Genomic DNA, 144,179 nt, shown 5'->3' with positions numbered 1-144,179 from the left:
AAAAGTTTACAGCAATGCTGTACGGAGGAGGGATTCCCAAGAGACCTCATTTCCTCTTCCCTCCCACTCACAACTGGTTCCCAAAATACATTTTCCTTCCTATAACCTATCTGGAGCTTTAAAGGAAGTTCCTTTAACAGAAGGTAATACTTTCATTCACTCATTACAGAGAGGCTTTAAACTTAGGACACATTTGCTACATGCTCCAAATACTACCATCTTTCTTGAGGAACTGGAACAGAAAAGGAGAGATCAAAAACTTTGGGAGGTCACCTTGTCTGTTTGACCTCCCAAAATCAAATGGATACTTGTGTACATCTGGGACCTTCTGCTCCTGAACACTAAAAAACAGTTATTTCTTGGTATTATAAAACAGAAAGCTACCACATACAGTAACATTACAGAATCCATACAGAAACTGTTCTCACCATAATGGACATATCTCCCTAAAGGACTACAAATAAAGACAGAACTTTTCTTTCTCAAAATCTTGAGCTAAAGAAACCATTTGGAAAGTCCAGGCTCTAAATTTGACTAGCCACTTCAAAAAGCAGTGGCTGAGAGAAGAATCTCAACCCTGTAAGAAATTGCCAATTCTGGGGCACATTCTGATGTTTCAGATTCCACATATTGCAATTATGACTGGAACACACACCATAAGCTTATATACATATTAAAGTGTTAGAAGTTCACTTTGACAATGAACACATTCCATTCTTTCATACTAAGTATCATTTTTCTTTTAATCCTCTTTAATTAATATCCTTCAGCTTATTTTTAATTTTCCTGTATGTTATGACCAATGGGCAGATGATTCATAATCTGATATAGCATTTCAAATACTTTTTAATCAGTAGTCTGCATTCTTAATTATTTTGAAATTTCTGTATTTGTCAAAACCCACACTACACTATCTTCATTTGTATTATGCCTGAAAGTTTCAGTGAGAGTCCGTAGTAAGTAAATGATGTTTTGATGGAGGGTGAAAAGTTTGAATACATCCTTCTTGTTTGTTTGTTGCTTTTATGATGCAGAAACAGCTACCTAAAGAAGAAAGGGTTTGACATGATCCACATACCTGTGGATTGAACTTCTGTGGATATCTCTAAGTGGTTAAAATGTAATTGAATAGAATGCATATGTCATATATATAAATATAAAGGAAATGGTAGGATTTTAGTCTATAAAATTGGGATTTTACCTGCTCAAATGATAAACAAATACAGAATCACTCACTCAACCCTTAAAATGCCTCTTTTCAAGCAATATCTTTTTGACTGCCTAGGATTCTGTACCCAGAGCAAAAGAAAACATGCTATGTGCATTTTTAAATGGAGCAAGTGAGAGGATATTATTGATATTTTGCAAGACTTTAGTACCATTATTATAGAATGAGTGAATCTGGGATGAAAAACTAAATGAAAATTGTGATGAAAATCGACATGGTTTTATCACACAGTGTCGCTATGGAACACAAAAGAACACAGGCACACACTGCTGCTCTCAAGGTGAAGAGCAAAAAGGGAAGTTTATTTTCTGACTCCAACATTTATAGTTTTCCAAAAGTGACAGTGGATTGGAGGGTGACAGCGCCACCTCTCCAAAGACACTGGACAAACTAACAGTCTATCAAAGTTCTCCTCCTCCATAAAAGAATGCAAAACAATGTCTTATTTACAGAAAGTGGTTGAGAAAGTTCTCTGAAAGAATGTCAACATCAGAAGGCTTAGAAAATCTTTAAAAATCAGGGCAACAACACTGGATTGTGGTAATCTGTAGAGTCTTTAATAAAATAAGTGGATTTTTAGACACACTCAATGCATTGGAACTAATCTCAGTACACTTAATCAAAAAATGCTTTCACTGCCTCAGGGGATATTTATTTAAATGGGAAAAATTGAGATTAAAAGAATAACTTAGGTAGGTAAGAAGCAGCAATTGCAACTGTTTATACTACAGGGACGAAGGACATCCTTTTCAAGTCTGTGTTAATCCCTGCTCTGCTTAGTATTTAACAAAAACATTGGTCCAAGGAGAAGGTGGTCCAAGGTGCATGGTACTGAACTTTTAGGTAACACTGAACAGCAAGATAATGCCAATTACAGAGAACAGGTGTTCATGCAAAGAGAATTGCACAGCCCTATGGTGCAGAGTCACAGAAATGGAAAGTCAACAATTCCAGGCCTGCAGGAACAAACAAGCATTTTGTTGCTGGAGTCTGGGCATTATTACATAAAGCTGTCAAGAAAGAAAGAGGCAAAAGCTGAATGGTTAATGGCAAGACAGCAGTGTAGTGTCAAAGCAGTTACCTGCAGGGATCTCCAGGGCTGCCCACAGGTAATGCTCCACTGCTGATTTACTTCCAGAAAAAAAAAAATGTGGAAAGTTGGGTTTACCCCCCCAAACCAGCCCCTTTAAAGGGGAAAAGGGATAAACAATATCTGCAAACTCAGGCACCGGTGACATGGGCAGACACGGACTAAAATCTTGAGTTGAAGAACAAACTGATGTTCATGGGATGAAACTGAACTTTAGGAATGCTTCAGTTTCAGCCCAAATCTCAAACTCAAGAACTTTCAGATCTGAGGCTGGAGTCAAGGCTTGTATCTCTGACTCTATTTCATCTTGTAAAAGGAGAAGCAACATAAAGCAGGCGTCAAAGGATAAGCTGCTCTCCTTCTGCAGTGCAGGAACAGTTTATTGATTACACTTAGAGATAAGATTGATTACACTTAGAGATAAGATTCCTCTCCCACCTTTACCCAAGGAACAGGCAAGATGAGTTGGTGAGCAGGAGAGGAGTCTGGGCAGCTACTACAGGCTCTGAACCTGGAAAGCCTGGAAAGGGATGTCCACTGCTTACTGAATGAGAAGGTTGTTTGGAACCTACATGTGCCTTTATCTACATTCTCCCTATCCTGTGAAAAGCCTGTCTGGAGCAAACACCTGTATCCCAACAATGTTGGGACATTATTCTCCCTGTTTACTCGCTCTTACTGTCTTCAACCTTTTCATGAGATTTGTTTTATAGTGTAGAAACTAGGAATAGTCTTCTCTATCATGTTTGCCAGAAGAAAAGGTGAACAAGTCCCTGTTGCCAGCATCTCAGTATAAACAAAAAGCAGGAAGATTGTTACAAATGCTCAGGGATTTTCTACTGCTCCTTTAATGTATTTACACCAGACAGTTGACATAAGGGATGAAAGCAGAATGCAGAGACATCACTAAAGACTATGAAAGCCTTAAGCTGCTCTGGTCCAATTTGCTATATCTGTTCTGTAGGGCATCCAGCCAGTGACATGAGAGAAGGGAGGCACTAAGGGTCCTTGGCTTCAGATTGCTGGCTTTTTGTCACAGTGGAAGTAAAGCAGAGCAGAATCCTGAAGCACCTGCACTTAAATTACTGGTCACCAGATGTCACTGTCAGATGCGTCCAACACAACAGGAAAATCCACCCCTGCCGGTAAGCGCGTCAGCCCCACTCAGCCACGACTGTTTGTTCTTCAGAGAACTGGGAAACCTCAAAGCCTGCCTAGAAACAGTAAAACACTTGGAGAATCAGTCAGCCATTAAAAAGTTTGGACGTTGAATGTCCTGGGCGATAAATGCAGATCTTAGACTAGCTGGAATTCCACCTTCCTCTCAATGCCAAGTATTAATGGGAAACAAAATGGATGGTTATTATGCACACCCTACTAAAATGTTTGTGCTTCATTCCACACCTATACAATATCTGCTTGAACCTTTAACCATTCTAATAGCCATAAAAGCTGCTACTAAACTCGATCTATATAAATTATTAAACTGTCTCCCAGCAGAAACACTCAGTAGCAACGCCAACACAATAATTTGGGTCATATGCACTTCACGGGAATTATGGCAATTACATTTCTTTCCTCTCTGAGAAAGCATTCTGGACAACCCTCACACAAAAGAGGATTTTTTTTATACCATCATGTTCACAGTCCTTCTTACTGCTTCTTGTTCTGCCTTAGTAACTGGAAATTTTAGTTTCTTGATTATGAATGTAATTCCCATGGTACTTCACTTCCAGCAACAAATTTCTTGCAGGCCTGTTCCAACTGAAATAAGTTTTTATTTGGGGGGTTTCACTTTAATAAACCAAACAGGAAATTTCTTGTGGTTTTGTGCTTGGTGCTTTGCCCCCCAGCAAAAGATCAAATCTCAGTTCCTTATTTTATATGAAACAGTCTTTGATGGTTTGGTGATGCAAATGCAGACCAGACAGAAATTCAGCTTTCTGTAGCTCTGTTCCCCACTGAAAATTTAACCACTGTCTGTCTAAAACTGGGCCTGCCAGTTTCCAGTAATTCTCTTTCATTGCTGCCTGAGAAGTTTTAGCATCTGGGCCCACCAGGACTGATATTCCTTTTACAGCAGCAAGAATCAGGGGTAAATCCATAAATTTGCTACAATCAAGACTAAAAGTCTCACTGCTTTCAAGACGGTTAGGATTTTTATCAGACTTATGCTACTAGAGAAGAAAGGAAATAGGGCTTCCATTTCTAGATTCATCTGTCTAAATTATTAGACAAAACACACTGCAATAATTTCCATTTAGTTGTGATCTAGCAGCTCATTCACAGTGGACTTGATGAATGAAGTATTTTTTGTTTCCTGCTCAGTGGCTGTATTTTTGACAGATCTCATGGTGTTCCCAAACCCACACTTGTTATTTGTTTCCATTATTAGAGAGCATAATCCTGTAGATAAACTTGAATGTATTATTTAATTAATTGCACTTTAAGTACCTTCATATTATTTTAAATTTTAATGCACAATTTAATCTTTTTTTTCCTTGCTTTTTTCTAAGTCGCCTCAAAATACCACTGGAAGTCAGCAACAGCAGCTACACCAAGCAGAGCAGTGGGAAAGGTGGCATTGTTTCCCTCAAGAACTGAATTAAATATATATTGGTGGACCATTTTACCTTTAGTGAACTTGAATTCCCACTTCCCAGACATCAGCCTGCACAAGGGCTTCAGGACTGATGCCAGAACTTGAAACTTGGAGATGACAAGTCACAGAGTATTTCTTAGTTCTTATCTCTGCATTATATACTCAAAAAATGTTTTAGAAAGAGATTTTAGAAGACTTCACAAATCTGTACTGAAGACCTTTCTCCTGAGAACAGTAGAAAGGCAAAGAAGAAAGGCACAATCTACAGAAGTAGACTGTGCCTTTGTAATTTCTATGCACTGAAGGATGCAGTCTCCCAAACACAAATAAAATCTGCAGGAATTTTATTTTTGCCTCCCCTTCATAACCACGGAACTGAGATGCAAGATTGCTGGAGTGCCTAATTTAAGCACCACGTCTGGCTGGCTTTGTTTTCATGTCAGGACTATTTCTCACCACAGATTGTATAGGAAGTCTGACTCTTGACAGCTGAGGAAAGCTGGCAGACTAAAACACTTGCTGCTCTTTGGAACTGGGTACCACAACACCCAATGCACCTTGTATAAGCAGACAGAATTCCACTCCTCAGCACTGTACCTCCACAGAAGCCTGGGAACAGCCAGCTTTAAGACAAAGAGCCCCATTTGTTATCAGCAGCCTCTGTTGGACCTTCCAGTGCAGCAACCTTTTCTTGGGTGGGCTAACATCCCTATTCTACATCAGTAGGGAAAGAAAAACACCAGACTGACAGCTTTGGGTAAGCATGCAGTGCTTATGGTCATGAAGCAGAAGAGAGAAATAAAACATGATTGTCCAAAGAGAAAGCTACAGATTTTGAAACCAAGAGATCATAAGATGACCACTGTCATGAGGTCACTGATCAGCATTTAGCCCTCTGGTACTACATGAAATTGAGTAAATGTAAGCATTCCAAGCTTTAGACACTGTGGGGGAAAAAAAAATCAATGAGCATTTAATGAAGAATCCAAAGAAAGAAATGAATGTCTTGCTTGGATGATGCAACTGATCTAATGGAAGGAAATAAGCAAAATATTTTTCATATAGCATATAAGGTCTCTTCCCCTATTAGCATTATGTTACTGCTACTCAGAACTGGGCTCTTAAACTTCCCAATGCAGAGAGCTCAGGAAAAAATTCCTGCTTGGATTCTCAGGGTTGCCAGGCCTGAAGGAGTTTAGCTGGTGAGGTCTGCTCAGAACTACTGATCTTAGAAAACTTTGGTTTCACTGCCTGTATTCCAGTAGATTTTGTTTTGATTTGGTGGAATGAAAATTATTGCCATGTATTGCCTCAGCTGAAGAAGAGACAAACAACAATCCCTAAATGTGTTACATGTAGGAAAATTAATACTGTGAAACTACTCTGTAAAACAGTTAAGTGTGTTGTGTAAATAAAACTTAGAGGAACTGTTCAAATGCTTATTCTTAGTGCCTTGGTGAACATGATCTTGACAGAAAGCACACTATTCTATTTAAATCATCACAGAAAACTTTCCCTTTGGAAATATGAGAGACAGAGATAGATGCCTGTCTGAATCCCAGAAAATGTGACAGGGTAATGTGTATCTTTGTTATGTAAAATGGATATATATAGCCTGCATGATCTAAAATAGGATTTTTTACGTAGACTCAAAAGAACTAGTTGTGTCTCTGTCACTGGTAAATAAACAATATTGGGAAAAGTCAGAAGAAGCTTTCAGTGTTTCTCTATGTGGCAGCTGGACACAAGTAAAAGGCCATTTTTTCTTATGGAATGACTAGCAAAGATAAACTCTTGGGAAATATTCCCAAAGGCAATTTAAGTAGATTTTGCTATTTGCAGAAGACAATGTTACTGTTTAATTTATAAAGTTAATAAAGTGGTTTTTAAATTATTTAATAAGGTAGGGAGTAATCACAAAGTTAGCACTTGTTTGCTTTGATAGTGAATCCCACACCAGAGTCTGGTATGAAATAAACAACTATAACAACTTCAGTTTAAATAAAAAGTAATTACAAAGCAAAAGAACTTAGCCTAGAACTACAAAATTATTACTAGTTTACACACGCATTTTTACATCCCTCATTCTTTATTATGATCATGCATAACTAATTCATAACACTATTCAGTGCAAGCACTTTATCTCAGGCTTTTTTGAATTGCCACAGTATTTCTGGGGCAGGGAGATCTGAGGACAAAATGAAACCACTTATAGTTCCAATCTGAATATCAATCCTTGGAAAGAGGCAGACAGAGGAGAAGGGGGGGAAAGAAGGAGAAACAAGAATAATTTTGATTCCTTCCTTTCTCAAACTAAAGATCAAATCTTTCAAATCCCATTTAATGCACTGAAAAAGACTGAAGTTGCTACAAGTGACTGAGTGTTTGTGGGTTCAGCCCTGCTGTGGTGCCAGGTGATAGATACAAGTTCATACAACCCATGTACACTTACTGTGTCTGTGTGCACACACAGACAAGGATTAGGACTGACTTTGTAAGTAAGTCTGTAACGTCTTAAATAGATGGACAGCTTTGTATTTTTCATGTGACTAATTCTTATGCTGCTGTTCATAATTTACAGAACTATTACTGAAACTTAACTACAGTCAAAACCTTTGTTCAAAGGTTTAGAAATATTTGGGGAAATTAAGGAAAAAAATCCAAATAATTATGTGAAATAGCCAGGACACACAAAAAAAAAATTGCTGTTGTTAAGGAGAGAAAAATCTTTTTCAGTAATTTCAGTTTTCCAACTAAGCCTGCAAATGGAAGAGGAGAAGTTTTCATTTGTCATGGATTCATACTTTTAAGGAACAGCAACTTTTATTGTCTACCTCAATTTCTTCTGGATGTGCACAGTTTCCACAAGAACTTCTCAGTAAATCTGCAGTGAATCTCTCAAATTCCTGTTCCAGTGTGACAATCTCTGTTACAATTACAGTCCAGCATTCAGCAAGTACAAGCAGAGCAAAGCAAAACAAAAAAGATTCAGAAACCAAACAAGAGTTGTATCTAAGTCATGTAGATTCTTCCCCTCAGAAACTATTCTGGCAGCTGAGTCTCCTCACGTGGCTACATTGTGGTAAAGTAACAAACACAGAAAATCAATCCTGCAGAGTCAAATCCTTGATTCCCACTGATTTCATACAGTTTTTGCACAGAGGGGCAGCATCCATTGCTGTCGCTTAACCAATGGTCCTATGAAGTCCAAGTTCATTCAAGACTTACCTCCTGGAGCTCCTTTTTACTTGAGATAATTGTTGGTCTGGCAAGGCCATATATTGAAAAAAGAGGAGGAAAAACACACTGACTCCTCAGGCATATTTGGCAGGATACTGGAGGGAGTATTCCAGCCTTCAGCTCTTCTGTGGCCAGCTTAAGGCTCTGGGAATGAAGATTCTTCTCCCCACTAACCTACCTGCAGACATGTCTGTCCTGGAGCTCCACAAAACCCGCTCCCACTCCTGGGCACTCCCTTCCCAGCCCTCCTAGCAGTGATCACCAGAAGCACCATCCTGTTCTTCCACAGCCTCACCCAGAGACTCAGGGTTGTCTTTGGCAGCCCCCCATCCTTAGCAGCAGCAGCAGCACTCAAGTGCCTGTCTCTGTGGCAGGCCTGGGGGTGATTCAGCCCGCTCCTCCTGCCTCAGCTGCTCCCTGTCTGCTCCAGGGAAGCAGTGGTGAGCCAGATGAAAGCATTGCACAGGTCACAAGCTGAGCCACATTCACCTAGAACCATTCCAAGGGCCTTAGCTCTGAATCTCAGGGCAGAACTTCTCCAGGAGCTTACACCCCACAGCCCAGCAGCTGACTTTGCTACTGGTACTCACTGGGGCCATCTCATCTTGTCCCTTCCTTCCCTGTCACACTGGCACACACCAGGGGCTGATAGTAGCTTGACCACATGAAAGTCTAGGTCACATATTCTTTCTTGCCAACAAGCCTTTTTTTACTTCAGTCAATCCATTTGTCAGCCACTATAGCAAACTGCATGTACCAACTCTTCCTGCAGCAAAGAGTCTTGACAGAGCTGCTACTATGATTGCTGGTAATGTGTTAGTGCTAAAAAATACATCATTTTATGCCAATGTTTGTTTTAAAAAAAGAACTGCAATATGAGCTGCCATTCAAACTAGGAACATGGGAAGGGTTGGAAGGTAGCTCCTGAGTCATGCAGAGCTTGCTTTTCCTAATGGAGACCAGACATCCCTTAATTCCTTTGATCTTTGTCTCCCACATCACATACATGCACATGCACACATATTCTTACCTTGCTCCTCTTACTATTAAAAACTTTCCTTTAAAGGTATTACACTTGGCTGACTTCTGAGAGAGATTTCAGAGTTCAGGGTGACCTATGTGCAAGCTAAGGATAGACCATGCTCTGTCAGAAGGATCTAACTATGAATATTACAAAGGAAATTAGATGAGTTCAGAGTCCAGGCATCTTTGGAGAAGATAGTGAGACAAGCTTTCCTTTAAATAAATCCACTCAATGACAAGAACAACTCCCACGGTACTGACCAATCCCTGCTTCCCAGACACAAACACTCCTATAACAAGGGGCAACAAAAGGAGGGGTGGGGGGGAATATAAATACATATTTAATGGAAACCTTAGAACATTGCAGTAAGCATACACAAAATTAAATTATTAAAACCTGAAAGTTAAATCATATCCCACAATAATTTGTCAAGCAGAGCATTGGGCCTGAGAAGAGGAGAAATAGGAAGACATCATGTAGTCCTCCTAGGGTTTTATTGTGTTGAGTAAGCTACAAGACAATATTCAGACTACAGCATTCAGGAACAACCTGGAACTACAGGGGATGAAGGCAGATATTACTTACCCTGACTTATGCTGAAGATGCAGCATTGATAAGGACACTGCTTTTCACCAACCTGAGCCATGGACGTCATTCATACAATGAGTGCACTAATTTTAGTCACATGTACATTCCCCAAGGACTTCTGACAGGTGATTTATCAGCAGTGAATGTTGTGAAGGCAGACACTCCTCTCCAAATCAATCTTTATCCAGTCTTGATAAGGTAACAGATAAATGCATTTCTGTAGTCTCGCTTTCTAGTAATTGCTTCTCAAAGCTTGCTTTTTCCAGACTGCTCCTTTAATACTCTGTAATGCCACAGGCTGCCTTTGAAGAGTGAATAATAATGAAGAGCTTTAAAGAGACTTGTAAAAGTTATGAAGTCATAAAACTCTATTTGATTCCTCCTTCAGTCTGTTTTCTGGGAATGGCTGAATATAAATAGTGATCTCACAGGCTTTGAAGGAAAAGTTCTTTCTCCTTTCAGGCTGCACTTCCTACTGTGTTATCCTCACTGATATTTCATTGCCTTCAGGATGATGGTGTCACAGCATAGGTCAGAGTTGAGATAGCCACGATACACAAAGTACCACCATACAATTCCAGAAGGCTTCAACCTATACAGAGGAACACCACTTCAGAAGGCTTCCAGTGTTGGCTCTTCTTGTCCTTCATCCCAACCTTTTACACCCCTCATGTTCATGCATTGCACCTCTGTTCCCTTTGGTGGTTGCTCAGTGCCCCTGGGCACTCCATGGCTCGCTGCTGTCAGTGCTTTTCAAAGCTGTGCCCACTGGGGATGAGGCTGGGCCACTGCCCCACTCCTAACTACCACAAACTGTGTGCCTACATGATGAGATGTATATAAAATATTTTTCCAAGTTCCTTATCAACAGTCTTTTGGGACATTTGGCGAAAAAATGTATGCCTAGTCTCTAGGGTTTCCTTTTCAAATGCATGGTGTAAATCAATTCTGTATAGACATAGTGTCATTGTGATACAGAAGGTACATCAAAACACACTTCTCCAAACAAGAGTTGCTCTTGTTTTCCTTTCCCTCCTTGTCCTGGTGACTGTGTACAGGGGCTTCCTATAAATTGAGTTCATTTCACCTCCTCTTTTCCGAAGGTGCAGCTACATTGTGAAAATTGATACTTCTGCAAAGAAAAATGGTTTTCTTTATCATGTTGCACAGTCTCAACTTCCACCAGCCCATTAACTCAAAATAAACTCCTAAGCATTCGACTGTCTGATCAGTGTCTGCACAGTGACATTTACCAGGAGAGGCAGACAAGAAATAGTCAGTGACTGGAGATTTTTAGACCAGAATAGTGACACTGTAATCTTGCTCTTTCCCTCTCTACACCCATCACCCCCTTTGCCAATCTCTGTGCCCTTTTCTAGACACAGCTGAAACAACCATTAGAAGTGTCTCTTGACATGTGCTCAAATCCAAAATAGAAGTATTAGAAATTACTTGAAATTTTTAAAAAATTATAATAATAATAAGGAAGTAAAAAGAAAAGAAATTTAAGTATTCTTTGGTTCCAAGACATAGTAAGAGGCATCACTATTACTTAGCTCATTGTGAAGTCAACAGATGGTCGTGCTACATTTAGAGCACTTGGAAGTTGTTTTCTCTGTTGTTTGTTAAAGGCAAAACCCTTGGAATTATGTTCAAAAGACTGTATCCAAAAGGCTTTATGCCAATCCTACTTAAACCAGTTTTCCTGATACAGCTGAAAACAAGTGTTATAGCTGTGAGTAGGTATACAGTCACAGGACATTTGTAAGTACACATGAGCCAAATTAGAAGCAACAAAAATCTGATGTTATCACCCCGGTTTATTTCATGCACCCAGTCAGTGGCAGCAGCTCACAGATGCTGAGGCAAGAGATGCTTTAGTAAACAGAACAATTAGCAGCATTGCATGAGCCACCAGCACAGCAAAATAAACTTCTTGGAGATATGTGGTTATACCTCTTCCCAAAAAGAACAAATTGGAAAGCACAAAATTACTTATCTGCAAGAGTGGATTAGCAACTGCCAGCTCTGTACCATAGAGATGGAAGCAAGAGCTCTTGAAATGGAAACTTACAAAGGTACCATGTAATGAGTAGTTAATATCATGCCTTTGTATCAACCATCTTTCTGTCTTTTTTTAAAGGAAAAAATTCCCCAAACACTGACATACAAATGATCAATGTTTAGCATTGCTCCCTACTCTGGCCGCTTTCAGTCATGTATGGTAATCAATGATCCATTCATGATAGCTCCCTGCAATTATCATAGCAAAGATTGGGGACAGAGAGGCATACAAGGTACTAAAACTAAACAACCACAAAGTATTTCACCCATGCATTCTCCAGTTGCTTCCTCCATTTATGGATAATGGCCCTATTTGCAGACAATGGCTGCAAAATTTTCCTCCAGGGATTTATTTATAACACTTATTTCTTGTATTATGGTTTGTATTTTCTAATGTGATAAGTGCCCCAGAGAAACACTTTAGTAAAACAATCAAGAGAGGATTGTGTTCTCCCGTCCCATAATTCCTGCATCCTAAACATTCAACAGAAGATGTGCATTTACCTCACACTGTATTGTGAGCTGCATTTGCCCTTCCCCAGCCTCTACCACTGCCGGCAGAGCACACAGGGGTTGCAGTCTTGGTTATTCAAATGAAAATAATTCAGGAGCTCACCTGGGCCATGCCTACAGACTGGTTTCTGTGTTTGTATTCTCAAATTAAGACCTAAAGTTACTGTTAAAGTCCACCAAGAGAAATAGCTGGTGGGTGAAAAACTGGTCATTGACATGCCTCTCCTGTGAAAACTTGAGGTAAAGCTGAGAGAGTGGTCTACCTCATCATAATTTTTCCTAAATTAACTGATAAAAATAATGGATGACTGTACTGTCAGTGATGCCCTATGTTGTTTATGTAGATTAGCTAGGATCCATTGTCATGTCTACTAAATTACAAGTCCCTACTGGCTAGTCTAAATAATAAGATACTTGTAACAGCAGCTGAAAGGAATAAAAACCAGGAGCCAAAACCAGAGCTTTTACCTCCTTTCATCCTTATTTTTCACCTGTCCCTTTAACATTCAGCAGGCAGAAAATGAATGACAGTGATTAAATTATTTGCCTGCCAGATTATCTCAGTGGCTGTTCTTACCACAATATCCATGCAAGTCATTGAGAGAGCAGGATATGAGCAGGTGAATCAGACTCTGCAGGGTCATTGCACCTCTGACTCTGTATCAGCTGCTCCCTGGCATTACAAAAATACTGAAAAAAGATAACCAACCTAAATGGATGCTAAATATCGAACTAAATCAAAGACAATATACGTGAACTTTGATTGTCTAACAAATGCGACCTAAAAGGAACAGGAATTCTGCAAATGAGAGCCTGAAAGCTCCCTTCATGCTTCCACTTGCTCATCCTTTGAGGTAGATTTTGTTTAGCTCCTGCAAAATAACAGGACATATGGAGTGGTAAAGTACAAAAACTAAGATTGCAAAGCTACCACGATGTCTTCAGAAAGCTTAACAATGATTTCAAACTGCTCATTGTCATGGTGCAGTCCTGTTGTCATCTTATTGCAGGGGTTCCATACTGTCGTCTCCTCATCACAAAAGTTTCATAGCTTCTTAGTGTTTTCTTGTGGGCAGCTCCTCAGAAGCCTGACTCTTTCTTCTTCACAAAGTAGCCAACTAATTCCAATTCCCTTCTCAGCCAGCCAACCCACTCTTTTATATCACTCTTCTTCTCACTGGTTACAGCCGAGGCCTGTTAAAGTCAGGCCTGTTCCTAACCTTTGCTAATCGGCCCAGCTGCAACTCCTTAGTGCTAAGATCAATTTCTATACTATCTTTATTTTCTTATATTCTATCCCCCTACACGGTCCCATGTTTCTTTCTTGCACACGTTTTCTCATTAAATTGGGAAAGTGGTTGTTGGGAAAGTGGTGTTTGGGTGAGTGGACCCATCCCCCTGTATTTTACCTGTGCAGTGCCTTGGCCAATTAAATATTTATCTCCAAATGGAGATTCCAGGCTTTATTAGTACCTGAATAATACATGTAACTTGAGTTATAACCTCCCAAAAGCCTATTTGCAAGTCAATTTTTTTCTGTCTGTTCAGCACTGCTTCCTGACTACAGCCACTGATAATATTTTAAATAAACCCTTTGGTCTATGCACGTGTTACCTGTTCTTTCTCCCCTTAACCAAATTACACCACTTGGTTAAATCAAACTATTTATTTAAAAAGAAAAACTTCTCTCCCTCCACTCAAGAAAAGTTGCTGTTAGCAACTTAACCTAATGAGCAAGTTATCCCAAAGGATGAGACATTAATTTAAATAAAGAGAGACCGAATTTGCTCTTATCACAAGGATTGCTTGGTAGGGAAAACCAGCAGGCGAAAAAATTGTAGATTCTCATGACAAGCACTTATAAAGACAATATATTCCATAGCTCTAAAATACATGCTCCATGTTTTTTAAACCACTTTAGGACATCAGAACTCTTCTGTGCTAATCTTGGAAAGAGAGGAAAGAACTGAGACAATATGATATGCTTGCCTATGCACTCATAAGTTTTCTGTGATTCCTCCACACAACGGATGAGACAAACATTTCTCAGGATTTTTAAAGTGCTACTGACAGTTTATAAGGATATTCAAAGCATTGCTTTGCTAAGAACTTTGCCCAGACACTCAGTTCTGGCAGCCTATCTCTCATGCTAAAGATGCCTCACATCAGCTGCCCTTTGAAAAGCATTCACAAAAATAACTGAACTTAGTAAACAGGCTTAATAAAGTAAATCAAGAATATTTGTGTTTAGTCACCTTCGATTTTTAGGGATTTTTAGGTAAATTCCTCTCTGTGTATTTAAGAGTGTGTGCTTTGGGAACATCAGTAGGCAGTGGTTCTTCAGGGAAGAGTGTGCTACATAAACAGGAAAAAAATTCCTTGTGCACTTATTCTGCACTTTCCAAGGGGACTGTGCATTCCACAGGAAAGCCTGGCTAAAAAACTTCATGGAAAAGCCATGGCCTTCCTAGTCAATGGTCTTCACACACTGTTTTACACTCTCAAATCATCTGATGGGCCAGAAAAATGGAAAAACTGGAAAAGAAATTACAGTTCACTTAAGCCTGTTGATCAGGCTAAAAGCTTCCGAATGCTAAGAACTAAAGATAAGGTACACTTCCCAGCAGTGGAAAATTGAATGAGTTGTAACAATTGCAATTGCCATTTCAGAGCCTTCTGAGTGGTGAGTGGTTTCATCACAGAGAATGTTGACAGCATGACAGCTCTCTGAGTGTGTACTACCTGTATGCACCTCACACACCAGGCTTCCCGCTTCTGGCACCCAGAAGAAACTACATACGGCAGTATGCTAGAATGGGCTTCCTAAATTGACAAATTCAGTCCCTGCCATCAGCCAGCTGTGTCACACAATCCCCTTCATAAGCTGATAGAAGAACATCTCTAAAATGCTCTGGGGAGAGGGGTATTTTTACTAGCATTGCTCTTCCTGGAAGGACAATGTAGAAACTCAAACATCTGACATTTAGCAATCATTTCCTGCCTAAATGTAGTTGTGTCCCAATTTGGTTTTACACCAGATTTTTCTTTTAGATAAATGGTTGTTTTCCCTCTCTGGTGTTTTTCAGCCAATACATCTGTATGCAGCAATTGCATTTCCTTTAAGCCTTTCCTTTGATAAGTTAAATAAACTAAGTTATTTTACTCCTGATTTCTTATGATTAAAAAGACTTCATCCTAGGCTGTTTGCCTTTTTTCTGGCTTACATTCCAGCATTAATTAGTCCTTCTCAAAGAGGAGCACTTGCACATAGCAAGAACAGTATATATTATGTCCAGATCTTACTGAATGGATCCTTCCCCTCACCTCTACTTACTTAGCAAAGATATTTCAGGGCTGCATCACACAGTCAGGTCTGTTTTATTTGAGTCTTCTCTACTACGGAATTTTGAACAGGAAATCTTCCAATTGACAGAAAACATTTTTCTGTTTATCTACCTAAATCAGGTCTTTGCATTTTATATTACTAAATTGAAATGCAATTCTATAAGTGAGGTAGTTTAGCTCTTCCTCATATTTTTGCAGGTCCCTTTGGGACAACCAGTTTTTTCCATATTTGTGGTATTGTTTTATCCCATAGTTCTTACGAAAATGCAAAATAAAATCAGTTGCTACCTCAACTGAGCATCTTCACTATTATTCCTTCTCAAGTATTATAATTACCTGTTCAGCATAACCTCCTTTCAATACTAAATATGATACTTCAAGGCACTCATCAAATCTGTTTATAATTTTTACACTAACACCATTTGCAGGAACAGCAGATTGGTGCTGCCACTGTATGAAGGAAAAACATAAAAGTTGTTAGGGTTTAATTAACTGAAGGACTTTTATAAATCAAAAATACCTTTTGGAAAATTCACAGTGGTCAGAATTAGTCTCAGAAGCATAGAAAGGGAAAAACATTGGAGTTGTCAAACAAAATTTAATCTTCTGTGTTTGAAAGAGATGTTGCTTGGTTTAAAAAAACATGACAAACAATGATCTGCAGGGACACTCTAGGAAATAAATGCAGGGCCTAATGGAACCATTAACATCCATGGATCCAGCAGCACTTCCTAGATTGATCATGGCTTGGGGGGAATATTTCACTAGACAAAGAATACTTCTTTTTATATTGCCAACGAGGCTACTCACTTAGAAAGCCCTTATGACACCAGTATGATATTAGAGCACTTCTAGGAGCTCCGGGTGGTGTTCCAGATCTTAGTTTGTGCCAGAGCTGGGGAGAAGGGGAACAAAGTAGGGATACCAAATTAACAGCAGGTAAGGGTTTCATCCAAACTGTAATACTGAAGATAGAACTTGCATCAGTGCTTTCTGATATATATATAACTGATTCATTAGCAAAGTCCTAGAATGAGATTAATTTTTAAACAAAATTACCAGAGTAAGCAATATTCCAGCATGTACATCTTTATGCACAGAGGCAGAGGGCTTGCTGCTGTCTCTGGCAAGGTATCTATTCACTTATTACACTTTAAGAGAATGATGCAGTTTTCCTGCAATTAAGTACCTGTCTTATTATAGACTCTGTTACAGAGAGGTCCAAGAGAAAGGCAGGAAACTAGAATGCTGGTGCACAAATGCAAATTTGCTAAAGTGTAAAGAATTGGTTTCTTGTTCTCACCTAGTCTAATTTCACATGTCTCGCTGTCTCACTGTTGCTCCAAAGTCATAAATATATATAAATAAACATGCATGTGTGCAAGTGCATAATGATTTTTTTGTAATAGGTACTTGTGACTGGGATAAACCCTTGCTGTAGGATTTGACAGCATCAAATTCAGGCATATTCTTAGGGACACATTTAGCATATGGAGTTAAAAACCATAGAAACCACTCAAAGGATTTAGATTTCTAAACAAGAATGGTGAAAAATTCACCGACAATTCAGAACAGCTGTCATTTTACCTGAGCTTCAAACTGGTTTGTATGTCTTGATTTTTCCTCTGGTTTTATGTTTATAAAAATACTCCATAGCATATCTATAATATTTTATGCTACGTACCCAACTAGCATTTACAGTCATTCATTAGTAACTGATACTTGAGAGTTTACAGAGGTCTGAACTGCAAACCTCTGTACATCCATAATACAAGAAAACACTATTACAATGCATTTGTTGAGATAATGAGGCAGGAAAAACAAACAAAAAAGACACCACTGCTGTAGCTGATTTTACTTTTAAAACAGTCCATTAAATGTCTTTTGGCAAATTACTTATTTAAATCAATGGGCACCGCAGGGAATAATTTCTGTGGCTCCTAACAAAATTCTAAATTTCTTTATTTGATTTCTTTTGTTGCCATTGGTTGCACCAGACATCTGGGAATAAGTCAAAGACAACCCAACAATAAAAAGGAAGATTTTTGACACTGAGGTCAGAGAGTAGAAGGCTACACTGAGAGATCAAACCTACCACAATGAAGAACGTGCATCCTGCAAGGAAAGGAGGGCCATTCTTTTTTCCCAGGGCAATACAATTTTCCTATGTGATTATATACAAAGAGCTCAAATTATTCATGCAAACACTTCCATTAGGGTCAGCTGGAGTGCAGTGAGCAGGATGTGTAAGAGCATTTCCTTGGAATCAGCAGGGACCAGGAACTCTGTTGTGCTAGATATGGTTGAGACACACCAAAGGGTCTTTTGGGCTTTTATTGTCTAAACTAAAAAAAGTAAGAGGAAGAGAGAAACAAAGTGCAATTAGCACCTTGATGCACCTTAAAGTAAATAAATGTTAGTTTCTAATAGCATAAATGTCTAACTTTTTGCTTGACCATGGCCAAACTGACTTGCCAAAAGTCATACTCATAATATCTGTGGAAGAGTTAAGCACTGAGTTCCATTATTCTAAAATCAGAGGTACATCAGTTTTCAGCCCCAAACAATTAATCTAGGGAATAACATGCTATGCACATTTACTTCTTTAACACGAGCTTTACTGTATCTTTGTAAAAAGATACAAAAGATTAAGAAGTATAAAAAGGATCCAACAACATATTAAAAGATTTTTTATTATTATTTAAATGATGGGAAAAATCTAGAAAGGATAAAAGCAACCAGATAGCACCTGTTTATTTATTCATGTACCTAGAGCATTTATAATGTATAAAATATTCATTTAAAAATAAGTATTGTAAAACTGCCTCCTTTACTATCATTTTAAATGTAGTTCCCTGTAAGGAACTTGATAATATTTTCTATGATAGAAGTGAAGTAATTTTTTTTCTTAATCAAGACAAGTGTCTGCTAGAACAAGTTAAAATCAAATGCTCCTCTTTGAGCAGTTTTTTCCATACTCAGCCTTTCCAGAACCGGAGGTGCTGTGTTTCTGAAGCCTCTGAAGCCATGGCTGGACAAAATGACAGGATGTAGCATGAACTGTTTGACTGAATCAACCACAATGCCAAAGGAAGCCACCGACTGTCACATCAAGCAGAAGGCATCTGATGGAAACCTCTTGTGACAAATTAAAACCTTCCTGGTCTCTAAAAAGTGGGTACCAAAGCAGTGCCCTAAATACAATTTACCGTCCATCCGCCCTTGTTTTTACAGTGTCTTTCAGGCAGTTATTTCTGCTGTTTCTTCATTTCACCTAAATCATATAGTTAGCAGGAACTCTCAGTTCTTAAGGAATGGGGTACCTGATGCACATTTGATTCTGGATTTATTTTGTTCTGTTTATAAAAAAAATGGATCATTTCAAAAGTAAAATCAGCTACAACAGCAATGTCTTTTGTTTTGCTTAGCATTTAGAGCCCTTGAAAACCTCAGTTCTAAGAGCTGACAGGACTTTACAGCACTCAGGATCTCACAGAGCTCAGCTTTTCAAATAAACAAGTCATCTATGCATACATTTATGTAATTACATTCCACTTACAAAGACCCTTAAGAGCTCTTATATAGGACCACGCCCATGCCCACTAGACATCATCTACATGATCAGCTTCCATGCATATCCTTATGATTGTCTCAGGAAGTACATTATTGATGGCTTGCCAATCCATTTTTCTGAATTCTAAATATTTTTCTATGAAGTGTTGAGAAATTCTTACCGTTTGCATAACTGCAACCAGTCTGTGAATGACTCTAAGCCCAAACAATCTCCCAGTTTCAGTTTTGTGTCCCTAAAAATGTTGCCTTATCTTTATTTCATAGAGCAGTGCTTTCTCACATAATTAAGTAAAGCTAAATATTGAACAATAGTTGTTACAGTAAATCGTTTTACCTAGATTGCTGCCATTTATTGCCTCATTTCCACAACGGTGGCTCACTGCACACTGACAACTGAAAACTGTTCTCTTAGAAATCTCTTTCCACGTACTTTAGTCTTCACTCACCAATAACTTAATTTTTTATCTTTCCAGTACAGGCACTGACAGGTCACATATATCAGGACATAAAGAGTTGTCATGGCAGATCAGAGTACTGGGCCATCAAAGCCTGGTAGTCTGTCTTTACTGTAGCTCAGAGGAAGGTGCAAACCCTCACAACATAAGTGTTTATGCAATGGTACCCATATGGGCAACATTTCTTTTTCACTTCCCCAATCAGCCTATACCTAGAAGTGAAAGATGTTATCATCCCTTCAACAGTTTCCTACGCTGTGCATGACAGACTCCCTTCCCCTCTGACTGATATTTAACAAGACTGTGTCACAGCTAATAGGCTCAAAATCGAATTTGGCCAAACAAGAACAAGACTAAAAAGCAAGATTAGCAATAAAATTGTGTTTTGAAAATGAGTACTGAAATAGAGAGAAAAAGAGGGAATCTGCAGCATTAACTTTGTTGAAGTTTTATACACAAGCTGTTCAATGAATTCAGATTCACACATGACTAGTGAAGAATACAAAGCAAATTTTAAGATGATCTCTTAAAGGGCCATTTGGAACAGTCGTGGAATTCATGTCCTGGATTTATCAGCTCTCCGATAGTAAATTCTGAATAATAGTCTTTAATGATAAAAATCACTCATGAGAAGATGCTGCTTTTATTCATATGTCCTGGTGATATTTTGCATGTCATCTTCCCTGAAAAGAACTGTCCAAAACTGCATCATTGTGCTGTGATGTTTTATGGAAATTAATCAAAGCCTATAATCCCATTATCCTGTGATTCTAGCATTTCTGGACCTACTGCTCAACAATCTGCTGAGCTCAGAATAACTCAGTTTACGTGATTTCCAGTCTACTTTGTAATTATTTCCTGTAATTGACAGCAGATTATGCAGAATATCCCACAGAGATCATCAAACCATCTGAGCTCTCTCTGGCTTTGAAAAAATCATTGAGATGTCAGAGGACTGTGAGTTCAGATATCCTTTAGCATAACGAGTAGTGATATTTCCATTCTTTCAAACCCCTATTTTTATCCAAAATTTGACCTTCCTTCCTGAAGGAAGAGCCAGTTTGAACCCTGCTTTATGACTGCCACAATGATTTGCACTTGCACCTGTCTGAGTTCATAGGATGGGCCTGGTAATTGCTGCACTGTTGGTTCCACCTCTCCTTCACCACCCCTGCTCAGCAGGCTGGGGCAAGATTAGATATATTGAAGTCAACATTCCATCTACCTGCTCTGACAGACTGATGTAACTCAAACTGCAGTATTTTTAGGCAATGACTAATGGTTAATTAACCAGCATATGAGAAATACCAGCTTTCCTGCTAGCGCTCCAGAGCTCCTTGATCTATCTCCCTGTAATACACATCAAAAGATGGCATTTCTTTCAGCATTGGCTCTTCTGATTGAATATTTGTCTTTGTCACTAGTGAATAACCCTAGCTCCTAATGACTTTTTAAAAAATGTCTCCAAACACTAATTTGCATGTTATTTAGTCAAGTTTTCTTTAACTGCAGGCGTATTCTAAATCCCTTGCTACTCTCTAAAACTACATAGGTAACCTGAAAACATATAATGTGATCACGTGCAATATGTTAATGGTAATCCACTGCCAGCCTTAGACAGAGACATTTTCCAGCTTAAGATCAAAATGATTCCCTTTAGGACCTCTACCATGTGCAGATGTGAGGCTGCCCAGGGTTACTGGGTTCAAACCAGTGAAACTCTCATTTTCATACCTCTCCAACCTGGGCTGAAGAAGCTGCACTGAAAGCTTTGTGCAAACACCCTTCTGTGACAACAAATAACAAAAGAGACTTAGAAGCTTGATGCTGAAACAGATTCTCAGCTATAAAACTGGTCAATATTCAGCTCTGCACATTTGAAGACACACAATCTTTTCCTGCATCTCATACTTGTTAGGCATATATGTCCAAGGAGATACGATCACCTATGAGAATTATATTCTGGGATGTGTAAAGAGACCAGAGAGCAAAGTCATTTGAAGCAAGGGACCTAATTAGGAATGCATTAAAATTCCAGGCTCTCAGTTGCACTAAGAAACTCAGAGCTTGATTGCATTTGCTTAACATTGGGATGTACCTCCAGGAGAAACCAAATATCTCTAAATTATTTCTGCCCACAGGGACTGGTATGACTCTCCCTAGAGTGATGTGAGAAATGGATTGGAGACTGTCCTCTTGAATATTCTTGAGAATGGGGTTTGTTTGTTATTGTTTGGGGTTTTTTATAACAATGCCAATGGAGGGGGAAAAAATTACAGGATTATTTCAGTGTTTGGACAATTCACAGAACACCTGAATTCTAGAGCAAAGTATCAGCCCAATTTCTAGCAGATTTTTCATGTAGAAATACAATTAAAATGGAAAAACTGCTGTAAGTTCACTGCATTATGTTCCACATTTTATTGCAGTTCCTTTTTGACTGCAGCTCAAGTTGGATTTCCATCACATTTACCAGTCCTTGAATAATCTGGGATCTTGGCATGTTAGAAAGTAATTTCCTTAAGCCTCAGTGCAGAAAGAGTCCTTTTTTAAAAGGTATTCAGCCTCCTGTGGTAAAAGAATGTTAAAATAACGAGATTTGGGAGGAGAAGGTGGTGGTAGGAAGGAGAAGATGTGATAATTCTTCTAATGGGTAATGAAGATACCTTATTTGAAAAATTCTTTTAAGAATGAAATTAGGAATTACACTGTATTTTTACAATTTGAAATATGTTAAGTAATTATTGACTTTGGACTAATTTTCACTTAGCAAGCACCAAACTCAAAACTGCACAAAATTAAAGGTGCTTTTTTTTTTTTTTGCAATTGGAATCATATCCCAGAAGTCTTCAGTAACAACATGAAAAGATTCAGAGGTCACTGAAATTCCAGAGGGATAAGCATTCCACTGTGACTTTTGCAGTGCTTCAAAGTTTGTACAAATAGTCTTTCTTGTGCAAACTTGGTGGCCCACAGTTACAAAAATACCAGCAGTTCCAGATAACTGCAAACACCTAAAAAATTCTTACTCAAATCACATTAAACTTTTCCAGATGATGCTTTACATCCGTTCCAAGGAGACATCATCTATAATAACCTAAAAAATTAAATTATTATCTATCAGTTAAAATCCCACCAAAACTGTCATTTATCACCAAACAATGCAAACACATGCTCATATTGTTCAGACCCTAGCCAGCCTGAGATTTTTCTTTATAAATAAACCCAAATAACAGTATAAATATGCATGAGCCTGTAATTCGCTGACCAGAGTAGTCTCAACATTTTCAATTTTTAAATTAGATGAAAGGGGGCCTTCTAGATCTGGGTAACCACCTGGAAGGCCACAAGTAAGCTCTTCTATGTGGTAATTCTACAGTCAAAACCCCAATTTTTATTGCCTATCTTGTAAATTACAGACAAGTCCTACTGCAAATAATTTAATTGGAAAATATGTACATAAATATAAATATATATCCTATTTAAGATAACCTCCATTTGAGGGGCTGAGAAGAAAAGAGTATTTGAAAATAATGATGTAAATCTCACAGTTTGAGTTTGTATCTAACAACTACTGCCCATTGAAGCAAGAGAGTCTTGTCACAGTTCATAAACTGCTGAAAACAGTTTCCATTTTCCTGAAATGTTATAATTATTCCCTTTTGGCTTTATGAAGCAGACTCAGTTTAATGTCTTTTATAAATCAAATGCCTCCCACTTTCAAACATTAATTGCCAAGATAGGAGCAACAGTTCTCTATTAAGTAGGCAGGAAATAAAGTAAATCTGCTGTTAACACTCTGGTTTAACAGTTTTGGTAAGTGAAACATCACCTGGCCACTTGAGAGACAAAAGATGCCAATTTCAGTGAACATGACCTGTTTTCTTCACCCTTGGGTGATAATGCATTTAGTGATAATGAAGAGTAAAGATAAGGTACATTTCTGAGCCTGTACATCCTTTTGAGCTTTAAATTCATACATTTTAGCGAAACAAAAAAAAGATCAAGGGTCGCTTAAAAACAACTACAGGTATGTACCACAGTAATATCCAGATTGTGAAGTATGTCAGAAGTTCTGGAGATTTGTAGGAGGTACTGTATTTCCTAGCTGTGGTGTTGCTGAAATCACAGCTGATATAATAATTAAAACTGCAAAACCAGATTCAGAAATAAGGATTACTTCACTCCTGGTATCTTCTTTGGATATCAAGTAACAACAGAAAAACAGATACATGAAGGATGAAAAAGAGCATTATTTGCTTTTGGCATTGACCCTCTCATACACCTGTGATAATGTAGCAGAGATCCAACCAGACACTTTGTATTCTAAATTCAGCACTGTGATGCTGGCCACAACCACACTGTAACACTAAGGACATGCATTGGCTAAAACCGAGGAATTTGACTTTTCACTATCTTTGGCTTTGAGACACAGATCTGTGAAATGCAGAACGGCCTCAAATGCCTGGGGCTATACTGGGGGTAAAGAATTGGTGAAAATATGGAGAAAGAGATGTATACTCTTTTTTCACCTGAGACAAAGCAGAGTAACATTTCCAGAATATTTTTAGAGCTGTTGTATTGATACAAGTCATTCAAGTTCACTGTTCAAATATGCCAGGAGCTGCACAGGAACCTACAAAAGCCAGAAAGAGGAACTGAGTCTGCACATAGGCCTTCTTGAGCTGGAGGTCTTCTGTGCCTTGGAAAGGTTGAATTTCCCCATTAAGAAGAGGCTTTATGTCCTGTTTAGATCGTTTCTTGAGTTAGACATTAAAAGGAAGGAAGGAATGAGGACACTCTAAAAGCTGCACTGAGTCAGTTGAAGGACCAACTGCTCAGCATCTCAAAGGAAGAACATGAGGAGACAGGAGAGCAGTGTAGGAAACAGGACAAATACAGAATGGTGCCTCCTAGGAAATATTTTGCCATCTTCCTATCAGTCAGAGTTAGAGGCTTCTTAAAAGTTGTTTAACTATTTAAGAGCTGCTAATCCTTAAACTCTGTAATTACTCCTTGCATCCATTTACACTTTTGGCCTTCAGGAAACCCTGTACATTCTACAATTTAACTTAGATTTTGTCTGGCTGAGTATTTAACTTTATTTCTTTGAAATCCACTATTCAAAACTTCATTGGGAGCCACAGGGGGTTTTCCTGTGTCAAACACTGGACAATCCTGCCCTGTTCATCCATTTGTGATCTGTGATTTCATAATCTTGTTTTTGTCAAATGTTATCACTTCCTTCCCAAATTGCCCCCTTCTCTAATTTCTAGTCAGCTTCATGTCTTCTCATATGATGTAATTCAAAGTCTCTGATCACTCCTAGCACCCTTTATTACTTTACTGTATATTTTCTGATGTAGAGAAAGACAACTGACAGATTCAGATCTGAGTGTACCATGGATCTGTACCATGGATCACAGACAAAGGAATGTTTTGTTTTGTTCACAAATCCTTTCTTAATAATTTCTAGCTCAGTGTTTTTCTGGTCACTGCTGAACATTGAGCTCCTATTTTCAGAGACTCTTTGAAGTATTTTCACAATCTCATTTCTGATTAGTAATATCAAAAGTCCATTTGCTTATATAGGCAGTCACTTTTCACTTCTAATGTAATTTTGCATTTATCATGCAAAGTACTACCAATACTAAATTATATCTGCTGTTTTATTTCCCTGTCACGTAGCATCCCAGTATCCTTTTGCAACATTCTGCAATCAGATTTAGATTTTATTATCCTCAGATATTGTACAACATCTGCAACTGTCACCTCAATATTCCTCCCCTTTCCAGACCATTTACAAATATGCTAAAAAGCAAGGTTGCAAAACAAGGTGCCAAGAGATTCCAAATTTCCTCCACAGCAAGAAGTGATCCCATATTCCTATTTCTGGTTCTTATCTTTTCTACTATTTTTGAAGTATTTTATAACATCCTAAGGAGATTTCATTCCTTTAACAACAGTATTTGCTCATGGTCTTGTGAAAAAGCTTACTGATATCTGAATAGAGACCACTATGCAGATCGGAGAGGTTCCTACTAGCTCCTTCAAATAACAAAACAATCTGAGAGCTGATTGTTTACCTCTATAGAAGAGGATGACAGATAGATATTTACCTATTATACACATACTAGGCAGCCTAAGTACATTTTCTGCAGATTCACCAGGGCAGAAGCCAGACTAAGCCATCCATTCCCAATTTTCAGAGTTACCACTAAGACCTTTCTTAATTTTGTGCCTCAGATAATTGCAAAAAGAGGTTGATTAGATAATGCAATAAAGACAACCAGAAATTTCCTATCTAAACTCCTTTAAAACTCTTGGACAAATACCATCAAGCCCTGGTACTGCTCATTTTACTTCAATAGCTTCATAAAAATTATACTGGAGAGAAAATGTAGAAAATTACTACCTTCACAGTGAACACTAAGACATATAACTCATCCATATTTTCTACTCTGCTCTTACTGCTTTTGTTCTTTCTTAGTCTTTCTCCTTTTATACATCAGTAATTTATCTGCTGCACAATCTCTTTGGCAAATCTCCACGAGTGGCTGGTGACTTGTTTCCTCAGGGAAGTTTCTAATTCTCCCAGGTCCAATGAAGTCTGTAAAACAAATCATGATGAAATTTCAGTTTGCATTTAAATGAGAACACAGAGTGTCCCTGGCACCTTGAGCTGTCATTCAAACCTGTGCAAGGTGGATGAACAGTATGGCCACTCTTGTTAATTATGGCAAAGGAAAGAAGACAATGGAGAATCAGCTCAACCAGGATTATACTGTGCCTGTGGAATTTTGCAATTAGATACCACTGTGCACTGAAATGCTAGTGTGAAATCTGAAAAGAAATCTCAAATAATTTCCTGCAAATGGGGAACTCCTTTTTACACTTAGTGGATGCACTAAGTACCTATTAGAAATGTCTGGTTTGGTACCTAAACCCAAGAGTTTATTTCCTCCTTGACAACTCAGTGCAAAGTCAGTGGAAATACTTGTAGAATTTATATTTACAATATCTGTGGAAAGGAGCAGGTCTGAATATAGATTAATATTCTCTGGTGCTGGAAAATTGTATAGCCCAGTTGTTATTTTATGAACAGAGAACTGAATAAAACTTTCAAAAGCAAGACTCAAAGAACAATTTATGGGGGTTTGCAGAACTTCTTTGTTTGTTTGTTTGCTTTCAGCTGGGCAGAGTTTGCAATACTTCTTAAAAATCTGATTTTTTACTATCCATAAAAGGATAAGGATACAGTTAAATCCTAACTGCAAAGTGGAAAGGATATAGTTAAATACTAACTGCAAAGTCTTACTCATGTTAAAAAACAGGGCAGTTGTCTGATTATGGGAGAAGGAACATTTTCTATTACTTACTCTTATATTTAATCAGAGTTAAACCAAGGTTATTCTACAGCAACTTCAAATTGTGACTAAGTGAGAGTGCGACTCCTCAAGATTTCACTTTGTGATCAGAATATTAGTGGGATTGGATACTGTTTCAGCTTTTCAGAATTGTATTGCACTGCATTTCAAAAGCATTTATGAGGTCCTGAGAAATCAGAGCAATCAAACAAAAAAGCAAGATATATTCTTGAACAAGAACAAGAGTTTTCTGATCTCTAGCACAGTGGTTTGAGTCAGTTATCATTTTGCAGTAAATTAAATTCCATCAATAAAGCTGAGGTAGACATCAAACAGAAAACTTTAAAAGCATATCTTGAAATCCTCAAGCATGATTATTTTGTTTAGCAAAGAATGGACAAAGATACTTTTCAGGAAAGTCTTTTTTATCTTATCTCTGGTTCAAATTTCATTCCTAGTTTTTTCTTTTTCTTTTCTCTTTTTTTTGTTTTGAAGTCATGTCCTACATTAATAGTACAATACTCAGCCTATCACCAAAGAGTCCACTTAGTGTCTGCAAAGCTAAGAACCCTTTATTCAGAGGAGCTTATGAGGGGGTTATAAAAGAAGGGATGAAATCCTACATAGAGGGATGAAGCCCTTCCAGAAACCAGGCAACAGGGCTTTGAAGGAGATGCAGATTATAAAACAGATTCTCTCTAGCGCCTATCCCAAGTGCTTTACTGCTGTGGCAATGCAAGAATAACATGATGCAACACTGTGTCTTCTACCTGACACAAGAGGAGGGCTATGAACCACAACAAAGGCAGGAATGCTGAATGTAGTCCCCCTCACAGGAAAGAGATTACTATATTTATAATATTTTCTCTGTCTATATTCTCTAATAATAATATATAATTCATCATAACAGATTTTGCTATTATCAAAGGCAAACTACATTTTATGTGTGTGCTGTAATTTTGTAATACAGTGTTACAAGTCAAAAGGGAACACATCTGACACGTACTTCCCTAGGGAAAGGTTTATGGAGGTATTGCCTGTAAATAATCCCAGAGTTCTTCTATGCCCTAGTCACATTTCTCCACCTTACAGTAGTTTATTATTTGAACAACTGGAGATGGAAAACTCAACAAGTATGCGCTACTTTAAAGGCACCATTAAGCAATTCTGGAGTTAGCACTGGTGATTTCTGTACATTTACATTTTATGTTATCAACCACTCCTGGTCTGTAATCAGAATTCTCTGAAATTCAGTGCAGAGAAGTGCCAAAGAATTGGTCCCACAACACAGACAGTCCCAACTGTGTTCAATGTCTGCTTAAGATCACTCCTGTCCTTTCATGCTGAGTGCACAGCAAGCACGCAGAAGTTGGTACAGATGTGACTTCTGCCCCTTGGCTGCCCGAGTTCTCTGTTATTCCAAAGCTGGGACTGGCACTCAATCATACCAAGGAGATTTAGCCATCCACTCAAGGCAGGGCTTCACCTGCACATTTTGGACACAAAATCAAGAAGGAGAACACTGTCAATAGATGATACCTTGAATGTCCCTACCAGAATATAATTGTTTCCCTCATAAAAACACAGGCCTCACAGTAACCCAAAAGTTCTCAGTTAGCAAAAAGTACAGCTGAGATGTACAGTCCCAGCCTTACACAATGTGTAGGGGGTTTCATACAACCAACAAATGTATCAACCATCTTCTTTAATCACTTTAATTCCTTCTGTACTGATTCCTCCTTGCAACAAGGGTCAGGGATCAGTACATGAAGTCCTGGAGAGATGCAAATAGGCAAGATGAGATGCCAGCACCAGGGCCCCGATTGCAGTAAGTGGCTGTAATGGTCCTAATCGACCTCCTCTGGGGCCTCCACCAACTCTCTTCCTGTGGTCATGGAATGAGCACGCAGATGGGTGGAAGTTTCAATGTGGGACAGGCCTGGCAGAGCTAAATCTGAGTAATTGCTGTCCTACTTGTCCCACAGTAAATGAAGAACAAACATGTTAGTGGTCAGTTCAGATTCTACTGATACTTCAGTGCTGCAGGGGGTTATGCTCTCTCTTCTTCCAGTCTCTTGCTCACTATGATCCAAGAATCCAGCATTTCCAAACTTTCTCAAGGAACACCCCTTGAGCAGGGAGCTCACTCACCTATGCAGTTTTCACTTCCCTAATCAAGGCAGGTAATTTGCTCATAGCTGCCATATATTTTCCTGCAGCTATGTCAGATATAAATACTGTGGAATATGTAGTGTTCTACACATTCCTGCTCCTGAATGGGAGATCTGGTTGACACGATCCAGCTTGAGAACTGTGAGCCAATAAGGGCTACTGCTCCCTTTGGGAAGAGCGCTGTTAGGAGACCTCTGTTGTATAATATTTCTGTGTAAGAACATATCAAGCTCAAAAGTGACTGAATTGTTAGGTCAGCTCCTGTATATGAGCTATACAAATTAAAACCATAGCAAATTGGAAAGAATGAAAGTGCTGTAGTTGCTGTTATTTCACCTGCTTTGTTTCTCTGTGATGCGAGCCCATTACACAAGCCACAGCAGATCATTTAAGAAGTTCCCCATCTTACACAGAAGGATGTCCAAGGCTTTGATCATTCAGTGCCTCATAAAGTTTCCAAATCCCTAACCTGTCATTAAATATCAGCGAGCTTTTCTAAGCAGGAACACAGCACAATGCTGGGTGAAAGGCAAAACTCCCAGGTACTCAGCATTGTTGCAGATGCCTGTGGGTGCAGACAAGTATCTTTCAGCATGGATTTGTAAACCTTGAGGAAGTGAATCATCATTTTCTGTCCCGTGTGGAGAAATCCCAGAGGAACGGCACCAAACACCAGCAGGGATTTTTGTTCATTGCCACCAAAACAATACCCATTTCCTTAATTTTAAAAAATTTTTATTTTGTAACCATTTCCTGAAAATTCAAGGCATGTGATGAATATTGCAATAGATATAGAGCGGAGTTCTGCCTCTTATTATAACCTACAGGTATGTTTCTTTAATTTATATTAGGTTGTGGAGGCGACCAGAAACATTTTTTTACTTTGATGTTTGTCCTTATGAAAGAAGGCTGTATGCATACAGCAGAGCAGGATTGGCCACGAGATGTCACCCAGCCTCTATGAGCCCTTATGCAGGCTGGAGGAAACAGACCGCTCTGAAGCTGAGCTAAACGAGAGACCGTGTCGCCGGTCCAAAGCAGTCATCTCCTCCCTGCAACACACACCGCTTGCTCTGCGCTAATGGCTCTCACAAGCGAACTTCTGGTGCCGTGGAGAGCGTGTTTTAAGGACAGCCTAAGCGGCTGAAGAGACACAAATACCTGTTTCTCATGCTTAGGAAACGTGTGGGCCGGTGTTGCGCGTCCGCTCAGCGCGGGCAAAGCCGCGCTGCTGCCAGCGGCGGGCTCCGCGCCCGGCCTGTCGGCTTTGCTGAGGGAAACCCTCGCAGGACGGGGACGAGCCGGGGAAGGCAGAGGCCGGGAGCCGCCTCCGCACAGTCACCACGGCGGGCGGCGGCTGTGACGGTGCCCGGTGCCCGAGGCCTGCGCCCACAGCCGCGGCCATGTCCCTGGCCGGGCGGTTCCCCTCACGGCCGCCCTGCGCGCTCCGCGCCCGGGCACGCACTTTGCAGACACTCCCTGGCTGCGCCTCGCCCTGTCACAGGCGCTTCCGGCCGCGCGCGCTCCCCCGCCCCGCCCTCCGCCCGCCCCGCCGCGCCGCGCTGCGCCCCCGTGCGCGGCCGGCACTTTGCAGACGCTCCCCGGCGCCGCCCGCCCCCGCCTGGCCCGTCCCCCGGCGGCGCGGCCGCGCCTCCGCCCGCGCTCGGCCATGGGCGCTGCGCCGCGCTCCGCCCGGCGCGGGGACCTGCGCGCCGCCCGGACAGGTGAGGCGGCACCGGGCTGCGGGGCCGGCGGGGCTCCGCCGCCGCGCCCAGCCCCGCTGCGGGGGTCGCTGCAGCCGAGCGGGGGGGACCGCACGCCAACACACCCCCCCCCGCCCCGGCGGCATCGCCCCTGCCTGCCGGGCGCGGCGGTGGGCGCGGAGCGGGAGGGATGCGGGGATGGGGGGAGCGCCGAGCGGCCGCCCTGGAGCGGCGGGGCCCGTCCTGGCCGCGGCCCGGCCGCCCCCGTCACCTTGCGGAACGACCTTCCGCGGCGGGGGGAGCCGCGGGGCCCCCGGGCCGGCCGGGCCGGGCGGCGGCTGCGGGGAGGGGGCGGCCCCGGGCGCACGGAGGGCGCGGAGAGGTTTCACCGAGCGCGGGCGGCGGTGCCGCGGGTGGGAGGATGAATCTTCGGCGAGAGTGTGTTGAAATCTCCCCCTTATGATGCCATTTACGAGCTCTCGGTTCCGCCCGGTTTGCTGGTTTTGTTCCCTCTCCAATGCTTTGTAAACCTCTAGGAAGTGAATTTGAGAAAGAGGTTCCTGAAAGCTGTCATCTCAGTGCCAAATGTGCCTTGGGCTGCCATATCTACTACTTTTTCATTTTTTCTTTATTTTTAATTTGCCAGAGGTGTATTGAGGTTTGGATTGGAAAAATCAGTGCTTTTTATTTGCCAGCTTCGGTGTTTCTGACACATCAACATCACCTTGTGGTTTCATCGCAGGGATTTCTGTGTTAAACGCGCTGGCTGACCTGATGTGATTGCATAGGTGTGCGGACCTACGTTGAACAAGAATTGTATTGTTTTTCCTTGAGTTTCAGCGACTGTTTAATGCAAAGTTACTTTTTAGCACATTTACGGGGAAAATAAATGTCACTCGGTTTTGAGGAAGTAAATCTTGGTAGAGGCTTTCCCCACTGTCAAGAGTCTGTAGGTTCCATCGTTTGCAGCTGTGGTACAATTTCAGTCTCATCTTTTGAGAGCATATTTTTCCTTCTGACATTGGGGTCAGCAAACCTGAGAAAATGAATTCTCGATTCTTGCACTTGGTCTTGTTACATCAATCTCTCTTGATAACTGCAGCAAGAATAGAACACTTTAAATGAAGGCTCACTCTTGAGATTCATGTTATTATACAGTCTTATTTGCCTAAAAAGCTCTGTCGCCTTGTCCCCATGAAATAGTATGATGGCTTTTTCAACAGCATGACTCATAATCCTAAATACAGGAATGAATTTTGACTTAGTGCTGTGCAAGTGCATTATCTCAGCAAACAGATTTATGTGTAAAATGCCAGTAGGATGGAGGGAGTCACTGGCACTCATCTGCTTATCACTCTTCTCAGGAGGACAGCGTTTAAAGTTGGTTCCACACTGGGGGTATGTCTTTGCTCCCGAATCAATGAGGTGATCTCAGTTCTTCAGGAATAATTTTGCCATTTCATAAAAAGCTTTCAAAAAAGGAGGAACCGGTTAGCTCTCGGTTTCTATATTATTGAAACCATTTTGCCTGGGGACGCAAAGTTCAATTTAGTCTGAATGGATGATTTACCTTTTTCCTTCTTGATCTCTGTGTAATGACTCTGACTGTACTTCATGAGAAACCCTGCTTACTGCAGCACCCACGGTTCACATAATTACTGCTGCTTGTACCAACAAAGCCTAACAAGAGGGGAAAAGCCTTCCATCTTTTTTTCTGGTGGTTTTATTGCATTCAAGGTACTTTCACTTCAGTTTTCTCTTCTTTGCCTATCTGAGGTGTAGGGAGGAGTTTACTCTTAAAATGGCCCGTGGAGAGTATGTTTACTGAAAGAAATATCTATTCTTCATGATTTAACATATGCAGGCTGTTTTCTGTTGCTCTTATGTAGAATATGGATTTATTTTGTACGAACAGAATAAGGATTAAATAAGAACATATGCTTCCTCTTTTCTGGGTGATAAATCCATCTTGCTGTCCCGGAGGAAGGCAGCTTATACAGCCTGGACTGAAAAGATGCTGAAAGACAAAGTGACTGAATGCTGAATATAAGAAGATCAGGTTGTCTAAGCTTCCCAAACTAGACTGCCTAAAACTTGGGAAGCAGCCAGCAACACTGGGTGCAAATCATGTAAAATCCTTAATCTGCTTCATGAAATAGAATCTGGCAAAATAATGAAGCGTTCTGAATTCTTAAAATGACTTAGAATAAAGACAATTGCTCACCAGGTTTAAGTCCTCTCCCTCCAACCAGATTCCCTTCAGTTTCCTTGTTTAAAAAAGTAAAAGAAAGCTTTGTATTGTGAATTTCTATGCTTCAGATAGTACGTGGAGTTTTATTAGCACCACTCCCTTCCCTTCAAGTCTGAAATGATTCTTTTTTTTTATTTCATATGCTGGGTTATGTTTTTGGCATTGTATGCTGCCGTCATCTAACAAGTTCACTCTGCTTTTGCTTCTGTTGAGTAAAATAGCTTAGTGTGCAGTTTCATTCTTGGCTCCAAAACTTTAATAGATTTATTTAAATTTATTAGCTATGTGGTAGGTGTTTTAAAGGCTTATGTGAATGCAGTGTTCATGTTTTCACGCAGTGTTCATGTGAGAAGATTGAGATCTAAAGGAGACTTGGTGTTTAATGAGAGAATGGGAGAATTAGTTCAGGTTTTTTGCTGAGGAAGAGCAGTGCCAAGGGAGATCCAGTGGCAAACATTATGGTTATTTGCCAACAGATTTTTTGACTTAGTGTTTGCTAAGTCTCTTAAGTAGATGTGGAAACAAATACACTGATGAATATCCGAGTGCCAGGTTCTGATTGCATTTTCACTTGTATCACATTGTTCCCAAAGTATCTGCAGAACTCTTCTGCTTAGCCTGTTTTGGAACCAGAGTACTCCAGCAGCAATTCTTGGTGAAAAATATTGGAAGCATCTGCTGAGGAAATGAATATGCTACACAGTGCTAATCAGCTGGGAATCTGATGAGTGGAAGCTCTTTCAGGAATCAAGCAGTTTTGCTATTACTGCGTCTTCAATTTCAAAAAATTTCTCAACTACTTGGAGTGGAATAAGGTCATTCCTTCTTCCTCTCTGCTTTTGCAAAGTTAACATTTGTGCATCTCTGTATTTCATATACCACATAAGCAAAAAAAAAAAAAAAAACCCAAACAAAAAACAACCCAGAACACAAAAATCTAACAGATCTCTTGTCCTTCCATACTTCAGAAGAAAAAGTGGAATTTTGCATTTGCTACCTTCCATATGCCTGCACACTCAAAACCCTCTTGTTTTCCTCTATACACCTCCTATTATGGGCATAGGATATTGAAGTTTTGAAGGCTTCCTTATCTATTTAGCTTTCATTTCTTGAAGAGCTCAGACTTATCATGTAAGGAAGTATAATTTCTCTGAGGTATAAATCTCACTCAGATCATGTTTTGGTAGATTTCTGTGGCTTTTGACCCTGTTTTATTTTACTATTTCTTCCTTGTTCCTGTGAGTTGATAATTTACTGTAAATTACAAAGAGAGGGTGAGTAGAGTTTTGTACAAACTTAGACTACTTCACTGGAGGGTTTTGGATAATGAAGTAGGCTCTCTAAAGTGGATGTAGTTTGAGGAGGAGCCACCACAATGACAAAGCACTGACAACACAAGTACTGACACAGCCTCCAGGTGTGAGGCAGTGGCTTTCTGTGGCAGTGCAGACTTTTGTCAGAGAGGATAGCCTTCTTCTTTTACTCAAGCTGGAATAGTTCAACTGTCTTGAGATGAATTGTGGGGTTTTGTTCTTACCTTCCCACAAGGAGAAGTCTTGTCTGCTCTAATCAGGTCAATCCTTCAAGCCCAAGGTCTGTGCATGCAGTCAGGCCATGATGCAGCTCTTTCTTTTAGAAACTTCTGCTGAAGAGATTTCATACCTGTGTGACGTCTTGTGTACTAGGGAGACACTGCAGTGAAAGTACCAAGAGGAAATACTTTAGGAGACAGGGATTCCCTCTTACTGCACTCTAAACAGCAAAGTCCTTTTCACAAGGAAAGCTTAAGTCAATGCTGTGATTCATTTGATTTATTATTTATGGTTTGTATGAGTTAAGAATCCTGTGATCCTGGCCCTTTGGGTCTCACAAGGACCTCTTATTCCTCTTAGCTAAGTGTATTTTTTCATCCTTCCCACAGGCATTCCAAAGTGTTTAACCTTGATTATTTGTCTAACCTGCTGACATTTGTCTTACTGATTTTTATATCCTGATAAAATCCTGTAATCTTTGAAAGTGATCAACCACCCTTTTTGACCTTGTCCTTTAGACAAAAGGATTTCCCTAGATTACAAGTAGCAGGCTGAACCTGATTTTACTTTAATTGGTTGTTGCTCATGGGTCATGTAGTTTGTTATATTTCTTTATATATAATCTTTGACATGAAATGTATTCCTTGTGATTATGTTTCCCTGGAATAGTTTTAAAACTAAAGGCTTTTTTCACTCTTGTTAGAGTTAGGTAATGAAGTTACTGCTGCCTGTTCCCATTGCCTGTTAAGGTTGTATTCCTCCTTTCCAGTGTGCACCGTGACTGGTTCAGCTTTTTATTTAACCTGTGTTGAGCTCCTAGCAAGGTGTTCTCAGACAGCTACTAATGGAGTACTAAATTGCATGCTAGGTAAAACTCCTTCACCAAAAGGGTTGTCAGGCTTTGGAACAGAATACCCAGGGCTGAGTCAGTCCCTGGAGGTGTTTAAAGGACGTATAGACCCTTGGACTCAGTAATCTAAAGTACCTTTTCCACTGAAGAGATTTTATGATTCTGCGTTGTCATAAAAGGTACAAACTGCAGTGAATTACCGTTCCTGCCCAAGATTATGGTGTGGGAACTGGATGGTTTTTGACCTCTGGAAGATACTGAACACTTGGATTCTGCCACATTGTGTAACAGTCTTCTTGTCTGCAATATGTGTGACCAGAGTGGATTAACACATTTTTACTGTTTTACTAATAAGAATCTTCTGTATGAGCATATATTCCCTTGGGCAGTAGTTCTCTTGAGTTTGAAATGCTGTCTTATCCCTCACCTCTCTTTTTTTTTCTGTTTTCACCCTTTCTCTCTGTTTGATCCTTTTCTGCAGAGAACTATTACTGTTCAGTGCAGCTTCAATGCAGTTTTTGAACTCTGCAGAATGTATGTGACATACCTGGAAGACAATTTCAAGTATTTAAGGACCTACATAACTAAACTTGTATTTTCTCTTCTATTTTGACCACCTTTTTTATAAAATGAAGGATAAAATGTGTTTTGAAGATGGGCTATCTGAAGCATTTCATTAGACACATAAACTTTGTATGCATAGTATATATAACTCCTTCATTCAGTGAATTTGAAAATTGGTATAGTATTCATACTAAAAATCCTTGAACAGATAATCTACCTCCTAACAAGCTTATGCAATTGGTTAAGTAATTTCTATGAGTCTTTCTTGATAGGCCCTGTTCAAGTACAGTTTGTGCAATGACTTAATTTTCTATATTTTAGATTTAGAAGTGTGAAAATACCAGCTCTAAGTTGCTCAAGAAAGTTTCATGCTGCACCACTGCACCTCTGTATCAGGCATTCCAATTCATTTCCTTTCCTGCTCCTCCCTGTACAGGTTTGATCTGACAGTGTAGGAAGAAGGTGTGGAACATGCTGTAGAGAAGTAAAAAAAGATTTCTCAATCTTTACCACTCAGACTTCAGCCTAGGTGTCACAGGATATTTGACCACATCATTAAAGCTACCTTGTTCCAATCTGTCCCTTAGCACATTGTTTTGGTTTTCTAAGTTCTTGTAAAAATGAGCAGTTTGCTTCCCTGTGTTTCTTTTTGTGAGATGCAGTTTCTCTATCAGGATTATTGATTCTCCAAGAACATGGTGAAATGCAGTATCATTCTGTTTACACTTCACATCTCTTTCTGTTATGCAGCTACTTTTCTTTTACTAGACTGCAAAAGATCATGCAGGAACAGAATGCTTCCAGTGGCATTTCTGCTAAAGCTAACAGCTATTTACTTCACATTAAATTAACCACTTTTGAATACTTAGTCTAATTTTAAGAGCTTGTAATCAAGTTGCCATATTTTATGGTTATACTTTAAATATGTTTATGGTTATAACTTAAAATAAAACGTTAGCTTGTTATTTTTAATAGAAATTTTCTTAAATATCCATAGAGTTTGTTTATAAATCAACAATAATAGTAAAAAAAAAAAAAGTCTTTCTTTTGATAACTTCTCCTGAAAGATAAACTGTGCTCCTTATAGATAAGCTGTAGGTCTTGTTGGAATACTTTCCCTGAGTTTTTTCAGTAGTTCAGCATTCCTAAGTTCACAAAATTGGATAATCAGTAAAAGAAAAACTTCTGACTGTATTAATGATGTGAGAAATGAAACCAAGTTGCAGGAGTGTTTGGTTTCACAAAGTCATTTGAGACCTATTACTGGATCTACATCCTGGTGGTTTGAAGCCTCTCAGGCAGCTTATTGATATCAGGTTTTGGCCTCAGTTGTGAATCTGTCAAGTCTTTCAGTCTCTGAAGTGACTCCCCTTGGATTCTGGATTGATAACTTAATGGGATGATTCACAATTCCTTTGAGGAAAAGGTTACTGTAACTTTCACATGACCTATCATAGCAAAATTCTCCCCAAGGTAAATTAGAGAATATTTGAGGGAGCAAGGAGGAGCTTCAGGCTGGAAGGTGCTCAAGGGCTTGGTTTCCATCACAGATTTCTGCATACTTGCATCTGTGATGAAGTTCTGTGGAAACAGGACTTTCCCACTCTAAGTTTGGAATTCCCCTTTGATGGTTGATCCAATCTGGCTCCTGAACCTGCATAAAGGAGCAGTTGCTACAGCACTGTTGATTTGTTACCAGCAGGGACTCAGTGTTGCCACAGGTCTGCGGTGAAAGGACTGGATCTTGCCAGTGATGTAAGGAGAGTTTAACCACAGTGAGTGAGTTCTGTGCTGATGTAAAAGGCACATTGCTGTTTACTTAAGCTCTTTTTGAGTTGATGCTACTTAAACCTCTGGCTCTGTATACTAAAACCAGCACAGTGAGGCCCAAGTGTACACTTAAACTTTCCTTTGAGGGCTGTACTGGCTGACAGAGAGCAAAAACTTGTACCAGGTTTAGCTTCTGTTCAGTTTCTATTAAAGAACTTGTACCTTGATTCATTTCCTGGCATCGTAGTTTCCATATGCACTGGATGCATAGATTGTGCACTGTGTAATGTCACAGAATGCCACTTCTGAGTCACTTAAAACATGGCTGGGAACACTTTCTTACACACTGAAATATTGGCATGTACGTGGCCACTTCTAGAGCAAAGAAAACTGTGAGCCCTATAAATGGAAAAAAAATCATTTCTAAAAAGCTTTACTTGAAAAATAGTATTGTAGTTTAACTACATGTGGAAAACTGGTCTACATCAATTTTACATTTTTTAGACTTAAGAAGGGAGTTAGATGGAGATCTGAAGAATCTGTTTTCTCATTATTTGGGGTTAAAAAAAAATTTTAGAAGCAGGGGTTCTTTTTTCCCCTACATTTGAAGTGCAGTTTTCTTCATCTGTTGTACTTAAAGAATGGATGATTTTCCCCATCCGCCATTACTACTCTGGTTTGCTAGAATTGTCTTGGGCTCTATTCAGACTGTTGTTTGTACCTCAAGTCTGTTCTACCTTTGAATATTGTTCATGGTGGATGTGGAAAACTTGAGCTCCTTTGCCTACTATCAGTATATATTTTTATGTTTGTTTATCCAAATTTAAAAACAAAAAAGCCTTCTCACTCTATAAATTCCTGATGTACAACTCAGTATTGATTTTGGGTGTGTTTTATGAAAAGGGTTTTTTAATGAAGGTATGTTCTTGCCCTTTGACAAGCTACAGAATATTTTTAAGTATGCCACCCACTGTATTCTTTAACTAAAATTTGACACTTAATTAAAAAGACTGCTGATGCAGCATTGTAGTTTGACAGAAATAACTGTAGGAACCTTACAGTGTCTACCTTACCTGTATTATGGGGAACAAGCCCATTGCTCAGGATAAAGATGTTTGTCCAGGCCGCAAAAATGCAGAATTAAAATCTTCACATATGTTATTTTGTACTGATCAGCTCTGTCATCTTTGCATTTGACAAACAGAGAAAGAAATCTGTCAGATGTTATTTTCATCCTTCTTTTTCTTTTGCTAATATATTCTCACTTGTGTTGTATGTGTGCCTCAGTGCAGTGCTAACTGTTGTCCAGTTTACTATGGTGTTCAGGTCTTTATTTCTTTATTAAAATTTATTTAGGATGTCATTGGAACCTCTCAATCTAAGTAGGCAGAATTCAGGTTTGGTGTTGTTATGTGTGAGGGGGGCTTTCTGTATCCCCTGTTCTGTTTGTAAAAACAGCATGATTTCTATCTTAATCCAGACTTCTGAATAACTTTTGCCATTTTACTCCAAACATTTTGTCTTCAGGGATGCAATTTCAAATTTCACCATGTGACTTGAAATTTTTTGAGACACGTTACACATGAGCTTTGCCTCATGCATTCCTTCCCATCCTACAGCGCTCTTCTGAAATTCTTTTGCAGTTTCTATACCCTAATATTTTTAATATTAAAACAGGAAATGTCCTTATTTGCTAAACTCCTTGACTTCTTAAATTGACTAAAAGAGAGCCCACTCATCCTGCTTCACCCACTGGACAAGCCTAAATGGATTTTTTTTCTGTACAAGGCAAAGTTGATGAAGTCTCTGAATGCTGTATGTGCAGTTGTGCTGAATCTTTGTTGTAATCAGCTAATAATAGGTTCTAGCTCATCTTCTACTTTTCTATTGGGTTGCTCATTACCTATTTATGAAAACAGATTATTTGAAGCATTGATTTCAAGCCTTCACAAGGCCAGTTGGTCTTCATCTTTTTCTTTTTTCACAACAAAGTTTCCTCACAGTTCCTCTTTCCTGCTGTTTTTTTTTTCTTTTTGATGAGGCTTTTTCAAGTGACCTCAGGATGTCCATAATGATTGAGGGTGTTTTTACTGAAGGTCTGACTCACTGCCCATGTTGCATGAGCTTTAAATTCACAGAAAATGGAAATAGCACATTAAAAAATTGGGTAATCCATGAATGTCCAGTAATTTGTCCTAGTCTACAGAATTTTTTTCCCTTGTGATTATTTGCACCAGAGTTATCTTCCATGTTTTTGCTAATATAGTCAATATATTATTGGAATAACTCATTTGGCTTAATTGTTATAAATGTTTGTGTAGGAATCTCATCTAAGGCTATCATTATACCTCCCAAAAGAGCTAGTCAGGAAAAACAAATGAAAATTTTCTGGAGAAAATGTAAATTTGAAACTTTACATTGTCTCAGTGGTCTGTTAGAATATAGTAAAGCTGAGCAGAGCAAGGCAGCAAAGAAATCTTAATTTAGACAGCTTTTAAAATTCTGTCTTCTGAAATGTTCAGTAAATCCATGCTAACTGCTGTCATTTCATAATTGAGCTGCTTCTTTCTGTCCTGAACCTCAAGTCATATGTTGAGTCCAAACTGTAGGATATGACTTTTCCCATTGTTGAAATAACAGTCTAAGTTGGAAACTAGCAAGTGATAAAAGCTGCAGAAAGAAACATCATATTCCTCTGAAATACAGAGGAAAGTGTTATTGAAAAAATGTATTCTTTCTTTTGTCAGGCTAGTAGCTTGAACTGTTCTTCTCTTTAAGACCAGACCTAATAATAGAATTCATGATAAAATCACAGAATGGTTTGTGTTGGAAAGGATCTTGAGGCTCACCACGTTCCAACCTTCTTGCAGGGACACCTTCCACGAGACCAGCTTGCTCAGAGCCCCATCCAACCCAGCCCTGAGCACTTCCAGCCACTGTTGCAGTGAGGGCTGTGGTGTTTTGGTGTCCCCTCTGCAGTCAGAGCCACTGGTGCATCTGCATGCACGTGGCTGAAGTACACATTTACCCACTTCAAGAACTCAGGTGTAAGGCTGACAGGGTACCATGGTCTGTGTTGGACCCTCATGGTTGTAACTTACACGGCAAATGGACTGCTCAGGATGTTGAAATGGGATAAGATAATGCTTTAAATAGTTATTTGCAGGTTATCTGTCAAATCCTGGCTGTTACAAAGATAAATCAATGTAGCCCAGTGATACACAGTTTAAAAGAGAAAGGCTTTTTGTATCAACTTTTAAGATGTGTTTGCCAGCACATTTCCCCTGTGAGTTAAAAGCAGTGAGTATTTTCATAATATTAGAAAATCTATTCCTCTGCCTCTGCCTATCTTTTTCTCTTCATTAGGTTTGACTAAACAGTAAAGAAATCCATTCATCTGTGGCAGTGTCAGTAAAGTGGTCTCTGTTTTCCTCTCTGCTGGTACTACAGTAGTGTTTCAAGATCATTTACATTCTGCTCAGAGCTGTAAGTGATCTTTTTGGAAGCTTTGTGCATTTACATTAACTGCTGGATTGTAATAATTTTCAAATGGATTGCCTGAAAGTAGAGGGGTTTGGGTACATATTTATAGATGAGTATTCCTGTCCATGGGTTTATTTTATATCTTGTACATTTACCTAACTAATGTAAACGTGACTCTAGGAAGAATCTTGTTAGATCAAAATGCAGAGCTTTTCACTGTCACCATTTTAGAGATGGACAATATTGCCCATTGAATTTCCTTTCTCATTCTGGAAACCATTTGGATTTAGGAGGCTATTCAGGAGGTATTTTCTAGAGATTTTTTTTTTAATGCTTGAGGGAGAAGAAAGGAAGACCCGGTGTTTACATTATTTTGTTTATAATGTGTTTGTATTGTTGAAACACAGGAGAAGTAGCCTAAATAATGCCCTAATGTTTTTGAGTGGACCTTGGGAGTCTGACTTAACTGCGCTGTAGATCTTACCCCCTTTATTCAGATAATGTTTGACAAATATGTGGATATTTTGTTGTACATAGGTGGTGTTTTCAATTTATACTAATGTCCATCTGATGTGTGGAAAAGCTTTTAGTTGATACACAGCAAGATTTTCAGCTAGAAGGAATATTTTTTTGTCTCTTCCATCCATACAACTATGAGTGGCATAGAGATTTGTGAATGCTAAGTTTTATGTGCCCTTTTTAGTTACCAAAGTGGACCCATTTCTCCTTGTTTTTGGAAAAGCTTTCCATTTAATGACAGTGCTTCGTTAAACCACGTGTTCTAAGAACTGGCTTGTGTTCCCAGCACTGCAGGGGGAAAAGCTCAACGTGCATGTTTGAGAACACTGAAGAACGCATATGGGGAAATTCCAGGACTGGTGAAAAGTTCAGAAGGTAGAAGGTATTTAAGATAATTACATAGCTTCAGATTGTATAAACCTTGTACAGTTCAGACAAGTGCAAAATTACCTCACCAAACTTTCCACTTTTTAAAATTTAATCTCTTTGAAAAGCTGCAGAGGACTGAATTTCTTAAACTGAGAAAGTTCAGAAGGTAGACAAGTGAGGTAAATAACCTGATATGATACAGACTGGAATGTATGAAATTAAATCCATGACAATGCAAATATAATCTCATTTTTGAGTTACATAAGACTGTTTAAAATGGGTCATTAGTGTTGGGGAAAAACATGTTTTAATTTTCTAGGCTTTTTTCCCCCCCTCCCCTTCCCACACTAGAGAGAGTGCTTTCCTCTAGGGACAAAGATAGGATGAAGCTAAATATATCACTTGTCTACTTTATTCTCCATCATGTTGCTTCAGTGGCAATCACTTGTTTGAGATTCACCTTCAGAGATTCTGCCTGACATATGGTGACGTGCATAATGAATATATGCGAACATATAGCAGTTGCAAATTCATTCTTTATTGCACTTAGGTTTTAGTTCACAAATTGCTCTAATAATTAAGGAGATTTGTAAGCATTAATCTATGCACTTATGGGAAATTTCACCTTAATTATTTATTATTTGTGTGAGATGAAAAAAAACCTATTTAAGACCTGCCTTGAGAGTTTGGCTTCTCTTGTTTCCTAATTTCAAATTATGTACAGGCTGATTAAGTTTCTGTATTTTGAAAGTACTACCACTTTCAGGGGAGGATAAGAATTTGGTTATTTGAGAAGTGTGACCTGGGTAGCTTAGTTAGGGGTTTTAGTTGATGTTCAGTTTGGGGGTTTTGGGGCATTGTTTTGTATTAGGTTGTGGGGTTTTTTTTAGAATGGGGTAGGGAATGTTTTATTGTTTGAGTTTTTTTCAGCTACGAAGAGATCTTGGATAGAAAGTGAGTGGCATCTTCAGCAGCCCCTTAGAACTGAAACATAAAAAGGGAAGTGTGCCCAGGTGTTCTCTAGACATCCAAGAATGTGAACATCAAAAACCAGTTCTCTCACAACCTCTTTTTTTTTATACTGTGTTGTGGGTAATTGGGGAAAGGACTGAAACATTCGCTTTCCCATTTGTAATGTGAACCGTGTGATAGTGATGATGAGCAAGAACAACAACTGCTGCAAAACTTGTTGAAGCTGTACCTCTTCCTTTGGTACTCCTGACTGTCAAAATTGTCATAATTGGTTGCCAGCAATGGGAGTTGATGATAATTTACTTAGAATTTCCATTCAGTGGCTAAGTCCTATTAATCCAGCTTCTTGTTCATCCTGATTTTAGATTCTTTATAGGAGCTGACAGTAAAACTTTTCAGTTCATGCTGAAAATTACATGTTGGCAAATAAACAGGTAACCATTATAACACATCAAATCAGCATCTATTCAAGCTTTGTGCAGAGCCTTTGATCAAGTACTTAATAATAAGTCATGATGTCAGTCAGTGTGCTGAACCAGAAGAGGACAACAGGATGATTGTAGGAGAGATTCCTGCAATCTTGATGGACAGGCCAATCTACGCAGCCTGAATGATGCTAATCAAACTAGCAAGACCAGATTTGCAGCTGAAATAGCAAATTAATTATTGCCCTACTTAGTTTGCAGTAAGGGCTAGGGGACATTGAGGTTAATTCCGTGGGCAGATGTGAGGGGGCAATGACTTCTGGTTGGAGAAGTAGAAGTCTGCTGGCACAGATGGAGGCAGAGTAGCTCGTGTCTTCCTCACTTAAGCCTGTCAGGCTGAGAGATTTAAGCCATGCATACTGAATCACATGTGCCATGTCATTTCCATTTGTCAAATCACAAAACCATTGTCACTGTCACTGTCTCCACTATTTTGACTTGACTGCAATAGTTTGTCTTACCAAAAATGGCTGCTGGTAAGCATGAGCATTTCTCTGTTTTCTAAATTATTCTTGATCAGAAGGAGACTAAAAATTTGCTCATACTATGTTGTGAAGCACTGTTTTGAAGAACAAAAGAGCAAAAGTGTTGAATTAGTGACAATCAATAATGATTCCCTGATATTTGTTACGCTGTAGAATATTGGAGTGCACAGAGAAAAGGAAAAGTAGGCATGAAAGCACATCCTAATCTGAGTTTAGGAAGCTCAGGTCCTTTCATAGTCAATAGAAAGGACTAGGCTTTTGGGGCTGGTGCTTTGAATCATTCCCTAAAAGGGGGAGAAGGGCTAAGCTAAACATCTCTTTGCTACCATAAGATACAATTTCTCCTTTTCATTTTCACCAGCCCTGATTCGCACCTGACCCATCTGTTAGACAGCTTGGTTTGTGAAACAAGCAGAAAGCTAATGTAAGAAAAAGGCTTCTTTTGTTTTCATGAGCTGAATCAGCTCATCGAGGGATCTGTTGATTTGGCACATGTAGCACAAAGGGGGGTGTGAGCCTGGGTAGCTGGAGCAGTAGGAGGATAAGTGCAGGGAGATTAGGCTGTTCCTCAGCTGTGAGCTGCTGGCTCAGCTCAGCCCTCTGCTGTGCCTGCACCCTCTCCTGTGGGTCCAGAGGCCTCCAAAGACCCCAGATGTCTTCACTGACTAGAGTGACAAAATGACCCACTGCTTCCCCTTCTGCTCTGGTGGCAACACTGGCTGCTGTTGTCATCTTTGAATGTTAGCTTTTCCTTCCTCTTCTTTCATCCTGTGTGATCATGCTTTTTTTTGCTTTTTTTTTAAATTTGAAATTGGGAAGTACAGTAGCATTAGTAAATCTTTATACCTTGTTAGGTATTTCATCAGTAAGTAAATGATGGAAGGGTTTGTGTGGCAAATAAAACTGTCTACTCAATTGTAAGGAAGGTATATCCAGAATTTCTGTTTCATGGCTATACCCAAGAACAACACACTTAAAATATGCTGCCACACCTGTAACCATGTCAGAGTTCAGTGCCAAGCCTAGTGAAGCTCCCTTTCACTTGTATCACATCTGGGTTCTTTGCCTTTTGGCAAGCAGTCAAAACCTGATTTTAGCCCTTTGCAGGCATTAAGCCTTGCTCTTAGACATCATAGCTCATAAGACTGTGTCCAGTGTATGGTGTGAAATTAATCAAAAGGAAACAAAATTAATGACCTGCTGTGGTGCCATCCATCATGATATCACTCAGCAGGTGTGAAATTAAGTTGCCTTGACTGTGGATTAAATTGAACGGCGTGACGTGAACCTACAGGAACTGTTTCCACTAATACTGGGGAGCAAGTGTTTTTAAAGAGTCCAGCTTAATGAACTGCTTATGCCATGCACTGCATAGTCTTATGATCATTTAACAGCATGAGTTTAGATTATGCTCCCTAAGAAGATCAAGTATTACTGTATCAGTAAAAACTGTTAAAGGCAGGCTGCAAAAATGTGCTTTTAATTTCTGTAATTACTGTGCACCAGATGGTGGATGTATACTTTTTTCCAGCATAAGTACTTCAGCTCAAATATAAGGAGTTGTGATCTTTATTTACAATTCATCATATTTTAACCTAGGTGATAACAATTCCTATGTTATGGCCCATTATGATGACCTTCAAAGAAGTATGTAGATAAAACCTCACTACTGTTTGTTATGGTTACAAAAAACCTTTCTTCTTGGGTTTGTTTGGCTTTTCTTTCTCCCAGATCTTAGTTACAGTGATAGCAAAAGTACACACTAACTTTGTTTTGGAATAAGTTATCTAATGTTAGAATATGTACTTATAACATTTGGTAAATCTTAGTTAACTTAAGAGCAATTCTACAAAATACATTAGAGGTTACTAACAACTTGAGAGAAAGGAGGAAAATGAAGGAAATGTATTTCCCAATTTGAATCTAAAGATCTTTATTTTCTGCCAACTATCTTCTTCTGTCCAGTTCTATTTGCTTATGTATATGCACTTTTTCCTCCATAGCTGCTCTGATAATTTTTTTTTCAAAGGATCTATTATTGTTGTTGTGGAAGCTCTCTTTGACTTCCAAATACTTAGTGAATTTTTGCTGAATATGCCCAGGGCATCATCCTCCAAAATGTTTAGAGTCATCTCAGCCCTTTAGAGAATGCCTGGTGTTTTTGCCCTTGACAGGAAACAATTCCTGTATGGGTTTCTTGGGGTTTTTAAAAATTTTTGTCCATTTGCCCTCCCCTTTAAATTCTAAATACACATTTCCAAGAGTTAAGGAATTTTCATGTTTGTGATTAGGAGGAGGGCTTAGTTATGACTTGCATGGTAGCTTTCTTTGAAGTAGGACTGGCATGCAGCCATTCATGCATTTTCAGGATAAGGTGTCCACAGTATATTGGCACACACTTGATAAACTGGTCTTTATAAGTTGATTCATTTGACCTCTTATTAAGAGCTGTCTGTACTTTATACAAGCAGTACTGATTTGTTTAAATATTGTTGATAAGAAAGGTGTTAGGCTGGTGAAGGTTAATTAATTCGTCTTGGTTGTTGTAACAAAGTTTGGTGGATTTTTGTGTCAGAGGATAATTCTGACATTAGCACTAGTAGGTTTTGGTTCATAACAAATGGGGTGTAACTACTGAGAAATATAAGGGCTGTTCTAGAGTAACCCCCTTCAGGTGCTGTGTCACTGGCAGGACTTTCTTCAAGGACAAACTCATAAGTATAATAGCTCTAGGATCATGGGATCAGTACTATTGGAACTGAAGAGCTCTGTAGACCTTTTGGGTAGAGCTGACAAGATATTTTAGAAGTTTTTTCTTTCCTTGAAAAGAAACATCAGCCTTGGTACCCATTTCAAAATGAGGTAAGCAATTCATGGAGGCCTAATGCTTTGTAATATTATAAACATTAACAAAGTCCATCAAGCTTTTAACAGGGAACAAAGGTTATGAGATTACTATTCAGTCTATATTTCAGCTGGGGCTTTGAACTGCTTTCTTTCCTGCATTAGAAAATTATTATGTTGATATGAGTGTAAAAACTTTACTCTTAAGGCTTAGATTGTAACACAATGCTCTTTCCACCTTCCTTATATTGACATCAACCCAGGGATACTGTGTTCAATTGTCTGCCTGCAGTTTGGCTTTTACATTACTGGGTTTATTTAATTGTACTCCTTCCTCCCTGCCTCTTGTTGATGGCTTTTATAGTTGCTTAAGCTTTTTTAATTAATTTGTAGCTCTAGGGGAGATGGGGGGAGAAGAGAAAAAGAAATAGATTTACCTTCTTCCGTGAAACTTCTAGTTTTTGAAGACAAGTGACAAGCCACACAGGAGTGCTCTCTGACAGCTGTGGCAGCAAGAAAATTTAACTGTCCAGGCTAACCTTTTTGTCAGCCCACTTTGGCAGGAAAAAGGCCTTTCACGCCTGTCTTCCGTGACAGGTTGTATAAGTTGGGTCCCACAGCTCTTCACTGGGCCTTGCATTCAAACTGAGTTTGTGTTGGCTGGTTTTGCTTTGTCCTCTCATAGCTGTGATATCCTATCACAAGAGAGCATGAAGTGAAGGCATCCTCACTGCAGGGTTTGATTGTTTTTTATGCATCACTGCTAGATTGTGGTATGAAGAGAACTCAGATTTCTCTGCTTTGCCTGTAGCAAGAATATGCAAACTTGGTTTGTCAGAGTTAAGCAGTGTGATGTTACATGCCTGGGAGTATGGGTTCCTGAGAAACTATTTGGATTTGGCTGAAAATGACTGAGAACTGCAGCTAAAATTAGCAGAGATGGTCCACTGCAAGTAAACTGATCCAAGGGAGAGAAAAGCAGAACAAAGTCAAACAAACCCCCTGCTTGTTCAATGCCATTTGCATAGCTGATATGGTGATATAAATGTCTGCTGGTTGCACCCCCTGTCTACAGAGCATTGTTCATGTGCCAGGTTATGCTGACAGTACTTTGCTTTCTGATGGACTCAGAGCACATGAGGAAGTGGAGATTATGTCTACTAGCAAAGATGAGGCAGTAGACACTGGTTAAATCACTGGGCAGGGTTTTGTTGTTCGGGTTGTTTTGGTGTTTTTTGGATGTGGGGTTTTTGGGACATTTTTGGGGTGGTTATGTGTGAGGAGGGAAAACTCTGTTCGGATTTTCTCATGACATTTTCTATATTTTCTCAAACTGCAGTTGGTAAATGTCCCTTCCCAAAGGAATTGCTGGTCTGTAGACTTGTGATTGTCATTGAAACTCAGCCAGGGATAGACAGAAACTTGTTATATAAGAAGTCAAAAACGATGATATTTAATAAGAGGTTTATTCTGCATGGCAAGAATTTAAAGTATTGTTTAATTAGGAGGCAAACCACTTATTTTGCCCTCTAGTTCGTTATGTGTTATGAAGGTTTATGACACTGATTCATATAGCTTATTACAGCTCATAAATGTCACCATAAAATTAGACAAAATAAGAGTGGTGAAGTGTCTTGCTGCCATTAGCTACCCAGTTGGTTTGGCTTTGGTGACAAGTTTGTAGATAAAGCGTGAATTTTAGAGCTGAAGATATCATAGGACTTGAATGCCATGCTGCTTTTCATTATGGAGTCAGCCTCTATCTGAAAGTTGTAGATAAAACTTACTTTCTGGTCATAGCTACTCCTTGCCTGTCCTTGCCAGCAGTGGCAGTCAGTGAACTGCACCAAGGTTAAAACCATTAAAAATTGTGATAATTGTCAGTAAGTCAGTGATGCCACTTCTGGGAACACAGTACCAGTGAGATGCTTTCATTGGATATTTGTGGTTTTGCCCAAATGGCAGTCAGTCAGTCAAGGCAGGCAGTCAGCAATGTGAGCTGAAGTGGCCACTTCTTTAATAGTGCAGCTGATGACTTGCAGATGCAAGTTATTGCAGTGTGCTCAAATACTTTACATGTGTCCTGGAGTCTGCATCTTGCAAGACTCTTGTCATTGTGAAAAGGAAACCAGGCTGCAGGAGAGACAGTGACTTTATTGTGTGGCTTTACACCAATAAATTTCAAAAATTGTCAGATATTATATACTGTTTATTATTTTTTACCTCTAGAAAATAAGATATGGGAATGTACAAGGAAAGTAGTCCATGGCAGTGACAGAAGAACTGTCACCTGATCCCAGATCATTTTAAAGAAACTAAAGCAGCCTGTCAGATAACTTTTGTTTGTTTGCTTAATGGGGTGCATTTAGAGATGTATGTCTTAAGTGACTGAAGATATGTATTTTTTTAACTGTCACAATAAACTAGAATGTCACTTTTAGTTAGTCTCTGGAGGCAAATCTCTTCTGTTTTTAATAATTTATATGGAAATCATGTGAAAGATTTAAAATGTGACAGCTCTGAAATACGAAGATTGATGCTACTGTAGTGTGATCTGATTTGGATTCTGACCTAATTTCTTTTAGTTAGTGATTGGTATAGGACTTGTGGGGTGCATGAGCTTATGACTTTTGGAGATTAGTGACTGATATTTTTAGGTTACCTGCTAATCCTGTTTAGGAATGGGATTTTCATCTGAAAACAGACAGCTCCTTAAATTCTACCTGTTTTAATTTAGAATGACAACTGGAAATTGTACAGAAAAAGCAACGGATTGTTTGCTTATTTCAAACTGTCTTGTGCTGTGGCTTTCTGCTACATGATTATTTTCTGTGTGCACAAGTTTTAAAAAATGCTATTTTTATTTAATATTTAAATAAAAGTCAAATCTCCCATTGAAGCTGTTCGTTTTGCACATGCTCTAGGAAAGGAATGGGGAAGCATTGTGTACACGTGTCCCCAAAAATGTTTTCAGCCTTTCAGTCTGGGTTTTCCTTACATTGCCTTGGAGCTGTTTGCAAAGCAGCCAGACCATAGATACACTAACAAATGCAAATTCACACTTCCCTTTGCTTATTCAACAACTGTGTTCCATATATAAACACTCTCCTCCAGATGTTTTTCTCCTTGTTAGCAGTACCTTTCATGTGCTTGTAAGGGATTGCAGAGAGAGCCTTGTTCCTCAATTCCACACTTAGTGAGGGGTTGCCATCTGCTGTGTGTGTATCTGTTTGGAAGGTAAGCATTTTGTCACCTGTTCCTACAGATTGAGACCATAATGCTTTACCAGCCTTATTTATGAGGTCACCTCTGTGAATTTTTATTCAACTTTGTGAAAAGTGTAAGGAAGCAGAAAACTAAAGGCCATTGTAGCTTGAATGTTAGAACATTATATGGAGGGTTTTAGCTGCTGTAGCTGGTTTATTTCCTTTTTCTATGCCCTTTATGATGGGAAAGGAAGCCAGACTGATGTGGAGAGATGAGAATTTGCACTTTAAGTGTGAAGTGTATGAGTAATACCGTGTTGTATTGGCAATATTGTTTAAACTGTGTGGGTTTTGTTGCTGGCTTGGCATGCTAATATTGATAGGTTTTGCCCATTTCAGTGGAAGGATATGTATTGGACAGAGCTTGATGTAAATTTCTGTGGGTGCCCCTGCCCCAAGTTTTACTGCCTCAAAAGAGCTCTTGCAATGCACACTTTGTGTACTGAAGCCTGTTCTATTCCCATTGCCCAGAGAATTCCCCTAATGGCTTGGTGAGGTCTTCATCTCTCTGGAAAGAGGACTGAAGTGAAAGGCAAGGGAGTAGGAGGATGTCACATTCACGTGGGAGATGTCATGCCTGATGTGACATCCCTGCATCCCAGAACCCAGTTACAGTCATGCTTCTGTCTTCTGAAGGCAGAGAAGGTGCAGCTCTGGGGGCACTGTCAGCAGTGAAAGACAGCAGCCAGGTCCCTGGAGTTCTCCCACACAAATCAAGGTGAACTTTGCAGGGCTTTTTTCCCCGTGATTCCTTCCACAGCAACTCTTGAGAGTTATTGAGGGTGTGTTTAAGGAAGAAATCAATTCAGCTACTGTTCTTCAACAGCTGATGGGGTAGAGGGAGCGTTATCTCTCACTGAGGCTTTATGTGTCTCTTTTGTCCCTTCAGAACTGCCTTAACAGCTGTCCACGTCTCCTTCCTTTTCTTCCTTTCCCCTTTGATTTCCTCTGCAGTTCCTGTTTATCATTTGTGGTTTGTTTATGTTTGTTTTTTTACTCCCACAATATAGAAATAAATAATATCAAATATCTGCAGAACTTGATTGACTTGTGCGTCTTAAATCTGAAAAAGGTGAAATTGTAGAGATTTGGTAAACTTAATCATTTCTGTGAAGCTGATTTGGATATTGTATAAATCATGCAGAGCTTCAACTTTCTGCTCTTTACTTACCTGGCAGCAGTCACATGGAAGAGACAATACTGCCTAGATACTCAAGTTCTTTGGATAATTAATTTACTTTATTTTTAATAACTCAGATTTTGAGGTATCAAAAGGGGGCTGTTTGTGGGAATGGCTTTGACTTAATTTGTATGTGTGGGATAGGCACATTCATTACACTAGTGGAGACTTGCATCTGATTTCAGAGGTGCTAGTCAAGTTTTACTCACTTTCAGCAAATACCCAAAGAGTATATATTTTGCATATATACATGGATACTTGGTAAACAGACATTTTAAAGCAGGACTTGTAGTCTTACTCATAAGGCAACTCAGACAAACCAGAATCCACTTCTGAAGATGAAGGTCCTGGAGGAGGGTACTGCTGAAAAGAGCCAGTGGGAGATCTATAAAAGGGACCTGAAATTAGGTGTACTGTATTCTGGTCTTGCCTTAAATATGAGAATTGACCAAGCTTGTCTTTAATCACTTGGGATGAAAGTAGATGCTTTTCACACACTTACTTAATGATATTTGCAATGTATTTTGGGACTGTCTGGGAAACAAAATGAGTTTGATAGTAACCTGCATAAAATTTCATTGATAAAATGCTGTAATTATGGAAAGCTGTTGAGTGGAAGAATGTCTATGGCTATCCTTTCTTTTATAGTGGATATACAGTTCTTTCAAAACATTTTCAAAAGACTTGTATCATTTACTCAGATAAAGGCAGCCAAGATTTGAGGCCAAAATACATTTACTTGCATGTTAGAAATTGTGTTGATGAAGGAATGCTTATTGCTTGGAGGAAAAAAAAAGGTTTTGCAAGATTTTAATGGCTTTTTCTAGTAAATGGTTACAAGATTTGTAGTATTGGGTCCAAAATCCTTTATCTGTAAGGGTTGTTTGTAAAAACCAATTGTGCATAAATCATGTAAGATGCTTGGAATAGATATTTGAAGCATGAAACTTATTAATTTAGTCTTTGAAGTTTTAGTAAGCCTTTAAAAGCCTATAAAGTGTACCAACTTGGTATCTTGGGCTGTGTCTCCAATGTGTATATTCTCATTTGGTAGACTTTTATTGCTGCTGTTTTTGCTAACTGAGGTTTGGTTACATACAGACTTATGTTGATGCTGTTTTTTGGTATTTACAACTGTGTTGAAAATATTTTACTTACAGCAGATCGAGATGGGCAAATGTAGGCTTATGGTAGTAATAGTACAATTCAAGTAAATGTGAGAAGCATCAAAATACCTTGTTTTTTAAAAATACTTCCAGAGTTAACAACACAGTTGAAACTGTAAATTGTGCTTAACCCCTGAGTCATTTTTTGCTTATTATGTTATTCGGTATTACAGGTACTATATTTATGTGGGGAATAGTATTTGGTTTTTCACAGATGATGCCATACTAACAGGAATAGTAACTGAATTGCTGCCACAACAATCTTTATGGGTACTTCTAGAATTCCCATGTTCATGTGCATCACTTTGAGTGCTGTGTCTGGTTTGAAGTGTTCAGGTTTGAGTGGTTTTCCACTCTGTCAAAATGAGTTGCCTTGCCTATTTAGCTTTTGACTGGAGAAGTTTTACCTGTAAGGGACTGCAGCATCTGCCATGGGATGAGAGGCTGAGAGAGCTGGGACTCTCCAACCCAGAGAAGAGAAACTTTGCGGGGATCTTATTAATTTTTATGAATGTCAGACAGGGGAGGTGTAGAGAAAACAGGGACAGACTCCTCTTGATGGTGTTCAATAAAAAGATGAGCTGCTTTAAGATAATACTTAAAGATAAATTTACTCTATGTGTTTCTTGTATATTCCACATACACATCTATGTCAGTGAGTACTATCACAAACATTGTAGTATTTGTTTGAATTACTTGAATTGTGTGATGGCCTTAATTAAAAAATTAATTACTCACAAAACCAAATAAAAGTTAACAGCAATGGAGAAAAATGTGATCTAAATCTAAAAGCAGAACACAGATAAAAGGCCTTCTTATACTTTAATATCAAATTTTAAAGTAGAACTATTGACTGTGTGCTGGGTGAGATTTATGTGATGGTGGCTCAGTGTGTCAGTAGACTAAGGCAATTAAATACTTAGGAAGGGCAGTGAGAGGTCAACTGCCATTTTAAAAGCTGGATATGAAATCTTACACTGTCAAAAAAAGTCTTGCTTTTATGCAAGCTACCACTTAACAGGTGTTGGAAGACAAGGACACTTTTTGTATTGAGAGACACCATGTTCATGTTCAGCCAAATGAATGGTTTTTTAAGAAGTTGAAAGGAGGTTTTTGGGGGTTTTTTTTCCCAATCTTTTTTTTTTTTCAAAACCAGAAATTGAAAGAGGTGCTCTGTCACTTTGCAAGGCTGTAACAATGGGTCATTGCCCGGCACTGCAGTAGGGGTTAAGGATGATGGAGAGATCAGACACAATGCTGAAAACAGAAATGTAAAGAGAGAAATGCTGATTTGGGGTCAAACTTTTTCTTTTACTTCTTCAAGGAGTACATTGTTAAAGATCTTTTGTAAAAAGAGACCTAAGTGCATTCAGTGGGTGGGTTAACCACTCAGTGTATTATGTTTTATTTTCCTAAACGAAACTATCTTCTAAGATACTACTTAACTACTTAAGAAAGGAAAAAAAAAAGAAAAAAAGGAACAAAAATGCAAGAGTGGAGGTGATTTTATAGTAGTTTTCATTTTCTCTGTACTGTAAATGAATGCACTTTCACTTTGAGTAACATCATTTAGATGGATTTCTGATTGATGGAAATTATGCCCTCTTAAAGTGCTGCAAGCCATGATGGTTTATTTTTTTTGTAGCTGACAAGTTCACCTCTAAACCACGTCCCTAAGAGCCATATCCATGTGACATTTCCATCCCTGAGGAACAGCGGCTCCCCCACTTCCCAGGGCAGCCTGTGCCAGTGCTTGACAACCCTGTCAGTGATCACCCATTCACCTGCTTCTACTGTTAACTAAATCTACTTCAGTTTGCAGAGGATTAAAGGCTTTCCAAGGTTTCTCTTCTCATCTCTGTCTCCTTACCTTGACTGCAGCCTGGCCAGGTCCCTGTGGGCTGTCACTGTCACCGTGCCATCAGCTGAGGAGTTCTAAGGGAGCACAGCAGCAGTCCCTGCCTGCTGCAGCCTCTGCAGGGCCCTTCTCAGGCTTGTCCTGAGTTCATGAAGACCACGTTTCTGAGCAATGTCAACTCCTGGAACAGCAATAAATCCTCTTACAGGGGGCCCAGCGTTTTGGTGCCCAAGTCCTGGCTGTGATATCTGTATTTATTTGATTTATTATGAATCTGCACGATCTGAGGAAGTTGTAATACTATTAGGTCTTCAGATTTGAGTGACTGACCCAGTAAAACTTTTTCTGAACTAACTGGAGACAGAAATTTGCAGTGTTCCTAAACTCTGCTGTCCCATCTGCTTGTGGGTTAAATGAGTTCTGTCCTGGAAGGTCAGTCTGTCCTGCCTATGAGCCACATTTTTATTCCATCTGTTAATATGAATGTTCTGAAGATGATGCCAAGAAAGATTTTACTAAATATACACACTTTTTATGGGAATAGATAGTCCTTGAAGTGATCACGTTCTTTTCTGAATACCACAATTAAACAGATTTTGACCACCCTCTCAAAAGTCAAGTGCTGGAAAATTGACTTCACATATATATCTATATGTATATATATTTATATATATGTGTGTGTATGTGTGTATATATATATATTTACTTTCACTTCAGATTCTTCTTCATTCATTATGTTAGTCTGTTTTTCTATGTAATATAAAGTATTTTATTTTTATTAATATATATTATCGATTACAAAGGTATTTATATTCATAACATATAAAATGCACTACTATAAAAATATCTTAAATTCAGGTGCTTAACTGATACAATGTAAAAAGGCAGAGCTGTAAACATAAATTTCTTGTGGTGAGGAAAATTAAAATTAAAATACTTAAAGCTTAAAATGCAGGTCCCTTAATTTTTTTCATGTTCAAGCAAATCATGAAGAGTAGCTGAAAAGATAACTTTCAGTACCAGTATTCAAATCTCACTTACTCTCATGAATTCTTGTTACAGCTAAGATTTATATTTCCAAATGTGGCAAGTATAATATTCCAAATCCTGAAGAAATTTTTTCTGTTTCGCTCCTTCTTTAACACATTAAGAAGGATGTGGGGAGGGAGAAAGAAGAAATTAGCTGGTGCTGAAAAATTCCAACCTCACTCCTCCTACTCTTTTATAAATTGCCGTTAGTATTCCTGTCTCCATGTGTGAGCCCAAGGTCTAAGCTTGAAGTTTAAGCTATAAACAGAGATGAGATAATTTTGTACAGGAATAAATGTGCACAGATGGAGATAATCAGAAGTGACTTAAATGTGTGGGCTTTTCTGGAGGTGCCAAAAGCCCACCACACCACACTGACGTTGATGGGGACTACAGGTGTGAATTATGCTCAGCCATACCCCGAGTCTGCTTTGTAGAAGGTGTTCAGACACCTACAGGGCTACCCAGGAGTGTCTCATTAAATGCTGTGGGAGTTAGTTGGGTATTTGGGCGTGTTCATGAATCTCTTAGATGCCTCTTTGCATATTTATTGAGATTTCTTTAAAATTCTTGCTGTGCTGTTGATAGTTGCCATAATTAAAGTGACTTTCCCCCCACCCCCCCCAGCTTGTCTTATAGTTCTCAGTTAATTAAAAGAAATCCTAATGTCATGGGCTCAAGGGTAGATACAACAAAAACTTTCAAGGACAGTACTTTGCGTAACATGAAGGATCTCTCTAGGATTTTTTTAACCTGTTGGATACATTAAAATTCAGGAAAAGGACCTTTTGTGCTTTAAAAGTCTTAATGATAAAAGCAAAAAGCAGCCTTTTCAAAATGAAAACAACACTTCTGTAGATACACCTCTGAGACACCAATTCTTTGAAATTTAGAAGGAAAAATATTTTAGAAACTGTTAACAAATTCTAGGCATTTTTTTATTGACAGTCATCTGGCATGACTGACAAAAACCCCCTTATTTTTTCTCTGTGTTGCTTCCATTTAAGGCACACTTCTGTAGTAAAGGAAGATGTTGGTATTGGCAGAGATTCAGATTTTTTTTCTCATTTCTTAATAGTTATAGTGATTAAATGTGGATAGTAACAGAGCTTTTGATTGAAAAAAAACCCTGTAAATGAGTATTAATTTTGCAATGACATACTCTTGCATGTAAATCCTATATTGCACAGTAAGCCTCCATTACGCTAATAAATCAAATTTCGTGTTCTTGAAGTCATTTTCGTCTCCATTCTCGCTCTTTCCTAGCCACAGTAGCAGCCTATCTTTCCAAATTCTGAATGTGAGAATATTAAAAATAAGAATAAAAAGGCAGAAAACCCCCAAGCATGAGTCTTGCAGAGTTTTGACACACTTTCTGTGAGGTATAGCCTGTCATGTAGCATAAATGTTTTAACAGGCAAACACACCTCCCCCCTTTCTAGTCTCAATTTAGTGCAAAAGAATTTTTCTCTGGCTTTGCTGTGCTGACAGCTCTCTGTATTTTCCTGTACACACTGGTCTGACCATGTTCCCCTTGCCCATCCTTTGGTCCCCTCCTGTTCCCCTACTGAAACCTCATCATTTTGTCTTCACAGTCGCTGTCCCCATCCTCCTCCCCAGCTGGGTTTGAGAGGTTTCCTGCCTCCCCCAGGCCTCGTGCTGCCCACGGTAGCTTTGCCTGTAGATCCACTCTGTCAAAAGCATCTTTTTGCTTTCTGCCTTCTTCCTCCCAGACACGGGTGAGAAATCTCCCTTTAATCTCTGCAAAGCCTGACCATTCTCAGATCTCTTCTGAAAACTCTGCTCTGCTGTGATGCCTACAGGACAAGAAGGAACTGAGACTCTCACTCTTGTTAGCAATGCTTTCTGAGGTTTGTTTCTTTGTGGTCCAGTCCATCCACACATTCTTATCTCTGGTTGCGTGGCTTGGTTGCTGGACAGGACTTTGTCCTTGGTAGCAGAGAGAGCAGAGTCTACTAATTCTTGAGCAGGATTTACTGCAGTGCAAATACCAGTCTGGAGAGGTAGGTGTGGCTTTAAAAACCCTTTCTCTATGACAGGAGGTGTTCACTGTGTACCTCAGTGAAAGCCAGGGCTGGCAAGGAGGGAGCTGTGGTAATTTTCCTCTTCTTTTTAAATTTCTTTTGTTGTTCTGTGGCCTATACTGTATTGTCCAGTTTGATGCATTTCACTGCCAAGATTCTGACTTTCCAAACAGAAAAATACACATAAGGGTTGCAATTTGACTTGTGAAAAATATGGTAAGGATTGTGGGGCTTTTGAGATTCACAGGAATTGCATTTATATGTTTATATTATTTTGCACATATATATTACTTGAGCTGTTGTGTCCTTGTAATTTCATTTTATATATTGACTTAAAACCTCTTGACAATTTACCCCTTAACAATACTGCTGGACAAGCTAGTTTTTCGCTCCTGTTTTAATTGAAAGCTTAGGTCGAATGGAGATGAATGGATTGTCTGTGTCACTCTAATTTGTAACCAGCCTTACCTTCTTAAAAATTCTATACATTGTATTTCCTTTGAATTCTGATTATGTTGTAAATGGTACATGAGGCAATGTGTTTTGTTGAAAACTAGGGGTTAGTACTTTTCTTCTTTGCCTCAGTTCATTCTTTTTTTGTTTGGGTTTTGTTTTATTCTGTTTTAGCTGGTACCCTTTGTTTGCTTTTCTTGAAAAATTGCACAATGGGTATTTAATTTAATATTCTTTCCAGACCTCAGCTTCCCAAACTTTCTTGCCATAGTGCAATAAAAAAACAACTTCAGCAAAGGATGAAGAATAGAAAATGTTAGTGAATATATTTAAAGCAAATTTAATTCAGTGGATGACTATTTTTTTGTAGTTATGCAACACTAAATTTAAAAATTAATTCTTGTCTTGAATAAAAATTGTGGGATGTCTTGGCGCCTTTCTCCTTTTGAAAGGGAAAAACTCTCTGCTCCTGTACTTTAAAAACTGCTTCCTTGGAATTGTCTGTAGTGTCAGGAGCTTTTTGCAAATGGTTTTGCTGACATTTCTCTAAGTCTTCCTTGCTTGCATTTTTAATCTTCCTGATGTTTATTTGCTTGCAGTGTTCGCAATGTCACTTCAGTTTTGCACATTAAACTTCTTAAGCATTTTTCTTTCACTCACTGCTAATGTTAGATCTGGGTTATTTGTGGTTCCTGCTTTGTCCTTCAAACTCCTTCCTTCTCCCTATTGTCCAAAAAGATAGAAATGTTGACTTAAGTGGGGGAAAATGCCAATCTACCATATTTTATTTTTCATTTTCATGCAGTCTGAAAGATAGTTTCCTTCTGTATTTTGTAAAGCAGATTTTGCAAGGAGTCCTGTATGGTGTTTTTTCTTTAATCGCTATATACGCATGCCCAATATGTTGTAGATTGATTTTTTTTTTTCCCCCCCACTAAATGTATTATTTTAAAGTGATGAAAGTGTTCTTATTTGACTGTTGAGAGTTGCCTCAGAAATGGCTGACCTTCAGGGAAGAATGAGATATTTTATCTAATGAAGTTCTGCCTCTAGTGCATTATAATACTTAAAAACTAAATAATGAGAGCTGCTGCTTCTACAAAAGTCTGGCAAGTACCAAGTATTTTGTTGGGTTTGAAGTTTAGATGGCATATGAGAAAAGGGGGGAAAGAGGAAGATGAGATATTTAAATTATACTTAAGTAAATTTTATCAGATTTGAAAAATCTGATATGCAGCAAAATAATTTTGTTCTCTAGCAGTATGTGCTTCTTGCTTAGTGCTTATATAAAAATGCAAAAAGGGTGTTATGCAAGGGAGTGCTTCTTTGCTTGACACTCACTACGCAGCCAGCTGTTGAAACATGAAAGATTCCCAGTGCAAGCTCTAAAGCGTGGCTGCTGGTGATCAAGCATGTTTACCAACCTTCAGGAAGCATATTCTGTTGTTAGCAAATCACAATTTGAAAGCCTGATCAAGTGAATGCATACAAATTTTGGGGGGAGTGCATGGGCTGGGAGGTGGTGTTGTGCTAGTAACAGGTGCTGAGCTGCCAGCTGACTCCTGTGAAAAACTGCTTAAACATGACTCTGCACAAGGGTGGGTTTGCAAACATCTCTGTGGACATCTTCAAATTTCATAGTATCAAAAAAAGCCTCATGGCACTCTTGTGCAATATTTAATGTGACAACACTTGACTCATGTTCTAACCTCAGTGTCAATAAATGTAATTAATAATGCATTGTCAGAGCATTGAGGGGAATTTATTCTCAAAATAGCAGTGGAGGATCTAATGGAAATGACCAAAGTCTATAAAGGATGTTTAGTTCTGTCTCTTCTGTCACCTGTGGTTAGCTGTATGGGTGTGTGGTGTTTCCGAGTATCTCTCCTATGTGACTCTATGTGTGAAATATGTGAAAGAGGATGGTTTGGAGCATTTCAAAGTATTACTGTGAATTGTCACTGACCACATGGGATGATGTTCACTAGTTTCAGTAATTAATGGGACCTTAGACCTTGGACTTCTTGAGCCATAAATGCTTAATATGTAATTTATACCAAATACTTTCATCATCTTCCACGTAGATCTTGACTATGTTCTTGCAATATCTGTGGTTTTGTTTCCTGTTACCATCGGCCTCCAGAATCCTCTTACTGCCTATGAAGCAACATCTACATAGACCCATAATGTCTTATGCAAAGGTAGTGTTGCATTTTGTCCCTGAGGACTACTGAAATCTGTAAAAATCATTGTACTGGTGAATGTATATTTATGTAGTGGAACAAATCCTATTTACTAGGGACCGGATCCTTTTGGTTTGAATCGATGCAAGTGTTTGGAAGATAAATTACATAGAGAGCTGACCCTGTGAGAAGTTAATTTTTTTGTGAAGTTGATATATGGATAAGACTAATGGCAATATTGTGGAATACTCATTCTGAACAACTTTCTTGTTATCTTAAATATTTTATATTTAAGGGGGGGTGTTGATATAGGAAGTTCTATTCACTGTTTGTGACTTTCTCATAAACTAAGAGCTCCACCTATTTCTCACTCCAGATGAGAGTTGTAGCAGCTGAAGTGTATCAGGAAATAGCAATAACTTTTGACAAGCAAAGTGTTTCCTCTATCAGTGGTTAAAGTCCTATTTATTTATGGGAATGCATTAGTTCTGCCTTGCCACTTGTACTTGCAGTTGCCTTTGTTGGCAAATCACTCACAGTGTTGATTTAGCATTATTTCATGTTCTGTGTTTTCTTGGTCTTGCCTGACCTGGTGTATTCAGCCATTCAGTTTGTGTAGCCCTTGTCTGTCAGGCTGCTCTCTTTAGTACCTTTACATCTCCTTAATATTCATTTCCTTTACTCTCTTAGATTTGCATTTAGATGTTTGCTTACCTCATCTCACTCAGGGCTTTTTCTTTTTTCCTTCCCCCTTCCTCATCTTTCAATTTCTTTAGCAGCCTAATACTTTGTGTTTCTTACTGTGATTTCCCCACTCATCATATTTTCAAGCTTACCTGCTGTTTTCTCTACAGCGTTCTTCTCCTATCTGCTATTCTGAAATTTTATCTATTACTGCATCCATTAAATGCTGATGACATTTGCAAGTTCTTGCTCATAACTATTAGGAAGAACTTAGCTCTGCTTTCCTATTGATAATATATTTATCTGTAATCTGTTGTACCTAGAATGCAGAAACACAAAATTTCTGCCTCTTTAATTTTATTCTATTGTGACTTCCCAATGAAGCAAGAATCTTTCAGTCATCCAGTTTTTTCCTTCATACTTCCAATTCCTATTGGAATTCCAGTCAAATTGGTGATGAAAGGTCTACAAGCTTTCTGTGAATCAGTAGCTGGCTGAGAAAGCTTCTGCTTCTACACTAAGGGAAGATAGGGAACAAGAAAAAATAGGTGGAAAAAAGAAAAATGCAGAAAACTGAATTGGTATTCATCTTTGCAGTATTTGCATTTTGTTGCAATAGTTAGGGGCTGTAAAAGGGGGAACACCTGTTGGGGCAGCCATAGCATGTTGCAGAGCTCCAGGAGCTCAAGAAACCCTTTTGGATAAAGTTAAAGCTCATTCATGCATGAGCTGAACTGTTTTCAAGTGCATTCTTAGTAAATCTGCAATTGTGTGCTGATCCATAGCCAAAATGCATGTAAAGGAAGCAATAGAGGTTTTGTATATCTTTTTGGCCATTAACATTACAAATTGCCTTATGTTACCTGAGCGAATAACTACAGGCAATTGATTTATGAGTTTACTTACCTGGCAGTTTTCTTGGTGGTATCTATGACATGAATGAGTTTGGTAGCTCAGAGAAGTTTAATGTGCTCAAACATGGGTTTGCATGAGACGTGCTTTTGGAAGTGAATTGATAACCCACTAATAACATTTTCATTTTTATATATATATGTACACACACGTAATGGAGTACTCTAGGAGACCACAAACTGAGTTGCTCTGTAATGAAAATATTCCAGGAATGCAAGTGCTGTCCTTGAAGTGTTGGTGTTTGTTCTCTAAAACCAGATTAGATACAATCCACAGCACCATCCTCCCAGTACTGACAGACACCCACACCTCTGAGCAAAAACGCCTTTGGTGTGGATGTCACATCCTCAGAACCTATCGGGTTCTTTTGCAGATGTGCTCCTGTTCTGCTGTGGTATTTGCTCACATAAATAGAGATTTCAAGACCTAAGTTGTGTTTCTATGTCTAATAAAAACAGACCTCAGACTTTATTTTCTGATTCACTTAAGAACAACTTTCTTATTCGAGTTTATCTAGAGCCTTGGAGAAGGAGGAGGAAGTTCATGAGTACTCAAGCATTCAATATTGTAAATAATTAAATTTTCCAAGATGTGAACATACATTTACTTTGAAACTGCATTGCAGGGGGAATTAAGGTTTGCTTTCAGCACTGAAAATGAAGCTACTTTTGCTACCAAACCTGGAATGGGAGTATTGATAATAGCTTCAACAAAGCATGCTTTGGAAAGGAGGCCTTTCTAGTAATTAGGATTATTTATTGAAAGCACTGAGGCATTAAAGAAAGTTCATTACCCAGACCATTACTGCAGTGTGGACCAGAACCAGCAGATGAAATAGCTTTTTCGAGTAGTAGCTTATCACTATCTAGAGGACCTGAAAACCTGGGAGTGAGAGAGGCTAAAAAGAGGAATGTTGTTGTTGTTCATGATGGTGTATAAGCAACGAGGAGAGCTTAGGGAGTTCTGTGTTGTTCCTTTAGTACTGTGTTGTGCAAAACATTAGATCAGAAACCTGTGCTGCTTGCTAGGACATTTTCACATTATTTTTTACCGTGGTGGTGGGGTTATATGTTGTCCTGCCTCTCTCTGCCTAGCAGTAGTCTGGGGAGAAACCACAAAGTCCTGTTACTAATTCATTTTCCTTAAGCTGCCTGTGCCGGCTGTTTTCTACACGTCACTTCTTTCTTTTTTTCCCCATTTAGCTTTGTAAGGGCTACAGCTGAAACAGAGCTATTCCTCAGAGTTTGCCAGTACAAGTTGTTCTACAGCTGTCTAGGGATGCTGAAAGAGGGGAGGCTGTTTTCCACCTACTCAAAATAGTTCAGAAGTTGTGCCCTGTGACAAACTAAGTACAGCTCATTTGTTTGCAGAGGAAACTTGTGTAGTTTATTGATCCTGCAGATGATTGGAAAGCTGATGCTCTCCCAGCAGTGCAGTGGTTACAGTCAGTGACAGCTTATGCTTGCCTTCACCTGACTCTCCTTTGAAAATACTGTTGGGGTCATGGCCATGTTGTTCAGTATTTGTCATATTTTCTCACAAAGCTTTAAAATTCTTAACAGCATTGTGAGGATCATGTGCAGAGGTTTTGTGTGAAGGCTCATGTTATTACTGCTTTATGGCTGAATGGATCAGAACTGTGTAGACAGTGAAACTTTTGTCTAATGTTTCCTCTAACATTACTTTCAAGCCCTTTGCTATAAGGTTCTGTCTTCTGTAACTGTAGGTTTCTAACAGGGCTTCATTGCACATATACAGAACTTCATGTATGTCCCTTTAAATAATTTGACACCTCTATGTGACAAATTGTTTCTCCTTACAAAGAGAAGTAAGAAACATTGGTAGTTTTTATTCTTTTATTTCAATTAAAAGTGCTTCTCTAATCCGTGGTGCTATCAGCTGTTGAAAAATAACAATGTTAAGCAACAGGATATATGCAGGAAAGAGGTTAAAATATTTTGCTGCCCTACTAACTTCTGAATTAGATTACAAATTAAAATTTCATCCTTTCAATAATAAAGGTCTTAAATGCAGAGTGATTGAATAATCAACAGCACTGTTGCTTCCAAACAGGTGACAGTACTGAAATTTTAATTCCATTAAATTTTGTTCTCTGGAGATGCAGCTTGTACTTTCAGCCATTTGTCTAGCCACATAAGCTGGAATGTGTTCAACATGCTTGCCAAGAACAAATCCATTGGAAGAAATGTTATACTTTGACCCAAGTTCAAGAAATTCTAAAGCAACAAAAGATAAATATTTCTGAAGACTCATTTGATGTTCAGCTTTGCTGTTTACTTTTTTTTCCTCCCTGTAATCTGATATGCACTTGCTTAATAGCATGCACATAAACATTTTCTATATATTTATTTCTGCTTTCCTCTCTTTTAATATGACTCTGCTGTCTTTTCCCTTGCTGTTTGTCCTTTGCAAACAGTTTGTGTGTAGAATCCTGTAGCAACAATTAATTTAAACCAAATTTAATGAGAATTCATATTTGTTTTGATTATCTACAACTCCTAGCAAATGGTAGAAAATTCAATAAAATTAACTCTTTTACACAGACATACTTATATTCTTTGTTTTATATTCTTGAAAAACTTTTTCAGTAAGGTGTAGTGAGTATTTTGAGCATGAACATGTTTGGATCTTTCCTTAGAACTTGTGTTTAATTTTGGCTGTCTGGGGTCCAGCACAATTGCTGAAGACCCCATTTAGTGTGTTGACCGTGGATTTGACAGGGGATGATAGCTGAGCATCCACATGGATGAGAGCTTTCTTGCTGACTACAAAGAAGGTTTTCACTTTCCTCTGAGAGTTGGACAGAGCTCCTGTTGAGAGTTGCTTGTTTTTCCTCTTGGACAGACCACAAGATGTGATGTAACAGGCTGATTTGTGGTTAAGAGCAGTGGGTGAGATTGGAGCCTGGAGTATCAGCTTGATGCAAGAAATGAGCTAATGGATCCAATTTCTATGTAATAAACTTAGTCATTCTTGGAGTGCTTCATAATGTGGTTGCTTTGATTATAGGCTGAGGTTAATTTTATTATTCATTAAAAATAAATAAAGCTTTCTGCATAAGCTCACAGCAATGCTTGCAGCTCTTGCTGCCACAGATACTCTGTGCACTAAAGAAATGGGAGAGCATTACCAGAACAAGGGATTGTTGTGTCGGAACCAAGGAGATCATCCAGGTGATCTGAAAAGGGCAAGGCCCTGCTTCTCTGCAGGTGCTGTGGTTTCACCCTTCAGAGCAAATATAAAATATAAATATAAATATAAAATATAAAATTTGGAATGACAGAAAAGGATGTCATATATTAGCCTTTCACTGGGAGGAGGGGAAGAGAAAAATATATGTACTTTATCCACACTAGAAATAGGATAAAATTCATTGGCCTTGAATCCTATTTTTAAAATTCATTAAAATTAATGAAGTAACTTAAAGGTTTGTTTGTGCAGTGGGCTTCAGGGAGTCTTGAAGCCATGAAAGCATGCATGCTCATGGGTACTTTTTTCACTGGTTTTAGGGATTTTGTAGATGATGACTGGGGCTCTCAGGCTCTGTAAGTTACTTTCTTGCAAAAAGAAAAACCCAACCAAAAAAACCCCGAAAAACTATTTCTTAATCTCTTGGTCAGCATGCTGACATTCCAAAATGTTCTTTTCAATGAGAAAATGCTATTTTGGGGATATGGTTTTAATGCAGCAGCAAGACGAAGGTTATTAATATTCCCCGTCCTTTGACTGTAAATGGCTGTAAAAGTGGTCAAGGTCAGGAACATTTCTGATTTTCTGAAGTTCATTGAAGTGCTGTTCCTAGTCCTAACATTCATTCAGTTTATTGAAAGAAGATCAGGTTGGTTTGTGATTATGTTCTTAAATGTATTGCCTGGAGTGTTTCTAATCAGTAAACAGTGTGTGTACCATAAGGATTTCAACAATAAGGATTTTTCCTTATGGATTTTCTTCTGATCCTTTTTCTCCTTATCTGTTGTGTTCTTTCCTTTTCTACTCTTTCCTCCCTGAAATATCACAGTAAGCAAACAGCATGAAAGGAAGAACATCAGATGGTTTAATTTTTGTAGGACTGAACTACAGCAAGTGATGTGCTAGGTAGAAAATTTGAAACACTTCAGAGTGCTCTGTGAAAGCACAGACCCACATGGGGGAATTAAGGTGGGATGCCACCCAAATTGTTTCTAAGTGGGGGAATTTATTTTTGAAAGCGAAGGCAAGCTGCTTGCTCAAGATGAAAATTTTCTTGTTTTTATGGCACCTTATCAGAGACTGTTTTCCCTTTCTTCAAGTTTCATCCCACCACCTCCTGCCAATTTGTACTACATGCACATGCACAAAAGCAAACATGCCTCCCCAACCTAAAAAAACCCCAAACCTGGAGTATTTATACTCTTAGTCTCCCTCAGTCCATCTGTCCTGCTGCTTCTGTTGTGACCCAGTGTTGTTTTGCTTTTCTCACTTCATGGGATTACATCCCAAATTGCCACTTCAGGCACAGAACATGGTGCCACATCAGCTGTAGAGGGGTGGTGAGCGAGAAGACACAGTGACATCTGTCAGCTAGAAGAGAATGGGTTGGCAGAAACATTGCTGAAAATAAAATTGAGCAGCAGTAGGAACAGCAAAACTAAGACTCCATCATACACTTAAGGGAAATTGTTTCATGCATTTATTTTCTATATTAAGGAATGTAAATTATAAAATGTGCAGTTAGCAAAAGTAGGCATGAACCTGGTATAGTTACATGATTTTTTTTCAGCTACCTCTTCTTCCTGAGGAGTCTGTGAAGTATGTAGGGAATATGTACAGCTTTAACAAGTTGGAAGCCCTCGCCTAAACCTAGGACTTGCAGATCTGAGTTAATATTATCAGCTTTGCTCACATGCTTCTGCTCCTTCCAGGATGCTCTATCAGCTTTTTTATCAGACTTCTGCCTTTTGTTGGACTGATCACAACTGAATGAAGAAACTTTGCTTTAATATTAACAAAAGTGTTTTGAGGTGGCTTCAAATGTATGACTTGACCTATTGAAATGAATGTTCTTATATTTCTGTGACCCACTCAGGCAGGATACAGCCCTTTGCACCCTAAGTAGGTGTGGTTGTCCTGCTGTCTGACCTCTGCTTTATTTATTGACATGGTCAGTGGCTGAACAGCAGCTAAACTGCTTCTGAACACTCAGTGTAACTGAGGCCCCTAAGTTTTGTTTAGATGTGTGGATGGTTTAATGTTAATGGAATATATTTCCTAAGTGTATCAGTTAATTAATGGCAGTGTCAGTACTGGAGTCAAGATGTGTGTGGTACAAAGACACTTGACAATGGTATGAGCAGACACCATGTCTAAATGCAAGTAATCTTATCAGGAATCAGGCTTCTTTTTCTCTTCTCTGATCCTTTCTTATCTTCTACCAACAGAGCACGTGACTGTTCTTTGATTTCACTTGCCTGCATTAAGTAGGAGGCCGTAAGTTATCATTGTTATGCTGTGGTTTGAAAGGAGGAAAGGTAGATTGAGCCTCCAAAAGGACTGAGGGAGCCAGTCTCTCACAATCACAGCACAGATTGCACTGTTTCAGAACACAGACTGGCCAACTGGGGTGGGACAGCTGCTGGAATATTCCCCCAGGAATAAACAACTGCAATACCAGGAAATCCAGTAATTTGCATTCAGTTGGGGTATAGTGCACATCTGTTTAGGCAATACAGCTGCAGTAGGAGACTGTGGTTAACATCAGCCTGGAATTCCAGTTTATGTATGCTGGAAGTGGGTCTGGCTTAAACTCTTAAAACGTAGCACTCCCAGTTTGGACTCATTACTCCTAGAAAAGAGGTTTTAGAGGATTTTAGGACATATTGCATCAGTTTCTGCATGAAGCTGACTCCTGGCACCCCTTAGCAGAGGAGGCCTGGGATAGGGCAGGTGTTTTCGCTCATCCTGTGTTTGCTGGCTGTAGCTGTGGTGTGCTGGCAGCTCACTGGCTTCACACTTGAATTATCATCAGCTTTTAGGTTAGCACGCCCTTGGTAAGAATAGAAGCGGTTCAGATCTTGGTGTTTGTCCTTGGCTGCTCTGTAACAACTTGTAACACTGAATCAAACAGTTGCAAACAGAAGGGCGCTTCAGGAAACAATGTGGAAAATAGGTCAGGCAGGGTGGCACCTGCATACACATTGTTATCTGCGTGGATATATGTAGGAGGAGAATGAGAGATTGCTGTGACTGAAGGTTTAGGAGGCTGATGGAACAAAGCAGTTTAAAACCAGCTTTAAACTTTATAACAAAACTTGGGTAAGTTGACATTCATTGACAATAAAGGCTGAGTTTTACTCATCCCTGGTCATTACTAGTCATAGTCAAAGACTACTAGTGTGCTGCATAGTCAAAGCAATTAGTGTGTAAAAGTTTCATGATAAATTGTGAGCAGAGGGTACCACAGAGCTGGTGCCATGGATTTAGCACTGAGGGGCATGTCACAGGTGCCTTTTCTTACACTGAGCAGTGCTCTGCCTCCTTTTCAGCTTCTGCTGCTGTTAGAAGAAAAGCAGGTTTTTTCCAAAATTCAAGGTTGTGTCTTATCATTGACTAGTATTTGACCATTACTGAGTAACTCACAATTTTGGGGCCTCTTCTTTCAACCTGTGCCTGTATTTCCAAGCCCTGGGTTCCTATCTCATATCTAAGCTGTTTGCTCTAACTTGAAAGACCTGATAGCCAGCTCTCCTTCATACAGTTATTCCTAGAGTCATTTCTTAAGCATAGAGGCCAGAATTTGGGACTTGCATGTTTGGCATTGGAATACAGGCCTTTTCCTAGCAGTGGCTATACTATTTTTACTGAGCCACGTGGTACAAAAATACATATACCCTGTTTACTAGTCATGATGTGTAAGGTTGCTTAGGTTTGAGTTTATACCAAACTAATAAGTAAATACCACTCATGCTGCTGTTTTTATGGGTGCAAGAGCTTCTGCTTTGGTTACAGACAATTAAGGTTTTAGAACTGTGTAGTTACTGATGAATAGTGCATTCAACTGATGAAGAGTTTAATCCTGAGTATCCTGATTTAATTCTGAGTATCCTGAGGATAGTGGTGTTTCAGGCTTACCCTAAGTACCATTTCTAATATAGGTACAGATTGGACAGAGAATATCAAGCTGTGTATATGTACATACTTATAAAGAGACTTAGCTTAATCTCTTGTAGATGATTAATTCTCCTCTTTAAAAAGTGAAGAGGAATATGTGGATATGTGTCACCAAAATCAGTTCACATGAAGATGAACTGTTTGTTCTCTGTTTTAAGCATTAAAAAAAAAAAACCAGGTAAATTTTGTAAATCCTGAGAAATATGTGGTTTGCACCCCTAACACACAGATAACTTTAATTAGGGTACTTATCTGAGATGCTTCTTGATAGTGTGAGGCTTCTTTTGTGGTGATGACATCAGCATGGTGATGTTATCCTCTCTAGCTAGTGAATTGACCAGCTGTTGGACAGGATTTATTAAATACAGAACAGAAAAAATGTGTTTCTGATGAAGCTATATAATAGTACTTTTAGTATTTTGAAATTCTTATGCCTGGTTAAATGGGTGTAAGGTTAGCCCTTTTTCGATGAAATATGTGAATAATTTTTGTTCTAGGTAGGGGCAATTGAGTTGTAAATTGTGGTATGTTTTTCACAGAAGCTGTTACTAGTCTGTTTAAAAACAACCCCAAACACCTGCCTACCACCCCACAGAATGTTGTTTCAGTTGTGGTGGGATTTTGGCTGGTTGGAGTTGAATTTGAGAAAGAGCATGACAAAGATTCTGTTTATTAGAGGTGTTCTTGCCTTATGTATCCTTTCATCCTGTTTTTCACACATAGTGTTTAGTTTTTGTACATTAACTGCTCTAAGTCAGGAGGAATTATCTTCCTAACAGTTTCACAAACAAACAGCTAAAGCATCCAGTTTCCAGAGGGTGCTGGAATTATTTCAAGAGATGTCTTAGAGTGGGACCATGTTTTTCCAAAGCTTAAAAAAGGGGTGGGAAGTGAGTAAAAAAAAGCACCTGCCATTCTTTAGAAGCACAAATAAATATGAGTGTCCATGTCCTTGTTAGATATGTGCATTTGGAGACTAGACTAGGAAAAAGCCTTAGTAATTAACAGGATTACCTCCTCTGGAATGTTTATAAGGAGAATAAGGGAAATACAGTACCACCTGGAGTTTTGGGATGTCGCACTTGGTATGGGCAGAGAGATAACTTGTCAGTCAAAATCCATCAGTGATTATGGTAGACAAATGTGTGTTTATTGCTTCAGCTCTTGCTCAGTTCAGTTATTAATTTCCTGTCAAAACAGAAATACATGGAGACATTTCTGTGCTGCTGTCTTCATGTATTCCACATCACCCCTTGATATCTTCTGTCCACTGTCCACCTAGGTACCAACTAATGACTCATTATAGGTATGTGGTAATTATTAAATGGGGAATAGTTGTGTGGCAGTCCTTGACAGCTGCCAGATCTGGGATTAGTCATATAAATATTTATTAAATGTATACCAAAGTTAGTGCAGCTGCCCATGGGAGCGCTGGGATTCTGCTGTGCATTTTATAAACCTCCATGGCCACCAGCAGGGCTGTAAAGTTAATTAGTTAAGTACATGTTGTTGGGAGCTCATCAAGTTGCTGGCCACTGAAATTGCTTCAGGAAAAATAAGGTTTGTTGGTGATATTTGGGTTTGGGGTTTTCTGTTTGTTTGTTGAAATAGTGGGGGCCATTCTTCCATCTGTCATTGCATTTTAGTCCTTTCTTATGGCAAAAGTTTAATATTTTCTGTCTACCTTCTTACAGTTTTTAAGAGGATTTAAGATTTATTTTTCTGCTGATAGCTAGAACAGAAAAGTCAACACCTCTTTAAGGAGATCATTCTCATAGTTCAGTGTCATTACACTATTTCTTATACCATCTTTCTTTCTGTTCTAGAACTTTAAAAAGAGGGCTGTGAAATACTCACATTTTTAATTGCTGTTTTTAATGTTAATTATGTTCAGAGATTTTTTTTTCCATTATCAACTAGTCATAAACAATCATTAGCACTTGTCTGTTAAAACACGGTGATGATAGGTTTACTTTCTTATTCAGTGTTTTCTGCTTCACAAACAAGTGATAATTGAGAAAAAAATATTGACTGTTTAACCACAGATCTTATTGCTGTAGAGGATGTTGTCAGTGCTTACTTGAAATTAAGTCACTGAGGGAATTTGTCTGGAATATTTTAGATTTTTTTTTTAAGTCATGATATTGTTTTAGAGTATGGAATTTTTTATATTTTATTGCACCCAATATTGCAAAAGAATAGTAAAACTTTCAGCTTTTAATGAACTAACAATATTCTACTATTCAGGCAGACCAAAAACAACTCAAGACTAGTTAAACAAACAGAAGGAAGTAAAATTTCTCCCTGCCATTTCTTGGAAAATTACTGAAATTTATGTAGAGCAGCCGTAAACAGAGTCCTCAATTTTCTCTGTTGAGACTGTTCATTTTCTTTCCTGAGATACTTTTAGTGTGAAAAAAGCCAACTTGAGGGCTTTATGATGTTTTTCATTGTACTTGCAATTAATTTCTCTTCCCCATTCCTCCTTAAGCAAAAGATGGCTGCAGATTGTTCTTTTAGCAGTGTGAGTGCACGGGACAGTGCCTGCCTTACTGCTTTTGGTTTAAGTAATGTGCCTTCACTTCTACAATCAATTTAATCAGTGCTGTGCAATGTTCACACTCAAGTCACACTGAAGATTAGTACTCCAAAGGTATTTCTGTTCCACTGCACAACTCCTGGTTCAACTGGAAGCAGAAGATCTACAGGGAATTTTAACAAGCAGGGAGCGCTGCTAGCAGGGATCTGAGTAATTATCCTATTAAAACAAAGCAACATCTGCATTAGCTGTGCAAGCAGAGAATGGAAGGGAACATTATGTTCTCTAATCCTGTCTGGGAGCATTATAAAGTTAAAAGGATAACATTTTACCAAATCTGTGTTCTAACATGATAGGTTACACTTAATTACCTTTTAATTACCCCTCTTCTAGTTGGACTTTAGGCTAAGGACCCTGCCTCTAACTCTCATCACAGATCGTTTCTTGCCTTTGAATTCTTTATGCCAGGTTTTATAACTGAGTTTACCTTGAAAAGTTGGTCCTACTGTATCTTGAAGGCCTTTATTCCAATTCCTTTTCCCTTGTGTATGAAAAGCTCTGAGAATGTTAGTTTCTATATAAAAGGCATGTTGCTGCATTCAGAAGTTTGTGTTTTCAGTTTAGTTGCAAAGAGCAACCTCACTGGAGCATGTTTTATGGCTGAGGAGTAACTATGCACAGCAGAGGCCACACAGGAGCAGGACATTATTCCAGCCTCCCAACTGCTTGCAGTGGAAGCCAGGAGAGTGTATTGGCTTAAATAATGTAGATTTCTTCTTTCCTCTTTCCCCCTGAGGGAGTCTGATTTCCTGATCACCTATCTAGCCATATGCTGTAGCTCCTGCCAGGAACTCCGAGCAGTGTCACTGCCAGCTAAAATTACTTGTTTTCTGAGAACTGAATTACATTGAGAATTGTCTTCAATTGCTGCACTGGCAACATCGCAAAGTTTTACATACACACACAAATAAATATGTTACAGCAGCCTTACTTTGAAATACAGCTTAGAAACCACTTCAGGCAGGGAATCTGATCCAGATCCTGTGAGGTGTTCTCCACCTGCTCAGGCACATCACCCCTGCTTTGTTGTCCTTCCAGTGCTTTTCTCACACCTCGCTCTGGCTGCCGCAGTGCAATGATGAGACATGCAAATGAACCATTTACAAAGCAAGCTCATTGTCTGCTCCTGCTTTGTACCAGTTAGAGGGGAGAGCCAGAGTGGGCAGTAAAACCTTCAGGTGTGCTAACTGTGCTTTTTCCTCTTCTCTTGGACAGGATGGAACTGAAACACGGATATGTGTTGACAAAGGAGTTGGAATAAGACTGAGTCCTGCTCTGTGATATTTATATACCTGGACCATGAACTTGCTGTTTGGCTTCATGCTTTAGGAACCTTTGCAGTAACTGTGTGAAGCTGTTGGGAATCATGGCATTCTCTCCATGGAAGCTGTCCTCTCAGAAACTAGGCTTTTTTCTGGTGACTTTTGGTTTTATTTGGGGAATGATGCTTCTGCATTTTACTATTCAGCAACAAACACAGCACGAAAGCAGTTCAGTCCTGCGTGAGCAAATTTTGGATCTCAGCAAAAGATACATCAAAGCATTAGCTGAAGAAAATAAAAATGTAGTTGATGGGCCTTATGTTGGGACAGTGACAGCATACGGTAAGTGTGTTCTCTGGATTATTTGATAATCTGATTAAGGCTTTTTCCTCAATTTTCCAAACATTTTGCTTCATCATGCCTCTCAATTAGCAGTACTTTACCCTGTGCATTTTCTGTGTAAATGGAGAAAATGGCCTTTCCTTTAAGTGGGACAAACTTTACATTTCCAGTTACTTGAAAATGAAGGTATCGGCTAATTTTTATTATGTCTGTCTGGTAGCTCTATCTAGTATGCTTTAGGTTATTTGTTAGAACTCAGTTTTAAAAAGCTTTTTTTGGTGTTTTTGAGAAAGTTGGAAGGCTTTTCAGCTTTCACGTCAGTGATGCAAGAAATTCCCTTCTTGGAATAGCTTGGAAAAGCTTGCCTTAGTTTAAAATGGAGACCTGCTATTTATTTCTTCTTTCCCATTTCCCTTCTTTGGTCAGTCAATTTACTTAATGTTTAAGTTTATTTATCTGGTATAATCCTAAATTAAACTTAAGTATATCCTATTTGCCTCAGGGCAGAAAACTCGGTGAGTTTTAGTGCTTTGTTTGGCAGTTGTTTTTAATGCTTACTCTCTTCCAGTTTTTACACAAGAGTTAAGATTTTGTGCATGTGTCAGACAAAGCAAGTGGATAAGAATGAAGCAAATAACCCAAAAATATTACTAAAAAATGAAATATAATCAAATTTCAGGTTAGGTGTGGTTCCTTCTCAGTCTGTTAAGATCACATAATGCACCTTACTTGTTTAGCAATTTTTAGACTCACTTCACTTGCTTTCCAACTTACCTATGCACTTCCAGAATATCTGGAAAACAAATTAGTCATTTAGATTTGTTTTCTTTTATAGTTGTCTTAATATTCAGCTCTGAAGAAATTGAGTAGATAGTTTTTGTATGCTTAGAAAAAGAATATAGACTAGGATGCAACAGATAGAATAGCTGCACTTTTTTCTCTGGTTTTCTCTTAATACTCTATACTGTTTGGGGCATGCAGTGAAAATATCCTGCTGGAAGGTTCTCTCTGTGTCTTGTTTCTGTCTCCAGTCCTTTTTCCTCTAAGAAGTAAATCTTAGAGTTGGTGTGCATTTGTTTGCCTGTAAGCATGAGATTATTATCCCCAACATAGCTAACAATTAAGTGGCTTCATTGCTTAAATAACAACCTGCCCTTATTCTGTAACTCCAGATTTGTGCCTGCATGTTGAGCTATACAGGAGCTTTAGCCTTACAAAGCAGCACAAGCAAAACTAGATCAATATTTCAATTGAGGATCTCTGAGCCAGTAGAGATCCTTAGAGCATTTTGTGTTAGGCTCAAAACAAAACTTTATCTGCTATATAGCCATTACCAGTGTCCTGTTGCTGTGCAGGGCTGCTGGATGATGGATGAATTGAGAAAGAATATAGACAACAAAACCCAAACAATCTGGCTCCAGATATTGAAGGTAATTGGATTAATATGGGTACAGGATATCCATAGGCAAAGTCCCCCTGCAGCTTGTTGCCTGTGGCATTAATTTCTTGTTCCAAACCCTGCTGGGGAATAAGTTGCCTCCAAACACTGGTCAAGTTCCCAAGGAGAAGTTAAACTGCATTTGGAAATGGGTGAAATAACTTTGTGACACTTCTGTGTAGGGAAAGCCAAGGTTTGTGTAGCAATTTCAAATCCACGGCTGACAAGATTTTTAAGATTAAAGATTTAAATTTTAAGTTTGGCTAGGTGTTTTCAACAAAGTAGTTTGGAAAGATGGAAAAGAATGGTAATGCAGTTATTTAAAATATTTCAGGGAAAAGTACTATAGTGAGTGAATAACACCATATTAAATAATAGCTTATGAAACTGGGTAAGGTAATTACTTAATGAGTTAATTTGTCCTGTTTGGCATACCAAATGACTTGCTGCTAGCAAATAATCAGGTTAGCTCTTCACAAATAAACACATTAATGACTGATGTTAATAATAATTGGTTGAGGTTTCTTCAATATTCTGTGAAAATTAATGCTCTTGCTTATTTAGTCTTTTTATATTTCTTAATGTTATCCTCTGATTGCTTTAAGTGAGCACAGTCGTGATTTCCATGTTCAAGAATAAATTAAATGTTTGCTAGATTTGACTGCTTTTACCTAGCTGAAAGGTTTTCAGTCATTCCTTAATTGTGGTTGCACAGCTTGTTTACTTTCTCACTTTTTCTTTCTGCCCTGTATTCACCTGTCAGGTAGATGGCTCAAATATTTTCCTTTTAAAAGTTATAGTTCAGATATACACAGTGAATATTGGATTTTTCTTTATAGCAGTAAACAGTCCTTTTACAAAAATTCTGTGAATCAGTGCTTCTGCCCTCCCCTTCTCAAAGCAGCCTCCACTTCCCTTTTTGTTCTGACAAGATGTTTCTCAGATCAGTGTGTTGGTCAGAATTAAAAAATAATAATTTTGAACCTCTTTTGTCTTTATGATCAGTGTATACTTTTATGTAGGCTACGTTTCTTCCTCACTGTTTCCTGAGTTATTTTTACTACTTTTTTTTCCTTGGTTTTATTCTTCCTTCTGTACTGTGGTTTTGTTCCTGTTAAGTCCAGAGTTTCCTTTTCTTCTGCACACTATGCCATTAAATAACTTCTGGACCACCTTTAAAGTAGTCCAAATGTGTGGACTAATGCTTCAGATTCCACCTTCTGATCTTTACAGGACAAAGGAAAACACAGTTATGATGAGAAAGGCTTTCTTTATGGCACCATGGAATAAATATGATTCACCTTTTGTTTGGAAAAAACAATTATAACCTTTCTAAAGCAATACATTATCTTATTTAGTCTCTCATTTGCACAAGAATTGAGATAGTCGTGGGAAAAATAAAAAGTAAACACTGAATGAATGTGTCAAAAGTACAACTGCTGTAGAGACAGGAATCTCTTCAGATGTATGGAAAAGTTTTCTGTTATAGATCAGAATATTATTTGACTTGAAAGTTGTGTAAAATAGAAAAAAATTATACCAAAACGCATGCAATTATTTTATGTAATTAAATGGAAAAATAATGTAAATTTCTTGTACCAAATTCTTTAATCTTTACAAGGGTAAATGAACAAAGGACAATAGTTTCATCTTCTTTGGCTTGTTGCCATTATAATTCTACAGTTTTTTCTGATAGTGGTCTAGTTTTCTCCTCTTGCCCTCAGTTCTTTTAACTTGCCAAAGTGTCTTGTGTTCATTCAAGAATTCTGAACAAAATGAAAGCCAAGGAAAAAAATGAGAAAATAAAGAAAAATTAAAAAATAAGGAAAAAATAAGGAAAAAAAGGAAAAAATAAGGAAATAAAGAAATAAGGAAAATAAAAAGAACTCTCTCTGAGTTGTCATTTGATATGCAAATTCCTGTTATTGTTCATTGCCTTCCATGCCAAGGAAGCCCTGTGTCAGACCAGAGACAAATCACCAGACTGAAGAAAGAAAATGTGTGTTTTGGTGTTGTGTAAATACAACAGAAAGGTTGAACTTAACTTTTTTTTAGTAATTATTATATATTTTTGATTTGTCAGTGCAGAAGCTGGTTACATGCAGGAGATGCAGGAGAAGGTTTTTGTACTGGCTTAAAGTACAAAATCCTGGGAAGGGGATTTTTGTTCCCAGGTGACTGAGTATCAACAGGCTGTTCCTCTGATAGTGTTTGAATATGGATTTAGGTTTAGCCTCATTATTATTTAAGCAGCTTCTTATTACTTGAGCCATTGCAAAGCAAGCATTTTTCTGTTCCTGTAAAGGCTCACATTTCACCTTGAATGTTGATATCTACAAGTAGCACTGTGCTTCATAAAATATACAGGCTGACAAGTTCCATGGCCAAGGAAACTTGGATCTGAGGCTGAACAAAGTGGGGAACATGAATGCATAGAGCTGCTGATGGCAAAGATTTGCACTGAGCAACTGTGTGTGTGTGTGTATATATATATATATATATATCTCCAGTCTCATTCTTGTATCTATTGTTTGGTTCTGTCTGACAAGTGTGCACTCTGCATTATGAAGCAGTTTAACTTGTCATTTTCATTTGCAGATTTGAAAAAGACCCTTGCTGTCCTGTTGGATAATATCTTGCAGCGCATTGGGAAATTGGAGTCCAAGGTGGAGAATCTTGTACTTAATGGAACAGGAGCAAACTCGACCAACAATACCACCACTTCTGCTCCCAGCTTAGGAGCAGCTGAAAAGCTTAATGTAGCAGGTATGTATGGCAATTACCAAAATTATTTATGAGCTGTTTCATCTTAACCTTTTCTCTCTTGAGCATAACATGATTTTTCAGTGTTAGATATTTGGAATGTCTTAGAAAACAAAATTCAAAGTTTAGCCTTTATCAATGACAAACTGAAGTCCAAGCTTAGTGGAAGATTTTTTTTCTGTGGTAACTAACACATTAGAAAATCAAAATCTCTTCTCAAGGGAATAGTTCACCCATTTATAGTAATGTTTCATGCTTTAAATGGCTGCATTTTAGAATGATGAAACTGGGGAGATCTTTTCTCTCAAAGCCTAACTATTTAGGTTGGTATCAATCTGCTCTGCCATTCTACCATACGCACTTTATTGGTTATTAACTGAAAGAAAATGTTTATTATATTTGTTGGCCATGATTTAAAAATGTCTCTTCCTACAGTGTTTAATGGCTCTTAGGATTTGACACAGAGAGATCACCTGCCTGGTACATTCAGTTAAAATAAAAACATGTTTTGAGTTGACATTTGAAGTCATTCATTTTGTTTTCAATGAATGGACTGTTTTGTTCTGCCACCAAGTTGAAAGAGATACTGGCAGTCCTGACTCATAGGAAAGTCTGAGTGAAAGTCCAATGATTTTTGCAGTCCCAAAAGAGAACAGAGCAGAAGAGTTAAGGCAACTTGGTAAATAAGTTGATAACTGTGCTCCTATGTCTTGTCTGTCCTTGGTTTCCTGCAAAAGTAAATATTTCTGTTGAGAAGGTATTACTTGCTAAAATTCTCAAAATAGAGAAGCAAATTCTGCCTTTGGTAGGGAAATGTCACTGGAACAAGTCTAGGAAAGCAGATTTGCAAGTGATTGCTTGATGTCAGTGTGGCAGCAGAGTTGCTCTCAGCTGCTCAGTCCTAACTGCAGCTCTCTGTCCCACGGTGCTAAAGTCATGTTATCTCTTGGTCAGACAGACTTTTCCCTCCCCCCATCTGCCTTGCCTTGGTAGAATTGAAGGCAGGTCAGGAACAAGTACCTGGAGAGGTGCAGCACCTGCAGGGTGCTGACAGGCTATGCCAACCTTCCTGCCACAAGGCATCCAGCCCAAGATCTTGGAAAAACTTCCACTGAGATGAAAAGTGAACGAGTACAGCACTGTTAGTGTTTCTGGGCCATATATATAAAAAATGAAAAACATCCCTGTATGTTTTCTTTTTGTAGCTGGACAAAAGAGAGTTATTTCCTTAGATTTGCAGATAATTGGAACATGTATACTCATGTTGTTGCTTTAAAATTTAAAGACAAAGGTTCATTGTTCTTACCTGAAAAGGAAACATCTTTCATCAGTTCTTAGGGTGATTTGAATGTTGTTTATTATTCTTGGAGTGGGCTAGATTCACAATTTTGCTGTTCAGGAGCAACATTGAAGGAGCCTGGTAAGACTTTTCCGTTTGCAGTGTTTGCATTACTTTGTACTGCCTGAGGCTTGCTCTGTAGCAAAGAACACAATTCCTCTAATCAGAGCCACAGGCTTTTTACCTTTGACTCCTGGTACCCTGTGTTTAAAATGTCTGAAGCAACCATTAAACAGCAGCAACAGGAAAAACCTTTAGGTAAGAGCTCCTTAAGGTTCGATTAATGTATTGTGCTGATGGCTGGATGATGTCACTGCTCAGGTATCTCTGGACTGGATAGTACCTAGGGTTAGAGTTTGAACCTAATCCCTGTTCTAAGTGCCTGCTCCTCATCCATTTGAAGCAATCAGGGGCAATTACTCAGATCAGAGGCAGCCAAATGGAAATGAAAAACTTGTCTCTACTTCTTCCTTCATGGCAGTTTCCTGACAGCAGGCTCTTGAAGCCATATAATTCCAGCATAATTGTAATATAAGTATCTTCTCTGTTGGGAAGGAATTGTTCAGAAAATAAGCTAGGTGAGGGTATTGTGATAATGCCAATGTTGATTTTGTCTGTAATATTTCAATAACATCCCTTTTCTATTGGGTTAGAGCAATTGAGGTAATGTGAAAATTGTGGTGAAGGCATTTTGTTACCCAACAGTTTGTCATTTTACTGGAGTTGAAAGAGGAATGTGTACAAATACAGATGATACTTTCTTTATAGCATTCAGCTGTTACACTATGAAGTGATCACAAGAAGCATGTTAGGATTACCCTTCCTCTCTTTACCATTTGTAAAATTTTAATGCTGATTTTAGACAAATTCATGTTAGACATTGTTAATAATTGTGGTCTTTCTGTCTGGACAACCATAGTGTTTTTGAAGCATCTGATTAACATAATGTTTACTCATTTTGATAATCTTTTTTAAAGGCTTCTTGATTTGCTGCTTAAAACTCTGCAGTAAATTGTGTTTTATAGTCTTATTTGTCAGTGAAACAGTGCAATGTCATTAGCAGACTTTTCTGCAAGAGTCCTGCTTCCAGTGGAGCTACATCATGCAATAATAAAAATATGCTTATAAAGCTTTGGCTGATTGGTTTCAAAAGCAATAAAAATGTCTTTCCTTCTCTCTCTTTGTTCTATTTATCTAAGTTGTATCTGAAAAGCTTCTGAGATATTTGATAGCCATCCTTTTTGCATCTGTAATATGTTCCCATACACACAGGAAAGTATTAATCTAAACTTTGAGTGCCTAGGACATAAGAGTTCTCATCAGCCTTTAGAACAGGAAGCTTTGAGGCACTGCCACTAATGACACCCTAAGCAGATTTAAAGGTGATGTTGGAGAGATGTTTAAACAGAAATGAGGAAATACAAAACCATGGCATTTTGAAGCAGAGCTTGTCTACAGAGCTGCTACTGTTGTAGCTGCATCTTTGGTTCCATATGACAGGCACAAGATCAGTTTGGTTTAGGCTATTTAGTTTTTAACAATTGTGCTTTTCTAAAATAATGATAAAAGAAATCCTTGATTTTTGTGGGACAGAATTGCACTATCATGGTTCATCAGATAGGGAAATCTGCACAAACATGATCAGAGAATCAGTCCTCTGTTTTGTTCATGTGATATTTTTGGTAAGCAATGGGAGTGGGATTAGTGTTGTGTTGTGGGATGGGTTTCTTTAGAGGTGGTCATTGCTCTTTCTGTGCTTGTTCAGTGACAAGCTAAATTTTTGACAATCTTGACCATCTAACACCCCAGGTATAATAATTGTACTGAAAGCTCTGCCAGACTGATTGTTTACAAAACATTCTTTTGCCTTAAAGTGCTGCTTTGAATGATTTTAATTGTGTATCTTTGATCCCACAAAAATGAGCAAGTGAAGGTTTGTGTTAAATCCTCTTCAGCCTTCCCCTTGTACACAGCTGGTGCTGGGAGGACCCTTGCAGAGCCTAAGGACAGCCCAGGCTCAGGCTGCTGTGTGGAACCCTGCACAGTGAGGGAGGACACTGCTGGTGTAGCTGTTCAAAGCTTCCACAGCTTTTCTGCCTTGTGCATTAACTTGTTCTGCTGTGTTGGCTGTTCAGTTCCCTTTTAACAACTTCAGTTTTAGCATCTTTCAAGTCACTCATTAAGATGCAGACTTCAGTGTATACTTGTCATTTAAGACATGATGGCTTGGATGCCTGTCAGATATCTGGCATCCTTTGTGAATATGTAGCAAGGCAGGCTGACAAGTCAGCTTTGGCAATGATACAAGAAGGGTTTTTTTTAATAATGTTACTATGGTGAGAAGGACCTTTGTCATGGTATTTCCACGTCCTTATTCCTGAAGCCTTGGGGCTGCCACACTGAAGCCTTTTAGGTCAGGGGGAAGGACTCAGGTAACCTCAGGATCAGTGGATTTGTTTCCATGGCTTTCTGATTAATTTTGTTAAATAGCCTTGTTGGGTTTAGCAGTCTGCAGCCACAGTTCCACCACAGTCCTGTACTTGCAGAGATTAAAAAAGCCAAGATACTGCATATTGCTTTAAATTCCAAAGCTGCCCACCTGTCTTGAAAGGACTAAAGGAGGCTTTTCTTCAGTCAGCACGGTGTGTTGTGCCTCAGAGCACAAAGTGCCTGTCCCCCCAGGGCACCAGTGGGTACCAGTTGTAGCAGGGTGTGGGACTGCATTGACTCTGAATGTCAAGGTAGCAGCTTCCTGAAGGTGATGTTTTGCTTTGACTCGTGTTTATTGTGCCCAATTCATTGTATTCTTTTTCCACACTTTATTTATTCAGATTCCCCCCCGCCACAAAGGCAGTTTTTTGGGGCTGGGGAGTTTTGTGTGCCCTCAAACCTGGCTGTCTCAGCACAGTGTGGTGTGTGCAGAGGACCACTGGTGAATATTTTCCACTGCAGTGCAAAGCTGTGTTAATAATGCTGAAGGGGGCTCTTAGGGGTCCCCTGGGCTGCATTTTAATTAACCACTTGACTACTACTTGAATTCTCCTAACACTGCATTGATTTCAGCAGTGCTAATGGAACACAGCAGCACAGCTTGTGTGAGGATGGACTAGAGGTAGAAAAGTTAATTTTCTTTAAATCATACCAACACTTTGCTACAGAAGTCTCTGAAATGTTGGTAGAAAGCATTTTGTGCTCTGCATTTAAAATCTTGAAACCTTTAGCTCATTTGGTTGAATATGTTGTTAGTGCTTTCAGCTCACACTGCAAATTCTCTCTTTAAAGAAATCTTACCAGCTGGAGATGAATAATGCGAATTGAATTGAGAATGTGTTAATTAGTTGGAGAAGGAAAAGAAGACCTTACACAAACTAAACCAGCCTTAACTACAGTCTGTGTCTAACCACAGATACCAGATTTCAGGACTGAAATAGAAACAAGAGAACAGTTTCATGAATTAAAGTAAGAATAGTACTTATATTTAATGATCAAAACCAGAAGGAGAACAGAGATAAAATTGGCGAGTAGATTTGAACGGATGTGATTACTCTGACCTTATAATACTAGAGAGGTTCTGTATTTTATGAAATCTGCTGATGGGAACACTTTTGACTTGAGCTATTATCTGTGCTGTATATCATCAAAAAATACTTTAATATGCACTAGTCTGAAAATCAGAGTTTAAGCCTCAAGGTTCCAAAGTACATCATTTTTAGTGTCGTGTTAAATTCTTAATACGTTTCTATTCTCAGAAGAACACCAAGCTGGTCCTTAGCACAGTTGATAGGCTGCTGGTGTCAGCTTGCATTTTCAGCTGTATTGCAGCCTCTTCATTTGCTTTAACCAATATTGCTATTTTAAAACACTTATGACAATAAGAGCACCTGTCAAACAGCACTCACTGCTGAGTGACTAATTATAACTCTTTTTCAGAGTACTGTCTTAGTGGAATATTTCTAGACTTCCTAACTGTCTGATGGAGGAAAATTGAAGCAGAATTTTTTTAGCCTATTACAAAGCACATTATTTGAAGAATGTGCAACGTAGGAAAGGGAGGAAATATGCATGTAGCACTGTCTATTGCTCATTTTTACTGTTTTATTAAAGAGCAACTTGAAAGCAAACAAAAATCAATTCCCTACCACAGACTGTGCTTTTGGCCACATCATTCTCAACGTGGGTGTTGTAAACCTTCACTATTACAAATAAAACCTGTGGAGTTGAAATGCAGGAGGCAATGAAGAGCTGCATCTGTGAGCTGGTATTTAGGGGCTGGAGGCCTGGGGCTTTAGCAGGTGCAGTGCTCATAGCAAGCAACAAGAGAGAAGCTTCTTTTCCAGGGCAGGGTTGGTGGCTTAGCTCAGATGTGCCACATGGCTGATGCTGACGTGCCAGACTTTGCACTGAAACAACTGAGGATTGTTCACAAGTTCAGGTTCACCTGCTGTGCTCCAACGACGTCTGATGCAAAGCTGTAGATCATTTGTGAAGGGAACATATGGCTCCTTTCTAAACATGAGGATGGAGTTTGGTAGTTACATTTTAAATATCCCAGGACCTCACAAACAGTATTTAAAGAGGTTTTTTAAAATCTGCAGTTGATGGGTGTTTTATCAATATTTTTCTTTTTTTTCCAGGATGATCTGTACCGACTGTATGCTCTTAGGTTTATTATGTGCTATATTCATGTTTTTAGTTTGTTAATGCATTGACTTTTAATGTAACATCATATGAGATAAATGTTTAATAATTATGTGTTTTCATAACAGCAGTCAAGAGGAGATAAGCTATGCACGAATTCAAAACCACTTAGGTGTGTTTAGAACATAAATTAATATAATGGCTCACACAAAGTTTAGGAGAAAAAAGTGTGTTTATTAACTGCTGTTGTTTTGTACTAACTTGACAGTTGTATTTCTAACTTTTTTTGTAAGTTCTGTAAGTTCTAAGTTTTGGCTGGGAAAAGAGATTTCAGAACTTGCATTTTAAATTACATAAATCCTAATTAAGGGTAAAAATTCTTGTGGTTTCTCAAATACTATTTTTTGACAAAAGTTCCTTTAATGTCTGGCTTAGTTTTCCCCTTCAGGAAAGAATTATCCAACATGAATTTGCTAACAGCATAATACATCTATCCAGACTTTTTAACAAGAATACTCATGAAATATTAGGGTTTGGGGTTTTATCTCCAAATGATGAAAAACTCCTAAGTCTTGACTTGTATGTTAATGCTTGCTTTTCATGCTTTGGAACATCCTGATGTGGAGATTGGCATCCCCAGGGTTCCACTTCTTCATCTCCTTTGTCTTTATGATCACACTCAGAAGTGTGAATCGCTGGTATCTGGTTGAGCTTGGTCTCAGCTGCTCATGGGAAACGCAAGATTTGTTCACCTCTGGATTCCTATTTAAGGAGAGCCAGCTAGGAGATGTTACCAACAAGCTCAAGCACACCTCCATGCTGAGTTCAAATGAGCAGCAAGAGGAGCAGAAAAGTAATTCTTCATACAGGGTCTGATCATTAAGAAAAAAATTGGGAGGGATGATTCTCAACCTACAACTCCCACTGCCAGTGGCCAAGAAGAAAGGGTACGACCAGAGCAAGTGGTAATTGACTGGAACTGTCAGGATTATTCACTGGGGAATTCAGAGCTCTGCACTGAATTCTCAGGCTTATGTGTTGAAACCAGCAGTGACTTGCCCATTTCTGCAGGCAGCTGTTGCTTTGGACAGCAGTCCTTGATGTAGATGTGTTTCCAGTCTGACTGCATCAGCTGGCTTCCTGCTCATGGGCATGGAGGAAAGACTGCTTCTCTAGGGAATACTCAGATGGAGCAGAATTACATTTCTCTGTTCCTTCTTCTGTTCTTTCACATTCATTTCCTCTTGTATGCGCATATTGCTACATTTTTTCCTGTTCTGGATAGCAGTTTTATATAAATTGTTTCATAGGACTGTTTATATTTAAGTTTTATAGAATTGCCTTCACTGTGATATTACCTGATTAATAGCTGAGAATGAAGCAAGTGAAAGCTGATGAAGGTGTTTGGAATATAGACCCATGGTAAGGCTGAATGGGAAGCTGGTGATTGTGTGAAGCATCTCCTCTGTCTGTGAACTTATGGAGGAAAAGCATAAATATTTTCGAGGAAGGTGAATCTCAGGAGTGTTTACTGTTGCTGGCAAGAAGGAGGACAGATGTCAGATACTCTTGGTAATAGTCCCAGACACATTAATATTTCAGCATGGTTAGAGGTGATAAAGGTGGGCATTAGTGTTCCATGTTCCTACACAGATTATCCTGGAGAGATCCGTGCTCTGTTCGTGTGTAACCCATCCCTGTGGAAGAGCAATAGTGGGGCTGCTCTGATAAAACTTTAGTGTAGTTGGCCACAGGGGAGACCAGAAGCCTGGGAAAGTCTGTATCTTGTGCTGAGAAAAGTTTTCTTTTTACTTCTTGGGATGGACAGGAGCAGGGAGGGCCGGGAGGGTTTGTGCCTGGGAAGTCTCTGTGTGCTTCTGCCATGCCTAATGGGAGCTGTGGAAGTGTGAGGCTGGTGCAATGTGTGACTGTTGGAAGAGGGGTTTTATTCTTGCAGGCAGACCTTGCAAATACAGGGATCCTGTAAAACCTTGTGAGCAATGAACAGCAGCAAAGGTCTTTGCCTCTCAACAAAAACACCCTGCGATGCAGAGAATGTGTTCACACGTGACAGAAGCAAACATGTAAACTGCAGTTGTGTATTTACCAAAAATCAGACTGCTGTCTGGATTTGGGGGGTTTTTCCTCCATCTTTTCTTTCTTTAACAGGCCGTGAAATCCCCATTAAAATGAAATATGGTGTAAGTGATAGACTTGGCACTGTGTGCTGTAAAATAAGGAATTACAGCTTGTGCTTGTGTATTACCCTGTACTTAATAGGACTTAAGTAGAAGAGAGGATTTGCTTGACTAACCTTCTGAAGAGGAAAGCCATCATATGATAGCATAATTAACTTGAGATAGAAGACATTTTTTTTATTTTAAATGACAAAATTCATGGCTCATTCTTGTTGGCAAGCTGTACCCAGGCATTCAGCATTTTCCACTCTAAATTTAGTATGGTGCCAAAAGTGAAACTTTTTCTAGGGTTATGCTGCATCTATGATGTTGCACCAGAGATTTCAGAAATCTTTTCTTCTTTTAGGAAGATCTTGAAATTGACATGCCTTATGTAAAACTGTTATTTTGCATTCAGACTTATGAGTTAGGAGGAGAGAAAAAAAAAAAAAGCCCACAAACTCTTTTAGACCATAAAGGTCTTCTAATGGAATTTTACTGATTATTGAAAATTACCATATAGTAACCATGCCTCCTTATTACTGTGAGATCTCAGTACTGATTCTGGTGTGATGCAAGTGGAAGGTCTGATTCCTGAACTGCAGTGAAGCAAACAGTCCTATTATTATGTAGCTCTACTGGCTGAATTGAGAATATATTTCAAATTGCTGCTATCTGTATGCATGCTCTGTATGTTCTTATTCAGAGCAGAAATCAGAGCTTTAGATGTCAGTGGTCTGGTCTGCAAGAACCCCACAAGGATGAGAAGATAGGCAGAATATTTTGAAAGTGCTTATTGATTTGAAATTACAAAGTCATTGTACAAACTGCTTTGCTTCAGTGCTATTGTCACTGGCAGTACAGCTCAGTTTGTCAAATCTCTCCTGCTGCAGAGACTGACAAAGAAGTGGGGACTTCCTGCCATGGCTCTTCTTTCCCCCATCAAGTTCATTTTGCAATGCTTGGCTCACATTTCAAGTTTTATCTTTAAAAGAAGCTATTTGCAAAAACATTGAAAATATACAGATCAGGTTGTGGGTTTTGCATATAATAATATAATGCAACATTTTAACTTTTACCCACAGATTTTTGTCACCATTCTATTCTAATACTGCAATGGTTTTTTTTGTATTTTCTTCTGGGCACTCTAATTAGCATATTCTGGATGAAATTGTGCACAGTTACTGCCACAGTATAAAATGTTCCCAGGTTGATGGCTGGCTGACTTTAATGATCTTGATTCTTGCCTGTAGAAAAAGCCAGAAATGATGCAGGTATAATTTAGATAGCTGTGGGATGAAATACCTAAATTGAAAACCTCCTCCACTCCCTTTGGCAAGAATCTCTCCACCATGGTAATAATTTTTCTTGCCTTAAAGGCCTGCGTTAGAGAGTTCTTCTAAGAAAGTCCCTTGGAGCTGAAGGGGTAATGTCCTTTAAAACTGCTGCTTTTTCCTTGGCTCATGGGCTAGAAATCCTGCTCTTTATTACAGTCTTTAATGCATTGCAATAATCTAGAATGAAAAAAATATTAAAATGGTCAAAAAAGTAGAAAAAATACCTTGGGAGACCATAGGAAATCTTTCTTGTGAGATGTGATGTAGTGCTGCTCAGTTGTTAAATTAGATCATATTGCAACATTTATTAATTGGGTCATATATCTGATGCCAAGTTTCAGATTGTGGGTATTTGATAAAATGGTAGCAGAGCTTGAAAAACTAGTTTTATGTTTAAGAGCCATATACATCCTATAAATGATTGACGAATGAAAACAAATTGTTGCAATTTAGTAGTTTCAAGCCCACTTTGCTTAGGAAATTATTTTCTTCTTGTTATTTTCAGTATGGATTAGCTTAATTTTTGAGTCCTCATAGATTGATTTTTGTAACTGAGCACTTTCACTTCAAGTCACAGTTGAAATCTATGCAGCCATTTTCTCGTGTGGTCAAAAAGGAGCATACTGAGTTTTAATGTTGTAACAAACATTACCCAGTAGGACCCTTCAGTCAGTCTGGGCTGTGGATTCATGAAAATAAAAGGCAGGATTCATCAGGCTATCTGTCAGAACTGTGAAATGAAGCTCAGTTATGGTCTGTGTTTTCTTTAGATCTCATAAATGGAGCCCAGGAACAGTGTGAATTGCCTCCTATGGATGGTTTTCCTCACTGTGAAGGGAAAATAAAGGTAAGTGAGCTGGTTTTAATCTTATGTGCATTCTATTAAAAATGGAACATATGTTGCAAGAGGTCTCTACTCAGCGGTGTTAAACAAGAACAACTGAGTCAAAAAATAGGATATTTAGGACTCTGTGTCACTGCAGCATTTCTCACCTCAAGCCTTTAATACTACTACTGCAGAGAAATAAAGTGACATCCTCTTAAGATAGGAAAAATTGGCATATTTAAATTCTATATTATTTACTGAAAAGCCTTATTGTTTGAATGCTGTCTTGTTATTCAGAAACTTCTCATTTTGGAAAAACCCTGTTTTCCTCCCCATGATGAGTAATTTGTTGTTCCCTTGCCCCAGGACTGTGATTCTGTGGGTATCTCACCCCAGCCCCTTTTTCAGCATAATGTTTCTTTGCATTTCTTTCATCTCTTTGCCCACAGGTCTGTGTGGTTCCTCTATTCTCCTTTTCCCTTGAAAACATTCTGCCTCCTCTGCTTAAGAATAGGCAGTGCCTAAGTGTGCAATCAGAATTCTGGGATTCACAGTGCATTCTACATAAGTCCTGTATTTTACTAATAATGCACTTGGAAAGGCTAAATATTACAACCCATCTGACTTTAGCTGGAAAAGAAAAAAGGCAACAAAAACAAAGACACAAACCCCAACAAAATTCCAGAGATGGAGGTTTTTCAGGGGTTTTTTTTTTCCCAAGATATGTTTCAAATGTAAAGGATACTGCTTATTACTGTGAATGCCCCATCCCTAAAAGTCAAGGCCAGGTTGGAAGAGGCTCAGACCAACCTGGTCTTATGGAATCTGCCCCTGCCCATGGCAGGGGTATTGGAATGAGATCATCTTTAAGCTCTCTTCCAATCCAAACCATTCTGTGGCTCTCTGATTAGTGGTGGACAATAGTAAAATTTCTGCTTGCTTAAATACCCAAGGATTTGTAAAATTAATACTCTACATTTTGAATCTCTGATCTGTGTTTTGATCTGTTTTGGCAAATAGGCTGCATAGTAATTAGGTAATACATTATTTGAATATTGAAATATGAACTGAAATTAATTATTTACTCCTGCAGAAATGGCAGATTTCAGTCTTGGTAACTGAAATGATATGTGAAATTCTGGAGGGAGCATGTCATGGTGGGGAACACGTAATGCATTCAACTCCAGCCAGAGCCAAATGTCTGGATCCCAGTTTTATTCTCCTTCTGATATTTGTCTCTGCTTGCCTGGCTGACAGTTTGTATAAGCTGTGCTCACATCTGCTGTGCTGCTGCTTCCCCAGCATTACTGAATACAGGGATACAGCGCTGCTAATCATTAATAAAATTCCTGGTTTGTTATTTGTGATATTTATAGTCACTTTGCCACTTCCTCCATTTTTCCTGGGTGTGAAGCAGAGCTATTTTGTTGTACTTTAACCTAATAAACTTTTGTGTCTTTTGTTGTGTTGCAGTGGATGAAAGATATGTGGCGATCGGATCCCTGTTATGCGAGCTATGGTGTAGATGGGTCCACATGCTCCTTTTTTATTTACCTCAGTGAGGTCAGTAATCTTCTCATCATATTGCCTTCATAGCTTTGGTAACTGTACTTTTCTCAAAAGAAATCATTTTGTTCAGAATAATTGGCTAAAGAGGAAAAAGTTATTAAAACTGAATTATTAAGCGTGTTGCTATTATTCATGAACTCTGCAGGGGTTTCTAGCCTGAAGAATTCTAATGTTTGTAACTGCAGTGGTGTGAGTAGCAGCTCTCCAGGGAGACCATGTTGGGTATCCTGTTAAACCTGCATGTGAAGCTCAGTCAGAGATCTTTGCCTTCAAACACTTTTTCTGTTGCTTTTAATGCAGCTGCTGAGGTACTAATAGGGAGGCATTTGGAATGGAAAATTTAGAAAATGGTGCTTGATGGTCCATTGTCCTGAGCAGCATGGCCACTTCCTGCTCGGAGACTGTTTGTGAATTGTGGCATCTGTTAGCAGTAACAAAAAAAAAACCAACCTGAATGTCACGTTTTTGGGTGAAATTGCAGCTATATTAGCTAAAGCCTTTGGTACCTGTCACAGCCTGAAGTCTTTTGTACACAGCTGAGTAGGGTGCTTGTCCTGGTGAGGTTTTGGGGGTTTTTTTCTATTTCCTGGGTAACACTTCTTTTCCAATAATTAATTTTGTCAATTAATTATCATGAGCTCTATTACTGGCTTGAAGCGTGCATGCACCAGATACAGTCAGGTGTATTTGATCATTCAGCCTCTTCTTTCTTATAAGTGAAATTTTGATAACTTATGGCAACTAATCTTAGAAGGAGTATTGATATCCAGTGGCTCACTGCTTGCAAAGAACTGAAAGAGCCAATGTGGCTGCAGGATTGCAACTAATAATAATTTTGTAGCTTCTGTAGGATTGGGAGGGTTGGGCTGGGATTTTAAATTATATATCTGAGATTAAAACAGTAAGTCTAATATAATAAATGACTTGGTTGTAATCAAAGCAGTTTCTATTCATTTACTCAGTTGACTGTCATTGAACTTCTGGGGGTGGTGCTTGAAGCAGCAATAGTTAAATGCATATCCAAAACATTTATCTGAAGGCATAACAAAGGCTGGCTTGAATCACAGTTTTGACTCATTCCATTTCTAGCACCAAGTGTTGATTTATTTATGGGCTGTGAAGCTGTAGAAGGAAAAGATACAGGACAACTATATTGTTTATCTTGTTATTTATCAGAGAGGCTAGAGATATGGTTTCATTATCATCTGAAGTTGATCTAAGGTTTCTACTAGAAGGTTTTGTTTTAGCATCAGAAGAACTATGTTTGGTCATTAGTATTCTGTCAACCAGCAGGTGCTTCATGGTTTTAATGCAGATATGTCTTAAAAGGGATGATGTGTCTCAACTGAACCCCAGACTCTAATATTCTTCAATGACATTTATTATTTTGCATTTCTGTTAAATCCCAATTTTTTACGTGAGAATCTTCCCTTATCATCAGTCTTGAAAAATCATCTGATGCTGTTAGCTCTTTCATAATTGTTCTTTCATGGCCAAATGTGAGCAGACTTTCAGAGGCCAAATGGTTGTTTTTTCAAGGGTCTTGGAATTTGAATTTTTTCTTTAAGCAGCAATATTTAATTTGGTCAACTTTTAATTTTGTGAAGGAATAAAAGTGCAATTAGCCTGTGTGCATATTTGTTAACTTCAGAAAAAGGTATTGTCCTTTTTTTTTTTCTCTTAGAGTGTTTTCTTATGACAGAATGTAAAACTAATATTGGGTGAGTGTGTTATTAACCTTGAGTTTAAATTTGGCATTCTTAATCCTATGATTAATTTCATGATTAATGTCCAGCAGCAGAGGTTGAAAGCTTAAATGTTTGCGAATGCAAGCATGAAATGAAATTCTAATAACACTACAATGATGTGGATTTATGAGGTGTGTTGGCTGCTAGGGATAACTTGGAAATGCTGTTGCAAGAGTAATTTGTCAACGTGGACAGTGATGAAGAGTTGACAGTTTATAGCGTGGTTGCACAGCTGAATGATAAATGTGCCTACAGAGCTCTCAAGTCAGAACTGCTGATTTAAAATATTAAAATGCATTAGGGTAATGGAAAGGATATTACTGTTAAGATTTTTCTTTTTTACTTCAAGGTTAGACTGTTGGAGTGAGATGGTTGTGTATGTGCATGTTTCAAAAGGCAATATATGTATCACATTATGTACAACCTCAGTTTGGAAAAACAATGTGCATGAAGTTATGCATATATCTACTTTCACTCTTCAAATCACCTCTACAATCTAGAGTGACAAGTGTCCGTGCTCTTTCACACTCTTCTGGGATCTACTTTTTTATTCTGAAGCAGTTCAGTTAGGGTGTTACATTATGCTCATCCAGTACTTTTTGTAATGTAAGTTTAAACTTGTAAACAAAGAAGCCCAAAATGTTTCATTTTGGTATGTAATATGGGTCAGAACCACAGAGACACAGAGTCATTTGTCCACAGTTTATGTAAAGGTTTAGAAACAAAAGGCTGGCATAGACCCCAGCCTTTGGGTACCAGCCATGTGCCCTGTTATGTTTTCCCCATGAGTGTCTGCAAAACAGGACCAATGCTGACAAAATCCAGGCTGCCCCTGGTGTTCCCTCCTGAAGAGCCTGCTCAAGGGCAGGTACCAGCAGTTCTGCCTTGCTTTGGGTGGCAAAAACACCTGCAGGAACTTGGGAACAGCTCTTCTGCACTGCTCTGTGTCCTGGCTGCTTGAGCAGAATGGGAGGCAAGTGTGGCAGCCCAAGGAAAGCAAGAACCAACCCAGCATGTCCTTTTATTTAAAGCTGTCCCCTGTGCAAACTTGCAGGTGAAACTGAGAGGATTTTTGCACTTTTTTCTCACTATTTTGCTTCAGGCACTGGGTCTTTCCTGAGGTGTGATGTGCAGCTGTGTGGTCATAGACCCATGGAATGGTTTGGGTTGGAAGGGACTTTAGAGCTCATCTTTTTCAAAGCCCTGCCGTGGGCAAAGACACCTTCCACTGTGCCAGGTTGCTCCAAGTCCTGTCCAACCTGGCCTTGGACTCCTCCAGGGATGGGGCAGCCACAGCTTCTCTGGGCACTCTGTGCCAGGGCCTCCCCATCCTCTGGTCCTCAGAACACAAATTGAGTCTTTGAAGAGTGGGTGAGATACAAATGGCCTGAATAAAACCAGGCTTACCTTCTCTTGAATACAGAGCCAGACAGGGATTAGAAATAACAAACATTAAACAGCAAGTTAAGCTTGCTTCCTTTTAACATGATGCCCATAGAGAAGAGCTACTTACTTTTAAACTTAGCATTTAGTTATGAAAAAAGACAGTGGTTTAACACTGTAATGGCTTTGGCACAGTTATCATTTTCAGGGATAGCATTGCCTCTGGGCAGAAATGTGAACAAATTAATTTCTAGGCAGTACAAAAATATATTTCACTGCAAAATGTCAGTTTGCAGCTGAAGAATGAAGCTTTTAAAAATATCTTGTAGAAAATGAGTTTTTCACACTATTTCCAAGCTTTTAAAAAAAGAAAAAAAAGTGGAGAAAGTGGAGGGAGATTATAGATCTTTTTTTTAATTTTCTTTATCTACATCCATGTTTCTCTGAGAGGACTGCTTTCCACACAGGAGTGGGATTGGTGGTCAGCTGGTAGCTGCAAGTTACCCCCTCCCATCACTCTGGTTCTTACCTGCTGGAGCTGGGCAGGTCTCTCTAAAATCCCAGGCTTTGGATCTCCAGCTCACCTTTCAGGTGCCCATGTAATTTTTGGTACCCATCTTGGAATCCAGCACTTCAAAGATTTAAAACTGGTTTGAATTCCAGTCTGTGACACAGTTTTTGCATGTGTGCTAATACACTGCTGGAGAGAATTCTTGTTTTCAGTCCTTCAGACTTGATGGAAACACAAGGCATAGCTTGGTAGTGGGAGTATTTTTCTTCATATTTCTGGTTTCAGGGCTAAAGCAGAAAAACACAAACCAAAGGTGATTTTGAGTATGGATTTGTTTCCAGGGTGCAAGCTGTAGTCTGAGGCACAATTTAGTGAAAATTCCTGGGTATCATAATTATAGAGATTCCTCTAATCTTTGTGGTTTTTCTAGTTAACTGCAATTTGCTCACATCCATGGGGAAGTCCCCTTTCCACAATTTCTGCTGCTAATCCTGGACATTGAGTTAATGATTTGTATTTCTTCAGTGTAATGTAACATCAAACCAGCTTCTTTCAACTCTATGCAAATACTCAGAAATTTCACAAAACCAGTGTTGTTGTCTGAAATGTAAATCACCGAAGTTCAGACTTATTTAGACATCTTACATATATCCCCAAGAAACTGAAATGCTAATGGTAGTCAGCACTTTGTCCCTGAATTATCTGTTGGTGGATTGGCCTGATATTGGGTGATTTGTGTTGTTATTTTTTTCTTCTTCTGTCACCTTAAACTGGGATTAGTCTTCTAATGACTTGTTGGAAAAGACATAAATGCCAGTGTATGAGAGGAGTGAAATAACAGTGCACATTGCTGAAGGCAGACAGGAGGCTGTTTGTTGATGGATGTGTGAGATGTTGTGTTGCCTTGTCACCAGGGCTGTGGGTACCTAACACCCAACACTTGAGACTGCCTTTGGAAACAGCCACATCCAAAGCTGCCTGTATCCTGCTCCATTTCACTCACCAGACAGGCACTCACCTTGCACATCACAGATTCTGCAACCCCTTCAAAGGGATTCTGTCACTGAGGAAATGCTAAACAAACAATAGGGGTTCAACAAGTCACCTTCCCAATGGGAGCAGTCCTTTCACATCAAATTCTCAAAAGGATTTCTGGCATTACAAGTTCGCTACCTGCCTTCATACTGCCTAATAAATTTAAAGATGCACTTTCTTTCAGCACATATTGCAGTGGATTATTTTGTTTGTGTATTCTTCTCTCCTGGACTCAAGAGCAGCACTGTACCATGGATAGAAATACACTGAGCACTGTGTTCACCTGGTGTGTAAAGAAAGTTATTTTAGCTTCCCTGTGGATGGGCTGCACCTGCCCTTTGGCAGAATCCAAAATGAAGATTATCCCAAGGGCTCAGAGCATGCCCTTCAGCTCCTGCTTTATTCAGCTCCCACTGTGCCTCTTTGAAAGCATAAAGGTCTTTCTGAAATTTTGAATGTGGAGAGCTGCTGGCAAAGTATACTTTGATTCAATTTGGAAGATGCTCAGACTACTCCAGTGCTACAGATGTTTGTCAGGTTCTTGAAACCTTGCTTGAAGTACTTGCTCTGTAATAGAGTCAAGTGCTGCAATCTTGCCTTGCATTCAGTTTCAGTCTGTGTCTGAGGAAGAGTCACTGGAACAGACACCTGCAAAGCTTTTATAAAGCAAGTACTCATCAAATTTATTAGGTTTGTTTGGTTTGGTTTTTTTTATCATCCTAAACCTAGCCATTTACACCTCAGAGCAGTTCAGAACACCAGCTTTTCACTTGTATCTGGAATCATGTAGTGCTTAAATTTTGAACTTTTAAGCTGCTGTGCAGCTTAACCTTAAGGAGCTGGCTACTTACACTCCAGGCAGTGCTGTGACTAATGGATTCCAAACCAAGTAGGGAACACTTGGCTTCTCAGGTAGGCACAGTTTCCTGAGCAAGATCAAAGACTATCTAATGCCCTTGATTTGCATTGAATTCACTACCAGGAACAGGAGGCACAGCTGGTCTTATTCAAAAATATGACAGTACAAAGATAAATATAGTGTGTTCTGAATAATAGCTTAGCATTTATATCACTCATCCAAAAAATGGTCTGTCTTCAAATCTGCTTCCCAACAGTCATCTTTAACTGCTAATCTGTCTGGTATCACATCCTTCCCAATTTAAATCATGTACATGCCAGTACAACAGTAGGTTGCTATGGAGAGAATCAGCTGGAGAAAGAGCTGATGGTAACCCAGTGAGAGGAAGGCAGTGCTGGAAATGGGCAAGAGGAGACCTGATTCCTTCTTCAGAGGCAACTTTAATGTTTGGTCTTAAATAATCAAGTGAACAAGTTAAAGAGCGGGATCCAAATGAGCATCACTGCCTTCCTTCACCTTGCTCAAAATTAGGATTTGTTTTATGTTTTTCTTCTGTACCTAAACAGCTGCAAAGCTGAAGGATATTTCTGATGGAGTTTTCATCTAGACCCACTTTTGTGATATCATAATCCTTTCTGCCATCATTGCTAAAGACCAGTAAGGAAAAATGAGAGTCAGACCAGCTGCAGGCACTGATACTACTTTGAATCTATTCCTTAAATGTTTATTTGTGATGAGAATTATTATAATTTATTTTTAGACTAGAGGGAATATTTCTGAAAGCACAAAAGAACTGTATTTGTTTTTCAGTCAGTGAGGCATGCAGTGAACTGTCCTTGGCAGCCCTGAAAAATCTGCAATTCCTTTAGGATGCCTTGTGGTGCAATGTGAAATACATAAAGTCAGAAAAGGGGCACATACAGTAGTCCTTGAAATGTCATATCTTAATTTAGATCAGTTCTAATGCTAGGAATAATGCAAAATTTGTACTATTAAAACAAAGAATAAAAAACCCACAGTTTGTGACTGTGCATGATTTATAATGTGGAGCTTGCAACTCTTTTCTGCCACAACTTTATAGTTGTAAAAGTTAGGATAGATAATTGCTACACTTTCTGGTGTGGTTCCAGAGTTGAAGACCCCTGAAGAATCAGGTGTTTTCAAAGGAAGATGATAAATCCCTGCTTTCAAATGTTGTATTAAACACATTGAGTAGGTTAAGTCATAGCATTCAAAATGCTTTTTAATAATTTGTCTGAGGAACCCAATGTTGATACATTTCTTCCCTTTAATGAGGTTAGGATGGCTATTCATTTATTTTCATGTGATTGGCCCTCTAGGCAATCATATGGTGTGATCTTAAGCCTTTAATCTGTAATGCTCCAGGCTTCTGCGGCATGATTAAGCTAAAATTGTGTTTTGACAGGTCTGTGATTGGGGGAACCATAACAGCAACTCTGACTTTCAATTCTCTGAGAGTTGTGAACTCAATCAGTAGCGGTGGGGTGTCCTAGCCAGCTGATAAATTTTTGCATTTCCCCCTTTTCACAGTACAGTCATGTTTCGGTTTTCATGGGTTTGCCTCCAACACTGAGATTCCTCCTTCCCCAGAGCAAGTGGTCTGATTTCTTAAGGTACAAAATAATAAGGATTCTACACAACAGGCAAGATCTGGGGACAGCTCAGGAGCTCTCAGGTCTTGCATCCATTTGCTATTTCTTCACTGACTACTCCCTGTTGTACTTCTTTATTTTCTAGTGGACAATAGGAGGAGTATTGCATTTGCATTGATCATGTTTCTCTAAGAATCACAGCTGTTGATGCTTGTGAATATTGTTATTTGTGTTATAATTACCTTATTTATAGCCTTCAAACATGGTGGCTTTGATTCTATAATGATTCTTACTTTTTTGGTCTGCATTGCTACAAGGTAGAACTTTGATCCTTTGATTTAGCAAGCTTTGTCTTTTAATAAAGGTATTCTAGGGAGTCGGAAATGTTCCAAAATACATATTTTTGTAAGGTGTAGAAGCATAAAAAACTTATTGAAAACATTTTAGAACTGCTCAGAGAAATTGTATTTTGAGCACTTAACAGCTGACCTCTGCCTTGATCTTCTGTTTTCATTATCTTGAATGAATATCTAAATGTGACTTCTGGTGGCAAATTTGCTGGGTTAAAAGAGCATTGAATTGCAAAAAGCAATCTTAAGCTTTTTCTGCAAAAAAAGCAATTTTATCTTGAAATGATCACCATATTATCAGCTTATTACTTATTTAAGCCATCGGGTTAACTTAGAGGTGTAATATAAAGGCAGTGAGCAGAGGCTTTGGTCAGGCTGAAAATAAAGTAACATTATTTATTTTAATGTGATTGTTTTCCAGGTTGAAAATTGGTGTCCTCGTTTACCTTGGAGAGCAAAAAATCCTAATGAAGAAACTGATCAAAAAACAGTGGTAAGAACAACCATGTCCTTAATAAGGACAAATATGAGAAATAATTCAGTAATTGTGATTCATGCAAAATATCTTGGAATCCTGTGCCACATAAGTGCTAAAAAGATTAGAATTTACAATTTTTACTCCTCAATTCTTCAAAGCTGAAAGGAATCCTCCTTGACACGTGTAACTTATGCATTCAGTCATTGTATTGTGCTCTTGCTGGTAGATTTTCATTAAAAGCATTTTTGTGTTTAAATTTATGAAATACTCTATGCAGGTACTGAGAAAAATTACAAATCCACAAACTGCTCACCAGGGTTAAGTACACGTGAAAATGTCCATTTTTATTGTCCCAAAAATATGGGCCTTTTTTACAAAGCTGCATTTATAGAAAAGGCTTATATCCATTTCAGGTTTGTAGTAACATTTTGATTACTCCCAATTTTTTCCCATTAAATACTGTAAGCACACAGAATTGTTTCTAAATTGTTGCAGCCTAATTATGTAGCAATTAGGTATTTTAAGATAATTTAAGATAATTTCTGGGCTGCATATGAACACTTTTTACATAACATAGATATAGGCTGCCTCATTTTTAAAACCAATTTATCTTAGAACAGCCTAGCTTTAAAACAAGTATTTCCTTTAAAATTTATACCCTAGTAATGTTTCTTCCTTTCTGGTATAATTGGAGACTCCCTTGTGTTTGGAAGATTCATGATACACATAAATCTTGAGCCTACTGCTCTGTATTATGATTTAGACATACCTGTACCTCATTTTGAAGCACATGAACAATACCAGATCTTATACTGCAGAAATAAATGCATTGTGAAACATTGCAAACGTATTCTGGGCTACCAAGTACTACTAATAAAAATAACAGTAATTTATGTAGCTTAGAAGTGCCTGTTTAAGTATATCTTTAATATTTGAACTAAAATCTTAACGTGCTGGGACCGTATCTTTTTTTCTATTTCTGTTTCTTTTTATTAAAGAGGAATATAAACAGCTCACATTTGAGCAGTTTTTTAACTTCTGGAAAGTGTGTTGAAGAATAACTAATGTTTGGGATGTTTCTTAATGCTTTGCTTGAAGGCTGAAATTCGTATCAACTTTGATAATCTCTACAAAATGATGTCAAGGCATGAGGAATTCAGGTGGATGATGTTGCGCATCAGACGAATGGCTGATACCTGGATTGAAGCCATTAAATCACTTGCAGAAAAACAAAACTTGGAGAAAAGAAAACGAAAAAAGGTAAATGAGAACACTTTTCTTCGTGTCACTTGCTGTTATATGGGCTCTGTCAAGCTTCTTGTTCCAGGTGTAGCTTCAGAATGGAAATAGAAAATATAAAAGGTCGTGTTTATACTCCATTCAAGAAGTATTTTGCTGTTTGAAATTCTGTTGCAATGGTTGTTTGCTCTACAGATAGTTTTATCTGTTTTGCATGAGTCAATCTTGCACTAAGTGTTCTGACCTCTATAGTTTTGGATGAAATAGAGACTATGTAGACTAAGTACAGACTATGTTCTAAAGAGAGAAATTGTGAATTTACTGCAAGCTGATGACACTGGAGTGTTTTATGTAGTCATGGGAAACAACAACTGTACATTTTTGTTGTCCAAAATTGAGACTCTAAATGCTGTTTCTTGGGTTTGGATTTGAGTAGACTTAAAGTTGACCAAAACTTTTGGATTGGATCAGTTTAAACTTCTTGTAATTACGAGCTCGTTTTTAAAGCCATGAGATACTTGAAGTGAAAAGGTGTAGTTCATTTGATTTTTATTTTTTCTTTAATTACCCTAACTAGTTAAGATAAAAGTTGCAAAAGTTGCAAACACAACAACAGGTTTGCTTTCTTGCCTTGTTATTCCTGGAGCCAGTCCTGAGTGGCAGCAGCCCCGTGTATGTTCATATTTCTACCCTCTCTTAAGCCTGCCTGGCTCAGCTCCTTGCTGGAGATTCTCAGTCCTTGCATTCATTACAAAATTAAATTATTTGGGTGGAAGTATTGGCTTGTTTCCTTTAATTTTTTTTTTTTTTTGGCCATAGCTGGAATTTAATAGAAAGAAAAACTGCTGTAATGTATAACAGTTGCATGTTTCATGTCGATAACTCAAACATATGACTTTCCTTTCCAGATCCTTGTTCATTTGGGGCTTTTGACAAAAGAATCTGGATTCAAGATTGCAGAAAATGCGTTTAGCGGTGGCCCACTTGGTGAATTAGTCCAGTGGAGTGATTTAATTACATCTCTCTACTTACTGGGCCATGACATCAGGATTTCAGCTTCACTGGCAGAGCTCAAGGAGTAAGGAGATTACTTTCGCTTTTGAAACCAGAATTAGAAGAAAAGAATTGTAAACTCTTGAAGCTTCTATTAACAGTATATAATTTCTTGAAGCATAAAATGAAAGTGATAATTCACTAAACAGACGATAAGATTATTTTCATGAGCTAAGTATATGTGCCATGGAAAGGATAATGTGTTTTCATTGTAGCTTCAGGCTCCTGGGACTTCATAAATGAATGTTGTAAAATTCCAACTAAGCAGCTTAGTCTTTAACATTCCAGGTGCTTTAACCAGCTGCAATGGGAAATACTACAGACTAGCCTAATTCTGTGTCCTCTGCTTCAGTTTCTGCTGCTCTTCACTCAGTATTTCTTTTTAAGATAAAGGTTTAAGTTCTTTAAACATGTTACTTTTGATGTAGTTAATTGCTTGTGTTAGGTCAAATTGCTCCTTACTCTCGTTGTCCTGCTTTGCCAAGTAGTTCAGCACCAGACATAAAACATCTGTTTGAAGCTTGAGCACATGTGCTTTTCCTGCAGCTTTCTTTTTTAAATGAAATGACAGCATTGTTTTATAGAGAGTTCTTATACTATAAACCTGTCAATAGAAGGCAGAAATTATTTTGAATTATTTCAAAGCACACCATTTTTAAGCATTTCAAACATATAATTCTTTTGCTCAAACTAGATGAGATTTTTAGTGAAAATTAGTGCTTTACATTTAATAAATGTTGAGCATCTCTAGCATTTCGGTATTCTTACATGGATTATGATTTCAAAACAGTAAAAGAGTAAAACTTTTTTGGAAACTGGAATTATTTGAATAAATAGTATGACAGCATCAATTCAAGGTATTTGGAAGGTAATGCTTTTTCATGTTGCTTCTTTCTTTGTTTAGGATTATGAAGAAGGTTGTAGGTAACAGATCTGGCTGCCCCACCCAGGGGGATAAAATTGTAGAACTCATTTACATTGATATTGTGGGACTGACTCAGTTTAAGAAAACCCTTGGTCCATCATGGGTTCATTACCAGTAAGTATAACACTCATTTGCCCTCAAATCTGCTTTGTTAAGGAGCTTTTGTTGAATAACACATGTCAAAATACTGAAATAAGTCCATTCACATGAATTTGTTTAAAAGTGAAATGCTCTTTTCTGTTGTCTTTAGCTTTTAGGATTAAAGGGGCTAATACTTGCTCTTTGCATGCCATCATCATCCCCACAGCAAGCTTGAGATTCTTGGATTCAAATATTTTTAATCTTAAAAATCTTAATTGTCCTCTTGATAAATCATGATCTCTGCCCCTCTTTCCCTCTTTTCTTTACCTGCACTTTCCCCTCCCCATTTTTTCTGTAAATTAGTAGGTGAGCTGAGAAATTACTGCATTTTGTTGTGTAGTTGGAATACCAGAGGCATGTTTTGCTTTTTGGTGTTTGTAACCACACTGGATCAATGATTGTGGAGGTGTATCTATTCTAATGTTATTGCCCAAAAACTGCAGTGCAATTTTCTGTTCCATTCCTTAAGATCCTGGGCATAGAGTTCAGGGGCAGGTCTGAAGAATAAACTGCAGTTACTGTTGCTTTTGTAATCTATAAACATCTTCCCATTTGAAATGGAAGATGAGAGTCACAAGAAATGACTTTGTGCACCTTCCTTCACATCTGCACTTTTAGAACCTCTTTTCTTTTTGTCAATAGCTTTAAATCATTAAGCCTCCTGTGCACTGTACAAATACACAGCAGCATGAAAGAAACTCAAATCTCAGTTACTGATGTTGGATTTTCTATACCTGCTAGAATTAGCTGTGTTTTGTGATCCTCAAAGTCCAGTATATCCTACTTGGAGGACGGTATTGGAAGGTGTTCATGGCAGAGAAACTGTTTTCATTCAGCCTCAGGATTTTCTAGAGCATTGGATCTTTCCAGTTTAATTTTAAATGAGAGTACTGTGATCAACATTGCAGATTAGATTACTCTTAATCTCTTTTTGAAGCAGAGGAGTAAATGGATATTCTAGTTTTTAGGAGCCTGCTAATAAAGATAATCCCATTTTCCACCCAGCAACAGTTACTTGTCTGTCTGCCAGATGTAATTGTCACTAGGAGATCACATGCAGCACTGTGGTCAGGATATTAAACCCTTCCTATAAATTTTAAATGTTTCTTCCTGTCTGCTTGCAATTACCTGTCTGGTATAGCCTGTAACAAAGCTATGGAAATATATATTGGGATTATTGATTAGCTATTCAATTTTTCTTTCTTCATAGAATCATTGCATCTTGAATTATCAATCTGTTTTACATTGATTACTATTTTGTGGTAATGGCTGGTGTTTTCTTGTTTAGGAGAGCAGAATTACCTTTAACTCCAAGTCCTTAAGTACTGTAGAATTTTTTGAGTCTTTTGGGGGAGAAAAAGGTATCTTAATGCCTGTCTTCTACAACATTGCATTTCATGGAGGGGAGTTTCATCTATTCCATAGCCTGACTGAAAAATAGATAAGGATGCATTTGTCTTTGATGAGAGATTTTTGCCTCATCTTTTACTGAAGACTGAACAAGATGCCCCAACATGTTGCTTTATATAGTTAAGCTTTTCTTTAATGTGTTTTTCTTGGCCTGGTGTTTTGCTAACTGCCCATTACTGTTTATTCTAATAGGGTTCTGGAGAATAAATTACTTCTTTTTCTTCTCTGCCAGCCCCTAGGATGTCTTCTATTCTGTTTTTCCTTCCATTTGCTTTTTTAAAGTACATACATTTAGGGGTTTGTGTCATTACATACAATCAATCTTTTGCGTACCTTTCGTGAAACTTGTTACATTTATTGTGAATCTCTAATTACATGAGGCTTTTTCTCAAGTTCAGTGTAAGAAAGAGGATGCAGAGTCTAGCAGAGACTACAGAATTGATTAAAGCAGAGGAATTAATTTGTGGCTGCCTGCATGCTGTCTCCTATTTCAGGATCTTCTTCCAATCATTGTTTTTTCTCCCAGCATCATGAGTTATCTTATAAATTTTGTCATTAAAATGTTTTGAAGTTAAAATCACAAAGTGCTTTATAACAGCATAGGCATCCGTTTCTGTTTCATTCCAATAAAATAAACATTATCACAAATAAAGCTGCTTTTTAGCCCTTGTTATTTACAAACTCTGCTTTTTTTCTCAGTTGTATTTTATGTCAGTAGGAATAATTGTTTGTCTCAAAAGAAAGTGTTTTGCAATGGATGTGTGCAGGTCAGCTCAGTCTGGTTTCTACAGACCAGACACAGATAAAAATGAATTAAAATGTTTTTATTCACTTCAGATCAGAATAGAGTGGCAGAATAAGCCTCTGCTTTCAGAACAGTCGCTGGGTAAGAGTGCTTTATATAATCTTTCTGGGTGAACTTGAGCCCTGAGGAAATTTTTGGTAGTTGCAAATCAGGTTTCTGGAACTGCAAGCTGGAAAGAATGACCCTGCTGCTTTGGGAGTGAGAATTTCTGAAAGACTCTTCTGCACAGCTGAGAGCACCAGTGACTTTTGGTAGTGTGTGCTTTATCTGTGGGATAATTGGTGCTGCAAATAGCAGGAACACAGCAGAACACATCTCATTTTGGAGTGCACCTCACTTCCAAGCAGAGCAATGCCTGCTGGATTTTTCAGTTCTGAGGTTGTTTGAATGCAATTTGTGTGCAATGAATCAACACACAAATTAATAGTTTAATATAGTTTGAGAAGTGCAGTCTTTCTTAGCACCCTCATCCTCCATGCAGCACATAAAAATCTGGTATTTTTTCATTTTTCCACAGTCTCTCTAGCAATGACTCATTCCCATATGCCAACAATCCAGCTGGCTTTTTTTTCTTGAAATAAATTAACGTGACAGCTATCCTGAGAAATGAGCAACATTCCTGGTTTGTACGTGTTCTCTAGAACACATCTTTTTTAGGAGGGTTATTTTCTGTCCTAAGATTTTAAATGCAAATAATGAGTGGCCTGATGAAGTGGGAGAAGGATACAAAAAAAATGTGTATAAATATGTCCACTAGGTCAGCTCTGTTAAGATTGTGCTTCTGCCCAATTCTCAAGGGGAAAGAAAAGCTCCCTTTAAAAAATCCTGGGTTACTTTTGTCTGATTTTTTTTTTTTTTTTTTGTCCTAAAATTGTCACTTCTAATGTGCTAGACAAAAAAGACTAATATGGATGTTTCTAAAGCAATTTACTAGCTACCAGTCCTCTTTTTAATTAGGCAGAGAATAGAGTTATTCTGACACCAATTTTAGGGCACTCTGCAATTCTCTACAGCTTCATTGCTAAAGCTAGGTGACATTTTAGGAAGGAAGAGTGGGAAACTGAAATTAAAGGTGTACCAAATTAGCATTTTAATTTAAAATATATCCCTGAGTTATAAAAAAAAATGCTGTTTTGTCATTTTTAAAATTAATTATTTTACTTTAGAAATGCTAATGCATTGTATGCAAAAATAATAAAAAAATGAAAGGCATCTAAATTATTAAGTGAAACAAATGGAAAATATGGTAGTAGGGCAGACAATCAAGGCATTCCTACATATATTAAAATATCAGTTCAGCATAACTGCTATTAATTACATTCATTTCTAAATTTTAAATCTTTACCAGCTCTTTTCTGCTGCATTTCAGGGATTAGTTTCACCTCCTGAAGCTTTGATCTCTCATACCATTCCTGCACAGACTTGCACTTTTTTCTGTCATCTTTTTTTTCTGCCTTAGTTTATACCAAATCATAGAAATATTTTTTTTGTTTTCCTGCTTTCTGGTTTGGATTTCTGTTGCATCACATTGCCTGTCCTGATTCAGAGATGTATTGGACATGTATTGGACATGGTTTCTCATATCCCTGTGAGCCATTAGTGCTTCTTATCTTACATCTGAGTTCAGGAAAAAGAGAGGCAACAAAGCAGAGTAGTGCTCCTTGCATGTATCTCTTGACAACCTCCAGTAATGTTGCAGTTTTTCAGTAGTTTTCTCCTATTTTTCATTCTCCTGTACTCAAGTACCTGGCCAAAAGCTGTATGTTTGAGAGGAATTTTGTTTAAAGACCTGCCAAGAAATGAGAGAGCTTTTATTACTGAATGATTCATCAGTGCAGAACTTGTTTTGGTCCTGCTGGAGTATTTTGTGTGATGCAGAGATAATTGCCACTGTTGTAAAATATTTTCATTGAGAACAGTTGACAGAAAACACTGCACAGAAACTGATCTGTCAGCTTTGTTGTTTGGTGAATCATAATATGTTGTATATTTTGACTTACTTTTTGTTTGAAATATCGCTGTGAAGGTTTAAAAAAACACATCATTTTTCTCAATTTGTATTTTGAAATACAAAGGTAGCATTTCATAGAAGAGTTTAAAAGTTGCTGAGTTTTTTTTTCATTTCCCACATTATTGAATACTTTTAGAGAAAGGAGCAACATATAAGTAGCATGTAGATTTATTTTGGGGACTAAAATTTTTTATTTTTAAAGCTGATAAATAGTTGGAGATAAGTTCTTTCACCTTTTGAGGGCTAAATTCTTTCATGTTTAAAAGCCAAAATCAGGTGTTTTACTGAACAGAATGTACATATGCGCTTGGAGCATGGGAAATGTTGAAAACTGCAACAAATAAACATTTTCAATTGTCATTTTTGCAGCTACCTCCCTTCTCTGCCACCCAGGAGGTTGTGTCCCTTCCTTAGCACATATGACCCTGTGCTCCAGTGTGCAGTGATAAGAGTTTGTGTTCCTAACACAATTGCACATGATGTTTAATTCCTGTATAAGCCTTTTCTGCAATTTTGTTTGCTGAGGGCTGAAGAATGGTAGGCTCTGGATCCCTGTAATGCACTTCAGTGGCAGTGGTCAGTATGTCCAAGTCATATCAAAGATTTGGCAGGCTGCATTTTGGAAACATAACTTCTAGAATTTCTGTCCTATAACATGTGCTGTCTTCTTCATACTGACATTTTTTCTGGTCCTTTCTTTCTCAAGAAATTAATAGGATTTTAAATAAAGGGTGAGCATGATTCTCTCATCCCAGGCCCTTTGTAATCCAGTGCCAGGATTTCTTTCTCTTGTGTGTTGGTTGATGCAGGTAATTGACTTTTATGTTGTTTCTTCAAAGTCTGTGACAAAATATTTCATAAACAAATAAATAACCTGACTGCAAGAGCTCAGCATACTAAACCATCTTCAGTGCTTTTACAGGAGGTCTAAAAGTCAGAACCTGGAGACCAATTCAGTTCTCTAAAGACAATGTCCTCTTCTGCTCTGATCTTCTTGGCATGTGGGCCCTGATTGCTGCATTTGGTTTGTGGTAATGGTTGAGAACTTTAAAAAACACATGAAAAATCCTCTCTTCTTCTGCCTAAATTCTACTCCAGAGCCCAGGTGGCCATTGTGGCATTCCCACAAGCTTTACTTGGATTTTAAAGCATAGCTTCATTCTGTAAGGACAGAATAAGCTCCAGGGCTGTTATTTGAATATCTGAAATATCCTTGAATTTGCTGTTCATAATATCTTTGTGAATGTAATATGAACAGAATTGTTTGAAATGAAAATGTACCTTCAGTTTATGTGTTCTCCACAGCTGCAAACAAAGACAAAACACATTTTAATTATCATAACTATGCATATATATGCACATTCTTATATATACATATGTAGGGATAACTACAGTAGTTTTTTTTCTTTTTCAGGTGTATGCTGAGAGTTCTGGATTCCTTTGGGACTGAGCCAGAGTTTAACCATGCCCATTATGCCCAGTCTAAAGGCCACAAGACACCATGGGGAAAGTGGAACCTCAATCCACAGCAGTTTTATACCATGTTCCGTAAGTACCTCTGTGCTTGTGAATATTTCAGAGCTTTAAAAAGGAATGCTATCATTGAGAAGATTTTTTTTTTTAAATTATGAAAGACAAATTCACAGTTTAATAAAATGCAACTGCTAAATGGGAAGATTTGTGGCAGTTTCTCTAGATATGCAAAAGCTCTGTTGTGCTTCCACCCAGCAATGAGAAAACAAAAATATTGAGCTAATATAAATAGTGGTGGGAATCTTTATGCCCTGGGTACCTGTGAAAAGTTGTGCTTGGCTTTTCTCTCAAAGTGAGTTTGTTTTTGTTACTTCTGCTTTCTCTAATATTACTATAAAGCAATAGATCTTTGAGGAACTTGCTAGGTTACATTTTTATAAACTCCTGCAATTCATCATGTTGAACTGAAATTTGGACCTATGTTAGCTGTAGTGTTGTACTTCTGATTTTGTTCTTCAACAGCTCAGCAGAACCATCCCTTCACTGTTTCTTTGTGTTCAGAATTTTAAAACGACCACTCAGCAAAATTTTTTTGTCACTACTTTTTTATGGCTTTGTAAAAAATTTTACCTAGCTTGTTTTCATATTGTGAGAATTTATCCTCAGGTAAACTGACTAACATTTATTTACCAGCAGTGTACAAAGCTATTGTAAAATAAGTAGTAGTTTTCAGCACTGCTGTAGATCTTTGAAGCATCAATAAATATCTTTTGAAGTGACCCCAGCCAAACCTAAAAAAGAAACAAAACAGACACAAAAAAGGTACAAATTCTCCATAAATTGGGTCAGATTCAATTATTTGTGACCTGGTCTAAACCTAGTCTTTGGCTTTCTGGCAGTAGGTTCCAGAATCAAGGGATCTGTCTCTTGCCTGTTGCAGCAGCAATTCAGGTGTGTTGTCTCTGAAAGGTGCAGGGCGAGGGAGGCTCAGGGCAGTGCCTTCTGCTGTGTGCAGAGCCTGCTCAGCCCAAACCTGTAAGGAAACATTTCCTGGTGACCAGCCCACCTCCAGAGTTTGGTGCTGCTCCCTGTCTGACATTAAGACCAGGGCTCTGTTCTCTCTTGTCAGCTTTCATCATCAATCTTTGAAACTTTCCTGCTTTTCACAGCAGAATTATGCATGCTGCTATTGGGTTGACATGCTTTTTTTGATTTCAATTGCCCTGTGAAATTCTTGAGAGAGGCATATTTTGTCTGGCAACATTTGCTGTGCAAAAGTTTTTCCAGAGAAATATAAGTGAAGGTTGTTCAAGAGATAAAAGGCTGCATTCAAGGCTGTTGGGAAGCAAGTAACAAAACATGTGGTGGTGAAATGTGACTTGAAAGTGGTTGCAGAGTTTGTGTCTGGATATTAGTAAGCAGAGCTTGTTTTGTATCCATCCACATTTGCTAATATTTATTGGTTTATGTCCTAAATGGCAAAGGGACTCAATTGTGCTTTGTTTAAGTTGTCCAGCTGTTGGGAAATTCAGATGTGTTCAAGATAGCACCGAGGGGGATGATGCACTCAGTGAAAATAGCTGGATGAGCACTGGTGGTACAGCTGTGTGCTCTGTGTGTGCACTGCTCAGTCCCTCTCCATGAAATGCCGAAGAAAGTAAATCTTCTCTCTAGAGATCTCTGTTGTGGCAGTACAGACTGCCACTGGTACAGTCTCTTGTGCAAAGAAAATTGCTTCATAATGAATTTTCCAAAGAGTATGACTGTATTGGAATTTTAATAAATAACCATTTCCAATTTTTACTGCTGGAAATGACTGTGGGTTTTCCTCTGCAGGAAAAGGGGTAAATAGATTGCAGGCAAACTAATTCTGAAGCATGAGTGATTTCAGTGCTGTGGATTATTCAAGGATTTTTTTTCTTCTGCTTTTTTTTTTTTTTTTTTTTTTTTTTTTTTTTTTTTTTTTTTTTTTGTACTAGGTGCAGAAGAGTCAACATGTTTTGTGATATTTAAAGTTTATATTTGTTGTTTTGTTCTCTGCTGCAGAGATAACACCATCTTTATGGGGTTGTGATTAAAAGTGCATGTTATGCATCAGTAAAGATTTTATGGCAGATTGGAACCCTGGACAGCTTCCCAAGATCCCCAGACTCTATTATGTTTTGAGAACTCTGATTATAAGGGCAGAAAATTATCCTGAGCAACAAGCAAGCCATAGTCAAACCTGTGGCATATTACCAAGTGCCTGACTGTTCTCTGAGTTTCCCAGAAGCATGAGAGCTTTTCCCCCTTTTTATGTTTTCCATGTTTTTAATTCAAATACCTTCATGCAAAATAACAGCCCTGGTACTTCTAAAAGTGTGTGATCTTACTTAAAAATCCATCTGAGTGCTGCTTCCTGTCCATGATGTTTGAGGCACTGAATTCCACCAGTTCTAAGTGCTAACTTTAACAAAGGTTTATTTTTCTTTGAGTGTGTACTGCCTTGCCTCTCCTTTGAATGCTGTCTCTCATCCAAAAATATGAAAGGATGGAAAAATGCCCCTTTTCAGACATATTTGAAATGTGCTGTTTGCTATGTGAAATTCTAAAAAGTCCTTGGGTCTAAGTGGGTGCCTGGCTGTTGCTGAGGCATTTTGTGTGAAAAAGAGTAATTGTCATTTGAAAGACTAAATGTAATGGCAGAGGGACGTGTACACTGTGTATGGTTTCTCTGTTCTCCTGCATTATCCACTTGGCTGATTTTCAGGAACAAAAATGCAAAACCTCATAATTGCAATAGATTTTTTTTCATAACTCTAGTAGAGGTTTAGCACTGCACGTATCAAAAGTGCCTGGGGTGTTGTCTTTGGATTTAGGAGTTTTTTGTTTTGGTTTGGGTTCTTAAGCTTTTCAAAATGTGATTAATTGTCAGCTTGTGTGCCAGAATTTAACAGGAGGCCTAGAGAGGAGATCCTGCTGTTTATTGCAGCCTTTTTCTATGTGCACTTGTGAGGCTATGGCACTTTTTAGAGGCAAAAACCCCCCATGTGTTGGAATAGTTTTGGTATAGTAGGGATGGGTTTCTACCTGAAGCATTGATTGTTGGAGTCCATCACTGGAATTAAACACCCAGTCTACAAAAAAAACCCAATCCAAAATAACAAAACCCCTTATTTTTAATGAGCCTAAATATCTGTGTATTTATAGAGGGTGGAACAATGACCAACACTGCTGGAAAAAAAGACCAACAAAAATAATATTAAAAACTATGAATAAACTGCATAGTCTTTGCACACAGTCTTTTTTTGCTTGGATTGGATTGAAAACAGTTTTGCTGACTTCACTTGCTGCATTTAAATATTTTATGATCACTATGTCTGGGTGAATTAGGCAATGCAATTTGTATTCTGATTTGCATGGTGTCACTTGGTAGACCAGTAATTAGCATGGGTACATAATACACAGAGAATTGGGTGGTTGGTGTTGGTAATTCCAGACTACGAGGTGAACCCAAGAAATTGGCCAGAATTTTTTTATGCCATTGAGCAACTTCCATTTTTACTTGCATCTTTGCTAACAAGCATAAATCCAGGGGGTTTTCAAACTGCTGGTATTGTATCGCTGAGATTTGTCAAGCTGGATTTCTTCTGTTTCTTTTATCTCTAATAATAAAATAAAGCTTAGCACACAGACAAAAAAGATCATTACCATTGGACTCGGTCCAGCTGCTGAGTTTTTATTATCAGAAACAAGACAGAAAATAGCTGCTTACTCCAGTAGGCATATGGAGCAGGACTTAAAATTAATAAAACCTATTTTGGATAATAAAACAAGCAAATGTGTCTTTCAGTACTAATAAGAAGGAGGTGATCAGTTGCATAATATGTTCCTTATAGCTTCTTTTCTGGCAACATTCACTCTAATGTAGCATTAACCAATATTTTCCAAAGTGCTGAATCTGCTCTGTTTCTTACAGCTCACACTCCAGATAACAGCTTCCTTGGATTTGTGGTAGAGCAGCACCTGAATTCCAGTGACATTAAACACATTAATGACATCAAAAGGCAGAATCAATCTCTGGTTTATGGCAAAGTAGATAATTTCTGGAAGGTGAGTTTTTTATACTCATATGCTTGAGTAAATTTATGTTGATCAATAAAATAAAGAATAATTTGAAAGTGTCCCATCTCTCTAAACTCATTAAGTTCTTTTTCTGGAAACAATCGTATTTAAATAATTAAATTGAACATTTTGAGGTCTTTTTGTTAGAGAAACTTCTGTCTAGATTGATGTGGATCCTTTGCTATTTCTCTACACCTTTCTGGTAGAATAAAAAATAGAGTCTTAATGTCACAATAATTTTAGAAAATGCAGAATGCTGGTAAACATAATGGAAAATTTAAGGTGTGAACTTTCATTAATCATAAGCAAACCTGTCTTTCAATTACTTCTGTTCTTATATTTACAACAAAAAATGTGCTGCATTTTGAGATGGAAGGCCTGTTTTATGAAAGGCTCTACAAGTGTGCAGTCTCATTTTATCTCCCTGTAATAATATCAGAGTTTTGTTTCTTTAATATTGCCATTATTGCATTTTCATCTGCAGATGAGAGCAGCAGAATAACAACACCAAGGTTTGGTGATGTTTTCACTAAATTAAAGTATATTGTGTTTTGAAGTCATAGAGATCTCTTTTTTTCACCAATTGTCCTTTTCTGTGGCTCCTTCTTCTAGGCTGCCACACCTGGGAGTGTGTGTCAGTGCAGTTTTCAAAGAGATTACTTCCTAGTAACTGGATTTCTTCCAAGTTACCTCCATCTCTGTGTGCCCAAATACTCTGCATGCCCATATCCTCCATGTGCCTTCCTTCCTGCCTAAAAAGACCTTATTTTTAAGCCTCATGTCAACTGAAAAAGGAACTTACCAGTGCCATACTAGGGCCAAACAATGTAACAGTGGGAGACCACCTGGGTCTCACATTGTCATTCCTTTTCTCTTTATTGGCATGAGAATAGAAGCAACATTCATTCGGATCACTGAGATTATACAGAATAAATTCTCTAAATATGATAGTTACAGGTAAATGGTCCATCTGTGAGACAAAACAAAACTAAAACTTAGTAAAAGCAGTGGAATGTTTGCAGTGGAAGCAGAACAGGTAGAGCTGGATGCTTCTTGGCTACTGTGCTGAGAAAATATGCAGTAAATACATGAAGGTATTTATTTATTCTGTTTGGCTCATGGTATAGAAGGCCTTAGTGTGCCCCTGTGTGCAGTCTCTCCTCTCTGCAGAGTGCTGGAGCAGAGCTGGAATCCTTTCTTCAAGTCTTCTCAAGCTTAGGCTCTTGTACTTTTACGTGTGACTCTACTTACACTTTTACTTGTGACTGATCTCATTATCGGTCTCCCAAGAACAGCAGCATGCAATAATCATCTAAACTTCCTGACCTGATTTGCAGAGCACATCAGCAGAAGGACCTGTTGAATGCTAGTTGGATTTAAGGAAGAAGACAGCTCCTCCCCAGGGTCTTTCTCACTGACATGTAAATCTTCCTGTTTATTCAGTCTGTATGGATTCAGAAATGTGTATGGATAGTTTATATGCCCAGAGGGGAGATTTCTGATTAGTCTCAGATTCTGTATGACACACAGGATATTCATGGACTGATTAAGACAAAGACACAGCTTTTTGGGAAAGAATATCCAGTCTTGATTTTTAAATAGCACACAATGGAAGGGCCTCTGTTTCCTCTGGTGAAGTCCTCCAACAATTGCTTTCTCCCTTAAGACTTTGCATTATTTCTGGTACAGATTTCCATATGGTTCTTTCCAGTCTTAGTAGCAGTTATAAACTTTCTCAACTGGACTGTTGATGTTTCTGTTCTGTTGCCCTGTAGGAATATAGGCTGAGGTCAAAGTAACCCACAGTCATCTCCTGAAAAGCCTGCATATGCTGAGCCCCTGAGAGCTTTGTGCTTTCTAATCCTTAAGAGTTTTCTGAACCTTCTCAAGATTATCCACATTCCTCTTGAAAAGTGAATGTTTGCACAGGGCACGTGGGCCATACCAGCATCAAATCCAAAAGGAAATACTGTCTCATTTTTAAACAGGTCCCCTTCCACTGTTAGGAACTCTCAGCCAAGAGCTTTGTATCATTTTTTAAAGTGCTGCTTTTCAAGTCACTGCTGTATTTTATCAGCATTTCCTGTCTTGTTTTTTCCAAGATGTTTGATTTGGTATCTGGTCATATTAAAATATGTACTGTGTGCTGGTAACATCGAGCAGATTAAAACTGTAACTTGCAGATTGTAGCTGCAGTCATGCCCATATGCACTCATATATAAAGTGCAAATCATTGCAGATAGACTTTGAATCAGTTACAGTGTGGGGTTTCTTATCTGGAGTGATAAAATCCAATTCTTGTGATCAAGAGAAAGCCTGAACTAATCTTGTGTCTGTGTAATTTGCTTATTTCACGTTTCTTTCATTTTCCCTGTTCAGTGCTCTTTTCATCTGCCACCACAGCTTGTATGGAACCAAACTAATCTATTTATCCTGCTCCTGTTCCTTCTACTGAACATGGCCAATTAATGAGAAGTGTAATCTGCACAGAGTACATGTGTCACTGCTGGGGCTGATCAGTCATTAGAGGAGCCCAGTGGGGAGGGGAGAGCATTCCTGTCCCCAGACTTTGGTGCTTTTGGGGAACAGCAGTGACAAATCAATTGTGTAATTTTAAACCAAGCAGGCTGAAGTGGGACTGAAGTGTGCACAGCACCTCTTCTCCCTGGGGCTTTACATAGCCATGGATATGGGTTCTTTTCTGTGCCTGAGCCCAGTGACATCCATCCCATCCCACCGTGGCCAAGTCTGGGCACACCCCTGAGCTCAGGAAGGATGTATGGTGCACAGGGTGTAAGACAAATCCACATTATTTCCCTCTGATAACTGAATCTGCCCTAGGTGGGTTGAGGATAACAAACAGGAGGCCCTAAAGATTTTTTTGCCTCATTTCTAAAGGTTATCTTTAGAGGTAAGCTATGAAGGGCAACATTTACCAAGTTTTGGGAAAGTGCTTGTTGGGATAAAAGGTTTGGGGTTTTGTTTGGGATTTTTGGCAGTACTAAGGAGTAGAGAGAGTCCTATCTATGCCAAAGTGGGGGAAAAAAAGGAATTTATAAAATGTGTGTGAAACCCATAATGCTCTCCATTATCAAAATTTGCTTTAATTACAGAACATTTCAATTAAAGAGAATGTTTGAAGCCTTTCATGTTGCCTTAGCTCCTGTTTCTAAGTCTTTTCTTTGTTCTTCTTCCTGCAACTTACTGTTATACTTTTCCACTAATTTGACCATTTATCCTAGAGGAAAGAAAGAGTCAAGATTCATTTTGCAGTATTTGCTATTTCTTTTTTTTTTTTTTTTTTTTTTGTGGGTTGCTGTGAGGGAAGTCAGAAGGTTGCTTTTACCATAAAATAGGCATCAATGCATAACATAAGTATATGATGACTGCTTTAGTATTTTGTTACAGTCTGTTGAAGCAAATATTGAAAATATTTGTATATTTAGAGGGAAAATAATATGGGAGTTTCTTACTAATGCTACTTGAAAAGCTAGGCATTCTCCTTAAATATATACTGCCTGCATAGCAACTTTAGAAGAGCTGCATTGGAAATGGTTACCTTCAGCTTGTTCTCAATGGGAAAGCACATCACTGGGGCTGTTCACAGTAATGTTCATTTGTAGCTCCAGGGAACTTGTGATTAAATGTAATTTCCCCATCATATGCCCTCTTGCACGAAGCAGGAGGAAAGTCCCTTCCTTCTGGTTGGCTTTTGTACTTCATGTTCAGCATTGTACTTTGAATAAATATTTCATTTCAACTTTAAAAGTAAAAGAAAAATAACTAAAGGACAGAAGTTCCTTCTCACATTTTCTCCCATGTGGTCAGTGCACTCACAAACTTTCTTGTGGTCATTCTATTTTGTGTTCCTCCAAATGTGCAGCAGCACTGGGGGCTTATCAATTGATGAAAACTTACCCCAGAGCCTGGCACCAGGAGCATTGTCCTGCCTTGTGCCACAAATCTAACAAATTGGAATGAGCCAGATGCTTTAGCTCAGCAAGATTTCTGAAATTCACCATTTCCTTCTGAAAGCAGGATGGGTCAGAAACAAGTAAATCAAAACAGGTGAGTGCAGTAATAAGCATATACCTTTCAAGACATACTCTTTAACATTTGTTATGAAAATTAGAGTTTAATTTATTATGAATTAAGGAAAAAACCTACTTTTTTCATGGATATTTACCTGCCAGTGATCAGCTTCTCACTTTGCAGAGCTCTTCAGCAGCAAAATGAATTTTTGAGGTCTTACAATACTGATTAACACAATCACCTAATGTTATTTGGTTAGCACAAAACCAACACCACCTTTCCTTCCTCTGGTCCCACTTCCTATTTTCATCTGTACCCCTTCACTTTTTTCCTTCAGCACTTACAAGGATGTCTCATTGGTTCTGGAAATTTCCATTCCAAGGACAGGAAATTACTGCTTAGGTGCTGGTGTGCATTGCATGACAATGACATTGTCAAATCTTGGGAAAACCTTGGTGTTTAAAAAACCCCAGACATGCATGGATGAAAAAGATGAGGCTAGGGAAGTGGATAAGGTTCTTCAAGCTCTGCCAGAAATCCTAAACCTTCACTGAGATGTTTTATTCATTCTTTCTGCAGAATTTATATATTTATATACATTTTTTATTCAGAGACACAGGTGCCTAAAAAAGAAGCTGTAGATGGACATTCAGGAAGAGCAAGAGCATGGCAAAGTTATATAATACTTCCCTTGCAAATTCTCTCTCTTTCCAGCTCTGCTAATTCAGTGTATTTCCTGAATCTGTTTCTCTGCTGATAAACTGTCTGGTCACACATTGTTGAGGCCTCAGTAAGAGCTGATTTCAAAGTGTTTGTTTGATCAGGAACCTATGCAAACTTTGCTTTGCCTCTGCAGCTTTCTCTGTCATGGAGTCCCTCAAATTTCTGACCTGTTGCAGGAGAAATAGTTAACTTGGGCATTTTTCTAAACCTGTCCCCTATGAGCTTTGTTTGGATTTCTTTGTATAGGATATTTTGAATAGTCAGTCACTATCCACGTTCTTTATGCCAGCTATGGGTTTGCAAACCTCCCTCATATTCTGACAAGTTGTCTTTTTCAAACTGAAGAATTGTTAAAGAGTTTTTTGCAGATTTCTGTGTGTAGCAGTGGAAACTGTCCTGTGTCTTGGATCTTTCTACTCCTCTCAGAACACTGTCCAATGTTTTCAGCTTCTGTTTGAGAAAATGGACCACAAGTGCAGCGGTGTGTGAGGAGAGAGAGAATGGTTTTTACAGAAGAGTTCAATAATATTCTCTTTATTTCTGAATTTATTTACAAAAAATTCCTATCATTTACTTGGTTGGTGAGTGGATTGACTGCTACAGAACAATGGACTGATTTTTTTCATGGGCCATAATCATGTGTTATTATAATGCAAAGTCTTCATTCTTGACACTGGTTAGCCCAGGGGTTTCTTTCCACACTTGAAGTGAGAACTAGTTTTCAACATTTCTGTCACTTTAGTTACCAAACAGGTTTTATTTCTGTGAGAAGAAGTCAGTGCAGCAGTAGAGAAAGATGTTGGAAAATACTTTCCACTTGAGCATATAATGTATGATCCCCATATTCATGGTTAATGCTCAGTTTTGTACCATACAGTGCTTAGTACAAATGCCAGAGATGAATGTGGCCTTGTGTTAACTCCCTGTGTCTGAGACTAATAAGTCTTGTGCCAGCTAATGCCTCCTTGTTTACTTGTATTAGTGATTAATATGTACTGGCTGATATCTTAGTTTTGAGAACAAGGATTGTGTGTTTGAGAAAAGAAGGATAAGAGAAGTACATTATGTCTTGATGACATATTTCAGATACTGTCAAGGAGAAAAATTTCATCAAAAGAGCAGAACCATACCCAGACAAGTCCATGGCAGTAATTAGCACATGTGCATGTATTCAGAAAATGTGATGAATATGCATCAATTTCAGGAATATAAACAGGTCTCTTAAGTTATTGAGCATGCATGCTTTGGGAGAATTCCCCATGCATCCAGTGCTGCTAATAAGGTAATGTCAGCTTTCTAACCTGACTAATTGGTTGGAGAGTTTATTTCCTGGGTTTTGGAGTCAGTTCAATTTATCAGATGGTTTCTTTTCTAGTCTCTCTGTCCCTTAGACTGCTAAGGGGGCTTTTTCAAAAGCTCTAAAATCCCAGGTGTTCAATGTTACGATGTTTTTATCCAACATTTTGAAGTTAGTTTGAATTTTGTTAGTGTGAATAATGACAGCATGTTTTTGTCACTTCTCTGTTCTCTTTCACATGATGACTGTTCGTTCATAAGAGTGATTCCCAATCTCTCCCCAAGAGATTTCATTCCCTTAAGAACTTCAAAGAATTCCTACAAACTGATTGGCTTCTTTAGAAAATGTTACCAGTTTGGTGAGAGAGGATTTCCTTGGGCAGGAAGAATTGTAATTATCATTTTGACAGGTTTATGTGTTATAAACGGGTTATGTTACATAGTTACATAGTTAACTTTTTATTTAAATTTTAGATTACTTGGTCAGTGTAGGATTCATACTTACTAGTCATGAATCACTGAATCTTCTCCACATCCATGTGGGAATTCAGGGCAAATTCAAATTTATAAATTTGAAAGTTTCGTATTTGACTTTGAGGAGACTTAATCTACTCTTTGTGATTTTCCTCTGTAAAACACTCTATGCATTTGAATCTCTTAATATTCCCCAGTCTTTGTGCACTCTTCTAGCTCCCTGGTAGACAGGATTTTCATTATTCAGGCATGTCTTGAGAAATCTTTGAGAGGGTGACAGTTCTCGAGCAGAGATTATGTTTGTGTCACGGTCTTGATTGTCATACATTGCATGTACACTGCATTTTGGCTTACTTTTGACTTGACATTTCTACAGATAAGCACTCAGATGATGGGACTTCTCTACAGTATGCATTTAGGATATACACAAAGGTGTATCCCAGTACTTGCTTTTCTGAGTTGCATTTGTCAAGCTTTATAAAACCATTGCCTTCTGAATTTTTCAATGCAAGGAAGCGAGGCTGGATACATGGGCTGTTTTACATATGTTTTGCAGTCTGAACTTTCAAGCCATAAAGCAGTTCAGCATTCTGAATCAAGCTCTTCTGTAATGCAGTTGGCCTCTAGTGATGCTTAATTTCATTTAATGCTGAATTTTTGGTGTTCTGTGAGGGCACCCAAATGGTCCAAAATTGCAAAATACTGTCATTACCTTGGACTGGCAAATGTTGGTAAAGCAGAGTTGTTAATTACCACCAGCTACTACACTGAGAAAACTAAAAGCAGAGTTCAGTTCTTGATGAGCTGTGTTTCCACCACATATTTTTATAGCTTTTATATTTAAATTATTCTCCCATCAAACTTAAAATTTTACCTCTTCATACTGTGTCTTCTTGTCAACATTGTCCTGGGGAAAGACTTATCAAACAGTTGTCACTTGATTTCTTTGATGAGAAAGGCCTTATCCTGGTGCTTTTAAAAGTAGGTGGAAATGATTGATGAACAGTAATAGCAGTTCTGCAGTCAGTGATCAACAAAAAGTACTTTTCTGAATGGCATGTTTATTTTAGCTGCTGAAAAATTGTTTCAGAAAAGGTTTGTGTAGCTGTTACTCGCTGTTACATTTCCATTTTGATTCTGAGGAGAAATTATTTGCCTTTTTTTAAAATGTGATTATCTTCCACCCTCTAAGTCTAGGTTTGCAGTGTGGACAGCAGGGTGAGCAGTGCAGGCTGACACAAACTGCAGGCAATGTCAGGCTGGCATTAGTCCCCAGCACCTCATGGTCTTGTCTCTTTGAATCCAACTTGGAGAAAATAAACTTCAAGTGGTTTAAGATAAAAGAATAATTATATCTGCTCCCAAGTGAGCAACTCAGGAAGCAGATAAATAGTTGAAGGAACGTTAGTATTTTGATTGCAAGTCACATTTCTTGCTTTATTTACATGTAGCCTTTCTATTTATAAATGCCATTTTTGCACACTCTCATTTTCTAATTCACTTTTTTTAATGCCTAGAATTTGATTCTGTTTCCTGGTCATTTTTCTGAGGTGGCTTCCTAGAATATTTACTTTTATGATCCAAAATAACCCTTGGCTTCAAGGAATGTGGAAATTAAGGTTTCCTTAACTGCAAAAGGAGACAAATGTTAGTGAGCTTTAGATAAAGTTTAAGGTGCTAATAGTACTTTTATGGTACTTTGTAGATGATTGTGAAAGCAGTTGGTTTAGACTCAAAGTGAGGAAATAAAAGAGTGAGATTTTGGTTGGATAAATTATCCATTTATTTGGATAATAAATGTTTTGTTTGTGGTTTTAGACTGTGAATTGGGAAAGAAGTCAGTTATATGCCTAAGTACTATTCCCAATGAAGTCTGTGCATGATTAATGTCATTTTACAATAGCTAAGTATTCTGTTAAAGGTTTGTAAAATTGTCATTGCAATCTTGAAAAGAAGTGCAATTTTAGGTAGTCTTGGTTTTGTTCTTTCTAGCTGCTTTTTGCTCACTTGTTTGTTTGGGTTTTTTGAGGTAGAGTGCATTTGTGTCACCAGGATTTGTGTCATGAGCCAGTAAAATCTGAGGCAAGTGCTTTGGAGTTATTGCTACAGGTGGATCATGTCATTAGCACCTGTTGTTTCCTTGCCTGTCTTCCATTCAGAACCCTGAGCACTCCAGAGTTCTGGAAGTATTAAAAGCCAGGCAGGCAGGATTAAGGTATCCTCTGGAAACAAGACCAGGCCACTCCTTTTATATTTCTCATGCTCATTTCCAAAAAAGTTCTAAATGGATTTTCTCTTGACAAAGTGTACGAGTTTCTCCCAGTTTCTAATTATGGTATTTTAGCAATTATGTCAGGAATATCTCTTACAGAGTAATTCAAATTTGAAGTAAACAATGGAACAAGCTTTTAGGTTTTTTTGAATAAATTGTGTTAATGAATAACAAGAGCAGCCACATTGAACAAGAAAGCATCTTTGTCTTTATCTGTTGGCTGGTTTATGTAATGCTGAGCCCAGGACAGGATGGGCAGAGCTGCCAAAGGGGCATTCAGGGGTGGCTCAGCCCATCCTGCCCAGCAGGTCAGCAGCAGAGCAGGGTGAAAGGAGAATCCACTGTTACACACATCAAACACACTCTGCAGCAATGCATTCAGCAATGAAGCTGGAAGAAGTAGCACTCATCCACCTAGGTGTGACACCTGCTCCTCCAGGGTTGGAAAAGACAGGATTTTCACCAGTCTACTTGTCCTTTGAATGAACTTCAGTAAAATTGTTGCCAGCTTTCACACAGGGCTGTGCAGGAACCGTGCACAGAATTTACATGACAAAAATAGTGAGTGAAAGTAGAATTGGTGAAAACTTGCTTGCTGCCAAGTACAGCAACTTGTTGCCTGATTTTAGAGCTATTACTAAGACTATGTGCAAATATTGAGGGAAAGTCTTCTGATCTGTGTTGCAGACTGCATGTAAATATAGTCTTCAGCTAATTGCCTTGGAATGCCAGTAGTCTTTAAAACCTAAAAAAACATATGGCATTGAAAATTAAAGTAATTCTTGTGTGCAAACTAGGATGGTGTACTATTTTTTCTGATTTTTTTTTTAAATGCAACATTAAAGCCATTGCTCTTCTCTGTGTCTTCTCCAAAATGCCTTTAAAGCTTCAGGTAGGCAGAACATTTGTATGTCTGAGTCTCTCATGGAACTCAGACACTGGGTATTTAAATAAAGGGGTGTGTCAGTATTCAGTTGGCAAAGCTGCATCTTACTAAGGTGACATTCACCCTTTTCTTCACAAAGAAGATAATTATTTTGCATCTTTGACCGAATCAGTGAAAATTTGATATTTCAAAATGTGTTTTTGGTGTTTTTAGGCCAAGTATCTTTTCAGCATGCTGAGATTACAGCTGTCTGATGGCATCCTGGTTTTTGTCCAATTAGAAATTAAGAGGGCCTTGGTATTAATTTCTTTATACCTCGACTATGAGTGAAAAAGCTGCAGTTTTCTTCCAGTTTAGTAGAAAACCAAACTAATAATGTAATGAAAGATCAAACATTACAGAAATCAAATAGGAATGAGTGAACTTCTTTCCCCAGCTTTTTTGGTACAGGAGATAAAAAACCAGCTCTGATTAAATGTTGCCACTTCAAATTTATAACAACTGAAAATATTTTTTTCCTTGCCATTACAGGATAAGAAGGCTTATCTGGATGTCATCCACACCTATATGGAGGTCCATGGGACTGTTCATGGGACAAGCACCATGTACATTCCTGGCTATGTAAAGAACCATGGAATACTCAGCGGGAGGGATTTGCAGTTTCTGCTGAGGGAAACCAAAGTAAGTTTGTCAAGCGGGAGTGGTGGCAAAAAATATCTTCAAGTAGAGGGTGTCTGAAGTGCATGCATTTCACCTCCTATGAATAAGTTCCTGATTTAAAAGCACTGGAAAAAAATTATCATGTGTAAAGGAGCTTAAGTTGTGTTCTGTGTGCCAAGAATACATTTTTCATCCTGTCTCTGTTTGGTGGATTGACAGCTCATATTAGAAAATTGGGATGACAACCTACAGTCCCATTTAAGAACCAGCTTGAGAAACAGGGATAAATGCATTTTTCATTTTCTTGGATGTGATTTTCAGCTCAAGGAGATTATCAGCTGAGAATGTGCTGTGTTTGACATGCCTGAGGTCAAGGTTAGGTAACACCCAAAAGCTGCACAGCCGCTGGCTGGCTGTGCCCTCCCAGTGACTCTAACCCAGAGCCACCCTGCTCTCTCAGGGACAAAAGCAGAGCTTCATTTGCCATTCCTGTCCTGCCTCTGCCTCAGCTGGGCACAGAGAGGGAGCCCAGGAGCCTGGCTTGCTGTGATGAGCTTTGCCTGTGGCCCCAGAGTCAAGGAACTCAAGATGAAGGACAGGATATACATGGAAAAAAACTTCTGTCCCCACGGTTTTGTTGGGATTCTCTGGCCTTCCCAGAATCTTTGTGGCATTCAAACACTTCAGTACATTACATTTAAATAGGATGTTTAACTCGAAGCTGATGAAAGAAGGGGGTTGTGTGTTTAAAATTAGCAAAATTTGTGGAAGTGCACCACTGTTGATAGTTTCTTGCTGTGCACTTCCACAGAAAAATCTCTTTTAAAAAAATGAAAAGAAAAAAGCAAGCACCTCTTAGGCTTCCCACACAACTGCAGAGATCTCCTTTTTGAAATACTTGGGAAAATTATGGTAATTTGACATCTCTGTGTGACAGCTGTTGGTAAATTATGAGTTTTTAAGTGCAACCACTGTGTGTATGTGCTTGATGCATGCAGGTACACATAATGTTGCATATTAAAAAGTCAACATTTGCTTTCGTCACAGATAATCTGAGATTACACAGCTTTTGGAGTATGAAATCCCTGTGTTAATCATAATGTGGGAAGAATATTGACCTTGTAATAACCCCCAAGCTTGAACAGTGACTGCCTCCTAAAAAAACATGTGTTCTATTCACTGAAACAGTAAAATAAGCAAATGGACTTCCTGTAGAATTACTGAAGTCCCTATACAAGTGCCAGTTCATATAATAGTTATGCTTAACTAAGCCTTTCTCTAATTTTTCCATCAGCCATCTTGCATGTATCACATTTAAAACCTTGCTTTTCAGTATTCACTAGATGTCTCATCTAGTTGTTATTGGTTATATTTGCTGTGCTCTAAGATGCAGTGTAAAGACACATTCACTTTAGGACAAATTCAAGTTGATAGCTATGTGTTAGGTACATAGTTTAGTTGTATGGATTTTGTGACACAGGAGGGAGCAGACTACTTCCACTCAGATTTTGAGCAGTAATTGCAGCATCAGATAGAAGAGGCTGAGTTGGGATTATGAAGTGCTTCTGAGATAGTAAATTGCTTATTTTTCACAAAAAGTATCTGGTGAAAAGCATGGATCTGTGCTGTACTGTTGTCAGAGTCCTAGAGTATTTTAGATTTTTATGATTTTTATTCTGTTGTTATGCATTGGTTATGGTTGGTTTTTTCCTTCTTAACATTGGGGAAATTAATTTTCAGAATTTGCTTCATTTCTTAGTGGAAAATCATTGATGTGTTTCAGAACCCTGTATCAGGAAGTCAGGGTCCTAAAAATTACATTTGCAAGCAGTATTTTTATATGGCTTTTCTGAACTTTTGTTAGCAGGTTTGCAAATGACAAAAGCTGTTTTCCTTTTAAGGAAATTATTTATTTAGGATGCAGCCAGGCTAACAAAACTTTGCCTTGATGATAAGCTGTTAATAGTCCATCTGCTTCTCCTAATACATAAGTATTGTCATGGAAATGAGAGTGCAATGTATTTCTGATTTTGCAATGAAATGAAATTAAATATGGCTTATTGCATCATGCATTTTGCTTATTATTCCTGTCTAGTACAGTTTCAATGTAACTAATTGAACAGAAAAAGTAAAACAGCAGCATCCTGGGATTGAAAGTGGAAACTGAGGTCTCCCATCTCATGTTTTGGACTTTTCAGTTGGAGGGGGATTGGGGTGGGTGGCTTTTGGGGGTTCTTTTGGTGTGTCATAGGTACTCTGGCTGTTCTGCCTCAGCATATGGTTACCTGTCAGTGTTGATCAACAGACACACTTGCTCCAAGTCTTCTTGCTGCCTGCATATTCACAGTTCCAGATTTTGATACCCTTGAAGAGGCAATACTTGAACACAGCTTACAAAACACTGCTCACCTGTCACCAGTGGCCATCTGCTGCCTATGTGGGTCAGTTGTGTTTATGTCAGCTGCATCATGGGTTGAATTGCTAAAATAAGTGCAGGTTTCTCATAAAAATCAAGGTGACTTGAACAGGAGCTTTGTGCCTGGAGGATCCCCATATGTGTCCTGAACAGTGAAGTTCAAGGACACTTTTTAATCATAATCACTTCATTCACTAATCAGCATGGCCAGAGTCCTCTAATGAATTTAGTGATGGGTTTTGTCACCAGACTGTCCCTGTGCTGCAGGTGTGTGAATGATTAGGGCCACAACTCCAGGCTGGGTGCAATACTCCTCTGGAGCATCATGAGGAGACAGCAACCTAAACTTCCAGAAACCTTCAGATGTGTTGAGACCACGGGCAAGAATTATCTGTCATTGGTTGTGATTTCGGTACTGTGTTAGCAGGTTTTTGTTCGGTCAGCTGACAAATGTTCTGGCTTTCAGAAAGGGAGAGCTAAATAACAATTTAACAAATCACATGGTTCAGCCTAGTCAGAAGTGTCAGCTTATGCTGCACTGCTTCACTTTGTCCTTAGACAGCAAAATACCAGTAGGTGAGGGCTCAGTCCTGTGATTCTTAATCAGAGCTTTGCATTCCCAAAATGTCTTTGGTCCCTGCAGTCGGCGGTAGGACGCGGTTATTCCAGGCAGCGTGCAGCTGCCATTTCGCTCTGTGTGTGCTGGAAAGCAGCACATTTCAGAGGGAGGGAGCTCTGCAGGCAGGAGGGGCTGTTTGAGATTCATCATGGCTGCTTCAGCTGTGTGGAGCATGACAAAAAGGAGCCATGTCTGCAGTTCCTAATGAGGAGATGTAAAGCCATTCATCACGTTGGAGGAGAATGGGGTAGGCGAGCTGGCAGCCTTCCTGCACACTCACAGGGCCCCCTGCCAAGTGGGCAGCTGGAGGAGTTGGACCAGTCTCTCTTGGAGAAACCAATGTTGAATTCTTGAGAAGTATTTCTCCTTTTGAGAAACTTTTTCCTTCAAGTCACTGTGAATTTTTCAGAGTTCAAATTCTTTTACTAAGTGGGTTTTGCAATTTCTATATGGGGATTAATAAAAGTAGGAGCAACACCCTGCTTACACATACACAGGCAAGCCAACTTTGTCCTCATATTGCCTTTTATGAAGGAATATATATTTACACCTCATAAAATCAGCTGAAAAGATATTTACCTAGTGATTCTATTCTCAAGTTGTTTGAATCACAAAAGGATTGACTTTTGCAGAAAGTATTTTGTATTGATGAGAAGAATATAGAAAAATAGTTAACCTTTGCTATACTCCTCTTTCTGGAGTTTAGAAGAGAATATATAAGTTGAATAAGGAGGCATATTAAAGTGGTGATAAACCTACCAACCTGACAGAATAAATTGAATAAAGTGCAGTAATGCTAGAAAAGGGAGAGAAGATAAACACTTCTCTGTGTGAAACTAGAGCATTTGCTCTCTGGAATATGAAATTTTTTCTTAACTGTTCAGCTAGTCATAATTACAATCAGGGAAGTAAAGCAGTAAAGCATTCAGTCCTTACTTTATACTTTTGGCTATAATTTAGGAAGACTGTTTACTTATATTAATAGTAGTATGATGTGGTGCTGTAAACTCCACCCAAAAAAAAAAAAAAAACCACACCCATGCTACTTTTCATGAGAGGGGTTGTGAGTCACTTTTTGTGTCAGAAATGTTTCCACTTAACTGCTGCCTGCTGCACTGTGAGAGGACCCCTTACATTACAGCAAGAAGAGTGGTGTCTTGGCTACTGCGATGCTGGGTGGTCAACTCAAAAGTCTGACATTCCAAACCAGAGGTTCAGTTCATTACAAAGATGGGGAAGGTTCCTGAGGAGCCTTTGTTATGAAAACCAAACTATTAAGGGTTTCAGCTTTACTCAAGTTGAGCCAGTGATGTTGCAGACACAAATCCCCTTCTCTGCTCCATGTAGACCTACAGGCACAGACAAGCTGGGGCAGCAGACCTTGCTAAAAAGGAATGGGTAAAAAAAACCAACCCCACAGTGCTGTTTCTGTGATCATTCTACTCCTGTACTTGTTGGCAGTTATCTCTTTTAAATAGACTTTTACAGTGCAGCTTCCTCCTGGCAATCACCACGTGCCGTGTGCCCACTTAGAGCTGTCTAGGAAAAATAATGGCTTTAGCTTTCAGAAACATTGGAAAGGTGAGAAAAATGCTCAAAAACAGATTATGAATTTTTTCCAAGCACTAATCAACCAGTAAAGGATAAAGCAAATCTCCTCTGCATAGCAGCTCTGCTGCAGCTAACAGAGTGAGATCTGGACTAATATTTTTAGCCAGGTGTTCCCACTGTGGTGTTATCAACACAGTCACTTTTGGAGTTTTGCAATATGGATCTTCAGCCCTAGGGTGCAGGTGCCTTCCCATGGTGGACTGGGTTACCAGCCTCCAGCTGATGAGAAATTACCCTAAGAGCCATAGTCAGCACCTGCACCTAGTTTGTGTACATCACAAATTAGGGAAGCACAGCCTGGTCTAAATCTTCACTCTGTGGGACAGAGCTTTGTCTTCCCCACAGCCTCATCTGTACTGAGGATGATGTTTGCTTCACTGGTACCTGAAAATGGTTGACTGTTATGTCTGCTTTTTTCTTTTTTTCAGTTCTTTTTCAGTTAGTGACTTGCAGTATTTGCTGCATACTCTTAGGAAGTACCTTGATAGATTGTTTTAGCCTTTATGGAAATAACAAACTGCATGTAATTCAAAGGATTAGCAAATGAGAGCATTGTGAGTTACAGAAAAGGCCTGTGTTTCTCTAATACTTGCTCTTTTAATCATAATGAATGTGAGTTTCTTGAGGCAGGTAAGAAATGTTTTGCTCTTTATACCAGACAAACATAATGACTTCCTAACCAAGGAAGGTTAATCATAGAGAGATTCACAGAATGGTTTGGGCTGAAATGGACCTTAAAGATCATCTAGTTCCACCCCCTGCCATGGGCAAGGACACTTTATAAGGGACAATTTTCTGGAGAAGGGTCTGGACTGAGTTTGGGAATTTCAGCTGGTTTGATGGTGATGTGCTGGAGGGTGATAGAAGGGCTGAAAGAAGCATTTGAGGGGCTGCAGGCAGCTGTGAGCCAGGCTGCAAGCTCAGGCCAGCAGGCAGCACACACACACCCCCTTTTCTAGGGATCAGACACATCCTTCTTTCTTCCTTCAGAGGAACAGTGCTGCTTGGAGGTGAGGTTGGAAAATGGATGGCAAACAGGTGGTAAGCTATTTATTATAGATTAAGTGATGGCAGTGCTCTCAGTGCTGTCAAAACACAAACCCATGTTTCTTTTCCCATGGAGCTTCCTCCCAAATAAATGGACCAGTCAGACACAGAACTCAGCAGTGCACAGCAGCAGTTTATTAAAAAAGTGCAAAACTAAGCAAACAACCCAGCATTCCCTACATAACAGACAAACCCAGGATCATAGGAGGAATTAATACTTCAGATAGGTTTAATTGCTGGTTCTCAGCTGGTTTTCTGCCTGAACTAAGGAGAAGTTTAAATAAATAATATTTTATGTGCAGACTGCATGAAATGGTTTCATGTCCCTAATTCATTATTTTCAACAGATTACCTTTTTTTAAATTCCCTCTTTTGAGATTATATGTAGTATGCATTTCTCTGACTGAAAGCTGGTATATTTTATGCCATATGTAAAACCAGAATTTATATAATTTGTCTTTAGTAGAAATAGCTTCCAGATCTTTTTATTATCAGCCACTGGAGAGTTTCTCTAAGATTTAAATCTGTGACAGAGTTGAGAAACTTTTTGCAACTTCTTTAACCTGAATATTGAGAACTGAAATTAGAATACTCAGCTCCATGCAGTGCAAATTGCATGTCCCCAGCTATGCTGAGAAGTGTTAACTTGCTTTTCTAAAATGAGCCAACTCTGAATTTATACTGTTGTTGCCATGGGTTGGGGAGGATTGATGCTGCAATGCCTCTGCACGACAGGGCTGACTACAGGTTTATGCATCAATGTTAGGATCAGCTCCTAGGAAGAGCCTCCAGCTGTGAATGTTCTGTTACTGGGATTCATTTCTGTGTTGCACAAGATTTAATGCAGAATAGTATGCCTTGACCTCCTTGAATCTGTGTCCTGATTGCATGACTCTCATAGTTATGAAGGTTGTGCTTTATTTTCCTGATAAAAGCAGTAGATATATATAGATATAAATATACACATTGTTATGCAGCACTACTGAGAAATTGCTGTTCCAGCTCAGAGCTTGTAGTTCCCCCACCATACACAAACATTCAAATGAAGGTGAAGAATTCTATATTTAATTCAGGAGGTTTCATTATGTTTGGCCAAGAAAGGGGTCAACATTTTTTCAGACAACTCAAAAAAACCATTTAATGTGTTTTCACTGGAGCAGAGCAGTGCCTTTTCTAGAGCACCTGGAATCTCAGCTGGTGGAGGAAAAGCTTTGGGCTGGATTTTTGCTCTGGCTTCCCTCGGAGGTGTTGAACCCTCTGAAGGCTGAGCCCTCTGAGCCCCTGCAGCCTCTCACTGCCTCGCTGCAGTGTGGTGAGCTGCTGTTTGCTGCCACCTACCGTTTTAATTAGGAGGTTTAATTAGTGTACCAGGAGCTGCTGTGTTGGCAAAGCTTGGCTAGTTTGGGAGTGGGGAAAACACTGGTGCAGCTGCTCCTGGAGATTGATGCTTTAGAGCTTGTGCCTGTAGGAAAGCCCCAGCAGCTCCACTTCAACACCAATCAAACCACCAATTTTTCCCCCTGCCCGAAAAAAAATCCCTAAAAGGGTCTGTTGTTGCCTCAGCTCCATGAGAAACCACCTCAGGTTTATCAGATGATGATTGTCAAATGTGTTTTACAGGACATTCCATTGCTGCTTGGGTGGGAGGTGGTGAGCTGCTGAATTTCTTCCATTTTCTTTTTAGTATTGCATTTTCTTCAGGCTGGTACATTTAGAGTGTGGTTTTGTTTCTTTTTAGCTTGCTCTTAGCTTTTTTGGGAATAACAAAAAATAAAATATCCCTTGTTATGTATTTTTCAGCTCTTTGTTGGTCTTGGATTTCCATATGAAGGGCCAGCTCCCTTGGAGGCTATTGCCAATGGATGTGCTTTCCTAAATTTAAGATTTAACCCACCAAAAAGTAGCAAAAACACAGATTTTTTCAAAGGCAAACCTACACTCCGAGAGGTAAGCTCTGCCAATATTGATAATTTTTTTGCTGAAAATGCTTGTGGGTTTCCTTGTAGTAACAGAGTGTAAAAGAAATTGCATTAATGCTCAAGGTTTATTGCCAGAGTGTGCAGCTGCTTTTTCTTTGTTATTGATGGGAGTATCAGTCCTTATTTTTGTAGGACAATTAAAATGGTGTTGTTAGCACTTCAGTCTTTATCTCTAGGTTTGCTTTAGATACATTCTGCTACTTCTTACTGAGACATCATAAACTGAAGTTTCACTTGGAAACCTGATGTTCTGCCCAGGAACAGATCATGTAGTTTTGATACATCATTTGAAAGTGGTTTTATTTTGGTGAAGAAACAGACATTGCAGTGTGCTGTGCAGGAAGTAAATAGGTGTTTAAGCAAATTATGAAAAGGGCATTTGTGGGTGGTTATGTGTGGTTTGGGATTTTTTTTTCTTCAGAAAAGAGTCTTTTCTTCAGAAAAGACCCGTTCAGGCACTGTTGAGTTAAGTTATTAATGGTCACCCACTGTGGTTGTGGTTAAATGCTGAAGACTTTTGCAGAACTGACTCTTGAAGAAAACAGGAAAACCAAACTCCAAGCTTTTAAAACAGTCAGTGTGTTTAGGCTCTAGTGAAAGAAGACTGAAGCTAAGTAAACTAACCCCTCATCCTGGCACTGACTTTGGAATATTTTTCTTTTATACAGTGTAGGTAAAACTCAGCCTATACTTGTAAACATTTAATAGTCACAGAGCCATTTCTGACATCAGCACTCATGTCTGTGGCCATGGCTTGCTCACAGGTGTATGTACAAATATTCTTTATGTATTTACATCGTGGGAAAGCTCTCAGGTAACATGCAGATGATTCAGGTTATGCTTGGGCTGTATAAATTGTGTCCTGAGCAGCACCAGCTGGTTGATAAGCAGATGACAGTTTCCCATTTTCAATCAGGAACATAAAAACAAAATTCCTTATCATTTTATGATCCACAGCTGTAATTGCCTTTCTTGTTATACACTGAATTCATGTCCTGTGCAAGCTGAAGCTTGCCCCTTCTCTCAGGCTGTGTTGCTAACAAAGGAGACAGCAATAAGGGAATAAAAGGCTGTTTAAACTTTTTCCTTGAGCTTGACGCCTCTCAAGACTTTTCTTCTGTGAGTCCCTCAGTTTTTGTGTCATTTCCAGTTGTTCTCTGCCCAAACACCATAACTGGTCAGGCTCAGTAAATAATCTGAACCCATCTAAGTGCTTTGTGGGAATTTCAGGGCTTGGAATGCCATGAGAAATCCTGATGGCATGTGTCAGCACTAACAGAAATGCTGTGTACCTGACTTGTACAGAAAAATAATCCCTGTTGACTGCTCAAGTCCAAAGTATATCATGTATATCCAGTATTGCTGCCTTCACATGCCCTGCTGACCTGTCCTGAGAGCAGCCATTTCTCTGACTGGTCTTCACAACTGCATTTAGGTCCAACTGCCAGTAATCCATGTGCTGGTTCTTTGGGATTAAAAAACCCTTAAATGCTTCCCCCCATTCCTCAAGTGCTAAAGAAGAACAAGAAGAGCTTGTGTGGTTCTGTGACATGATTATCCATACAAGAATTTGAAGTTTGCCTTTCTGCTTTTATAAAGTAACCATTGCAAGTTGCTGTTCTCCACAAGCAAAATGCAATGGCTATTTTTAATGGGTTTTTTTAATTGTGAATGCAACAGTTTCTGGCAGATCAGAAGAAAAAAAGTAGAGTGTATCTCCTAGTGCAGGAGAAGGTTCTTCCCAACAGACCCTGCTTCAGATCTTCTGCAGTGTCTTTTTATCCTAACGACAGCATAAAGAGGCAGCTGTGTAAACACTGCTTATAAACAGCCTATCCTGTGGGGTTTTTTGGTATTTATTGAAAATGCAGTTTTTTTCTGAGGCTGGTGTGAACCACTTGTCCCTTCTGTAGTTTTTGCTCCCCTTTGTGTGTTCATGTGCATGTTCTCACTCCTGGGTGAGAACAGTCACAAAAATACTTATTGAGCTGTCCTGCTAGTTCTGAAAGCAACTCTGATACAGCTTTTCTTAGTTACCCTCTTGGGCATTCATTGATATTGTTTTCTGACCAAGTGGAGAGTAAAATATTGGTTATCACTCTTGGTGAGGTCACATTACTCTTCTACGCTCAGTCATGAGAGTCAGAATTCATCCCTGGTTATAAAAATTACTCTTTCTTCACTGTTGCTCACAGAACTCTGGAAATGTTTGGCATTTGAAGGATGCAGGGTGAGGATGACATCTCTGGGAGCCAGCCATGCAGGTCTAAGCAGGACTTGTGGCAGTGAGAGGTTGTGAAGAAGGAGGGTGGCTCTGGGAATGAGCTGTGGGGAAGCAGGGTCATGGTGCAAGTAATTTCAGTAAACATCAAGTCTTCTGGGATGTGGATCTTTGTGAGGCTTGAAGCCACAAATTAGAGGTGCACATATTTGACTGGTGAGCTGTGTTATCTGATTTTCAGTTTTCCAGCTAAATTCACACTCTAAAGACAAAATCTGAAAGTAACTCAGAAGGAATGATGCTGACTCTTGTGTTCTGACTGATCCAAGTCTGATTAAGAGAGTGAGAGGCAAGGATATCTCTACACATTAATTTTTACCAATATAATTTCTTCTTTCAGTTGACATCTCAGCATCCCTATGCTGAAGTTTACATTGGGAAGCCCCATGTGTGGACTGTGGACATCAATGATCTTTCTGAGGTTGAGAAGGCTGTGAAATCAATTTTGAATCAAAAGGTGAGAAATGTGTCTTCAGTTTGCTATCAGCAGTTGAGGGTGCAGTGTGTACTGCACATACAGTGCTTCCTAATGTTAATCTAATGAGTGCTGCATTTTGGTAGGATAGTGAAGAAAAAATGGTTATTCCATATCTATGGTATCATGTTTTAGTACTGGATGTGTCAGATCCTTGAAAAAAATGAGTGGGTGAATTTGTATAGAAATGAGAATTTCCCATGTGAATTATACAGCAAACTGTGTTTCCTGTGCATTCAGTGAGGAAGTTTCATTGTTGATTCTTGGAGCATTGCAGACTCTGCACTGCTCCACTCTGAGTTTGTAGCCTTGAGATTGCCACAGAAGTGCTTGTGCACTTACAGGGAGGAATGGCAATGAGGGCACTTCAAGGGGGGAAGAGTATGAAGGAATTTTCAAAGGTATCACATTCTGTTTTGTCACTTCAGCTTCAGAACTGAAACTTAGTTAAAGCAGGAGCTCTGGAATCCCAGAGGGTCTCAGACTAGCCTTACATCTTCCACTTTGCAGTGTACCCTGAGTTTCCATAAAGATAGTCATGGAGCAATTCTTATTGCCTTTTAAATGGAGAAAAATCAGCTAAAACTGATTATGGTTTTGTAAAATTCTAATTTGTTAATGAGTTTATTAGTACTTTTTGTTGCTACTCAAGCTGTAATGGAGTATTTGGACCAGAAGCTGCTGCCACAGAGTGCACAACAAAGTTGATTGAAACAAAAACCCCTCTAACCTTAACACACTGTCTCCACAGATTGACCCTTATTTGCCCTATGAATTTACCTGTGAGGGAATGCTTCAGAGGATGAATGCCTTTATTGAAAAACAGGTATGAACTTTTGTTTTGGATGATTCTTGGATTATATTGGAAAGGGAGGACCATCTCCATTTTAAAGCTTCTCAGTGTTGCTGCTGTCCAAGTGGGAATAGTAGCTGTGCAGACCTTGGCATTATATGAAAGCAGAAAGGCAAAGCAATTTTTCAGTGTGTATGTGACTTCCTTAGCTGTGTACACACATAAAAGCTTTGGATCAAGAAGAATCACTTAAATACAGAGGTACTTTTTGATGGAATTGCAGTCTCTGGGCAGAATTGCAGCCTCTGGGCAGATTTTTCAAGTATTTAGTTTCAATCAATAAAGATTTAAATGATTTGGAACCCAGTTACTTAAAGGACTTTTGGTCCCTGGGCATTACAGCCAGCTGAGAGCAGCAGAAGATGCTCAGTTGAGTAATAAACTGCAGGGATTTACATGGGATCCTGGTTTCTAGAAATTGTGTGTTTGCTTGGACTTCTGCCCAAGCCAGATCTGTTGCAGTAGCCAGCTCTGCCTTTTGTTCTGGCTGCTGCAGAGCAGAGATAGGAATAACCTTTATCTCTGATATGTCATTTAATTGCCAGCATTTCTTTCAAGGGCACTGGACATCTGTCTGCCCTTGTATTTTTGAAGGTGGGTGCTATTCAAGACAGTCCTGAAGAATAACACAGCTCCAGGTCAGAAGGGCAGTTAACACAGCAGAGCTATTCCTACTTTCCTGCCAATAAACCTTTAAGCTTTTTGCTTCTGTATTGATGACAAACCCTGTAAAAGTATCACTACTGCTTTTGATTATTCTACCCAAGTTAGTCATAATTGGGAGTTTTTGTCATTCAGGAAGAAATGGAGCTCAGTGTAAGGGAGAAAAAGACAAGAGATGGCATCTGTGGCTGAAACCTGTCTCTTCCTTCTGGCCCTCCCCCAAGGGCTAAGTTCTCCCTTGTGCTTCTCAGAAATCCACAGAATATTGTAATTTTGTTCATTGCTTTGACTAATTGTCAAAAGCTGGTGGTGTTTCACAGCTCCCAGGATGCTCGAGCACAATTTTTAGCTGCATGTACTTAGCACTTTGCCTAATTATCATGTCAGATGAACCAAAAATAAAAAGCAAAAATAGAGATTGAGACCTTGTTTTGATGAGTTTGTGGTGAAGGCAGGAAGAACAGAGGAAGCAGCACAAGCTTGAAATGGGAACAAAGATGCTGGAATAAAGCATTGGTTCAATAATAATGGTTAAATGAAGTTAAATAATGGTTAAATGATAATTGGTGAAATAAAGATGCAGGCTGGGCTGAGGGAGCAACCACACTGACTTTGAAAGATGTGGCAAGCAGAGAAGTTGATAACCCAGCACAAAATGTTCAGGCAGGACTCTGTGAGGTCAGAAAACTGACTTGGCTCAGCAGAGGGTCAGCTGAGCCCAGAGCTTGGCAAAGGGAGGGAGAGCATTCACCCAAGAGCAGGAAAAGACAGATGAAGGAGGACACCTCCTTTGGTCTCACCTTGGAACTTGTGGGTCCCTTCCAACTCAGGACACTTTGTGATCCATGACTGTATAGCATTCCATTTGTGGTTACACCTGGAAGTATGGAAACTTCCTCCTTCAGCAGAGGAAATCAAAACAGAATGGAAAAAGCTCAAGCTGATATTGAGAACTGGTAAATGAATCTGGGGCTTTTGGGTCACAGTGAGGGATCAGGTCACACAAGTTTTCATTTCATCCAGAGGAAGCAAACCATGACCAGGCCCAAATTATTTGATCACCTTTGAGTGAGAGTTGCCAAATGTTAAAACACAATCTGTGTATTGTGAAATGTTGTCTGAACCCATCATAACTGAACATGATCTGTCACTGCAGGATTTCTGTCACGGGCAGGTGATGTGGCCCCCATTAAGTGCCCTTCAAGTCAAAATTGCTGAACCTGGAAAATCCTGTAAGCAAGTTTGTCAGGAAAGCCAACTCATCTGTGAGCCTTCCTTCTTCCAGCATCTTAACAAGGACAAAGCTCTGCTTAGGTAAGTATTTCTAGCACAAGGATGTTGTTTGGTCTCTTTATTGAACTGATTTTTACCACACTTGGAATTTAAAGCACAACTTCAGTGAGAAGGGAGGGTGGGGAGAGCAGCCCTGGCTGCAGCAGGCTGTGAGTGAGGGGCTGGCAGTGCTTTGTGCAGTGTGTGTAGTGCTGAGAGCACCTGCCAGGAGCACAGAACCCTTCTGTCACCATTGTCCTGGGTCGAGGATTGTGAGCCCTGGTACACTGGAGGTGTTGGTGCAGATGTGTAAAACTCACCAGCTGTGCCTTAAGGAAAGGAATGCTGCTTTTGGGTGCTCTTTGGAAATGTGTCTGTGTTCCTCTCAGAGTGAAAAAAAAAGTCCTCAAAACCAGGCTCCCAAAAATGGCTGCTGGGGAATCTGCTTTCCAGGTTTTCCATCCACACTTTTTGCTAAATTACATTGTAAAAGATTTTGGGGGTTGTACTTTCTTTAAAAAGTTGTAATTTGCAGTGAAGTTCAGAAGCAGCTCATATAAAAACTTTCTTTTCTAGCTGTCTAGACAAAATCATAATCCTGTGGAAAAAGACCCGTCTGTTAAATGCTGAAAGTTACCAATGTTTCCAGAATAAGTGAAAAACAAGGTTTTGCTGGAATTGCTGCCCTGGTGCTTAAGCTTTGTGGTCAGCAAATGGCAACTGGCATTTTTCATTTTCTGCTGGCTGGTTCTTGGCAGCTGCAGGCCCTGTTCCCTGTAGCCCAGGAGCAGCATCCCTCATCCTCACAGTCCAGCTCACCCACCTCCAGCTACCCAGGGCTGCCTGGCTCTGTGGGGCTTCCCTGGGGAAGAGACTTCCTGAAATTAAAGAGAATATCTCCTGATTTCAGATTCTTTGAGTCTGTCCTACTGAAAATCCATGGTGTATTTAAATATTAGGTTTTGGGGAATAGTCAAAAGCAGTTTTTTCTCTTTAACTTCTTTTATTAATCTTCAGGAAACAGTAAAGCTGTAAAGGCTGCACTGCCCTCTGCAGAGAGAATCTGTCCAGCAGATTTCAAGTTCTGGAAAGCTGCGCTTGTAAATGCACTCAGTTTAGGATCTAGAAGAGAAGGGTTTGTTGTTTTTAGTGAGGAAGGTTGAAAACTCCCCAGGTGTGATGCAGATCACATGCTTTGCTTTTTAGGTATAACATCGAATGTCTCACCATGGAGTCTGCAAACGATATCCTGGTCCCCTCTTTTGATGCAAGGAGGAAGCACTGTGTTTTCCAAGGTGACCTGCTACTGTTCAGCTGTGCTGGCTCCCACCCTGCCCACAGAAGGATCTGCCCCTGCAGGGACTATATCAAGGGGCAGGTTGCACTCTGCAAGGACTGCCTATAGCAGCAGCAGGGCTGCTCCCAGCTGGGGACAGCGAGAGTCCTTCGGAGGAGTTCCTTAGTACTTCCTGCACTTTGGTCCAGGCTTTCCACTGCGGGCAGAGCTATCATTGCTGGGCAGAACTGTCTACTAAGAGAGGAGGGATTCATAAGAAACAGCTGTAACTGATCTTTTCTTCCTGTAAGGACATTTGCAGTGGCACTCTTCAGATTCCTTCGGCTGTTTGCGAAGAGAAACGAGTCTCGTGTTCGACAGTGGTTTGAAGATGACTGCACAGAATAGTTGTAGAAAATTTCCAGACCCATCAAACTTCGTTTTTGTTGTTTGGGTGAAGTGTTTTCTATTTTTTTAACGAGTTAGGACATCCCCCATCATGGTTAGCTAAAGGATCTCAACTTCATTCCAGTAGAAAATTGAAAAAAGTGTGCTTGAGGGAAGGGATGCTGGGGAAGGAGGACTAACGTTTTATTCAAGGTGCACTGGTTTGGGTACAGCTTTGGCTTGAGTGGCTACAAAAAGGTTTAGTTCAGAAGAACTTGGAATAATGAGAGAGATCTGTACCCTGCTATTGAGTTATTTGGGCCTAGGTTGGTTTTTTTTTTTTCCTTTTTGTTTAATTAAATATTTGTATACAACAAGGTATTGTCTGCATCACAGCTGCTGCACCAGAGCAGCCTAAGCAGAGTGTCACAAGTGAGCAAATAGGCAGTTGCCAGCATGTGACACATCTTGGTGACTGCCCAGCTCACTGGGGTTGTGGCATTCCTCAGTGTGGAAAAGCTACAAAAACACTCAACCATTTTTGGAATGGACTCATCACAGTTTACTGGTCCCATTTAGGGAGTAATCCTCAGAATTTGCCCACGCTTCTGTTGTAGTCTGTCTACTAGAAATACTGTGTGAAGCAAAAAGTATCAGCATCATTGGAGCAATATTATCCTTAGAGCCTCAGTTTGCTATAGCTTCCAGTAGTTAAAGTGTTGCTGAATGACATAGAAAGGTTAAACTCAGCTAACTATAATTATTGTATGGTAGAAATGTAAAATGTCTTCACAACTAGCTAGGTTTTAAAGAGAATTTTTTTTCTGGAGTACAAGTAAGAAGAGACAACTGAAAAGAAAAGAATTAATCAGTCCTCTTGGGTTCTTTGATTGTTTTTCTGGTTTTAGGGGACTGCTTGTTCCTTGCTTCTTCTTCCCTTTTGATCAGGCACACCAATTACAAATTTAGGAGAAAACAAATCAAGAGTTCAGAATTGAAATCAAAGTTGGGTTTTGGGGTTTTTTTGAGAGAAGCAAGTTAACTCTTCTAAACTGCCTTCTTTTCACAGAAGTAATTTTTGTTATTTTCAGCAGAAGGTGACATGCTTGATAGCACCATTTGTAGTCAGGAAGTGACATGTTAAGATTAGTGAGAAACAAATCTGCAGTCAGAGTCTGTAGGTTTGCAATTTGGACATGCTCTCACCATGCTGGAATAAAACCTCAAATCAGCACAGATATTTTTTATTTTCATAAAGATTACCAGGTAGTATGAAAGGCTTTACATTTTCCTTTCTCAGACATATCTGCTTGGTTCAGATTTTTCTGGTAAGCAGTGTTCATTATCTGTGTGGGAATATTGATGGATGTGGTGACCTACCAAAGACCAGGCAAGGGAGATGCTATTGCACTGTGGATAAATCCTCCAGAACAGTCTGTGTTTTAAATTCCAATTTTAAAGCAGTGAATGAGCCTTTTCAAGCATTTGGTTTCCTGCCTCAACACTCCTGACAGTGTTACCCTGTAACACTCCATAACATCCCTCTGCACAACACAGGAGGTTGTTGAGTATCCAAAAAGGGGCTGTGGGAGCTGTTGAACAGGATCTGGGTTTGATTATGTGAAAATCTGCTGTATTTTAGATTAATTCTCCAGAAACAGAACAGCTGGGTTCTCTAATGGGAGGCAAAATTTTTGTATGAAAAGAAAACAAACGCAAACCGGTATGAAAATCCCTCCTGTTGCCACAGCTCAGCATTTGCTTCAGTCAGCACAAATATAGTTTACCATAGTTTCACTGCCCTGGAAAAGCTGGGGGAGGACAATTGGAAATGGGTCTGAGCAGGCACAACAATTCATTCTGTATTTATATAAAATATCCCCTGCATACCTGTGCATATTTGTGCAACTAGAAAATCCTGCCTATCGCAGTGTATGAACTTCCAGCTGGTGCTGAAAGTAAAGGCAAGAGCGGGACTTGTCTGCAGCCTGATGTTTTTCAGGCAGGAATTGATTTTGGACTGGGATATCACAAAATTATGTTGGAAACAAAGATTTGTGCTTGTGCACATAAAGGATGCAAAAGGTGGGTTTGCTGTAGTGTAATTCTTTGCTGTAAATACATGTTTGCTTGGTTCCCCCTGCTGTAAGGCCCACATGGCAATACATACTGCATTTGGTTTTGCCTCTAAACCTTTAAAGATGGGAGGGGTTTGGTATTTGTTATTATAAGATTTTCTGGTCTAGTGCTTTGCTCAATGCTAAGTTTGCCTTTACCACAGCAGGGAGAGTTTTTTATAAGCTCTGTTTTTTCATGCTGTAGCACTGTTTCTAGTCTGCTGAACTGAATTGTGCATTCTGGCAAAAATGCAACAGCAGCACCGATGCCGCTTGCGTTTCAGCCAGGGACAGAACATCCCAATTGGCTTCAGAGTCAGTGGTCTCTGATCCTATGTCCACTGAAACCTCTAGAGAAGACTCATTAATCTTGAAGAATAACAAATCAAGACCTACAGCTTCAGCTCTATTCCTGTGAAAGGAGACTATCATGAGAACTGTAAGTGCACAGACTGCAAGCATTGCTCGCTGAGCTCCACACACGCTCCCCATCACACAGCCGCCTTCCCTCGTGCAGTGAGAAATTAGTGCATCCTTCTGCAGATCAACACTCAGGCAGATCCATGTGGGACTGGTGAAAGTTTGAATTATTTCCTACAACCTGTTTTAGATATCCACATTTCAGGCTAGGGGGCAGCTTTCTCTCCGAGTTCCATAACTATTTTCTTTCCTAATTGAAGAAGAAAGGTGTGTAGTTCTGTTCTTGCACTCAAGCAAGGACATCAGAGAGGGGACCTCTCTGCTGCTCTTTTCAGTCTGACAGTAGAGCTTGCAGCTTCCTTTGCTCAGAAGTCAGGTTTTTGCATGACTGCATTTGAACATATTGATCTGCGATTGATGGGAAAAAAAAATGTCAAAAGTTGAATACAAAAACCATTTTACAAGCTTTTAAACATATCTCTCATATCAAGACATTCTTTGTTTTAAAATTTTGTATTTTTGTATATGACCTAGTTTTTTTCAAAAATCTTGTTCCTACGGGATTAGAAAACTTGAGAGAAGCATTTACATATTTATTAAAATTAACATAAAAGGCTTGCCTTTGAAAGGTAAAGTTGGTAAATACACACTGTTTAAAAATGCCAATAAAAACCTCATTTATTTCATATATGCAAGTTGATTTGCACATGTATAAATAGAGTTGCTTTTTGCATTTTTTGCTTAGTTTCTATGTTTCTTTTTGTAATTTATAGTTGCAGCAGTGTGTTTGCTTGTTCATATCAGATTATGTTTCTACAAATATTTAATGTTTATGTGCCTTTTTTACTTTCTTTGGGGTTTGGATGTGTGTTTGGAATATGGACACTGTCTGAACAAGTATAATGGAACACTAATTCCAGGTAAATTGTGCTGATGCTGATGACTCTACAGCTTAGTGGTGTGAATTTTGAATGTTTTTAAGTAGTGGAGAAATCTGTTCTAAAACTATATAAGGCTTAATAAGATAAAAGATACTATAACTTTTAATAATTCCTGCAAAACATTGCTTCTGCAAGCAGAATGCAATTTAGTGAGAATCTGTGATTTGGCATGAGAGCTCCTGCTGGGACAGGATGTCTGTTCAATGACCAGGGAGCAAAGGAAAGCCATTAACATTCCCCAGGGAGACAATGATAACAGAAAACCTCCAGGAACAGCCAGAGCTGATTTGATGGGCAGGAAAATTGAAGATCCACATTGAGGTTTGGGAGGTGTTGTTTTTCCAGATAAAGATGTCTCTGCATGGACGTACACAGGGCGGTTCCTGGTGCTACCAGAGAATATTGGCCTTTTATCACAGCTGAACTGGCAGCTCTCAGGGTGCAGGGACTGGTCAGCTCATTGCAGATGGATTTTCTTTTTTATGCTACTACTTTTCTGCAGTAGTATTTTGCAAAGCAGCTGCTGATAAGATTTCAGTAGGGATGGGCTTGTAGCCAGAGCCAGGACTCTGCACCTTCCCAGCTCCACTCTGCTCCCAGCTACTTTGTGTCAGCTTTTGCACCTTGCTGATTATCAAGAATTCAGACTCATTGAAATTTTCCCTTGGTATCATCGGCCCCAAATCAGTTGTCATGTTGTACCACTGTCCTTTAAAATCCCAGGCAGCATCCTTGATTTGTCCTTAATACAAAAGCCTTTCCCTCCCCTCTCAGAGTGCATGGCCTCTCTGAATTGCAAAGGGATTTCTGAGTTTGCAGCACTATTCATGTAAACAAAGCCCAAATTGCTTTCTCAGGTATGTCTTTTGCTCAGAGTTCATTTCAGGACCAGATTTTGCCAGTAAAATAAACGAACTGCGATGAGTTGGGCTGGATACAATCTCATCCAAGCCTCATTAACTTCGTGACTCCCCCTGGCTTCAGTGATAGCACAACTCCTCCTTTAATGTTTCTTAAAATTAAAGAATCAGACCTCCCTTTTTAATTAGTGTAAAGCACTGTACCTTAAATGATAAAGACCAAACACGTCCAGGACATATTATTCACATATCAGCAACCAGTTTTTCTTGCTGTCACAACATAGATCAGCTCTGAGTTGATATTACTGATTAATTATTAAGGTATCAGTTGAAAACATGGGTAAATTGCTGTTCATTCAACAGTTGGGAGTCTGAGGATATAATTTTTTATTGTTTATTTTTAGTCAGACCAGGAGTTATCAGTTTCTGATTTCCCAGTCTTTATTTCCAGGGGTGCTAACATTTGGCATGGCTCTTTCCTTGTGATGTTTGTCCTGCAGCTGCTATGCCTTCAACTTCTCACTTGTGATCTCTTCCCATCTCCTTTGGCCCCATTGTTGTAGGGATTGCTGTAAACTCCAAGAGAACAGTGCACTGACAGATGTGTTTTCATTGGAGCTGAAATGGCCAGGGACATAGAGGAGTTTATTGAGATCTGCTTTAATAATATTGCTGTCAATGTAACATCAAAACACACCATTTTATGGGCAGTGACTTAAATCTCATCCACACATTTTCAAGCACTTCTGTAGGGCTTTTGTTTTTTTAAAATTAGTTTGTAACTTCCAAATATAATTATATTTAAATGGAATGTGTAAACAGAAACTCCATGTATCAAGTGTAAAATGTTTACTCTAGGAATGTGTTGAAAATAGCAGAGGCTGGACCCCAGGTATCATTTGTTGTTCTTTCTTCCAGGAAAAGCAACAAAGTGCAACCATTGCTGATGTGCCTTGCACGCTGGGACCTGTTCATTTTTACCAGTGTCATCCTTTGCATATTCATGTAATTAGAACACATAAAAGTGTGTTTTAATTCAGCAGACCTCTCTCAAGAGCACTAAGCCAGTTTGTTATTAAATGAATAAATAAATCCAGGTCCTCAAAGTTTTGATAAAATGAGTAATGACTTCACTCTCAACACACAGAAACTGCTTTAAAAAAATTAGTTGTGCTCAAGTGATTGAAACCCTTCTCTCTGCTGGGCAGTTCAGTGCAGGTGCAATTTACTACAGTGAGCTGTGCGTGGGACCAGAATCTGTCACCTCTCCAAGGGCTCACAGAACCGCAGCATCCAGGACCCTGCTGTCCCCATGGCCACCAAAGCACCGTGGCTGCTTCTGGTGCAGGAAAACACATCTGTATTGTCACTGCAAACACAGCCCTGGGTCCTGCAGGAGCCACCAAATCCTTGGCTTTAAGGAGAGCATGTAAATAATGCCTGGCATTTCCTGGAGCCATCCAGGGCATCAAGTGCATGCAACAGGCTCAGGCTCCAGCAGCTGCAGAGTAGTTTGAAGTATCAAATAGGCACGTGATAAATCAAGTTAAATTGCTGTCTGAAGGCAGTTAATTTTAATGGTGTAATACCCAGAACTAATTTATGTTCATTATCAGGTCTGTTGCAGTACAGTGACAGTGAAAAATATTTTTAAGGAGTCGTGGGTTTAATTTGGTTTTTGCAAGGAATGCGGGAGAGGAGGAGGAAATGGCAGTAGTTTTTACCAGGAAAAGGAAAAGAGAGAGTAAATTTTGTGAGAAATGTTACCCTGAAGATTCTAAGAGAGCCAAAAGAAAAATATCAGGGAATGTTTACAGAGCTAATTTGGGCTTGGAGACTTTGATCCCCCTGAGCTTGCTGAGCTGACCACTGCAGGGAGATTCTCCAGAGTGCTCTTTGAGGCAGCTCTTTGGGTTCTGGTCTCCATCATTCCCTGGAGGAGTCTCCTTCTTCATGGGTGAAGAGGGTCAGAGTCTGAATAAGCCCTGTAGCAGTGTAAATTGGGAAAAAACCCTGCTGAATTCGCTGGAAGTAAAATATTGCTTTTTGCAAACAATAACGTGGAGTCAATGAGGGGTTTTAAATGGACACAAGGACTTGAGGATCAGGCTGGTACTGTGGGGTGTTTGGTTTGACTTCTCCCCTACTAGGTGAATCCTTTGTTTTATTTCAGTGTTGTGTTCCACTATATTACGTTCAAGCAGTTGGATTCAAACAGAACAGAACACAGTGGTTCAGATACTGCCAAGTTCCTGGGGTTCAATAGGATGGGATTTTTTTTTTTTTTTAGAACAGTAAATGTCTGTACTTTAATGGCATAGAAAAATGCTTTGTTTTCACTGTTGTAGAAAAAAAAAAAACTAGGGAGAATTTATTTTTCAATAAACTTTTTTCTTGTGTGATTTGGATTTATGATTGCTTTGTGCTTAAATGGGAATGCCATGAGCTGCCTTTTATCCCAAACTGCATTTCTGGGGCTTCTTCCAACTCTGCAGCTGGGTATTTCTGTTGCTGCCCCACCTCTGCACAGGTAAGTCCCACACCAGAACATCAGGTGAGTAATGAACTGTTTGCTGTCTTTTGTTCTAAACCTGGGCTGGATAATGGGTTACATCAAGTCTCCTTTCAGGAAGCAGCTTTGTCACAGCAGTAGTTTGAAATTCCTGCTTTCCTATAGATTTACAGCACACACTGAATTTACAGCAGCCTGTACATTTGGGAGAAAGGGAAAGTGAGACTGGAATTGCACAGTGAGACCTCCTGGCACAATTCACTGTGGAGCTGGGAGATGGAGCTCCACTGTGGTAAAAGAGCAGCTTCAGAGAGCATTCTCCTTCCTGCAGGATCCAATCCAACATGCTGAGCACTCAGGGATGGAACATTTCCATGAGGAACAAGGGCTCAGGGTGAAGCTTTGGCACACGTGGGGCTGGGTGTGCACTCAGTGCCCTCAAGAGGAGCCACATGAAATCACCTTGGCAGCTCTGCACAAATCCAAATGTCCAGGGTGAAACTTCTCCAGGGCAGCTGTCAGGGTATTTCAGTGGCACCCATTCTGCTGACAGGCCCTTTCTGCCCACCTCAGGTTTTGTTAGCCCAGCCAAGAGCCAGGGAAGGGCTCTCTGTTGTCAGCTGCTGGGAATGTGGGGAGGTTTTGGTGGAGGCATCCAAGAGTAATAGAGTAATTAATGCAGGAGCAGTATGCAGTGGAAAAATAAGTTTAAAAAAAGAGGACAGCTTTTTAGCTGTTAAAAAAATGTCCATTTGTAACACAGTTGCTATGTATTTAAAGAAAAAAAACCCCACAACTACACTGGAGAGAAGCAACAGCTCATTTTTTTTTTTCAGCATTACCTTTTTCTAAGTTTGTTGAGGTTTTGTTTTTTTGTTTGTAATGCTGCCACACATAACTGAGTACTGTAGAATCAGAAGAGTACAGAAGTCAGTAAATAGCAGTATTGTCCCTCTCCCAATGAAGGGCACACACCCTGGTAAGCAAGAGCATCAATGAGGATGTCTAACAGAAGGCTGCAGGCTGGCAGAGGTTTGTGAGGTGGGTTTGGGTATCCACTTGGCCAGTCTCTTCACTGGGGAGTTCTGTGCATTGTGCCTACAGAGGGTGGTTTTTTCACTGTGCAGTGCAGAGCCTTTTATGGCTGTTTCAGTGAGGAAAAGTATGTGAATATCCTTCAGCACTTGCCCCTTTTTATGGTCCTTGGCATACTTCCCCTTGGACTAAATTGGGTGAAAATGTTGTTGGTTCTGTGTTGCTATTCAACATACCACAATTTCCAAATGTTTCCTACCATCAAAATGAATTAGTGGAGGACACTGCTCATTCAGGCTCTTGTTCTGCTTATTTTTGGAAACGTTTTCCTTCCTGTTTCATTCCCTTAATTGTTGTTCAGCTTTGACATCTAAAGAGCTGAAGAGACATCTGTAAAATGGTGAGCAGCTAGAGTTAGATGTGGGCTGCGTTGCAGTCACAAAATGGAAAAAAACCTATGAAAATTGGAACTTGGAATAAAAAACACACCATGCAGCTGTATTGGAAAGCTCCTTTGGGGGAGCTTAAATACTGGATACTTCAACTCTCACATGCTTAGACTGGGCTTAGTCAAACTCCAGCTGGTAGAGAGTCCACAGATGGAAACGTTTTG

The 144,179-nt window shown here is 38.9% G+C and overlaps 1 protein-coding gene across 2 annotated transcripts; it reads left to right on the top strand.

The window, feature by feature from the left end:
• The first annotated feature begins 72,937 nt into the window (after positions 1–72,937).
• Positions 72,938–142,415, top strand: MGAT5 (alpha-1,6-mannosylglycoprotein 6-beta-N-acetylglucosaminyltransferase). 2 transcript variants are annotated; one of them, XM_084209046.1, is made up of 16 exons: positions 72,938–73,234; positions 77,271–77,438; positions 87,697–87,773; positions 89,226–89,315; positions 97,242–97,313; positions 98,397–98,558; positions 99,446–99,615; positions 100,495–100,629; positions 106,297–106,430; positions 110,314–110,447; positions 120,674–120,823; positions 128,296–128,442; positions 131,096–131,212; positions 131,982–132,056; positions 133,903–134,060; positions 135,225–142,415. In XM_084209046.1, exons 1-16 carry the CDS (start codon positions 72,997–72,999, stop codon positions 135,421–135,423), a joined length of 2,226 nt encoding a protein of 741 aa, XP_084065172.1. In that variant the 5' UTR covers positions 72,938–72,996; the 3' UTR covers positions 135,424–142,415. The 2 variants fall into 2 exon arrangements, with proteins under 2 accessions (XP_084065172.1, XP_084065173.1); XM_084209047.1 differs by lacking the exon at positions 128,296–128,442.
• Positions 142,416–144,179: the final 1,764 nt, after the last annotated feature.

This window comes from Fringilla coelebs, assembly GCF_963513975.1.
Source record: "Fringilla coelebs genome assembly, chromosome: 7".
NCBI lineage: Eukaryota > Metazoa > Chordata > Aves > Passeriformes > Fringillidae > Fringilla > Fringilla coelebs.
The sequence above is the reverse complement of the archived record's forward strand: the minus strand, read 5'-3'. Positions and strand labels throughout refer to the sequence as shown.

Bases quoted from the DNA above. Each gene is read 5' to 3' on its own strand.
- MGAT5 (XM_084209046.1), top strand. From the start codon at position 72,997: ATGGCATTCTCTCCATGGAAGCTGTCCTCTCAGAAACTAGGCTTTTTT. The intron at 98,559-99,445 runs GTAAATGAGAAC...TTTCCTTTCCAG, and splicing joins AGAAAAGAAAACGAAAAAAG to ATCCTTGTTCATTTGGGGCT. The intron at 128,443-131,095 runs GTAAGCTCTGCC...TTCTTCTTTCAG, and splicing joins GCAAACCTACACTCCGAGAG to TTGACATCTCAGCATCCCTA.